General features: G+C 40.0%; 10 protein-coding genes across 10 annotated transcripts; 1 reads left to right on the top strand and 9 right to left on the bottom strand.

Moving 5' to 3' along the window:
• Positions 1-2,308: 2,308 nt before the first annotated feature.
• On the bottom strand, positions 2,309-9,172 carry LOC310930977 (uncharacterized protein; the record flags this gene model as incomplete). Its single annotated transcript, XM_083894046.1, has 11 exons — positions 2,309-2,676; positions 2,846-2,951; positions 3,047-3,069; positions 3,922-4,038; positions 6,486-6,523; positions 6,740-6,833; positions 7,964-8,113; positions 8,195-8,302; positions 8,563-8,608; positions 8,782-8,802; positions 9,149-9,172. The coding sequence occupies 11 exons, from the start codon at positions 9,170-9,172 to the stop codon at positions 2,402-2,404; spliced, it is 1,002 nt and encodes a 333-aa protein (XP_083750172.1). The 3' UTR covers positions 2,309-2,401.
• Positions 9,173-13,393: 4,221 nt separating this feature from the next.
• On the bottom strand, positions 13,394-28,823 carry iffo1b (intermediate filament family orphan 1b; the record flags this gene model as incomplete). Its single annotated transcript, XM_083887978.1, has 9 exons — positions 13,394-13,510; positions 14,725-14,855; positions 16,554-16,643; positions 17,294-17,420; positions 17,508-17,692; positions 17,833-17,973; positions 19,656-19,751; positions 22,270-22,330; positions 27,790-28,823. 9 exons carry the CDS (start codon positions 28,821-28,823, stop codon positions 13,408-13,410), a joined length of 1,968 nt encoding a protein of 655 aa, XP_083744104.1. The 3' UTR covers positions 13,394-13,407.
• Positions 28,824-33,182: 4,359 nt separating this feature from the next.
• On the bottom strand, positions 33,183-38,092 carry gapdh (glyceraldehyde-3-phosphate dehydrogenase). Its single transcript, XM_083887736.1, has 12 exons — positions 37,980-38,092; positions 37,552-37,597; positions 36,276-36,375; positions 36,014-36,120; positions 35,790-35,880; positions 35,576-35,691; positions 34,941-35,022; positions 34,707-34,858; positions 34,544-34,622; positions 34,302-34,385; positions 33,682-33,779; positions 33,183-33,590 (listed from the first exon to the last, which is right to left on the bottom strand). Exons 2-12 carry the CDS (start codon positions 37,572-37,574, stop codon positions 33,521-33,523), a joined length of 1,002 nt encoding a protein of 333 aa, XP_083743862.1. The 5' UTR covers positions 37,575-37,597; positions 37,980-38,092; the 3' UTR covers positions 33,183-33,520.
• Positions 38,093-42,421: 4,329 nt separating this feature from the next.
• On the bottom strand, positions 42,422-43,075 carry nppcl (natriuretic peptide C-like; the record flags this gene model as incomplete). The annotated part of the gene is made up of 2 exons (XM_083889986.1): positions 42,422-42,721; positions 42,977-43,075. 2 exons carry the CDS (start codon positions 43,073-43,075, stop codon positions 42,422-42,424), a joined length of 399 nt encoding a protein of 132 aa, XP_083746112.1.
• A 2,739-nt stretch (positions 43,076-45,814) lies between these two features.
• On the bottom strand, positions 45,815-64,433 carry ncapd2 (non-SMC condensin I complex, subunit D2; the record flags this gene model as incomplete). The annotated part of the gene is made up of 31 exons (XM_083887899.1): positions 45,815-45,897; positions 46,364-46,483; positions 46,613-46,778; positions 46,866-47,049; positions 47,631-47,711; positions 47,841-47,935; positions 48,035-48,212; positions 50,086-50,241; positions 50,467-50,590; positions 51,577-51,688; positions 53,181-53,335; positions 53,452-53,658; positions 53,754-53,829; positions 54,200-54,332; positions 56,410-56,546; positions 56,697-56,781; positions 57,048-57,222; positions 58,063-58,269; positions 58,622-58,740; positions 58,863-59,070; positions 59,714-59,801; positions 59,880-60,014; positions 60,095-60,292; positions 61,435-61,582; positions 61,703-61,826; positions 61,935-62,062; positions 63,032-63,177; positions 63,707-63,888; positions 63,976-64,034; positions 64,120-64,195; positions 64,316-64,433. The coding sequence occupies 31 exons, from the start codon at positions 64,431-64,433 to the stop codon at positions 45,815-45,817; spliced, it is 4,203 nt and encodes a 1,400-aa protein (XP_083744025.1).
• A 1,135-nt stretch (positions 64,434-65,568) lies between these two features.
• Positions 65,569-69,450, bottom strand: ing4 (inhibitor of growth family, member 4; the record flags this gene model as incomplete). The annotated part of the gene is made up of 8 exons (XM_083910786.1): positions 65,569-66,089; positions 66,185-66,246; positions 66,822-66,966; positions 67,062-67,173; positions 67,265-67,379; positions 67,498-67,664; positions 68,888-68,959; positions 69,414-69,450. The coding sequence occupies 8 exons, from the start codon at positions 69,448-69,450 to the stop codon at positions 66,050-66,052; spliced, it is 750 nt and encodes a 249-aa protein (XP_083766912.1). The 3' UTR covers positions 65,569-66,049.
• A 638-nt stretch (positions 69,451-70,088) lies between these two features.
• nop2 (NOP2 nucleolar protein homolog (yeast)) lies at positions 70,089-77,592 on the bottom strand. The gene is made up of 16 exons (XM_083893212.1): positions 77,519-77,592; positions 76,169-76,303; positions 76,003-76,048; positions 75,867-75,931; positions 74,852-75,189; positions 74,465-74,687; positions 74,167-74,366; positions 73,945-74,034; positions 73,370-73,457; positions 72,529-72,669; positions 72,275-72,414; positions 72,093-72,182; positions 71,871-71,993; positions 71,669-71,766; positions 71,437-71,573; positions 70,089-70,734 (listed from the first exon to the last, which is right to left on the bottom strand). The coding sequence occupies exons 2-16, from the start codon at positions 76,272-76,274 to the stop codon at positions 70,295-70,297; spliced, it is 2,325 nt and encodes a 774-aa protein (XP_083749338.1). The 5' UTR covers positions 76,275-76,303; positions 77,519-77,592; the 3' UTR covers positions 70,089-70,294.
• Positions 77,593-78,687: 1,095 nt separating this feature from the next.
• On the top strand, positions 78,688-81,163 carry emg1 (EMG1 N1-specific pseudouridine methyltransferase; the record flags this gene model as incomplete). Its single annotated transcript, XM_083899686.1, has 5 exons — positions 78,688-78,837; positions 79,304-79,405; positions 80,298-80,439; positions 80,563-80,768; positions 80,871-81,163. The coding sequence occupies 5 exons, from the start codon at positions 78,688-78,690 to the stop codon at positions 80,982-80,984; spliced, it is 714 nt and encodes a 237-aa protein (XP_083755812.1). The 3' UTR covers positions 80,985-81,163.
• A 1,183-nt stretch (positions 81,164-82,346) lies between these two features.
• kel (Kell metallo-endopeptidase (Kell blood group)) lies at positions 82,347-90,884 on the bottom strand (the record flags this gene model as incomplete). The annotated part of the gene is made up of 18 exons (XM_083894035.1): positions 82,347-82,493; positions 82,595-82,684; positions 82,878-83,038; positions 83,544-83,611; positions 83,692-83,781; positions 83,865-83,971; positions 85,279-85,350; positions 85,437-85,535; positions 85,608-85,703; positions 85,805-85,922; positions 86,010-86,170; positions 87,094-87,282; positions 87,381-87,452; positions 87,905-88,063; positions 89,918-90,039; positions 90,130-90,396; positions 90,491-90,734; positions 90,780-90,884. The coding sequence occupies 18 exons, from the start codon at positions 90,882-90,884 to the stop codon at positions 82,347-82,349; spliced, it is 2,367 nt and encodes a 788-aa protein (XP_083750161.1).
• A 5,193-nt stretch (positions 90,885-96,077) lies between these two features.
• On the bottom strand, positions 96,078-112,469 carry zyx (zyxin). Its single transcript, XM_083888277.1, has 10 exons — positions 112,404-112,469; positions 104,627-104,865; positions 103,353-103,615; positions 102,639-102,734; positions 101,290-101,886; positions 100,997-101,138; positions 99,450-99,619; positions 99,083-99,261; positions 98,136-98,256; positions 96,078-98,053 (listed from the first exon to the last, which is right to left on the bottom strand). Exons 2-10 carry the CDS (start codon positions 104,847-104,849, stop codon positions 97,940-97,942), a joined length of 1,905 nt encoding a protein of 634 aa, XP_083744403.1. The 5' UTR covers positions 104,850-104,865; positions 112,404-112,469; the 3' UTR covers positions 96,078-97,939.
• Between the last annotated feature and the right edge of the window lie 9,427 nt (positions 112,470-121,896).

Genomic DNA, 121,896 nt, shown 5'->3' with positions numbered 1-121,896 from the left:
GCTATGGATTATTAAAGGTGCCATATGTAAGAATGTGGCCAAAAACAGTTACTACATTCAAATTCAAAATATCGAGGTCTATTACTCGGCAGCTGAGACTCTACTGACTGCAATGATTGGTAGACGGCGGTAGGTGGCGCCACATGATTTCAAAACATGATTTCAAAACATAAACATGATTTGCAGTCTGCAAAATATATTTTTTAATGTAAATATTTTGTCTGTCCTGTTGTTGTTGGTGAGTTCAGTTTGTTATATGAACATTATTCCTGAGTCTCTGTGACATATTAGGAGGATTTTATGATTTATTACATAATGCACCTTTAAACATACAAACAGTCAATCTTTGACATCTTTGATTCTGGTTCTGTCAGATATTTTCCTGTTAAAAGGGAGTTTTTGAATTGTTGGATTTATCTTCTCTCTGTAATATTGTGAAGGTTGTTGCCTTACTATGTTCAGTGCCTTGAGATAATGTACGTTAACTGAATCAATAATAAAACGTTTTATTTATATAAGTTTGTTTTCTCCTTTCAGCTTCGACACTTAAGGCCCCAACAACACCCCCTAAACCCATCAGAGGTAAAATAAGCTCATTGTTCTGTACAAATGAAATCTGTGGACTTTCTCTGCAGTGAGTGTTCATGAAAAAATGTCTCTTTCATTGTCACAGATCAGACCGTGTGGTTCCTGGTGATAACGGCTCTCTTGTGCACAGGAATTGCACTCGTTGTTGTTGCCAAAATAAAACCATTCCTTCGCTGGATCAGGTCCAGGCGCGGTACGGACAACCCTGCAGCAATATATTCATTTGTATTATTATGTTTTATATATATTTATATATGATAATTAAATCATATTTGAATGTTGTTTCCACACTCTCTTCTCTTGTTGCACAGGCTACTTTTTGACTGAAAAGCCAGTTCCAGTGCTGCCGTGCTCTGAGGACGACGTGGTGTCCGAGCCTGTGCAAGAAGTGTGTGAGAAATGTGACCAACCTATTGATTTATGTTCTGACGATGAGTGTTGAAGCTGAACTTGGATGAGCAAGAATTTGACAGGCAGTCACGGATGATGCAGAATGTCTTTTGCTGCTCAGGACATTTATGACTAATGACACCAAACATCACTGCAACGAGTGCAGGTGGATGGACCCACAGAGGACGTGCTTTGGAGACAGATGTGTCTCTCTGGGTGGAGATATGACTCTTTGACATTTGTCACTTCAAGATAATGAAAGTGCATGAGAATTTGCACTGTGTTGATATAAGGTGACATGTATGTACAATGGTACAAAGAAACTTAGGGCCAATTCCAATTCCTATCTTCACCCTCAAGCTCAACCCTTAATCTTAACTAACCCTCAAAACCAAGTGTTGAGGGTTATTTTGTCACTTAGAAATGGGACACCCCTTAAATGCAGATACGTCTTCAGACTGTAGGGGGCAGAATAACGCCAAAGCTGCGTCCAGTCTGTCAACTCCAAAAAAGAAGAAGAAGAAGAAGAACACGATTATTTATTCTGATCCGTTTGTCAGTCAAGTTATTAGGTTGTCAGTTAGTTATAAGATGATACTCATACAAATATTCAGCTGACAGTTACCACACACCACGACTTATTGAAAAGTAAACCATAGCAAACCATCACTACTGACAAAAGATGGTAAAATAAAAATAAATGTTACTCAACAATGACGTCAGTAATCCATAATATGGGCCTAAACTAAGATAATACAATGGTTTTCATCATTTTTATATCTCTATTGACAAAGAAAATACTTCATTTTCATGCTTTCGGCGCCATCTTTGTTATGTGAAAACACGCAATGCATTCTGGGTAGCCCTTGCTCCCAAGGGTGGTCTCAGAAAATCTCAATATTGAGGGCGATACAGCCCTTAAACTTGACCCTCAACTTAATTTTTCTGAGAATCAGGACAGAACTTGCACTAGAGGGAGAACATTTTTGAGATTGAGGATTAAGATTGAGGGTTAAGCGAGGAATTGGAATTCACCCTTAAAGTCTGTTTTATATCTTTATCTTTTAGTTTTTTTTGCTGCATTTTTGCAGTATTTAGTATTCACACCACGTGAATGTAATATGTTAATAAAAGTCTACACCATATTCTTTCAAAACATTTTTTATTGAAATTAAAAAAAAAAAAATAATCATATCAAATACTAAATAGAGATGAGAGAGCTTATCAAAAACTAGGGGATATAACTTAAAAAAATGATCAAGTTCCAGTTGCTTATTTCCAAAAACCTGAAGAAAGAAATGTCACCACGCAGCACATTTGTCCCTTCATGAATGAAACGTGCTCCACAAGCTGAGCTGTAGTCTATAAATTACTCCTTCAAAAGAATGTGCTTAGAGTCATAGTCTCATACCAGCTCAGCGTGTCATCGCTCCTCCTCCTTGGACATGTGACAGTCCTTCCCCTGCTCCTGCGAGGGAAAGAAAATGCTGTCGCTGTCTGCGCTCCTTTCCTCCTCAGAGATATGAAGACTGGGAGAAGATGACGGATGACACACAGGACTTTCTGTTGCGTCGTCTTCCTCGGCGGCGCCCGCGCTCTCAGCCGTCTTCTCGCCTGCAACCGTTGTTCCAACTTGCCCTGTGAACTGGCTGAGCAGGCTGAAGATGACTGTGCCTGGGTTATGGAAATGGACCGGACCTTTAGAAACATGTAAAGAGTAGTCATTGAGGAATGCTTTAATTGACTCGCTTACAGAAGCTAACAGTAACTCAGCTGCATATTCCCCCCGTTGTCATTATCTTACTGACTCCGTACAGTTATTTATCTATATTTCACATAAAACAAGTTTTATTTGATTCATAAGTACCCAGATTGGATGCTGAGACAGACGGTGGCTGGTGCTTGGCACTGAATGAGTCTCTGGGGAATTGACTTGACTCTTTTGACTTGAATGAAGCAGAAGCTTGTCTCCCCTAAATAAGAACATGCAAACATAGGGAGGGGGAACATGTCATTTATATAAAATACATGTTATAAGAATGAGCACTAGAATCCTTTAGACACTCACCTCATCGCGTAGCTTTGCAATAGCTGAAAAGTAGTAGTTTAAGTTATTTTTCTTTGCTCGTCCACCAGTGATAACTCAACAATTCATGAAAGATGAAAGGTTTAACTCACACTATGGGCCAATTCCAATTCCTATCTTAACGCTCAAGCTCAACCCTTAATCTTAACTAACCCTCAAAACCAAGTGTTGAGGGTTATTTTGTCACTTAGAAATGGGACACCCCTTAAATGCAGATACGTCTTCAGACTGTAGGGGGCAGAATAACGCGAAGGCTGCGTCCAGTCTGTCAACTCCAAAAAAGAAGAAGAAGAAGAACACATTTACGTCAGGATTATTTATTCTGATCCGTTTGTCAGTCAAGTTATTAGGTTGTCAGTTAGTTATAAGATGATACTCATACAAATATTCAGCTGACAGTTACCACACACCACGACTTATTGAAAAGTAAACCACACCGGCCGACTATTGACAAAAGATCGTAAAATAAAAATAAATGTTACTCAACAATGACGTCAGTAATCCATAATATGAGCCTAAACTAAGATAATACAATGGTTTTCATCATTTTTATATCTCTATTAACAAAGAAAACACTTAATTTGTAGCGTACTCGTTTCACTGCTTTCAACGCCATCTTTGTTATGTCAAAACACGCAATGCATTCTGGGTAGCCCTTGCTCCCAAGGGTGGTCTCAGAAAATCTCAATATTGAGGGCGATACAGCCCTTAAACTTGCCCTTAAACTTAATTTTTTGAGAATCAGGACAGCACTTGCACTAGAGGGAGAGCACATTTTTGAGATTGAGGGTTAAGATTGAGGGTTAAGCGAGGAATTGGAATTCACCCTAACCATGTTCTGGTAAACACAAGCTTACCTCGCTTAAAACAGGCTCCATCTCTCGACTGCTGGACACAGAACGAGATCACAAGAGCCAGACATACCATAACAACCACTGGACACAAGATGGCTACCAGCTGGCTTCTCGTCGTGTCTGAGATAAAGAAACGGGACAGTTGAGGCTTGAGTTCAACCGAGGTGAACAGTGTATTTGCGATCTGGTCATAAAGCAACTGAACCCAGCAGAAGTTTGAAAAATGTCTTCACAAAAAGGCTTTAGAGGCACAAAAACCTGAGGTTTGCATCACAGGAAAAGTTAATGGATCAGTGGGATTTCCATGATTTATCATCTAGAATCAATCCAAGAGCTTGAATTGGGCAATTGGGGGAAAACATGTTGGATAAGTCACCAGTTACTGACAAGGCTAACATGTGGAGACATGACCACTCACACATACATCAGTTTAGTGTTACCAGTTAATATAACCTGCATGTTTCTGTCATGTAGAAGCCAGAGTTCTCCACGAGGGAAACTAACTCTGACATGAGCAGAAAATGCAAACTGAGCACAGAAAGGCCATGAGTTTTCAAACCCCCTGATTTGTTCATGATCATTGAAAGACTGTTGATCGCACATTTAACAATTGATCACGGACCATTTGATTTGCCAAATCAACTGAATACAACAAACTGTCACGAGAGCAACAGTTTCATTACCATTATATATATATATATATAGAGAGAGAGAGAGAGAGAGAGAGGTGGAAAAAGTACTAAAATATTGTACTCAAGTAAAAGTACCAATACTTTGATGAAATATTACTCAAGTAGAAGTAAAAAGTAGTTCACTTGTGTTAATAAGGCGCAAACATTTTTCTAAAACCAGAGAAGAGACGTCACCATGTTTGGCTTTAAAACGGTGTTGTTGTTTTGCATTTTGCATTAAAAAAAATATTTTGCAGACTGCAAATCATGTTTATGTTTTGAAATCATGTGTTTTGGCATGTGGCGCCACCTACCACCGTCTACCAATCATTGCAGTCAGTAGAGTCTCGGCTGCCGAGCAACCACGGGTTGCCAGTTACGTCATAAAACGAAACCTAAAATACCTCTGTATTTTGAATTTGAATGTAGTAACTGTTTTTGGCCACATTCTTACACATGGCACCTTTAAAAAATACAAAATACACAAAAAAAGTATTAAATACAGTAACTTGAGTAAATGTATTTTGTTACTTTCCACCTCTGTATATGTATATATAGATAGATGTCCCACTTACTTTTTTTCACACTTGCCCATTCATGTTTTTACCCCCAACACACTCACAGATGTATGTACCCACTAACCATGCAGCCTGTCCCCAACTAGTGCTGACTGGTGGAAAAAACTGTTGTATTGCGTCCCCATCTTAATCCAATCCAACTTTATTTGCAAAGCACTTAAGAAAAGGTTGATGGAATTAGTGAACTTTCTTCTGAGAGGCATGCATATAGCTGACAGTCTGCATAACAGTGGAATGAAATGCCATGCTGCCTAAATACAGAGCCAAGTGTGAGCAGATAGAGAGAGAAGAGAAGAGGGCCTTAAAACTGAGCCCTGAGGAACCCCACACAAGAGGAGGCTACAGAGGAGGCTACAGAGGAGGCTACAGAGTCACCAAGGCTGACACAGAAAGTACAATATGCCAAAAGTAGGATCTGAACCACTCCAGTGCTGCACCCTTAACGCCCACCACCCACTGCTCGAGACAAGAGATCAAAACCTCATGGTCCACTGTGTCAAAAGCTGCAGTTCGATCACTGGAATGAGAAGCTAAAAAGATATCATTAAAAACAGAGCTGATTCTGTACCGTGCAGAGTTGGAAAACCTTGAGAATATTGTGCTCTTCAAGAAAGGCTAATCATTGGCTGTAAACTAGATCTTAACTGATATAGCCAGAGGCGCAGCTTGTGAACAGTTATTTACAATATTTTATTGTTCTATATAGTTTATTGTTTTATAATGTGGGTTCTTTACAGTGTTATGTATTCTTTTTACGAAGTTTATATAGTTTTCCAAAAGCTAAACAGTATTTTATTGTTCTTTACATTTATATTTTCACATACTTTTTAATTACAAGGTTTTTCCATGTTATTTCATTCATTTTGAAAAAAAAAACATTTTTAACTCATACATTTTTCGTTGGTGTCAGATTATTTATAACATAATGGTGATGAACACTGGTTGGAAGGAAGGGCCCCCTGGGAATTTTGGTCTAGGGCCCCTACAGACTCTAGAATCGCCTCTGGATATAGCGACAATGTTGACAAGGTTTGAAGAAGATGCGTCAGGAAAGGTCAGAGAGTCATTAATGTCAGTGGGACGTATTCTCTGTCCCTAATGTCAGTTCACTCACTGTTGGTGATATAATGTATATTCTGTTAAAATACATCAATTTCAATGTGGGGAAATCACTACAGTGTGTCAGTGCAGCAACCGTGGCAACCTGACCAAGGTTGATCAACATTTCATCCATGAAATCACGAACCTACAGCTAAAAAACAGACAATTGACAATACATATCAGCTGTATTCTCACACACACACTCACACACACTCACCTTCATCAGGTGTTGACGGGTCAGACTGAGAATCACATCTGTGTGAGATGAGGGTGATGTGTTAATGAGGCGCAAAACACAGTGAATCTGTCATTATTCTGTGATTCTGTAGTGTCTAAAAATGCTAACATTATCTAGGATTTTAAGGGTTCAAGAATCTTGATTTTGAGAGCCAGAATGTAGAGTTTTAAAAAGCCCACTCTGTGAGTCGTCGTAGCATTCGCTCCCTGCAATTTCAGGAAATCAACACTTACTTGGACAGTAGGCAGGGTTTGGCAGAAGTGCTGCTATGTCCTGAGGAAACTGCGGGAGGTGTCTGCTTATTATTTCCTGAGACTGCTGTGACCACTGGAGAAAAAACACATCCCAGATTTTGGTTTCAGTGTGTGAGCGTGTGTGCGTGCGTGTGCGTGTGCGTGAGAGAGAGAGAGATTTATCACTTAGTGTTATAATGTGCAGTCTCTCCGTCACATTGTGTCATGTCATATTTTTCTAAAACCAGAGACGAAATGTTACCATGCCTGACTTTACAACAACAACAACAACAACAACAACAACAACAACAACAACAACTAGTTGGACATTGTTCGTTTGTTTCTTATCACAGTCTTTGTCCTTGAACCTCTACAGAAAACCCTTGTTTGTCCACTTGGGGGCGACAGAGACTAATTATGAACCAAACACAATTCCATTGTACTCAATGGTCTGCAATGTAGTGCTGAACAGGAAGTGTATATGTTGGGTTAGAGTTGCCTCTTTGACATTATATTGTTTAAACATGATCACAATTATAACTTCAAAAGCACCAGGTGTTACACACCGACTCTAATGCATTTCTGTATTTATTTATTCCTACTTTCTGGGCCTCTTATAATGTATATGTTAATAAGCCAAAGTTAATGAGATTATTCATAGTTAATACAATATTCATGTGCGTTTTATAAGGCATTTGATAGGTGTAATGTTTGTGTTGCCAATACAAAACATTGTCAGTGTCTATGGAGACAACTCCAACTGACTTCATAAACCTTTACCATTTACAAGAACACAATTAATGATCGTATTAATGACTTATTACAATTCATACCACATGGTTAAAAACTGAAGGAGAAACCCTAGAGCTGTTTAAAATGTCGTATTAAGATTTATAAAAACCTATAACTGCAATACTAGTAAAGTATAAACACAACAAAACAGTCTATACGACTAACACTCATTATTTCCTACATTCATCATGCTTTTGATCATTTGAGTGGAATTGGCTGGTGGTTGTTTTTATTATAGATGTTTACTTCAGTGAAATGGAAGAGCTAAGATAGCATTTCTTATTTCTTGCTCATGATTCACACGAGTAAGAAACTGATGCATCGTCTTCAGTATCAACATTAGTCATTATCTTACAGTCAGTGAAACTGTGTGTTTGTTTACGTTGAGGTTAGTTGAACCCTGGTTGAGAGTGTGCACTGTTCAGTATTTACCACTTGAAGCGTTGTTTTTTTGCAGGATCCTGTCACAGGATCTGCAGTTCCCCGTGTACTCGTCCTCTTCAGAGCACATGAATCCAACCTCACAGACGCACTTTACATTGGACTTGCTGGTGCAGTTTTGAACCACCCTCAGATGATAATCTGACACAAAGGAAAATAATGGTGACTCAAACACAGCAGTTTATCACATATGCAAATATCTCTGCAGGGAGCTTTGTTTACCTGATCTGCAGTCTCCAAAGCAGCGTTCACAAGTGTCTTCACGGTTCCAGTCGGCTGTGAAGTGTCCTGCAGGACAAGGCTCACATTCTGACCGCTTCAAATAGGCACCTGACGGCAAGAAGACACAACAACCGTGAGAACAACCGGATGACAATGAGCAGAGAGTGCTGCATGTTAATGAAGGATGTGGTCATACAGCACAGACGAGACAATGCGCAAGAAAAAGCAAGACAGAGATATGAACTGAGCTATGAAGGGTTTCAGGATTTCCAAATATTAATCATAACAGTGAGTCAAAGCAAAAATAAGAAACAGACGGAAACACAAAAAAGAAGCACATATATGCACAAATATCAGCATTTTCTTACCTGCAGGACACATATCAAATCTTCTGCCCTTGTACGTCTGCTGCAGCTGGTGACACATTTATGATGATTTAGTCGACATCAACCACTGTAAGAATGCAGCAAAGTCCTAAACTACTTATTTATATTTGTTAATATTAATGTTTGAGACATTTCTTCTTCTTGGAGAGAAAACAATCTGTAAATCAGGTACAGAAACTGAAGAGGAAAAGTGTTTGTTACCAGCGGAGAGGTGAGCACCAACTGGGCACATAACAACGGGACAAAGTATTGCACAAGTCCCATTCTATAGAGAAAAAAAGTCAAAAATATTCAAATCAGTGGCAGAAATCACATCGTCTGCTACAAACACGGCACTCAAATGACTGTTCGGTAACATTTTAGTGCATTTGATACTAGTATCATGTAAAACATAAGGTTATATATGGTGAAATGTGGTGAAATTTAACAACAAATAATAAAAAATAACTCTTACCTTCAAAATGACTCGTCTTTGGTTCTTTGGTTTTGTTATCCTGCCTAAGGTGTGGTTCTTCTTCTTCCCCTCTCTCTCTCTCACTGCCCATCCTCTGCCTCAGTGTTTCCTTACCTGCTTACAGCTTCCTGTCTTCATGACTACGTCGTGCCCCGTCTGCTCTCTGACTAACACTTCTGCATCAAAGCCTCATCACTTTCCATGCAAACTGTAAAAACTGACGAAGACTGCAGAGAAAGACAGAAATGTTCTCAGCAGTGAACGCGTCTCAACACACGCTGCCGCACGATGTATTTTCCATCATATTTATAACACGTTCTTAGATAATTCACAGTGTCCAATTGCCTAATCCCCAAATCTGCATGTTTTTGTCACCCTGAAAACTCCATCTAAAGACTGATTTATCTTTCTGCTCTGGTTATCATAACACTTTGGATTATTTTCATATACATGCTGAGTGCCAGCCTTGGATCTCAGAGGACCATTTGTGATGCTTTGCCACCAAAGTCTGGAAAAAGTGACGAGGACTTAATCACAACAAGGCTAAAGATAAACATGACCTCCATGAACCTAAAACGTCACAAAATAAGGAATTCCTCAGAAGAAAGGAGAACACCTACACCGATTTAACCAAAACAATACTATCTAACTTACAGAACACCAAGAAGGATGTGGATGATCTTAAAACATCTCGATCACCATCTGAAAACTTAAAGTGACATCAGGTTCAGGTCTGCACAACATGGATGGGAAAACTGAGCATTTGGAGAATCATTCTTGCTGCAAATGAACCTCAGTTGTCATTAATTCGCTTATTTGCGACCTGAGATTTTCCGACTGTGACACGAGCCACTGAAATCATCTCAGAAGTTGAGGGGGAAATTTCCATTTGTGGAATCATTCATTCAAGGACCCTCAATTTCTCACACAGGGGTTTTTTCCCCTTCAGATTCTGATGTAACTGAACAGTGACAGTTGTGTACAGTTTGTCACTGGAAAGATAAAGAGGCCAATGTTGGATTCCTCTGTACAAAAGTCCCACATATCTCCATTTCTTTGGAAACAGAAAAAGCCTTTGTTTGAGACGAGCGTGGTTGTATTTAAGATTAAAAAATATCACACATCAGCGCGTTACTCAGTTTCATCTTTTATTCGGTCAGTCCCTCTTACGTACGTTACATACTGTAGCTCTGCACTGAAGCTTTTTTAGCCAGAACTGCTTTGCCTTGATGTTTAAAGCTGCTAAGTCACACATCTGGAGAACCGGGAGTATCATCAAATATGATCCAAATGTCTTTGAGGCGAAGCTTTTAACAGATGAAGTGATGAACAAACACTGAAAAGCTCATGTGATTTGTATATTGATTCAAAGCGAGTTTCTTTCCAGGTTTGTTCATGTGGACATTCTTCTTTTGCAGTCTTTAAACACAAAGTACATATGCAAAGCTGTATTTACCTTTTTCACATATATGTATATATATCAAAGCCATCATACAGTCATTTCGCTAAAGCATTTGCATATTAGTAGTTCATTTCTTAAACTTGAGTTATTTTTAAGATGACTTTAACTTGGCAACCACGTACACTCAGAAAGAAAGTACCAATGGAAAAAAAAGAACTTTACAGTCATTTGATTAATCTACGTGTATTTCTGAAGGTGATCGCAGTCCAAAATCATTTCAGTGTCACTTCAGGCACATCGGACTGACGTCGGATTGAGTTGGTGTTTTCTACTTCTTCTGTTATGTCGTACATTTGCCACAGTAAAAGCCTTAAAAACACTCACTGTACAGATTACACCCAGAAACACACACACACACACACACTGGCACATGCATACAGAGACTCACTCAGTGCGTGAAAGTAAAACTATACAAAAGGAACTTGTGCGTTTTTTATGTTTCTGACATCCTAAACAAAACAAACTCAAATGAAACCCTAAAATCAGCATCAGCTGATCGGCATACTTTTATTTTATTTATTTTTTTGAAATTATAACCTCATGTAGACGCGTGAATTGCGTGAGGTAAAAGCAGAGAAACACATTTGACCTGGATGAACCACACACTAAAAAAATACTACAGCGTCTGATAATAAATCCATGATGAAGGAGAAGAGAGTTTTCCTCTAAAACATTAACGTTTTACTGTAGCAGTGAGTGTGTGGGTAACTATTATAAAGTAAAAGTGAGGTTTGTAATTTTTCAATGACCCAACCCTACAACCTCTAAAAAAGACGTGGAAATACAAACAGAATGAATATAGTTATCTATTCGCAGCGTGTTACATGTAATATAGTGCTGATTGTTTCATACATTTTTGCTTTGCTCTTCCTTTCTATGTGCAAACTTTTAAAGGCTCAAAAAAGAGGTTTCGTCATATACATCAAGCACCTTGGTGAAATAGCTTTGGCAGCTATATAATAGTTCTTCTTCTTTTTTTATGTTTCTCAGCAATTTCCTGTATATTCATGACAAAGTTCATTTCATTTTGGCACTCGCAGTTAACCGACAATATTTTTTTTTTTTTTACCCATCTTACGTTATATCCTTAAGTGACTCACCATGCAGCTCTGCGTAAAAACTCTAAACTAAGCGTTTCTGCTGGAAATAAAAGGTATTATTAACAGCTCCTACGTGACACCTGTGTGTCCATGTGTACGACACAGCTCTGCATTTCAAACTGACAACATTAGCAGGAGATTTCATCAACCTTAGACCCACATTATCTGTGATGTTCAGTGCATTTCACGTGTTTGCTATGAAACACTGTCAATGGTCTTGATTGTGAAAATGCTTTGCTGGCTCGTCTATGTTTTGTGCAAGACTGAGAAATCGACGTGGCGGCTCATGCTATTATCTGTATTTGAGAGCTGCAACATCCAGAATGATGCTGGTACTTAGTGCCAGCGCTGTATGGGAGCTGCAGAGGTTTGTTTTAAGTGTAGTGGAAACATTATGACATTATTTTAGTTTAGCCACATAATGCAAAGCACATCAGTCTCAGACAATATGGTCAAAAGTGATTGAATTCAGGGAATTAACCAATAAATAATCATTAGACTGACACGATTGACGTGTTTCAATATTATACCCAACAATATTGGCAGAAGTTGGGAAGCAGACATACAACTCCTGCTGATCCAGTTTATACACCGCTCATGTTTTTATTTATTTTAAATAACTGCATTTTTTTTGTGTGTGCATTATGTTATGACATATTTAGGTTTAGCCTTTAGCTTTGCCCATGGGTTCAATGAAGCTGTGAATCTGCAGCTGAAAGGCAGTAAAATGCAGAGGTGGAAAGTAACGAAATACATTTACTCAAGTTACTGTGTTGAATACTTTTTTTTGTGTGTATTTTGTATTTTTTAAGTACAATTTAAAATCAGGATTTTGTATTTTACTTGAGTACGTATTGACTAAAGTATTGTACTTAGTTACTTTATAAATCCTATCCGTTACTGAGTAAAAATAAAAATATAAACCAGAACCAGACCAATGATGATGTGATTATCACCAGCACTGACGCGTGAACATAGAGGGCGCTACGACAAAAGTGACATAATATCCTGTGTTGCGCCGGGCGCGTGAGAAATATGAGCCCTTGTCATATTTCTACTACCCTCACACCCCACGCAAAGTAACTAAGTAACTTTTACTTGAAGTACATTTCAAATGAACTACTTTTTACTTCTACTTGAGTAATATTTCATCAAAGTATTGGTACCTTTACTTGAGTACAACATTTTAGTACTTTTTCCACCTCTGGTAAAATGCTGAAACATGACATTTATCAGGCTCTAAAAACTCAAACTCACCATTATTATAACCAATCTCACATTTGACGCATGGATCAATTCCAGTTCAACCTACTGCTGCCACACTATTAGACTGAAATCTGCTGACTGTGTTGGTTTGTTCAGAGAAATTAAAGCACTAGATAGTTGCTAGAGTTGGCCCTAAAGCTAAAGTCAGAATTCCTGTACAATACAAGATTATTTAAAGGAGCAAGCTCATGGATGAACATGGAGACGCCCGGGGTTAACAAGTGTTTGTTGCAGATCGTGGAGTGAATAAGTCGTGCTCGGCTTCCCTGCAGCAACTCACTGCCTCGCTGCATCACAGTGACATCATCCCAGTGACTTACGGTACATTTTGCAATCTTTGCAATCTTCATCCAGCTCTGCTGCTGCTGCTCACACCACACCGGCAGCACTAGAGTGAATGATATGAGTCGTTAAAATGAAGAGGTACATATGTAAACATGGTGTTGCCATAGCCATGGGTATACGTCGTGTTGGTGCGGTGTAGCCGGACGCAGCCGAGGTCACACGACCACAGCCTCTGTTATTGTACAGTGAGTGAGGAGGTGTCAGGATCTGCCCGAGGTGCTCGAGGAAGAAGGCGGAGACGCCGAGGACTTGTCGTTTTCTCTGTGGTCGCTTTCGTCGGAGGACGACGGCGCTGCAGAGTTACTGTGAGAGACACACGCAGACAAACACACACAGACTAAAAAGGTGCTTCACTCCACCAACAATAAGCTCATTATCCACATCTGCACCAAATTTTAACTGCACATAAATAAACAGCACTCCACATGCAGCACGCCTCATCTTTTTTTATTAATCATCTCAATATTAATTAATGAGAAATGAACGACAACGTATTGCAATATTAAAAATAGTCTCTTAATCTTAACCAGGTTGGAAAATTTTACTCTCGTCTTTTTTTGCATGTTCTTCCTGTGTGTGTTTCCCCCCCCCTCCCCAATATGGGTAAACAAAACAACAAGATTTACTTATATAACTTAACTTAATGTAACATTTAATAACAAATATGTTGGAACACTGTGAACAGATTTGAACATAAATAAATAAATAACTTCTCTCTTTTCTGTAACAAAACAATACTGTTGAAAAATACAAAGTAAATGATTAATCAGACTGGGATTTGTTCCCAAAGCATGCTGGGAAGTGTAGTTCTTCGTGAGAAGCAGTTTTGTTCCGGTGGAAATAACTTGTTTTGATAAACAGCAAAGGTAAGACAACATTTCCGCTTGTATTTATTGAAAGTCAGTTGTTGTTTTGCTCTTATTTTGGGGCTGGATCGGTGAATCTAGTTCGTAGAGTGATAAATATCTGTGAATTCTCCTCTGTTTACATAATCATGCTGATGCTCCTGTGTCGCTTTTAAACATGTGCGCTGTAAAGGGTTTTTTTCCGCTCCTGCTGGTTTGATCCATCTGTGTTTTAACTGTGTTTGGTGAACATTAGAATGGTTTATATGAGCTTTTAGCTGAGTTTCTGACCTTTCTGTGGGTATGCAGCATGTCTGTGTTTGTTAAAGTTAGACATGGTTTTATGACGCTTTTGTCGCTGCGTCTGACGCTGCCCTTGGTACTGGGGGGAAACCGTGAAGAAGAGGATAACGCGATTAAAAAACGTTAATGCGTTAATAATGACTGTAATTAATTATTTTTTGATACGCATATCGTTACAGCCCTATTATCAATGTATTTGTCAATAAATACATATAATACATTAAAACACTGCTTTATTGTATGTCCTCATAGAAGAAGATACAATGTCTGAAACCTATATTAACAATAATACTAAGACAAAATTAAGCAACAGGCGAGTCAAAGAAATAACAAACTAAAATCCAGTGTGTGTGTGTGTGTGTGTGTTACCTGTCTCCACTCTGTGTGATGAGTCTCCTGCAGGTCTCCATCTGAACATCCAGGCCTCTCTTCATCGAGCACATCTCCATGTACTCATGCAGGTGCCGGTTCATGTCACTCTTTGCCGTGGCCAGCTCCAGCTGGAATCACAAAATCACAACATGATGTTAAAGTCACAGACATGAACTAGTTTACACCCGTGCTGCTGTTGACACTGTAAAAAAAAAAAAAAAAAAAAGGTCCAAAAGTTTAGGAATTAGTGACATCTAATGGTTAGCGTGCAGATGGCATCAAACTGAGGGAACTATGGTGGCCTTCACATACCAGAAAGGATGTAACCACTCTTTCTCAACTCTCTCCACTCTTTTATAAACCAGGTTAATGTAGTTAATGCCTTTCTTTGTCATCTGCAGAGTAAGTTTTCTCTTCAAAACGTGAAACACACATTACGGCTGTTTTTTCTGTTCATGCTGCTACAGTTAAATGACAGTGCAAGATGGCAGCCTCCATAAAACAAGGCCCTCGTATAAAGTACACAAAGAAAACCAATTGATTTTATCTAAACTTTACAGCATGTAAAGCAGAATTTCGGTTATATATACTTAAATTCTTACATACATTCTTCAAAGATGCTATAATAGTGTTTTTACAGTGTAAATGTACTAATGAAAATGGTCCATAAACAGCTGATTTTGAACAAACTATAGTGACACGTTCTAATCGCGCTCCAACTAGGTAGAATATTTCATTTCTGCCTCCTAAATGTTACACACTGGACCTTTTAATGCAACTGAGAACAGAGGAAATATAAATGAATGAATAAACTACAGTGTTGAAGTGTTTGGTTAAAGGTGCCATATGTAAGAATGTGGCCAAAAACAGTTACTACATTCAAATTCAAAATACTGAGGTCTTTCAGGTTTCGTTTTCTGACGTAACTGGCAACCCGTGGTTGCTCGGCAGCTGAGACTCTACTGACTGCAATGATTGGTAGACGGCGGTAGGTGGCGCCACATGCCAAAACATGATTTCAAAACATAAACATGATTTGCAGTCTGCAAAATATATTTTTTAATGCAAATATTTAGTCTGTACTGTTGTTGTTGGTGAGTTCAGTTTGTTATATGAACATTATTCCTGAGTCTCTGTGACATATTAGGAGGATTTTATGATTTATTACATAATGCACCTTTAAGTTTTGTGACATTACAGTGGAATATTAAAAAATCTAAACAAAAAACAGACATCACATCGAGATGTATTATGCATTGATCAATAAATCCTGCAAAAGCACAGCTGCAATCCCTGACGCTATGGCTCGCTCAATCAAAACAATAAGAAAAGACACAGTTTGATGACATTTGACTGGTTTGTCTCTTTTACGAGGAGAACTTTGATGACCAATCGAGATCCATGAATGAACACAAAATAAACGCAAAAACAAAACACGACACACTGACTAATGAATATTATTACAGAATATTTCCTTCCTCACTCTAAAAGTTCCATTAGGGGTTTGTCCATGAAGTTAAAGCAGATGATGATAATGTAGATAAATGAAAGACTTCATTACCACGAAAACAAATATATATTTATATGAATTTACAGAGTGTTGGAAACATTTTAGCTAATGCAAGTACACAACATATCAATAATATTTGGATATTTTATGCAGGAAGTAGTCTTTAAATCTTGAATGAAGCTGCATAAACCTGATACAGAGGCACATACACACACAAAGAGTTGTCAGACTGTAAAACAAAAGGAGACAAATAAAGACAGAACAAACAAGCATGTTGTGTTCATGAAGTACGACGTTAAAAAGTAAAATGTCTGACCTCAATCTGGTCAATTGTCTCTTGGTATTCCTTCTCTCGGGACTTAAACAGACACTCGGTGTCGTTAATCACCTTCTCCAGAGTGTCCTCCTGGTTACAGAGGGAGAGCAAGGACAGAGACATTTTCAGTGTGTGTCGTCATCTGTGGACAAGCGATAAAAATATATATACGGACAAACAGCAACAGAAACATGTTTGTGTTTGTCTGCCGATCGTTTAACAATCAGACACAGCTGCCTTCCTGCTTCCATCAGCTCAAATTTCACTGACTGATGCAGCTTCTCCAGCAGGGACAACACACACACACACACACACACACACGCACACCAACACACACACACACACACACACACACACACACACACACCCACACACACACATTCTTGTACTTGCTGACAAAATAAGGACCAGCATTTCCACTTTGTAAATCAACACAATTACAAATATCTTTACTGGACTCATGAAAGGTTTGAGAGTTCAGTTCAGTTTGTTATATAAACATTATTCCTGAGTCTCTGTGACATATTAGGAGGAATTTATGATTTATTACATAATGCACCTTTAAAAATATTTCACATGAAATGAATTTGGACAGATGAGTGAACCCATGAAAAATGTCTCTCCATGACAATGTCCATCATGACGTTATAAATCATCACCTCATCCTTTCAACAAACGCTGAGCATGACACGTTTAGTAAAGTGCAGATCTTGGTGCAGTCATTAAAAACAAAACACTACCTCCCCTGGTGGGTGGGTGGGGTCAGGAGGCAGAGTGCATCCTGGGAAGTCCTCCCAGAGGAGCAGCGTCTCTTCAGTCTCCTCCCAGGCCAGACTGTCACAGTCATCCTCAAACTCACACTCACGCCTTGAACAAAACACACACACACACACACAGAGATAATTAGTGCAAAAGTGAAGGACACTTCTGTTACACTCATCACATTTCACTTACAGATGGTTCAGCATCCTCTGCATCTCTTCATTGATCTGATTGGCCGATGAGCCGCAGTGTTCCTCGTCTTTGGCCACGCCCCCGTCACTTTCAGACGTGCTCACGGGCTCGTCACACTCGCTCCCGTTGAACGACAGGGGAGTTTGTTTCCGGCGGCAGTTTAAGGATGACTGACTGTTGGGCACCTGCAGGCACATGTTCAGGAGACATCATCACTGAGTCAAACACAGTTCACAGTGAGAGATTCAGTGAAAACAAACTATAATATTTAAAAAAAACACTGAGATTTGAACATGAGGTAGTTTTTAGTTTTAATCCCCAGTACCTGGTACATCTGGATCACATCCTCACAGTTCCTCTGCTGAGCGACGTCACAGAGACGAGCCGTGATGTCGATCCTGCGACAGATGTCCATGTCCACCTTCATGGCTTTCTCCTGGATCTTACTGTCCAGCTCGGACAAGTTCTGCAGCGAGGACAGAGGAGACCAGGCAGAGGGAGGAGGAAACCAGAAAAACAGTTGGAGGGAAACACGACTGCCGTCTGTGATAAACGCACTGGCGGGATCACAAATGGTGTTTCTCAAAGTCAAGGATCCTTCCAAGTCTGGTCCTACAGCAGGGGTCTCAAACAGGCGGCCCGGGGGCCCAATCGATTACATGCGGCCCCCCACTTAATATCATGCTATAATGAAAACATGTCCCACGACCTCACCTTCTTTTAAACACATCCACAAACATATGTTTCCTAGTAATGTTTTTTATAACAGTAATAATAAGACATTTGGTCATAATTACCCATTATTAAATGTATTATATACAACATTCAATTACATACAGTTTATAAACAGAGCCGTTTCTTGCTCTATGCGGACTATGCAGCTGCATAGGGCCCCCCAGCCACCACGGGGCCCCCAAGCTGCAAGTTCAGACTCATATTTTATTATACTTTTGAGAATTAAAAGTACCTGTCTTTGCCTTTGTACCTTTATTTGCATGTATTGCATGCATTCATTATGCATATATTTGCAAAGCATGTAAGTGTTCGTTGGGTAATCAGGTAAGAATCCCATTATAATCCATTATATTTATTTATAAGTAAGTTTAGTTATTTATTTTTTACTGTTTTTGAGTCGTGGGTTAAAACTGTTTTATGTTATGCCACCTTGTTATGCTACCTTGTTATGCTACCTTGTTATGCCACCTTGTTATGCCACCTTGTTATGCTACGTTAAAGGTTATATTAAACATTTTTAAAGAACATATTGTATCTGTTGCATTTGTGAATGTACTCTAGCCAGCTTTCCTCTTAAAATGTAACAAACTGCTGCATCATCACAGAATATATGAAAAAGTTAGGAATCTCTACCTCGAGTTTGAAAAAATAGGGGCCCCCAAATAGTATCTCGCATAGGGCCCCCAAACAGCTAGAAACGGCCCTGTATATAAATATGCTTGTTAGGGCCCGAGCCACGAATAGCAGTGGCCAAAACGTGTATGAATTTTAATTACAGTTGTCCACACTATTATTTATGTAATTTAAAATAAATGTCTGTTTTTGATATCAATACATTAATTCCATACATACATACATACATTAATTCTGCATCATAAATAGTATTATTAAGTATATGTGTGATATCATGATGCAATATCGTGAACAGTTGTTTTTTTTCCCCCACTTTTTGTTCTCTAGGCCGGCTCCCTCTTCACCACAATAGATGCACATTGGCCCCCAGGTCATTTGAGTTTGAGAGCCCTGTCCTACAGTGACAAGGCAAGACTCCCTCTTTGCATTCTGGGAACGTGATATTCTTCAACAAGAATGTTCCACCCAGCATGCATGTGCAAAGGAGTGTGAGTCACAACATGCATCCTGGAAAATTCTCTGTCAGAAGTCAGATGGTGTCACATACTTCAAATTCAAATGTCCGAATGATCCTTCCTTGACTGTGAGAAACATCAAATGTCTGATATAGCACCTATAGTCCATTGGAGCAGTGGTACAAAACATATAATTCAATTAATTTTCGCCTATTTCTTTGGAGAAATACATGCAACAGTCGATGCATATGGACAGCTGCTCGCTACCGACAGGCTAAATATTCATATGACAGGTAGAAGAGTGTAATGGCTGTTCAGTGCTCACATTGCTCATGAGACCTTTGAAGAGAACCAGCTCTGCCTTCAGCTGCTGAACTCTCAGAGCCAGCTCATCCTGACAGCCTTCACTCTCCTGCAGGTCCTGCAAATATGAAGGAAGCCATGGAGAACACACACACACACACACACACACACACACATACACATGTCAGCACTAGGTGCAAACATGCACACACTGACACAGAGATGTCCTGACAACGTCTTGTCGTCACTGAAAATGACAGGTTACATCATGCAGGTGGATATCATTAAAGTGATAGTTCAGGTTTTTGGTAAGCGTGGTTGTGTAAAATGAAGAACTGACACGGAGTCGATGATGTCGTTGCTATGACGTCCTCAAGAGTGCTGCCATTGTACACCCTCAATGACAACATGGCTGCCAGTGGACACACAGGGGTTTTAACCACTACCTACCAAAGTGAATGCCTGCTTTGATATCTTAGAAGGTGGAAACTGGTGTTTGTGAACTGCACAATCTCCCATACAAAGGTCAATTGAAAAAATCTGTGTTTTTACATTATGGGGACGTGTGAGTTGCTGTTCGACTGTAGGTTTGTGTCACTTTGGTCATTTCAGATGAAGGATGTCAACGTCAGGACAAAATGCATTTGAAGTTAGGATCAACAATTCATGTGGCAGTGATGTAAAAGCATTGATTTTCTCTATGGACACTTTATGCAGAGAACTTCTGTTTCCTGTCTGAAAATGATGTCCAATTTCAAGAATAACTGGTGAACACATTCTTGAGATATTGTAGTCTTAAGTAAGTGTTGATTTATTTTAAAGCTCACATAGAGTGGTCCTGTTGCACATATATGTTAGTTATGGAGGTCTACTTACATACATTAACTTGTTTTTATGCTCAAAAACCTCCTAGTTGCTGTAAATGAGCCGATAGAAATCTTTCCTTACTGACGCTGTCCTCAGCCGCGATATTTCAGACATAAATCTCACACCCAGAAGACAGACTGTGTTGTGATTGGCCAGCCAGCGTAGAGCCTTCCCAACTGTCTTGTGATTGGCCAATACCCGGAAGTGACACATTCAGCACACCCGCTCTCAGAAGCACAGCTCCCCCCTCTGGAATGGTGGATGCACTGCTCCTCATTATCAAAACATTGTTTTAACAGTGTTTAAAAATAGCTTCTTCACGACTCCCCGCCTCAGTCCCTTTGACGACCTTTGACCCAGAGTCAGACCCAGAGTCAGAAGACACTGTCGCTCGTGAAACACCTCCACAACGGACGTTATTCTTCTTCTGTGGTTCAATGTACGCAACCGGATGTGCCCGGACTAGTGCCCGGAGCAGGAGGATCTGCTGTTCAGGAGAAATGCTGTTTACGTAACCGGACCAGGTTTTTTCAGAGATCTCTCTGAGCCTGAGATTACAATAAAACACAGTGTTCTCAGCAGTGACTGAACTGTTTGTTTAGAACCTTCAGGGCTTCTCAAACGATGTAATGACGCAGATACACACTAAAAAACAGCGTTAATTGGAACTTCCGGTCTCGGTCCACTTTAAGGTAAACATGGTTGTAAATTGCTAAAAGGTAATTTTTCCTTTGTGTCCTTAATGGCAGCCATGTTTTCAGTGAGGATGAATACCCGTGTGTATCTCTATAGCAGCATGCTGGAGAATGTGCACATTGACTCTGTGTGCAGTACATCATACAACCACACTTCAAAAAAACCTGAACTAACTCTTTAAAAAATAAATGTTCTTATCTCCAAAGCACACATAAACATGTTAAAAGTCTTGTATGATCTCGTCTGGGGAGCAGTAGATTTTTCTGACGGTATTATGACTTATACGTACTATAACACTGGTCAGAGCCAGTGAGGTTGAGGTTTTGCTGCTCGTGGTTTGCTTGTGATATGCAGCTGTCTGCTAAAATGGGGTCAGGTACAGATTCCCAGCAACGGTGCGCACACGTGCACATCCGACACAGGAAATCAACAAACCATTGCACTTATAAAGACACGACTACAGGAAACACAGACATGGCAGTCAGTCCGACGGCAGGTGATAATGTGGCGGACGATCATAATAAAGCTTTCTTCAGTTCAACACGAATGGGTTTTGTGTTGTTAAATGAGAAGAAGAAAGAAAAGCACCGATAACAGAGTGGAATGGAGCTGTGATACATGCGGCACAAAGCAAATGAAGAGCTTACTCCTCACCAATAAGAGGAAAAAAAGATTAAGAATTAAAAAGTTATCTTTCCTGTTTTTACCAGTTTTATGAAAACTATCATCTAAGCCATTGGTTCTCAAAGTGCCAATGGCGGCCTGCAGAAACATTTCTGGCGGGCTTGTTAAATGTTTATTGGAATTGAACTGAACTGGAATTGACCTGCAATCTGGTCATTAAAATGATTACAAATGGTTTTTCCTTCTGTTTTTTTATTGTTTTTTTTTTCTTTGGCGGCCCTCAGTCCAATGTTGGGTTCCTAAATTGGGCCTCAGGTATCAAAACTTTGAGAACCCCCAATCTAAGCAATTTCACCACTAATAAAACGGCTGATTTTGGTTGTTATTATAGAGACAATAGAGTTATTAGTCTGCGGCCATGTTCACTTCCAGTACAGGATCACATCTACCTCTTGTAGGTCTGCAATCTTCTGCTGCAGATCCATCCTCATGGTGTATTCTTCTTCCCATCTGAGACACGGACAAAGAGAGGAGGGAGAGAATAAGCTTTAGTCTGTTCCCGTAATGTAGGCAGGAAATACAACAAACAGAGCAGAGACACATGACTATGAGACTATGAGAGACATATGGAACTGCTTCAGAACGAAAACAGATAGAGAACTTATCCCCTCAAACATAGACACAGATGACAGAAAACATGTTTGGCACATCAGTGTCAATGACCACTCCTTCTCTTAAAGGGACACTGTGTAGTATTTATGGGTTTATATAACCCAAAATCCACTTTTTTATACATATTATGTGCTCCTGCATTGTCTAGTCGCTGTATAATAGTTTTTGTTTCATTTTCGTAGTGTTTTAATAAGTCACAGGCCGCGGTTGCATAGCCTAGTTGCATTGCATTGCGTGTTTCTACGGGAGCCTGTAAGGACAAACCCGAGAGAACAAATCGAGCGCCGAGACGAGGCTGAGAGCGGATCTTTTTACGCGTTTAGAATGAAGGACCACACGTATTTTACAGCGGATAAAGGAACACCAGTACCTGACCGTACGCCTGCACCAGGGAGAAAGACGACGAGGACGACATTTGACTGGCTGAGGATACGGTAGCGCTCAGGGAAGGGAGGGGGTGAGCAGAGGAGCAGTTTGTTGTTGTAAATTTCAGCCTCTCCTCTAGATGTCACTATAAACTACTTACTTCACCTTTAAATGAAGGAAATCATTGTTTATCTCGGAGGAAACAGGGTTCACAGAGTTGTTGATGTGTGAGAAATACACTGAACCCAAAGTGTGTTTTTAAGAGCTTAAGACTAAAATATTTCCATATACATTATTTATTTCATAAATGAGCAAAAAAACAATACTTGAACTTCAAATCATTAGTTTCATTATTGATGTACAAAACAAAGCCACCTTAAATTATCTATAAAAATAGGAAATCCATCTGCATAAACATAGCAAAATGTATCATAAATATTTTATAGCCATTTGAGACTTAATTAGACAAAATGAAAATCAAAAAACCCACAACAACATTCAGACCTGGGATTAACTTCAGCCCTTTGATCCAATTGTGGACAGCCTTAAGTATGACTGTTCATTACTTAGCATTAAAATGTGTCCTGGATGCATCTCCTCTAACCACATATGATCAGTAGCATCCACCCGGGCCTTTATTCAAATACGCACTGACATCACGACTGTTTACAAGAACACAATTGTGTTTTTAACAACATCTGACCGCACACACGAGTCTGCTGTGTTTGTGTGAATCAAAGAAGGAGAGAGGAAAGAAACACTGGAGCATGAAATAACTTTTAGCACATGAGAAAATAGAAATCACACAGTAATCACTGTGTTCAATATAATACTGCAGACTGACCCATGAGTCTTTAAAAGCCTGAGCTCACATCCCCGTATGGAATCTCAGATACCGTCACCTCACATGGTGCATTTGTGCCCCAAGGAAATCCACTCACTGCAGAGAGTGCAACTTCTTTCCTAAATGCTGCTTAAAATGCAGCGCGTTGAGGCGTTTGGGAGGAGGCTGAAGGGGGAGGGGGGGGGGGGGGGGGGGGTACTAAATCTGAAAGAAAACTGAGTCATGAAATGTAAGTTATCGTTGCCGAACAGGATCCTCATTTGATCGGGGAAAGGTGAGAGCGCACAGAAAGTCGAGAAGCGCCGCCCTCCTGCGAGCCAAGCCCTCACATCCAGCAGATGCAGCTCACAGTGGATGCTGCATTGCAGATACGGGAGCGGGGGGGGGGGGGTGCAGTGAGGGAACAGGAGAGAGGGAGAGAGTTCACTGTGTGGGTGGGATCGTGTTGGGTTTACATGAGAAACAGAACCTGGGACAGAGTGAGGGACAGAGTGAGGGACAGGAGGAAGACGAGGCAGAAAAGTTGTCCTTGAATAAAAAACAGTGTAAACGGTGAATTATCATCTCTGATCTCTAGGAATAATCAAAGTCTGATGTCACGCACACTTGGCAGGTAATGCAGTAATTCTTCAAGAGGAAGAACACATGGCTGCTCATCGTGAGGGAACCGTCATTTTTGGGACATGGAGCCTAAAGCACGTGTCCTGAAACTACGACACAGTGTCAGGGTTTTATAAACCTGCCTTTAAGAGACAAGAACCCACTGAACCAGACGGTCAAATGGTTTAGTCGACACAGTTGTGCCCAGAGTCGCTGTGTACCAGAGTTTTACAGCAGCTACTGATGATCCCACCTCTTATTTAGTCAATTTCAGCACCTTCCTAAAGTGCTAAGACAAAGACGACGTGCTACAGGAACAGCTTCATCCCTGCAGCAATAATCCTTTTAAATGAGACGACCTAAACAGGTCTTTTATTGTAGCACTCTGCTGGTTTCTTTATGGTCTTGTAAGTGTTTTTTTTATTGTTTCTTCTCTTCTATTCTGTTTTAAATCCTTTGCGAGTGCATATCCATCCCCATATCGTCTTTAACACTGGTTTTGTCCCAGTGTTTTGTCTGTGTGAAATACCAACGCCCGCTGTTCACTGCAAACATTATCTACCTACGGGTGTAAATAAAGTCGACTGGACTGAACGGAACTATCCTTCATGACAAAATGGAGAAAATCCAGAGTGAAGAAGAGTCACGCTGCTCTGCTGCAGTGAGTCATGGTCCAGACTTACAGCTGCAGGACTGTGGTGTGAATACACAACGCTGTTAATTTAACTGGAGATAATTGTTTGCATTGTCATTTAATCTAATAATACACTGTAGCATAGCTAAACAAAAAAAGGAAGTAATATGTGAGGATGTGAGATGATTTGAATTTGGCGGTGATCTGGATAAAGATCAAAAAACAATTGTTAACCTGCTGAGATAAAGATATTAAAGATATATCTTTGACAGAGCTGTGTTACAGTGAAGTTCCATCACAATCCACATTCATTACCAGGTTGAAATGACTCATCTGTTTCAGTTAAAGTGACTAAGATCTGGTTTTCTCAGAGCTGTGTGGACAAAGAAATCCGATCATCAGTTCAGTTTTGCGTCTCCTGAGTTTGTGGTCCTCGGTCACTCTGTGTGGCCACGTGACACGTGTGAAAACAGTCATATCAGACTCAGTGTGGGTTTTGCCTGTACACATCAAGTCTGTGTGCACATGCAGTGAAGCAGAGTTTTGTCCTCCAGAACTAAATCTCACACACAGATTAGCACCAACAGCTTCAGTTTCTGAATTTCCTCTTTGGAGGATCAATAATTCTACATCTTATATTTTCCAGGCGATTCAATATGTTTTCTGTTGTTGACGATGACATGCAAAAAAGATATTTGTGCGATTTAGTGCTGATCTGACCGAGACCATTGGGCCGGGTTTAAACAACAATCTAAAACTGTTGTTGGGCTCGGTGTTGCTTTGTAGAAAACATATAACAAACAGATGTACTACAATTAAAATATAGCATTATGTAATAAATGATAAAATCCTCCTAATATGTCACAGAGACTCAGGAATAATGTTCATATAACAAACTGAACTCACCAACAACAACAGTACAGACAAAATATTTGCATTTAAAAAAACATTTTGCAGACTGCAAATCATGTTTATGTTTTGAAATCATGTTTTGGCATGTGGCGCCACCTACTGTCGTCTACCAATCATTGCAGTCAGTAGAGTCTCAGCTGCCAAGCAACCATGGGTTGCCAGTTACGTCAGAAAACCAAACTTAAAAGACCTCGGTATTTTGAATTTGAATGTAGTAACCGTTTTTGGCCACATTCTTACATATGGCACCTTTAATAATAAGCGATAATAAGAATACCGATAAGTGATTAAGCTCATGTTTCTGTGAACGCAACACAGAGGCTACTGAGGTCGTCCATGGTGGACGCTATCGTGTTCCTCCACAACTTTAAAAGAAACCACAACGGTTGGATTGTGTAGATAGTTGTGGTTAATGGTGAGTCTGAAATTGTATTATACTCATAAGTGTATGTGTCAAAAATACAGGATGTGTGTCAGGTTTGGTCAATATTCTCTGGACAGAGGAATGCGTCCCGGGCCACATTCTAGTCTGTACGGACTAGGGCTGGGAGATATATCGAAAATTTATCGTTATCGAAATTTAAGACGATAATCGATGTAATTTTGCCGTTAACGATATATTTGATAATTCGATAAAAGTGTTTTTTGTCTGTGTGTGTAGGTAGACAGGCTACCTGTATGTTCATGTACCTTTAAGACACTCGGACACTTATATCAGGCAAATGGTCAGTTATACAAATTAGGCGATGACGTCATTTAGCAACTTATCGTTCATTTATCGTTATCGGGGTGAGCTGCTCAATACATGGTGATATTGACTTGAGGCCATATCACCCAGCCCTAGTATGGACCCTCTTTGAGAGGACAGTCCTGTTCAGATGCAAGACACTTGTAGTTGAATGAGTTGAACGTGATCAGTTAAATCTGATCTGTAATTAATCAGATTTAAACACCGTGGTAATCTGACGTAGCTCTCTGACTGTTTTCTCTGGTTGTCTTTAAAAAAAAGAAGATGTCTTCCTGTCGGTACGTATGTAAGAAAGGATGTAAACATTTACTTCAGTTAAATGTAGGTCTTACAACTGTGAGGTCATGCTGTACATCCCAGTAAAATCAATAGAAGTGCTTTTAAAGCGTCACAGTGTCTGTATCATTCTCCACATTAGCCTGAGTGGAAAGCTGCCAGGGTTTTGTCTCGTCTTTCAAGATGTTCAGCCTGACAAATTAATAATCTGTCGTCCCATATTTCTGATGGACTCACCCTAATATTCCTGTAAACTCAAAAAACCCCCGCCCATGACTCGTCTTCTCTGACCGATCCAAACACACGGCTGCTAAGCTTTGACCTTCATTCTTCTTTATACTTAGGCAATGACGTGTTCATGTATTTCCAGCAGCAGCACCTGTCTCTGTGGTCACGCATGTGAAGTGGACACAGGATCAGGCCGAGGTGATGGATGGAGAGAGGTTTGTGCTGACTCTGCTCCTGTGGGAGACAACTGCTCTGCAGCTGCTTTACAACCTTACTCACTCCTTCAGAGCGGAGCATTAAAGGCGCCATATGTAAGAATGTGGCCAAAAACGGTTACTGCATTGAAATTCAAAATACCGAGGTCTTTTAGGTTTTGTTTTTCTGACGTAACTGGCAACCCGTGGTTGCTCGGCAGCTGAGACTCTACTGACTGCAATGATTGGTAGACGGCGGTAGGTGGCGCCACATGCCAAAAACATGATTTGCAGTCTGCAAAAGATTTATTTTAATGCAAATATTTTGTCTGTACTGTTGTTGTTGGTGAGTTCATTATTCCTGAGTCTCTGTGACATATTAGGAGGATTTTATGGCCAGTTGCTTTACATTTATTACATAATGCACCTTTAAGTGACCTGCAGAACAATCCCAGGCCCAGTGAGAAAGTGTCATAAAATCTAAAGTGGATTTACCTGCGTTTATACTCGTCTCTCTCCCTCTTCACTTTGGCCAGGACGTTGTACAGCGCTCTTATCTCGGGGGTGATGGTATCGATCTGGACCCCGACTCCATCCGGATGCACCCAGGACACTCCGGGGCTGGTCAGACGCTCTGCACCGGCGCCAAACTTGCGAGTGTGGTTGTACGACCAGATGGTGCCAGGAAGGAACCTTGGAGGAGGGTTGGTGGAGCTGCCCGGGCCTGCACTGGTGTTTGAGACTGATTTAGAGCTGAAGCCGGGGGAGTCCAAACAGGGGGAGCAGTGGCTGATGGTGATGGATGGGTTACTCGTGTTTGTTTGGGTTGAACTGGTGTTCTCAGTGAGAGGGGGTGTGAAGAGCGTTGTGGGTCTCCTGGCTGAGTTGTTGGTGTTGTGGAAGGGGAGGGAACCGGGCCTGAGTGGTATGGTACCAACAAATCCAGTCTGCACACCTGCTTCCTGGGTATGAGCCCTGTTTCCACAGCATCCGCCCTGACAGCCCTGGTTGGAATCCAGCGCCTGTTGCAGCTGCTTCTCCAAGATCTTATTTCTGCGCTCCAGCTCGTGCACTTTGGCCAAAAAGCATCTGAATCTCAGGTTGAGGGTTTTGAGGACGCTGATGTTGGAGCCCAGGTCGTTTCTGAGAGCCATGGCTGCGGGAGGATGCGGCGCGGCGCGGTGCTGCTGCTGCTGCTGCTGCTGCTGGTGGTGGTAAAGGCTGCTGCTGCTGCTGCTGCTGCTGCTGCGGTTGTGGTGGTGGTGAAGGTAAGGTGAGGTCTGGGAGGGCGCGGTGGAGAAGTCAGGCCCCGGCTGATCAGGCCCTGGGCCTCCCTGCTGCTCACCCGGGAAAAAGGAAGCTGTGTCCGGTCCACCGAACACGGCGTCGGGCAGGAGACCTGAGGGAGAGTCGGGGTGTCCGGGAGAGTGGATCTGCTGCGGATGCTGATGCTGATGGAGATGCGCGTTGGTCCCCAACAATGGATTCATGCTATAGTGTGGAAAACTAAAGCGCTGCAGATCTGGCATGAACACGGACGGCGAATGTCTTGTTACAACAGAATCTGTAATGATGGATGAAGAAGAATAATAATAAAACTTAGCTGGGGAAAAAACCGCAGGGAGACGTGAGCGCAAAACGCCAACAGTCACCCGACAGTGAATCAGCCTCTAAATAAGAATCTTATCCTTAAAGCTCACAAGTCTTAACGTCCGCTGACGATGAATCGCTGCTCTCTGCAGATCCACGGCGAGAAAAACATCCTCATCCAGATCAGCTGCAACGTTCTGGAGAAACGTCCTGGTTACAAAAAACAAAACAAACGCAAAGAAATGAGGAGGAAAATGATGCAGAGCGTGAAGAAATAACACAGAAATCCACAGTCACCGCGTCTCTGAAGTTCTGGCAACAAGATGCGAGCTGAGGCGCAGACACGAGCAGGTGATGCGGGATTGGAGGAGCACAGCTACCGTAATGACGCGAGCAGAGGCGCACTGAGCCCTTAACTGTTGGCTTTCCGTGGATTAACAAATACAGAGGGATCATTATAATCAAGGTGGTGTATCTGTGGAGCACAACAATATATAGAAGCAAGAACAAGACATTAAATAGTTAAATAACAGACAATAATTAAATAAATACATAAATAATAAAACTACTCAGAGGCGCAGTTTGTGAACAGGCAAGACAGGCCCCACCTCCCTAAAGGGGCCCCACCTCACTTTAACCTGTGTGAAGTTATCGTTCTGCAAGTTGGAAAATGAAGAGGATTATTTACAGTGTAATGCATATCTTTATTACTCTTACTACTGTAACTTTTTTTCAGTTATTTACAGTATTTTATTATTCTTTTTAATTACAAGGTATTTCCATGTTATTTCATTCATTTAAAAAAAAAAAAAAATTTCGAACTCATACATTTTTTGTTTTTTATCACCAAAAATAATAATAATGATATTGAATAACAACAACAATAAGAAGAACAACACAAGAAACAAACACATTGTGTGTCATTTTGCTTTAGAATCAAATGACATGGAAAAAATTGGATTTTTTTAAAATTATAATATTTTCACAAAAATCTTGCATGTCCTGTTTGTTTCAGTTAGTAATAATATATGAAACGGTTTGTATTCAGTGGGTCACAAGACATCAATATTCATATTTTATTACTGTGTAGAGCAGCTAAACAGTCTGGAGTCAGTGGAAGCTGTTAAAAGTCATCTCCTCTTCAAAGAAGAACCTCTTGATGGTCCCTAAAGTGACTATTGACTATGATATCAAATGTTATGATCATGTTCACACTGTCAGTCCAGGGACTGGACTTTTGGGGCCTGCAGGTAAATATATCATATCAAACGTCAGTGAAGCTGCAGTGTGGTTCACACATACAGTATTTAACATTTTCTGATTTTGGAAAGCTGATATGGCAGCAAATGAGTGGAATGTGGGGCCTCATTCACACGCAGTGTTATCGTGTGAACAAAGGCTCGATTTTAAAACGGAGACGTGCAGACGTACGAGAGTTTGCAAGATTAATTCAGATGGAGAAAGAATGGATGCACTAATTTTTTCCACATACATCAAAGCTGCTGTGAGGGAAATGCATCGCTGATAATGTTTGTTTTGATTTGATTTTTTTAGTGTAGCTGTACAGTCATCAGCAGCTCACTGTTTTCTTTCCTTTCACACACGTCTCCACACATATTTAGACACTGCATTTGTCATCATAGAATATAAAAACATTCACAGGAAGGACTGCATATCTGACAGATAATAACAACTACAGAAAATACACATGCACTTCTCTGACAGATACTAGTTGTAGTGATAGTCAGTTTCCACAAGTCCTTATCAAAGACATGGTTTCATTACAGATGACTCACTAATGGAACATTATTAATTATTCATCAATGTGTTCAGTTATCAGATGTAATGAAGGATAGTGATGTGAGTGATCAGAGAAGCATCGCTCTTCCTCACAGTGCAAATGGACAGTTGTGTCATCTGAGGGTAAATGTGAACAATGGTGAAGAACAGAACTGCTACATGTGATCTTCTATTTATCATCCATCGTCTACCACACTTTCCTCCACATGAGGTCATGAGGATCCCAGCTGCAGGTCATGATGTACACCCTGAGCAGGTCACCAGTCCATCACAGGGCCGGCCAAAGCCTCCATGGGGCCCTAAGCAAAATTAGGCCCTCTGTTACTGCCAATAATAATGATTATTGATCATTCACACACCTACTGTACTAAAGCTATTCTACTTATTCTACTCTGTCACAAATATGAATACACTTTTAAAACTAAATGTGAGAACTTTTTGTTTGACACCAGATTTGCAAATTTACAGAAAAATCTTTCAATTAGTATTTGGCAAAATCAGCAACTCCCCCTACTGGCGACACAGAGAATCAATACATAAAACCAAACGGTTTATAAATAAAATATTAAGATATTAAGGTCTGAAAATCTAAAAATGTGCACAATCTTTGGGGGGAATTCAAAATACACTCCTGTAATACAAATATTTGACTTTTATATGTACAAAACACAGCATTAAATAAAATAAACAAATACTACAGAGGCACCCAGAACAAGGCAATAACAATGGTTTATAAATAAAATATAAAGTTAAATAATCACATCTGACAACTTTGTAAAAACTGTGAAAAGGCTTAAAAGGTAAAAAAATGGGGAGAAAAATTCTAAATAAACTGCAGCAATCCAAACTTTTATTTATTTTTTGAGTTAATTGCTCTTGGGGGCCCTCTAGAGGTCACAGGGAGCCCAAGCAGCGGCTTAGTTCGCTTATGCCTTGTGCCGGCCCTGTATACACTCAATTTAGAGTGTCCAATTTCCTAATTCACATGTTTCTGGACTATGGGAGGAAACCAGAGAACACTCATGTACACACAGGGACATGTGAACTCCAAGCAGACAGTGCTTTGTTCCAACTGGGCAGTGAACCCCAGACCTTCTTGCTGCAAAGGCAACAATGCTAACCACAGTTTGAATATACTGTATAACATGTTTAAACTTAAGGGAACATCTTGAGCATTGAGACACAAAGACAATTTCACATGCTTGTTCTATTGCAACTGTCCTTTTTACCAGTTTGTATCAAAAAAGCAACTGATCGATTACAAACTGATCAAAACACTGCTGCCAAAAGTTTAACCAGAGCAAAGAAACACTATCACATCACTGCTGTTTTAGCTGCCTGACACCGACTGTCTACAAAGACTTTATTGATTATACATTCAAGTCTCTTAATGGACTATAAATGCCCAATTTATAGATCTGACCTTTGAGTATCATATGCTCTTGTATGTACTTTAAGATCCTCCTGCAGACGTCGTTCAGTCAGGTTGAAAACCAAAAGGTCCGTGAGATTTGCAGTCTCTGGAATCACCTGCTGGAGGAGATCAGGTCAGTGCAGTCAGTGATGATCAGTCTCTTATGTCTCTTAAGGACTTTTTTTAAATCAAATAAACTTTTACCAAATACGTCAAACCCGTTTCTTTTTAAAATTATAACCGTATTCATCCTGATTTTGCAGACATGTCCATTTTATCTTTGACATTGTGAAGCACTTTGTAAAAACACATTTTTAAAATGCATGAAAATCAGTTCATTATCGTCATTCATTTGTGCGTTACTGACCGTGCGTCACAAAAAATGTATGTAACGTTCGAGTAAAGACTAGGATATATATATATATATATATATACACATACACACACACTGTATGAACAATAAAACAGATGGATAAATGAGCAAATACATCAATTTTGACGACCTGCACAAATTCGTTTGAAAACCTCATACTGACCTGTGATAGTGGATTGAACCCAGTGGTTGTGAGGTTTTAAACTGAGCTCAGTTGTGGCTCAGAATTCTTCTTCTTTGGGATTCTCGCTGTAGGGCTCGTCATAGCGGATCATCAGATTATGGAATTATCCATAAAGAAACCCTGTATTTAATCTGAACCCAGATATTTAATACAAATTAAGAAGATATAATAAATGTGACTTAGATGGCAGGGCAGCAATCAGTGTGAACTGGTTGACTCAAGTCACCCATCAAAATTAATACTTTATTGAATACTGCAACCATCAAAGCTCCAGTGTATAATCACTTTAAAATGTATTTATAGGAGAATAAGCCTTTAACGTAACATAGGCCTCGGCCTGGCATATGCATAAAAGGAGAACATCCTTTCTGTGAAGGCCACCGTAGTTCTGACACTACAAAATGAAGGGGTATGTGGATTCGTTCCAATTTGTCACTAATGCTGACACACTGGACTTTGTAATCCCACTGGTGTGGTTTTAAAAATGTGTTTTGTGCAGTGACGAATCAAGACGAGGGGGTCATGGATCTCACAAAGCGAGGACTTTATTCCACTACTGACTGCAGCACCGCAGAGCTACAGACAGACTCTCACACCTTCACTCCATCGCACACAAGAACAGAACAAGGAACCCAACAAATAAAAAAAGAAAATACTTGGTCACCAAATTTGAATTTTTGTTGTTTTCTCTCTGTGGGACCTTTCCTCAGACGTATAATGGGGGGGGGGGGGGTCGACTATCAGATGGAACAGGCAGAGTTATAAATGATACCAAGTCTTATTGTATTACATGTATAACTCTGGATTGAGAAGAATGCAGTTGATGTGGCACAGTGCAGGGGGGACGGTCAACTAGGTCGCTGCTTTACTCCTTGCTGGCCATGTGGGCCATCAGGTCGCACACGCGGTTGCTGTAGCCGAACTCGTTGTCGTACCTGTTAAAAGGAGCAAAAAGAGTCAGCGTGCACGACCGGACACAACAGACGGGTATCAACGTCATCAACGTCATCCTCGTCGACCGCTCACCATGTGACCAGCTTGACAAAGTGGTCGTTGAGAGCGATGCCAGCGCCGGCATCAAAGATGGAGGAGTGGCAATCGCCATTGAAGTCTGTGGAGACGACCTGCAGGAGGGCGAGGGAAGAGGGGTCAACAAAGGTGGAAAAAGTACTAACATATATGTTGTACATATTGTATTGGTACTAAAGTACCAATACTTTGATGAAATATTACTCAAGTAGAAGTAAAAAGTAGTTCATTTGAAATGTACTTTAAGTAAAAGTTACTTTGCGTGGGGTGTGAGGGTAGTAGAAATATGACAAGGGCTAAGAAATCCAAAACTATTTTGGAGCTCACGCGCCCGGTGCAACACAGGATATTATGCCACTTTTGGCGCTCGCCCTCTATGTTCACGCACCAGTGCTGGTGATAATCACATCATCATTCGTCTGGTTCTGGTGTACATTTTCCCCCTGTAGGTCTTCATTGTGCTGAATTCGTTTTTTTATACTCAGTAACGGATAGGATTTATAAAGTAACTAAGTACAATACACAATCCTGATTTTAAATTGTAATTAAAAAATAGAAAATACACAAAAAAAAATATTCAATACTACAAAGATAAAAATGAGATAATAAAAACATACCTGGTCCTCTGTGTATCCCAGAATGCCCTTCATGGGTCCCTCACTTGCAGCCTTCACAACCTTCTTGATGTCATCATACTTGGCCTGAGGTGCAAAGTAGGTTTTGTTTGCATTTATCAACCCAAATATATGAAATATATATTTATTAAAGCATAACTTGGACTCCAATTATCAAAGGTGATCATTGTTCCAGCCTTGGAAAATAAGTTGTATACAAAACGCCTAAAAATAAGGTCACTCACAGGTTTCTCCAGACGAACCGTCAGGTCAACCACTGACACGTTGGGGGTTGGGACGCGGAAGGCCATGCCGGTCAGCTTGCTGTGAAATGGAAAATACAGGAACGTAAGATCAGAGAAGTATTTACAGAGAGACTTGAAGACGTATTTAGATCGTGTTTCTGACCCGTTGAGCTCAGGGATGACTTTGCCCACAGCTTTGGCAGCGCCGGTTGAGGCGGGGATGATGTTCTGGCTGGCACCGCGGCCGTCCCTCCACAGTTTGCCGGAGGGTCCGTCCACGGTCTTCTGGGTGGCAGTGATGGCATGAACTGTGCTCTGGTGGACAAATACAGGAGATTAAATGAAGCTCAACACATCAGCTTGCTGCCATATTGTATTCAGACGTTTGGGTTCTCACCATCAGGCCCTCAACAATGACAAAGTTGTCATTGATGACCTTGGCCAGGGGAGCCAGGCAGTTGGTTGTGCAGGAAGCGTTGCTGTGAAGAGATGAAGAACAGCATTAGTGAGCTTTGAACCAGTCTAATGCATCAATTAACGAACTTTAATAAAAACCAAAAGCAGATTTTTTTAAATTGAAATGGGTCAATGGAAACCCTCCTATGTTCCCAATGCTTAAAGGTGCATTATGTAATAAATGATAAAATCCTCCTAATATGTCACAGAGACTCAGGAATAATGTTCATATAACAAACTGAACTCACCAACAACAACAGTACAGACAAAATATTTGCATTAAAAAAATATATTTTGCAGACTGCAAATCATGTTTATGTTTTGAAATCATGTTTTGACATGTGGCGCCACCTACCGCCGTCTACCAGTCATTGCAGTCAGTAGAGTCTCAGCTGCCGAGCAACCACGGGTTGCCAGTTACATCAGAAAATAAAACCTAAAAGACCTCTGTATTTTGAATTTGAATGTAGTAACTGTTTTTGGCCACATTCTTACATACCTTTAATCATTTACTCAAAGATCAGAGATTCAGATCAAAAAAACCTAATAAACAGTCTGAGATGCTTTGATTCTTACCTGACAACCTTCAGGGAGTTCTCATATTTCGTATGGTTGACACCCATAACAAACATGGGAGCATCAGCGCTGGGTGCAGAGATGATCACCCTCTTGGCTCCGCCCTTCAAGTGAGCCTGAAATAGGTTGGAATCCAATTAGATCTGTATCGTTTGTGGGTTAATTGCAGGTCACACATGGCAGCTCATGAACAGAATGTGTTAGGAGAACATACTGAGGCCTTCTCAATGGTGGTGAAGACACCGGTGGACTCGACCACATACTGGGCACCAGCATCGCCCCATTTGATGTTGGCGGGGTCTCTCCTGCAGGCAGGTTAAAGGAAAGCAGGGTGTGAATGACAATAAAAACACAAATACACATACTTAGGTCTCCCCTTTTTGTGCATGTGTATTGAAATTTCACTGACAGGCTGGACGGTTGAAACTAAAAACGCACTCGTGGAAAACTGAGATTTTGTGTCCGTCGATGACCAGCTTGTCACCCTCGACCTTGACCTCGCCCTTGTAGGGACCGTGGGTGGAATCATACTTGAACATGTAGACCTGAAGAGAGGAGATGAAGAGCATGAGATAAATGTGTGCACAGACGTATTCAAAGATCTACAGTCTCTAAAAGAACTGGAAACTCATCACTTAACGTCTACTATTATGAGAGTTATGGCTGCTCCTGATTAAAAATAATAATCTTATTAACGCACCATGTATTCCAGGTCGATGAAGGGGTCATTGATGGCCACAATCTCCACCACCTTTGAGTGAAAACCAGCACGGGTCACCAGACGACCAATGCGGCCAAATCTGAAAAAAATAATGAACAGTGTTGTTTCTTAGGTTGGCCTCTAGGTGGTGCTGTGACACCAGGTTAGCGGAGGAGGTGTGATGTCTGAATATATAAATATGAGTTTTATATAAAGTTTCACTACAGCCTGGCCTAGTTCACATTACAATTATAGCTTCTTTTTTTCCCCTCCCCTTTGTATGAGATGCAGATCACCACCACCCTCCAACACTTGGAGACCTGAAACCACAGGCAGAGAAAGGGCAGAGTTCAGGAGGAGGAGGAGGAGGAGGAGGAGGAGGAGGAGGAAGAGGAGGAGGAGGTGCCCAGGGAGGCACATGCTGCACACAGCTCTGACATTCTCCCTCTGTGGAGGCTAAAGTCGAAAAAATCTACCACCGCTGTGGTAATATTGGTGACTGCAGCGCCGTGTTTGATCAGCACCTCGGTTACTTTTTAACCACAGGTCAAGAATTCTGATACAAACGTCCTCTGTCCTCACACTGAGGGGAACATGGAGGAGGAGATAAAGAGCAGATATACAGCAGACCCACTAGACGTGTTAGATATCGTTCAGGTTACACACACACACACACACACACACACACACCTCCTATCGCTTGCGTCACATCGCAGAAAAACAATCCACTCCGCACGTCAAAAAACGACGGTGCCAACATTGTTATCAGCTCGGGGGCTAAAGTTCAAAGGGCACAAGACAAAACATAACAGACCTCTGCTGAGCTATATGTGGCCCTGCAGCACAAAACATGTCTGTACTTTTCCTGCAGCTGTAACAGCGTCCGTCTGTCAGTCAAAACTGATAAAACATTAATTTAAACGAATAAAACTAACAGATATGGATTCTTTTGAAGCACTCCAACAAATGATTGGCAGTCTCTCTATTAAATGTTTCATTATCTACAAACTACTTTTAAACTTTCCCATAATTAATTCAAAACCCTTTACAAAGTTTCAATAATATACTTCAATTCTTACTTAAACAGAGACACAGTGAGGATATTTCCACATGCAGACAAACTCTGAAGGACTTTTTAAAACACAAAAACAGTTCTCATCAGCTAAAGCTGTGATTAGAGGGTGTGGTAGTGAGAGTTTGTGGGGGGTGGGGGGGGGGGGGGGCAGTGATTTCAATACAGTTAGAAATTAGTGTTAAATTAAAAATGTTTGCTTACCCATTGATTCCAACTTTCACCATTTTGCCTGGGTTGATCTAGTCCTCTGTGGGGAGAAATGAGAAATGAGAAGGATGTTTTCCTGTTAAAGCAGACATGTATTGTGCCATATAATACTATCAGTCACTGGGTTCCATCAACAGTTGTTTAGATAAAGAAGAGAGTTCAAAAGAACATGAGACATTATTCCACTGATAACATATTTGTGACCAGGAAAACCTGCAGTTTTGTTACAAGACTTTTCTACATTTTCACACCTAAAACAACAACAGAGCAAAGTGAACCTCAAACAAGGCTCAAGTCAAACAGGTGTTCAGCAAGTGATCGTCATCCACTGATTCTCTCCTGCAGCAGCAGCAGCAGCTGTTTCCTGCAGCAGCTGCTGCTCCAGAACACTCTGAAATCATTCGTTGACTCGAGTCATTTACCGTTTGTGAGAAGCCTCAGTCTGTCTTGACTCCAAGTGTGAGTGGGGAAGAGCAAAGAGCCGCCGTGACTTTTTATGATTGACCAAAGTTTGGAGGCCACACCCCTTAAAGGGTGTCTACTCCTTGCCCCGCCTCCCCCCCTCCCCTGAATGTCAAGGTCGTCAGGCCTGCAACTCTGGCCACTGCTACTCTAATTCATGCGAGTTAAACGGCCCAGAATCTTCTCTATTATCTCACAGCCTCTGCTGCTTATTATAGACGTTCATTTGTTTAGTTTACGTTATATTCCGATGCAGCTCCAGCGCTGTTGCCGCCTGTAAGAGGCAGATATTGATGTCGTCATGTAGGAGTGAAAAAAGAGTGGGCTCCCCTGGTGACCTTCTGAGTAAATACAGACACACACAGAGCAAACGGGGGATCAAATCTCTGTCTTCTGACTCTGACATTTAATGTCCAAAGACCATGACCCTTCACTTTCAGACGCTCACTCCTCTTTCTCTGCTGCTCCATCCCTTTGGGAAAAGAAATACAAGTTTATTAACAGTTTTGTACAGTATTGCTCATTTAGTCAATTAAATACTAATAATAATAATATTTCAAGACCTGAATCTGCAAAGTCACTCATGATTCTGGACACAGAATGTGACAAGGTTCCCGACGCCCTTTTTTTAGTTGTTTAGATTTTTAAAAAAGGATGTTATAAAACATGGAATTTAAAGGTGCCATATGTAAGAATGTGGCCAAAAACAGTTACTACATTCAAATTCAAAATACCGAGGTCTTTTAGGTTTCGTTTTCTGACGTAACTGGCAACCCGTGGTTGCTCGGCAGCTGAGACTCTACTGACTGCAATGATTGGTAGACGGCGGTAGGTGGCGCCACATGATGTCAAAACATAAACATGATTTGCAGTCTGCAAAATATTTTTTTTAATGCAAATATTTTGTCTGTACTGTTGTTGTTGGTGAGTTCAGTTTGTTATATGAACATTATTCCTGAGTCTCTGTGACATATTAGGAGAATTTTATGATTTATTACATAATGCACCTTTAAATGATGAGAATGTCCGTTTAAAGCTGCAGTGCGTAACTTCTTGTGATTTTAGTTCTGTAACTTTCTGTTTGGTCTTTGTGAACACACATGATGTAGCGTTACTTTCATGCTACGTTCTTCATCGAAAGACAGGCTCTGTCCAGCAAAACTATCAGCCCTGACTGAGGGAGCGTTTGTGTGTAGTGTACGCAGCAGCAGAGCAGGGGGCGGGTGGAGACAAAAGGATTTCACCCCTTAACTCGTGAGCAGTAGAATTCGCTTCTGAACATTTTCTCCTTGTATTTTCAGTCACGCTCCAACCTGGAGCCGTTTGCAGCTGTCTTGCTTTACTAGCTCAATGTTGCTCTTGCGTCCATCTGTACCTGGGTACAAGGTTCCAAAACCCTGGTAACCCAACGGCCCGCTCAGTTTTGTGGCACCGACCGCACTCGCCAGTCACAGAGTGATCAGTAACGGTCAATGCGCTTTTCATAGGTTTCAGGTTGGGGTGCAACGTTCCCACGCACGACCTTCCCACTCTGGCCTGGATGCAGTTTAGCGTCATACTCAGGACATTGTGTTTACATTATCACCAAAATAACCGACCTCTGTACGTATCTACGTACCCAAGTAAAGGTTCTGTGCTCAGTCGAAACACAAGCCTGACCGAGGGCTTTAGCATTCGTAACTGTACCAAACCAAAATGTACCATGATGGAAAGACGCGTTACTGACAAACAGAGAGAGAGTCATGATGGTTTATGCATTTGAGCTGCTGTAGAAACTTATTTAGAAAAATATTAAGAAAAATTAGAGCCTTGTGCTGACTGTGAACCTAAGTAATAGTTATACAGTGTCACTGCAGTTTAAACCAGAGTCTCATTCATTCAGTGTGATCACACTGAGCTTCATCGCTGTAAAAAAAAGTGACTCCTGAAACCTTATCCATGTTGTGGCTTCTCCTCTCCACAGCTGACCACCAATGTACAGCATACACCAACGTTTTTTTTTTTAAATTGTGATGGCACATATATATTTATATATTAATAAATATATAAATATATATGTGTACACTGACAGACAGACACGTCCCTCTGTATCTAAGCCCGACTGTGCTGGTGTGTTTTATGGTTGCCGTCCAATGGTCTGAGCATAGCTGAACTAACTGAACCCAGAGTGAGTGAATGCCAGCGTTGGCCTCTGCGCTGCAGCTTAAGGTCAAAGAGGGGAAGTAAAGGTCAGGCTAAGTTTAGAGGCTGGAGACTCTACACTTGGGCCACATTATACTCTCAGTACTGTTAATGCTGCTGCATATACAGAACACATGTTCTTCAACCAACTCTCTCTCTATATATATATATATATATATATATATATATATATATATATATATATATATATATATATATATATATATATATATATATATATATATATATATATATATATATATATATATATATATATATATATATATATATATATATATATATAAATGTACATATATGTGTAGATATATATATATATATATACACACTCAATAGACGAACACGCACACTCTGTATTATGACAGAAGGTACAGTAATAATAAATAGAGTGGTTTTCAGCTACATCGCATATGTATATATATATATATATGTCCTCTATTTAATGATCAGTACATAGTCTAGGAGCGTTTCCATATGTTAACAAAACAAATAAACATGAATAGACTTAGACTGCCATCTGGTGTTGAGCGAGAAAACAACACTGAATACGTTTTCAAATATTTAAGTAAAACAAAAGCTAAACAGAATTAATAAAAACTAAAAAAAAAATGTAAATAATGATCAGTCATTTAATAAAATGCAAATGCCAGACAATATTGAAGAAGACAGAGACTGAGCCATCTGATCAAATATTTTAGAGGTACGAAGATTTTTGAACCGAACAAGATGGAGGTCTTTGAGTTTTAATTCATCCTAAACCGGAAACTAATTGTTTGTTCGAGATCTACGACCATTTTGTGTCTGACAGAACATCGTTGAACAATATTTCCATTCACAAATGTCCTGCATTTACAGGACCATGGACAGCGTTTTCATTATATATTAACACTAAGACTAACTGTTTTTATTTTGGTTTTTTTAAACTCCACTCACCCAATGAAACATAACTAACATGTTCTTTTTGTCCCTCACATTAAAATGTAAATCACTGCCTCCATGAACAAACCTTTTCATCATTACACATGTACGGTTTCGTCATATTCACGTATGCGTGATCTATAAATAAGAAACAGGATTATGCCTCAAAAAAGCCAGAATGTGTTTGTGTGATATTTAGCCCCGGGTTCTTGGCTGCAGTGTTACTGTGACATCAGCAGCAGAGCAGAGGCTTCACATACATACATACATACATACATACATGCTGCTGTTGGATTATATTTTTCCCAAAAAATATTCCAGAAGGACTGCAGAGGAACGGGAACTTTGTCCAGGAGTCACTGCAAGATTCAGTAAAGCACAAGCGGTTAAAGAAAAAACTAACCAGGATGGCAAATGACAAATCCGTTTATTCATGCAAATCATAAGTAAACATAGAAAACAATCTGCAGGAATCGCAGGTGCCACCATTTATGGAAATCCACGTCCGTTACACCGGATTTCAAACAGTCCTGTGGCCACAGAATGTCTACACATCTTCACATGTACTGTACACAGGCAACACTACACATACATAAAGAGCATTGACTAAAGAAACAAAGCCCAACAAGTAAAGATGACTGATTACATGTTCTAATCAACACTGAATAAAGGTTTTTTAAACAGGCTACAGCTGCTCTGCTAAACAGAACACATCAATATGTGAAGCATGTGATCCAACGCAGCGTGAAACCACATCAGCGACACTGCAAAGCTTACGCCAAACTACATGAAGTCTACAGACACACAACCATCCTTCACTGCAGCTCAACACCTGTGTGTGTGTGTTGCTCTGTATTATAATCTAAGAAGCATGGACGTGCACAGATTAACTCAAGGTGGCGCTCAAGCACCTGCTGCTTTGCCCTCTGACCAAATAAGAGTCCCCTTTGAAAGACACCTGTATTTATTATATATATATAGATATATATCTATATCTATATATATAGATATATATATATCTATATATATATATATCTATATATACACACATGTTTTTATATATATATGTTTATACATACATATATATTATTTATTTATTTTAAATGCAGCCCATAGCTTTAATCCTTAATTAAAATGTATAATGTCCCAAAATCGCATTTGTGTTTTTCTAGATACCAGTTTCCTGTGAAGCCCTTGACCCCTGAAATGTCTGTGCACGCCACTGCTAAGAAGGATGTCATCAGTCTTTACTTCTCTCTCTCTCTCTCTCTCTCTCTCTCCTCCACTAACAGCCCAGTCCACTCATGGACCCGATCCGATCCAGTTTCAGCCCAAAGCAGCCCCGGTTCCAGCCCCTCCGTGACCGGTCGGGTTCCGCTCGCTTCTGGTTGGCCAGAGCGCCTTTGAGCAAACGCAGCCAGGGGGTTTCCTGCTGCGTTTGTGCGTCAGCCCATTTGGGATACTCGGCCGATTTGAGCCCAGAGGAGGAGAGGGTGGACTGCTCCTCTGCCGGACTGTTCAACAGGTTCTCCAGGTCATCCAGGGTCAAAAGGTCATTGTAACGTTCCAGAAACTGCTCCATAAACTGCAGAGAGAGAGAGGGAAAATAAATAAAATAAAAGATTGAAATTTAATTGTCAGCAAGTGTAGGAGGAAGAATAATTCAATCAGTGCTGCATTTCATTACTCTTCCCTCCCTCTTCATTCTGGACTGCTCTCTTTGAATCCTCCATTCATGCACTCAGATTACCTCTCATTCAATTCTTTTGGTCCCTTTTCTCCCCCTCCCTCCCATCCTCCCATCCTCCATCCCTCCCTCCATCCCTCCATCCCTCCCTACCTGCACAGCATCAGGAGAAGGATGCAGAGCGCGAGACTCCGTGATCTCCAGAGGAGTCAGGAGGAGCAGAGTGGCACAAAGCAGCACAGGACACAGCATGGCAGTGCAGATAAGGAGACTGACGGTGCAGAAAACTGTAAACACTGGCTGCAAAAAAAAACCCAAATAGATTTGAAATTAGGTGGAGAAAAATCTATCTCCAACAGGCACCGAAAAACATGATGTAAATGGTCTTAACATAAGCAGTTTAATCAATTCTGAATAAATATACACAGAGAGAGAAAACTGCACTGATAACATTTCCTCATAAAGATTATACAACAAAATTCATGTTAAATGTTAACTTTTTTTAAAATAAATAATGTGGTGCTTATTCATTTGATTATTTTCCACATATAAAAATATACATTTCAATGACCTAAAATCATGAAAATTGGCATATCACAAGACAATGGTAACATTTAAGAATCTTTTCAAAACACAGTAAAAGTCAGAGAAAAACCTATTATAGTGTTGACAAAAACAAAAAACAAGTCAGACAATCATAAGGTAGTCACACAAAAAAAACTAACTTTATACAGAGAGGATAAAAGATTATTATTTACACATAAGAGACTCAAACAAACCTATATGATGAAAACATTTAAAAACTTTTTTTGTACCGTTGTAGACCTAAATTGATTGATTGTGTTAGTAATGAGATTAATGTCAAACTAGAATGCTGCAGATTTTATGCAGCATGGATTATGGAATTTAAATATTAAAAACAATTCAGCATAATGTTTTTAGCCAATATCAATGTGTTGATTTTCTTTGAGAAATAATTCTCACAAAAAAAATAAAATAATAGAATCTCAGCACAAACTATGGAATCAAGTCTTACTTTTGGTTTTGACGTAATCTAAAAAAGGAAAATTGAAAGCGCTCACCTGTCGGGTTTTTTACCGTCACGGCTCTGAGCGTCTTCTGCCGCTCACAGACTCTTCTCCATCCCACGCACTCTCGGTCTCTCACTTGTTGGCACCTGCCTGGAGCATCACTATCTCACTCGCCTGACTCCTCCCACTCCTCGCTCTGTGATGAAGTGAAGGGATGACTTCTTTTTTCTCGTCCGTCCTCTCGGAAAGAAGCTGGATGTTGGGGCTTCAAACTGGGATGCTGCAGGGTTTTTGTAGAGAAAGACATGACCCCCTCCCCTCCCCCCCACCCTTCTTCTCCTCCTCCTCCTCCTCCTCCTCCTCCTCCACATCTTTCTGTGGAGTGATGTCATAGCCTTGGAGAGTGATTGTCATTGCCAAGGTGACTGTGTGCACTGTGCACCATCCTGATGCCACAGAAGCTCTGCACAAATCAAGGTCAGAGGGCAGTGGTGATCCAGTGCTTTGTCACAGAGGGCAAATGAGTTATGAAGTGACCTGGCTGGATTCACATGGTTTCGTGTCACAAACTAATCTGAATTATGCATTTGCCATGTGGCAACAATGCTCCTCGCGCACGTTAGCCTTCCTCTCTCTCTCTCTCTCTCAACCTTTGTCTGTGTGGTCTTTCCCAGCATGCACTGACCTCCCCGCTCTCTGCTGTGTAAGTTACAGTCTGTCAGTGCCATCTGCTCCCTGTACCCCCCGCCACCAAAATTACAATACACACAGGAGCTGTGCCATCCAACACACAGACCTCAAAGTTCAGCAGCCTCCAATTATTTCAAGTAAATAAACCACTGCAATTACCAATGTGCATCGGAGGCTGAGCAGCGATTGTTCACCTGTCGCACACTTCAATCAGTGTCCTCTTATTTAAGACACATGCTGTAGGCAACATGCGTCGTGCCACTTTAAATTCAGGTATGTACGTTGGAAATTAGAGACAGTCTGTTCACTTAGCACCCACTAAACTCATTTAAACTCCGATAAAAACCCAACTACTAGTGCAATCATACCGTTAGCCTGTTGTTGGTAAAGTGTTTTTACATAACATAACAATCACATACAGAAACGCACCCCTCTCATCTTTTCGGAGGACGTGTGGGAGAGGAAGTGGGCGAGATAAGTGATGAGGAGTGGATGGAGGAGGGGGTTAAACTACTGTGCATGGGATGTCCATGAAGTGAGGAGCTGGAGGAGGAAAAGCAGGCAGTGGAGAGTAGGAGGAAGATGGGAGGAAAAAAAAAAAGTGTCAGGCAGAGAACAGAGAAAGACCTACAAAAGAGATTGATTACAGGAGAACAGAGGTGGCCAACTAGGCAACAGCAAATGTGTCAGACAGAACAAGAGGGGGAACAGTTGGAAATAAACACAGCTGCACTTGGGAGGTATTTCTCCTCTTCTGGTAAAAGTCTGATATCAGAAAACGCCGTTAAGACCAAACAAAAATGAAATTCAGGAAAAGTAAGTGGTGAAGCATGTGGGGTAGTAACACTGTCTGAGCAAGCTGCGACAGCCCGTTAAACACCGCTGTCCAAACACATAATACAAAGACATTCAAAGCTGCTTGTAAAGATGGCATAAATTTACCCGACATGACCCAGCATATGCCCAAACTGCTCACACATTTACTGGTGTCAGCGTCCGCGCAATGCCTGTGAATGACAGCTCCAACTGACACAGACAGCCAAAGAGTTCAAAACCACAGACAGGTTTATTATAAAAAGACGTCTCAGTTCTACATATTACATATGTTAGATGACTGCGGTTTTATGCCTAAAAGCAGTATCTTAAAAATATACAAGATTTAAAAAAATAAAGAATTAAAAAAAAAAAAAAAAAATTGGATAAAAAGGATTGGATTTGGATAAAAGATTAAAAGGTTACACAAAAATAAGACAGACAACAAAAACAAAAATCAGTTTCTGAGGCGAGCTCTCCTGGATGAACGGGCGATGGGTGTGGTCACTTTAGGCGTCTCACTCTCTGCCATTACAGCATCTGATAGGAAAACAGTAATAGGTTAAAGCACGATTAAAATTGAATCAAAACTATAGTCAAAGAAAAGCAACTTGAGCAGAAACCTCCTCAGATCCTGAATTAGTGCCGTTATCTTTTTTTTTTTTACGCAACTGAGTTACAACTGTCTTAAATGTTCATCTGGTTCAAACAAGTGATCCAAACAGTGATCATGACTGTAAAAATCAATATAAACTTTTACAGACATGTTCCAAAAAGAATGGAAATTTAAATTCTACACATACCAATTTAATAAATGTTAACACATATTAATCAACCGACAAACACGTCATTTTATTTATCTACCTTTAAAACCAAGTAAATCCAGAATATAGTCCAATTCATTGATATGTCATTAATCCCTCTGTGTAGTCATTTATATTACATTTTTAAAAATATTACAAAGAAAGAGACAAACTCAGACGTTAAACTCTTCCGCTGCACTTACCCTCTTCGTCCTCCTCTTCATCGCTACTAAAGGTGATCACTGGTTTCTTGGACTTGCGAGACTTTTGAGGAGTCATAAAGCTCTCATCACCACGGCTGGATGTTGAAGGCTTTGCTTGACCTGTGTTAGAGGTTGTAGATTTGATGCAATTATTAATTTTAATCACAATTTAAATCTCCTAATTTACTTGTATGCACACATTTACAATTTGCAGAATCCTTTTCAAAGACAAAGCCAGCGAGTACTGACCTCTCTTGGTCCTTTGACGGCCCCGGGCGGGCAAAGGTGTTCGCAGGACGGTCTTCTCAGACGGTCCTTCTTTTTGGGATTCCTCGTCCATCTCGGGGCTTTCTACATTCTCCAGCCCACGTGTGTGAACTGCAGTCAGACGCTTTTCGAACTCATCGACCTGGGCCTGGTTAAATAAGTCATGATAAGAACACGCACAAAAATAATAATAATGGCAAAATACTCCAATTCTTTATACGTTCGTATATTGTACCTTAAACTGGGGTTTGGCCCCACGGCGGAGCTTAGCAGTGATGGAGAGTAGAGGCTGGTAAACTCCGGGTTCAGTCAACTTGTCACTGTAACACTCCCAGCACTCCTGCAGCCTCTTAAAGCCACGCTCACACATAGACAGCAGAGACAGAGACATGGCCAAGTCGCACCACTGGCGCTCCGTCCTGAGGAGAGAAGTACAATGAGAGTCATTGGAATTAGGGACTAAACTAGATTTGAAACTATGTGAAGTGCATAGGAATTCAAGATCCACAACAAAAAGCTCATTAGCTCATTACTCATGAGCATGGCTTTGCTCTGGCATTCGGAACAAATCTCATTTTCCAGTAAGCTTTTGTATCTAAATTCACTTTGCCATTGTATAATATAAAATGCCCTTCCTGTGCGCGCTGGAGTACAGATGGAGTATGAGTCAGAGGCAGACTGAAGCCCCGAGAGCGCCGGTTGTTTGTCTACATCCCTCACATACATGGAAAGACAGTTTCCATGACAAAATGAGTGAGAAGGGCAATGTCAGACTGTAGGTGACAGGTGAACTCAACTGTGAACTCTCTGTAATTGTCCATCTCTTCTCAACCACTAATTACCGCTCATCCACCCCCACATCTTGTACAAATGATACCCTGCAGTTTAGATGTGAGCCAGGAAACATTGGGATTTAAAAAAAACAAAAAAAAAACAAGAAAAACAAAAGATGCAGATCACAGGTGTGAAGATGGGAAATGGGAGGGGCAAATATACTCACTTGGCAGTCCTGAAGCGCTGACACATTTTCTCTACCAGAGACTCGGTCTGTCTTTCTCTGGTAATGTAGGAGAACAGCTGCCTAAAAAAAAAACCAGATGCAAATAAAATGGCATCAACAAACTAATCAGTTTGCTGAGAATCAACCTGCACAGCATAGACAAATACAGCAAACACACACAAAAAGACACCGACACCAAGCAACACTCACTTCATGATAGTGTTGAAGTCATCCGAGCTCATGCCTCTCTCTGGATCAGACAGGCGACTGATGATGTCTGGTAGAAGGTTATAGATGGCATTGTCCTAATTGGTGACACCAGCGAGTACAATTAAAAAAAAACATTACCAATTATTCACCCTACAGTGAGTCTTCTAGATGGGTGTGTGTGTGCGCATGTGTACCTTGGCAGCCAATTCATTGAAGAAGTTCAGTGCGAGGCTGGTGATGTGCGGCTCAGGGTCAATTAGCAGCACAGCCACCTCGCTGACTTGTCCTTTGACCTTGAGCACATCCTTAAGTACCAGCTGGGTAAGTACTGTCACAGCCGTCTGCCTCACTGATGGAATCTCATCACTGAGCCTGGAGGAGAAGAGGCTTTTCACTTAGTGACGAGATCATTTTCTTCTCCTTTGTTGCCAAGACAAAGACTGCAGTCTCCATCATGCTAAACTTTGCTAATCAGCAGTACACAACTAGACAGCAAGGACATTCATTTCAACAGGTATTTGATCAAACCAAAATAAAACGGTTTGAGTGTTAAACTCTTGTTTGATCTTGAATTAAATCTATTAATTAAATTTGATGTGTATAGTGCCTTTCATTCTGAAAGGGAAACATTCCTTTCCACTCAAAACCACACAGGAACCTCTTGTTGCCCTTGAAGAAAAGTCAGTAAAACAAAGACTATTCATCATTTTTATATAAAAAAAAAATCTGCTTTTTATTAATTCTTTTTTTTTTTTTTTTAAGATGGAGGACAAACTAGAGAGGAAACAAAAGATGATCACAAATGCCATATCTGCAAATGTAAATGCCTGACAGACCAATACATCCATTCCATTATATACAATCTGTAAATATGTAAAAAAAAAAAAAATCCCTGAGGAGTGGATGCAAAATATCCTGCCTGGTGCTGTTGTCATTTCCCCATCCTAAACAAAAAGGCTCTCTACAAAAGTAAAATTAGCCACAACATTAGTGAAACCAAATAACTGTCTTAGCCTCAGCTGTAGACAATGGCAGTGGACAGGCTGTGGCAGGACAATCTGATTGCATTCTGACAACAATTTAGATTTAGCCTCATCCAAAACCACAGAACAAAAGAAACTCATTACCCATTTCTAACGTATGCCAGGGAGCAGGACTCCTGGCAAAGGATCCGACACGTGTGCATGGCATACATCATATACCACCGCACTGGCTTACAACCGTAAGGAACAGGGTAATTAATTTTTAATGCTCTTATCAGGAAGCTCCAGGACAGCAGCCTTGAGAAAAGTGAGGTATTTGTGAGCAGGAGACAATTATGAAACAGTCTGAAATGCTTATCAGGTAAGAACACTATGAGGGCAACAACACATTATGAAAAGAACAGAATGTTTTACACACCCTAAACACCTCAATGAGAGCATTATCAGTCATTCCAATTAAAACTGCACTTCATCAAAAGAAACGTCAGCTTCTGCCTCAACTATAGGGAACTAGTGTAACTTTGTGCAGGAGAAACACATTGGAAACCATTAAGTGTTATTAAAATGAAAGTGTACCTACAAGCATAAACGCTTGCAAAACCTTTGACTTCAAACAAAATTATTCCCTTCTGCTCATTCAACCGTTCTATGTAATTACGACACACACTAGTCATTGGTCCACCGCTTGTAACACTAGAAATTAAGTTGTTCCTTGTCTAAAAGCGCCCTTGTCTTGTTCGGGCTAAGACTCCTCCCCAGTTCACCAGAGGGAGGGTTTCTACAAGCCGTGAAACGCTGGCTAGTTCCCATGGCAACTGCAGAGGTCAGGATACAAGGAAGATATCGGTTGTACCATCATAGATCATCGCAAAGTTTGCTTCTCTCCATTAAAAAGTCGTGATGGAAAGCGCAAACTTTTTTCCATCATGTGGCTCAGTGGAGCATTGTGACAGCGTCAACACTTCTCTGGCTGAAAGAACAACACGTTCAGACATGGTGACGGTGGTGGTGGTGGGTTCTGGATGTCGATGGCTCAAGTGTACAAGCATAAGGGAAATGTTGGCTGAGATTAAACATCATTTACAATCCACCCACTCAGCTCCTCCATCAGCTCGGGCAAAGAAAAACAACACAATCTATGGATATTATGATAATGTACACATAATTAAAAGAACATCAGCTGGTGTACGGTAATAATAAACATGAGCCCCACTGGGACAATGTTATTCTACATTCTGGACGGATCAATTGAATTATATTACCTGGCATAGAGATTCTGTGTCCAGGGCTCCAAAATGTTTGGGAAACGAACAGTAAGGTCTCCAAGGGCAATTACTGCATTAGCTCTAACAACTGGAAGAGAAGAGCGCTCCAGCACAGTGAACATGAGACGGACGTTCTCCTCACACACAGATGGGCTGGCAAAGAGCAAACAAAACCCAACATTTAAATGAAACAATTGGCCCATAAAAAGGTCAGAGAACATTAAAAAATGTACAGATTTCCTAAATGTAGCAATTATTCACCCATTCCAAAATAGAACCAGTCAATCTTTTGGCATTTTACTTAATAAACTAAAATGGTAAAATGACTTAGTATTGACCAACCAACTGCTTAATCAGATATGAGGGCAGTGTGTTTACCTTATCATCATGTACTGAGAGAGTGCCAGACAGGCAGCAGTGGTGAGCTGTGGGTGGGAGTAACGCCCCGGGGAGCTGCAGACTTTCACCAACAGGGGAAGAAATGCACATAGCAAGTTCTCCTCTAAGAGAAAAAGGAGTGTGAGGAGGTGATGTTAAAAATATATATGAAAATACAGTGCAAGCAAAAGCTATGTCTAGGAGATGGTGCTTAGGCCTCAGACCCAATCTTTTTCTTTTTTCGTTCTTAAAACATTTTCCACAAAACCCTAAAAATGACATAACACTCGAGTTCATATGCCAGGTGTATATGTTGCACTGTAACACTGCCACAGAAATACACCAAAAACAAAGACAACATGAAGCATGTAATGATGTGGGGTTGCTGAAGATGGTCAGGTCTAGGTTCAGCAACATTATGTGCCCAAAGAATGAGATCAGCCCACTACCTGAATGACCAGATTCAATGGATTTGTTTTCTTCCCTGACAGCACGGGCATAAGATGACCAGGATTCATCGGGGTCAAATTGTTCAGTAGTTTCCATGATTTCACATGGACTGGCCACCAGAGTCCAGACCATAAGCCCATTGAGAATATTTGGGATGTGCTGGAGAAGGCTTTGCGCAGTGGTCTGACTCTCCAATCAATACAAGATCTTAGTGAAAAATCAATGCAACACTGGATGGAAATAAATCTTGTGACATTGTAGAAGCTTATCGGAAAAAAATGCCACAGCAAATGAGTGCCATTTGGGCCAGGCAGTGTATTATTAGTATGTGAACAATCACAGAAAGAGAGGCAGATTGAACCATGCCAGGAGAACTAATGGAAAGAGAATCAACATCGAGTAAAACAAGCAATCTCAAAACACAATAATATTAAGAAACAATGAGGAAGATGGCAAGAGCAAGGTTGCCTATTGATTGTACACACAAAAATGCAAGGATGACATTTTGAGATCTTTTCATTCTGGGACCCACAACGGTTATTGGAGAATAAAAAGCAGAAACGATACAAAACATTTGCATCATCTGGTTCTTGTGTGTACAGGCCCTTTAAATACATCTTAATGTGGGAGAGTAAAGCAAAGGCCAAGAGGTTTTATTACCAGAAAGTAATTCAGTCTCGCAGATCTTTCTGATGAGTTCAGCCTCTGTATCTTCGGCAGACGCACCCATCAACCCAAGCTCCTCCTCCATGGCACTCTCATTGGCTGCTTGCTGTTGGAAAAACAATGTTTTTTTTTTATATAAGCCACTTTCTTCTCCAATATTTCTTCTTTGGATGATCACGGACAGATCTCATTTAGGAACTACTGTTGGTTCAGGTTACTTAATAACCAATACCAGCAGCTGAGAAGAAGGAGTGCCGTTATGCTGCGATTGTGGTGAATGACTGTAAAATAATTATTTTACAATTTTAAATATGAAGACTGCTCTTAACACACTAGCATATACAATACACAAACTCACGATTCGATTTGTATCACGATTTGATACATTCCACGACTTTTTTTAAATTTCAAAAAACATTTTATTTAAACATTTACTTACATAGCAACTTAATGTAACATTTAATAACAGTATTTTGGAACACCGTGAACAGATTTGAACATAAATAAAAAAACAAAGATTTCTATCTTTTCTGTAACAAAATAATACTGTTGAAAAATACAAAGTAATGATCAATCAGATTGGGATTTGTCCCCAAAGCATGCTGGGAAGCGTAGTTCTTCATTAGAAGCAGTTTTGTTCCGATGGAAATAAATTGTTTTGATAAACAGCAAAGGTAAGACAACATTTCTGCTTGTATTTCTTGAAAGTCCGTTGTTTTGCTCTTATTTTGGGGCTGGATCCGTGAATCTTGTTGGTAGAGTGATAAAAATCTGTGAATTCTCCGCTGTTTACATAATCACACTGACGCTTCGGTGCCGCTTTTTCATGTGTGCGCTGGAACAGGTTTTTTCCGCTCCTGCTGGTTTCCATCGGTGTTTTAACTGTGTTTGGTGAACATAAGAATGGTTTATACGAGCTTTTAGCGGAGTTTCTGACCTTTCTTTGTTAATAGAGATATAAAAAAATGATGAAAACCATTGTATTATCTTAGTTTAGGCCCATATTATGGATTACTGATGTCATTGTTGCGTAACATTTATTTTTATTTTACGATCTTTTGTCAATAGCCGGCCGGGGCGGACAAGCGATCGTTGGCTATGGTTTACTTTTCAATAAGCCGTGGTGTGTGGTAACTGTCAGCTGAATATTTGTATGAGTATCATCTTATAACTAACTGACAACCTAATAATAATTGGAATTGGCCCCAAATCTCAACATGGACATTTTAGTATTCCGAGTAACAAAAATGACTTGGCTGTACTGGATTTCATTGCTGATAGATTTCCATGGTGTAAGTAATCTGGAAACTTCTCTTTTTGCAAGATGTATCACTCAATTATATCATTGTATTGTAAATCTTGCAATGATCAGATTGCAAGTAAACCACCGTTTCCTCATTTAGTTGAAGAAAAAATGAAAAGGTTTCTAATTCTAATTAGGGTGACAATCTTGCACCCCTATGAGCTGAGCAATTATGAGCCATCGCTCATCTTTTTCTTGTTTTTCTAATACATAATGATTATTATTGGGCAAATGCACTGCCAAGCAACATTAACAAGACAGAATAGAGATGTACCACTTTTTGCAGCCTCCTCACCTTGGCTTTGCTGGATGGGCCTTTCTCCTCCCTCTCTTCAGTCTCTCCTCTTCTCCTCCGCAGCTCAGCACTCACACTGCGCTCAAGGTGGGACACCTGCCAGAAGGCCACACAGCCACACAGAGCCAACAGCTGGGCCAGACACACACTGTTCACTGCAGGAAACAGAGACAAGCAGACACGTGATTAAGAGAAAATGCCTAGCCCAATTATACATTACACTACAAATATACAATTTAGAAGGAGACACGAGGGAACTCGCCTTGTTCACTTTGCTCACTGGACTCTTGAGATCCATCTTGCATTTGGTCAGGATCTTTGTTAACTTCCCCACCTTCAGCAATCTGATCCAACAAGAGGCGAACACTGCGCTGGAGCAGCCGGGTGCACAGCTGATCAGGAGACTCAGCCAGGAAGTAGATGAGACGAACTGCCTGTTCCATGAAGCTCTGCCAGTAAGGGTCTTCCATCACCACGCCTGGAATAAATAGCAACAGATTCAAGAAGACACGAGTGGCAACAAGTACATAAACACTAGGAATATTCTTACAGTGCACATTTATCTGCATTTACCATCAGCAATGGCCTGGGTGAGGCGGCTGAAGAGCTGATGCTCCTGGGGCAGTCTGAATGGAGCACCTTTGGATTGCTGGTGGTGGAAATATTGAAATGCATGATATTGAATTTGCATTACAGTGTTTTATTTAGAGGTTCTTTGTTACGATAGGATATATATCATGATTAATGCCATAAGAACTAGTAGTAGTACATTTTTGTGGCTATTGATATGAATTATGTTTCAGATCTTTTAATATTCTTAAACTTAAATAACAGAAATGGAAAGAAACACATTTTGGAGGCGCAGTGGTGTGTAAAACCCAAAACTGAATTCAGGAAACCTCTTAGAAGTTGATGAAACATACACATTCCTTGGATATAAATTAAATTTTGTCACATTGACCCACTGATGTCAGGTCAACTTGGCCCTTTGTTTAAAGTGAAATTTTTCATTTTCTTACCCTGACATGGTCAGTGATGCTGCCGATGGTTATTACTGAGTCTCTGGCCAGAAGGAAGTCTTCAGTGACTTTTTCTCCAAGAGCGACGGAGCACAGAGTGTCCAGATTACTGAGAACCACCTCCCTCTCTGCCCTGATGGATTAATATACATAGAAAGCAGGCAATTTTACAAAACAGCATCAAGTTTGTAAAAAATGTTAGAGTCCATAATGATCAAAGGATTATGCAAAGTGAAGTAATAACATCTGTGCCCTGTATCACCCTGACTGCTGTGTGCTGGCCTTGCCAGTGCTAGGCTGCTGCCCAGATAATGCGTGTAGGAGGATGGGTTAGGAGAAGCACATAAGACTTAATATGTTCTGAACGTTGCTGGCTGGATGAGGAGAGGCAGCAGTGTGGGTGTACTGCAGATAGTCTCTTTGCTCTCTCCCTACAGTAGCGGTACTCTTTGAGGTAGATTGAGGGGGAACACATACACACAAAAAAAAATATATATATTTTTTTTTCCAGCGATATGCGCTGGCAAGGAGCCTAGTTATGGTCGTGACTTTGATTACAATGAAGAGGAGACGAGGCTGAGCTTGTAGTCTGACTAACGAGAGGATTTGCTGAATGTCAAGTAGCTGAGGCTGGACCAAAAGGAAAATGTCTTTGACTGGTGAGAAATATTGTAGATTTGACATAAAAACGGTCAACTTTCAACACTTTCACTGAACTTAAAAGATTTTCTCTTACCAATAGTTTAAACAGTCCCATTTATTTTAATATACAATAAGAAATAAAGTTTATGATGACATTTGCCATCTCAAATTCCACCTAACACCTGTACTAAAAGAGAGACCTGAAGAAGGTAATGTTTAAGAAAGACCTGAAATTCTGGTAAATTTTACTTATGATTGAAGAACAAAGTCCAATTAGCTGAAAATGTACAATCTCCAACCACAATATGCAAATGCATGATATATTTTCCTATACAGTTTAGTTGCCTTTCATGATTTGGGCCATGATTAGTTAAGAAGTTTAAAATAGTTGCCCAACAGGTATGTGTACATTATTATTACGCCTATATTGTTTTAATGTACATTGCATTAATGTACTCCCTTTATACTTTCAGTCAGCCACATGTACTGTATATACAATTTCCCAAGTTGTTGTTGAGAAATTAATTCATTTTTCTCAACCACAGCATACTGTAATTATAAACAGCAACTGTTATGTTTCCATTTACAAATACTTATTTTGGTTGTTCACACCTACTCCTCTCCACTGTGAGAAACAAAAAGACGTGTGTCAACACAAGCTGTGATGGGACTTCATAGTTTCCTTTAAACGAATCAAAATGCCAGGAGTAAAACGGTAGTTAAATGATTCACATTTGGCAACATGTTCTTTACCCTGGTTTAAACACAAAACAAGTGTGGGCAGGGATGGATCACATTGGGCTGCCTATTAAGACCACATTAGCAATAGCAGTGAATGGGTGTGACGAAGATTGTCGCAGTACGGATTTTCTTCTTCCAGCAAAAATTTGTCAAACTAATTAAAAGATATAAATGAAAGGCCTAGCAGACATGACATAACCAGAGTCCACATAAGAAATGTTTCTCCCTTGTTCTATGATCAGCTCCTTTGGCCACACAAAACTGGAGACCAGGGGGAAAAGGGAATCAAATAAGAAAAAGACTTTTGCGTTCTATGGAGGATATTCACGATGACCCAAAATCCACTTTTGTATACATATTATGTGCTCCTGCATTGTCTAGTCGCTGTATAACATTCTTTGTTTAATTTCGTAGTGTTTCAAAAAGTCATGTAAAATAACATGGTCGCGGGCCGCTACTGCATTGCCATGACGCCATGTTTCTACGGGAGCCTGTATAGACAAACACGAGAGAACAAATCCAGCGTCGCTTTACTTGTAGCGGAAGTCCCCACAAAACATAATAAAAACAAAACTGCATAAGAGTGCAATTATTAATCAGCTACTTAATCAACTGCCAACTAATTTGATAATTGATCAGTGATTTTAAAATAATTATAATTACAATTAATTATAGAAATAATTTTCTGCCTGAATATGAATGTGCTGTAAGTGAATGGATGTTTGGCTTAGTCACCAAGACTACATAAACGCTATGCAAAATTGCAAATACATAATATTTGCATTAATTTCTTAATATTCATTCATTCAAAGTTATGTGGGTCTTACCGTGCAGCCATACCCAGCAGTAACACTGCTGCTCGTCTGTGTAGACCAGAAGTCTCTCGTTTCCCAGTAAACCTTTCCCACAAGACCTGCACAACAGTGGACTCGAGATTGCTGCCACTGCCAAAGAACTCCTGTACCTACAGAGATGATTTTAGAGAAGATTTTAATTGAATAGGCACAAATACAGTATGCATTTTATGGCTGTTGCAAATATGTTCTCAAATATACTTGACAACTGTTTAAATGTACCATCAAAAAGAGAAATGACACATGTGAGAGTTACTCACTATTTCCTCAAGACATTGGATTGTTCCCAGAGATGCATCCACCATTAGCTCTGAAAGACTATCCACTAGAGTCTGGGCTTTCACCCTAATATAAACATCAACATCAAAATAAATGTCTGCAAGTACATAACAAAATAATTTTAACCATTCATTTTGATTCTCAGTTGTGTATAAATTCATATAATTTGACACATGGCATGCATTAGACATTAAAAGGAATCTAGACGATAGTGGCAACTGAATTACGTAGAACCTAAAATATACAATAACAGGCAAAAGTTAACACATTAAGGGCTGAAAATGATGCATTTGCTTTAGGTTTTCCCATACTGTCAGGTATGTTTTACAAACCTGACGTTGTCTCCCTGAGGGTTCAGGAAAAGGCGCCTGTAGGCCTGAACAACAGCATCTTTAATGGCAGTGTCAGTTGACCAGACGAGTGGCAACATCTTCCTCACTCCGCTGACAGAGTTGGCAACACCAAACTCACACACCGTCACACAGAACTGCACAGCCTCCTGAACCACTACAAACACAAAAAACATTGTTAGACTATTAGAATACCTCATTACAGCATAAATTCAAACACTATATGATAGAGCTGCACAATATTAGGAAAACATGCAATATCGTTGCTGAATATTGCCATGACGATATTACTAGTAATTAATTTTTTTACATAATGCATTAAACAACATGAATTATACATACAGCAATAATGCATTTTAATTGTATTCCAAGGTATTTTCATTGCCATGGGCAAAAGGTTTATACAGGAAGTTGATGTAGCAGAAGCTCTTTAAGTGAAGAACAGGGTGAACGGAAGTGATGAGGGTTAAGAGGACTGACACAGACGTGTACGTGTGTGAAAGAGACAAGAGCCTTGTCTCTTTATTTTATATATTTTTTAGCAGTGCAGTATAGCTGCTCATAACTGCTTGGTCGCATTCACATGCACTGATATTTCAGCCTGGTTTTTATGTTTTGAGAACCATTTAACTCATAGTTACCTTTCTCTCCACTCTGCATGTGTTTGTGCTTACACACAAGACACAGAACTGGTACAGAAAGCAGAGTAGTGATGGAGAACACACACTGAAATAAAACCGGTGCTGCTCCAAATGAATAGTGGGGGAAATACTGTTGATATTAGTGTGAAAGTTAAAAAGTGAAGCAGGGTGCACAATGTTCGCTACTCGACACTCGCAGTGGGAGAGTGCCGCTGTTGACAGAATGTGTGGGAAACATTTATCACAGTTCAAACCATCTTTTGCCATATGTATATTCGGATGACGATAGATTTACGATATATTGTGCAGCCCTATTATATGAACAAGTTTGGTTGAGTGACTTTACTGCTTGCTACCTGATGCAGTTTTCAAATAGAGCATCGTGTTGATGACAGAAATTGCTCTCTCCACTTGTAACGCGAAAGTCTCTGTATCTTTCAGATACTGCACCAACATCTCCTGCTTCTTCAGCTCCCCATCCTCTCCCTCTTTCTCCCCCTCTTTCTGTGGGGTAGGCGGTAAATTCTGGCTGAGCTCAGCGGCGGCATCATCGTCATCAGAGCCTGAGGACATCAGAGGCAGTTTAATGTTAAGACTTGAGAAGAAATCATACGAGACTTGAATGGAGTGTGGCAGTCCAACTGCTTCAAAGTGTTGGTGTAGGTTCTGTGTTGAACTCAAATCCTTTTAAGTAATGAAATAAATTAAGGATGACGCAGCTGGTTTGAGCAGTATTCTACACTTTAAATACACTTTGGTTCAGACAATTATTGACTAATGAAATGAAATGGAAAGATAATGTAAAATGAACTTCCTCTAAAAGAACTGATTCCTATAGGTTTTCATTTTTGCCTTCAATAAAAGGTAACAGTTGAGAGCACTCTACATGAGCAGCTGATAAAGTGCCGCCTTTACCTTTGAAAATAAGAGCCAGTGTTTCCATTAGAGTATCAGAGGTGAGAGTGGACAGAGAGGCAAACCTCTCAGATTCAGGGAAGCAGCTGTGAGCTTTTACACAAAGACGCACAGCATTCCTGTAAAGTTGGAGCACAGAGAAAATAATGTAAATCCATTTTATGATTAATTGACAGTATGGGGAAAAATATTCTTCTATTAAGTCACCTCTTACCCAGATCAACGACGGTCATTGACTTACCTGTACTTGTTGACACGGAGATACTGGGCAACCATGACTGCAGTAGCCCTGTCGTCTTCTGCCTCTTTTTCTTCTTCAGCATCTCCGCTGTCCTCATTTTCCTGTTGCTCCTTCTCCGTTTCACTTGATGGTTCCAGCTCCGTTCTGACTGTGCTGCGCAGCTCAGGTTCCATAGCCGCCCAAAGCTCAGATGCTTTAATCACTGCCACTGCCAGGAGAGAACGGGAAGTTTGCCACTGAATTCTTCTTTTATTAACAAGACAAGGTTGTGTTTCACTTTAAGATAATAATGTATGCAACTGAAATACCAGACAGCTTGAAACATAAATGACTAGCAGAAGCAGATCACAACCAATTGATCTGCTTCTCCATCTGAGCCAAGAATGGATACCAGAAGGATGAAAATTTGCTCAATAACACAAAATGCAAACTTGACTGAAAAGCTGATATGTTATAATAGACCAAGTTTGCAGTGTAAGTGGATTTCAGAACTTGGCCCTCAGATTACCAAAGAGGAAACTCATAGCAAACTGAACAGCAAAGAGAGCAGGGTGAACTTCTTGCCTTTTATAAATGCACACACATGCACGCGCACACACACACACTGTCAGCACTATCCCAAGAATTGCCCCACTGACTGTTGAGGAATAATTTGGGTCAAGCTAGTTCACTGTAGGCAGGCCCTTACAGCAGAGCAGAAATCCTCCTCTGCACTACCAAGATTACCTGCCAGTCAAGGCAAAGAAGAACCCAGCTCTCAGTCAGTGAGCTCGTATTCGCCTTGGTCTCATCATTGGGCAAAATGACAGTTTGACCTATGGATAAATGACTTTAACACAGTTTGTACACACCTGGCGCTTTCCCCTCCAGTTTCTCTTTCATCTCTCGGAATTTAGTGGTCTCTTTCTCCAGCGGTTTCTTCAGATCTGCACTGCTCAACTAAAAAAAGACACATTCCTGTGAGACAGTGAAACGTGACAATGTCCAATACTTGAATTTTTAATCATATTGATTTACCTTGCAGCTGTATGGATTGTGTGCAATGAAAGCTGCCAACAACTGGATAGCACTCTTCACGGCATTTATAGATTTGTCCATCAGTCTCCCCACAGCGAGCTCCATCACCTCGCTATACCTGCACAAAGGCAGTGCCTAAACACAAGAGGACAGTTTTTGTTACCAGATGGGAACTTTAATGCTTTTACAATTATACACAAGTGTAATGAACACACCTTGCTGTTGACAACTCGTGTGTACACTTGCAACACACGTGCCCTGACATGGGAGTGCGTGTCATGCAGATGCTCCTGAAGTATGTCAAAGAATCGGTCACGGTCAGCTTTACTAGGTTCATCGAGGCTGTCGCCACACAGGACACGGACGAGGATCTCTCCCAGCACTTCACAAACTGCAACACGCATTGTATGGCTCTGGCAAATGAAGGGTTTTAGAGAATTGATCAAATTGATGTCAGCAGAACACTGATTTATACCACAATTGTGAAATCCTACATGACTAAGTGTGATGCATAACAGCATTTTCGTGGAAACATCAAAGCAAGAATATACCCTCAGATTACCAAAGACAGAACTCACAGCTAACTGAACAGCAAAGGGAGCAGGGTTAACTTCTTGCCTTTTTAAACATGTACACGCACACTGTCGGCATCATCCCAGCAATTATCCACAATGACTGTTGAGGAATAGTTTGGGTAAAGCCGGTTCACTGTAGGCAGGCCCTTACAGCAGAGCAAAAATCCTCCTCTGCACTACCAAGATTACCTGCCAGTAAAGGCAAAGAAGAACCCAGCTCCCAGTCAGTAAGCTCGTATTCGCCTTGGTCTCATCATTGGATAAAATGAGAACTAAACAGTTCAATTGGGGTTTTATTTTACTAAAACAAATTCTGTCAGGACACTTTTCACAGCAGACATTATGGCTGGTCAAGGTCAGAAAAATCCCAGGTGTGTAATTTAAATGAATGATGGCTTAGTTTAGTGTTCTTAATTCAGGGGCACATGCTGGTTCACCGTCACTGTCCTGACCTGTACATCACCATCATTAATGTGATGCTAAAACATGTCAAAACAGCTCCTGTGCAAATGGCTTCTTCACTTACATGCCGCATTGCCGTAAAACAAATCAAAGTCTGAAGTGTTATTTTGAAATGTCACAGTAGCATTTACAGGCATAGGCAACAACTAGCAAGAAAAAACCTTGAAGCACCACGTGTTACTCATGGCACTCAAGCACTGCACAATAATTACTTTTACTACTACTAATAATACCGGGTTCTGAAAGGTCACTGCATTGCCTAAAAAATATGGACTTTAACCAGAGGTCTGTTACACCATGAAAGACTGAACAAAGTAGTGCACTCCAATGACAGAAAGAGTTATTTTTAATGTGTCTTCACATAGCCCAAATAATCTATGAATTGAACAGCTATGTGCAGAGCTCTGTGTAGTCTAATACAATAAGACAAACACCTTCACACTGAATGACCAAAAGAATATCATGGGTAACCCAAAAGTTCAGAATTTGTAGGAAAACGGTGTTCAGGTGTGCAGTACCTCTCCTTCCAGATGAGTAATGAGCAGGCTGATGGTGGGGATCATTAAATCGGGGACCAGGGCTCCAAGCTCTGACAGGAAGGAAGCAAAGGCTTTGACCCCAGAACCCTCCCTAGCAAGCTCTTCGCCTGACTTCTGACCAATCTCCCTGTAAGAAGGTTGGGGGGGGAAAAAAACACATTAATTTCTACACTCTCTGATGTCAAAACTCATATTTCCACATCAATATGTAGTTATCATAGCGTGCACATAAACAAGATGATCTGACCTTATCACTTCTCCTATGATAGTCCTGACGCCATATTCTGTGCTCCACACAGACACTGCCTGAGCAAAAACAGATGCCAAATGCTCAAAGTGTTGTAGTAACTGGATCACCTTTACACTTGCACCTGTAGGAGTTCAAAGAAAGTACACAATTCAATTGTAATGAAGAAAATTATATTTTCCCTCAATTACAAATCTTACTCAAAGGATAAGCATGCTTATGAGGGACTTACCAAGGAGGTGATTGTATTTCTTGATCAACACACCCAGTAAGTGGATTATACTTTCCCTGGTGGGTTTGTTCTTGACATGACTGATGGTTGGGTTCTCAAGTAGTTTGTAACAACAGCAGGTCACACAGCTTTGGAAACAATGGCACAAGACAAAAATGCATTCATTGTTGTGGTGTGATAAATTTGGAATTAAACATGGTGCACACAAGGGTTTGAGACCCGATTATGTTTCCAACTAACCAACGGTCTGTAAATGTTGATCTGTTCCCCAAACATCAAAATGATAATGTTCTAAAAGCGTCTTGTTTTGTCCACAAAGAAAATATATTAAGTTTTGATACTTTAATTGTTATGCAGAGCAAATATTTTTTTTATCAACTTGGCAATCAATTACCCATTGCAGCCTGATGAAAGTTTACTCCAAGTAATCCTTCAACTTTTTAATAAATTAATAAATATTAATTAATAAAGCTATTTTCATAATGTCAATTAGAATATTGTCATAAAAGCTAGAAGAAGGGTTTTAGAGAATTGATTAAATCGATAACAGAACACTGATTTATTCCACAATTGTGAAATCCAACATGATATCCAAGTGTGATACATAACAGCATTCTCATAGTACATTAAACCAAGAATCTACCCTCAGATTACCAAAGACAGAACTCACAGCTAACTGAACAGTAAAGGGAGCAGGGTTAACTTCTTGCCTTTTTAAACATGCACGCACACTGTCGGCATCATCCCAGCAATTATCCACAATGACTGTTGAGGAATAGTTTGGGTAAAGCCAGTTCACTGTAGGCAGGCCCTTACAGCAGAGCAAAAATCCTCCTCTGCACTACCAAGATTACCTGCCAGTAAAGGCAAAGAAGAACCCAGCTCCCAGTCAGTAAGCTCGTATTCGCCTTGGTCTCATCATTGGAGTAAGTAATCCTTCAACTTTTTCACTAGATATGGAAGTGAAAATAAAGCTATTTTCATTATTTCAATTAGAATATTGTCATAAATGCTAGGAGAAAGAGGGAAACTACAATAAAGACAGCCAAGACTGATACTGTACTGTTGCAGAGAGCTCCCCATATAGCAAAGAGTACCTGACGAATTCTTCCTCCACCAGGGAGAGGTTCCAGAGGGAGCGGATATCCAGCTGGAGGAGCTGGATAAGAGCCTGCAGAACTGTCTCTCTCTCTGAATCCCACTGCAGCAGACCCTCTCCACCAGCTTTACCCTTTTTACCACCCTGTGTAAAAGATAAATACTTGATTATTCAGTTTAGCCTCATGAATTGTACACTAGAAAATCCCTATGATAACAATTAAATATTTAAAATAATGTACAATATATATATGCCCTCAGATTACCAAAGACTAGTTCATACCTGCCACCAGCTAATGAGACTGCAGTTCTTGCCTGCTGATACACATACATTCATATGACTTACAAACAAAAATTAACAAACATGCATGCATTGTTTGTCATCTCCCATCTAGCCCACCCCACAGCTCTGGGGAGAGGCAGAAGAAGTAGAAGGTGACACATTACTGTGGGTGGGCCCTTACAGCAGTGCAATACAACTCCACTGCACCACCAAGATTACCCATCTAACAGCAGGCTAGAGACTGCAATCTCCTGGTGTGACAGGATCATTACATTTGCCATGATCTCATCAATGGGCATTTGTAGCAGGTGGACAATCAATTTGCTGTCATAGGCAAGCAGTGGTATACATGTGAACAGGTCTTAGCTATCAGTGTGATTATTAAACATACCTTCCCAGGTGCTGTGACAAAATTCTGCCTACTTAAGTAAGAGTAACTCTCGAGGGTCTCTGTGAGCTTGCAGAGCAGGAAGACACTCATTTTTAATGCATTAAGCTTCTCTTTGCGCTCTTCAGCTGAGAGGGACGTGGTGTTGAGCACTGCTGGCAGGGTTCCTGCAAGGCCACTGACCACTGAAAAGAAACCATAAAATACATGTTCAGAAAATATCAATACATCAAGGTTGAATTTCTGTCAGTTTAAACACAGAAACGCTTAACCTTGTATTAGTAAGTCCAGAGTATCCTCCTTAACACCCAGCTCCACTGAGTTACAGTGCCTAAAATGGAAAGACAGTTGATTCGAGTTCACACACATCTTTATTAGCATTCACTAAAGCAAAGCTGTATGTGATCCACACTTACCGCAGCACACTGTAGCCCGTATCAAAGTGTTCCAGTATACAGAGAGGCCCCTGGTTACGCAATGCAGCCTTAAATTCTATATGAAAGAAAGAAATATCTTAAGTCCCATTACCTTTAATGAAAATATTTCACAATGAAAAGATCCAAAGCCAACAACTTACAGATTCTAAATGTATAAATCAACCTTTATACTTACTACTGACACTGGATGGCAGATGTTTTGGGGATACCACATCCTGAACAACATACTGGTTGATTCCACCAGTCTTAACCAGGTCTCCTAAACACACGGGTAAAAAGAAATCCCACGACATCCCTGCTTCAAGAAGAAACACAAAGAAAATTATTAGTATATTCATTGGCATTCTTAAAAGGAAGGTACACAAAATATCAAGATTAAATGTATGATTGGGAAAACATGCATTCTACATATTGTACATTTGGTTATAAGTTTTTTCTCAGAACTACGTTCTTCAGACACACCATAGCATGATTTTACCAGCAACAGCGGGAAACATGGTGGAAAACTAAAATGGACGTGTTATTTTGATCCATATACGAACAGCAGACGACAAAAAATGGCAAACACGTAGTTTTAAATAATGGCCACAACAAGCACATCGATACTTAAATAGTGTGTCTGAAAAACAACTCCAGAACAACAAGAACTATTCACGAGCTGTAATGTTTCACGACAATTTAACAACTTTTCATAATAACCAAACACTACTATGGCTTTGTTGTTGTGTACTAGCTAGGCTAACAAGCTAGCGGCTATTGCAAGTAAAGTTCACAGGCTAACTCGCTAATGCTAATTATAGAAAACCTCTATACCGAGTGTTCACGTAACTTGTTGGGGGGGGGGGAGACTGCTACGGTTAACATTCAACTCACATTTAACGAAATTATTGATAATTCTCACCTCTGTTGCCGACAGTCCCGTTAGTAAATGCCAGCCTGTATCAGCCGTGTAGCCCGTGTAGCCTGCTCTGCTCTGCGTTCACCGCCACTGAACGTTCAGATTTAAATTTGCTCCGACATCGCGCCAAAGCGACGGACCTCTGACGTCATTTAAAAGCGCATGCGTTTACCAGGAGTGGCACAACAGCGCCACCCACTGGAAAACAAACAAACAAACAAACAGCAGCAAAGTTGTAGCGGCGCATTTAAAACGTCGTCCTCGATACTATACGACAGAAATACAAAACAAAGTACACATAGGCAGTTTTTGAGGTAGTAGCTGTATTCAAATGATTGACAACAAAATCAACCCCTCTGTCCTGTACCAATGTTTCAGCTACAGAAATACTTTTCACAAAATGTTTTACTTTCTATACAGCACTCAATCAGATGTTATAATGAAATGGTTGAACTCACTACCACAGATGACCAACACTGTCACGATGCAGCATTAGTCGTCATATTCTTTTGCCTTCATTACACTAAAAAAATAAAACCGTTCCAAGGCTAAGCACGAGAAAGTAACCATACAACAAAGCAAAAACATACCCATGGCAAATGTGCCTTTAGAGAAAATGCTTAAAGTTTGTGGTCATATACATAGATACAGTATAGAGTATCATGGAAATGTAAACTGTTAAACCATTAGGGTCAGTTGTAGTGTTCACTATTTATCTGTATAAAAAAAAATCCCCCACACACAAACCATAAGAGCACCAAAAGAAACAAAACAAAAAAAGAAATAATTGTTAACACAAAAAGTTCAATATTTAAATATAATTGTAACCACTTGGCTCCCTCACACACTGCATCAGACCAAGGCAAATTACATATTATAAACCAAAAGAAAAAGCACCAAACGTTAAGAAATGAGAAACCAAATGTTTGAGTAACTTAAAAAGAAATATTCTTCTCATTTTCCAACTGTTCTCTGTCCACATTTGGTCATCACCAGGAAAACCAAGGCTTTTCATTTTCTCTTTCTGTCTTGGGAGCATCTTGGACAATACCTGCATAACATATATAGATGTTATTATTCTCCTGCACAGTTCAAATAAAACACTGCATTACAGCTTGGATTGTGGATTCAGTCTCATTGTCATACCATTTTCCTCTTGGTTTTGTCGTCAGGCCCACACACGCAAAATGGAACCACTCAATAGAGCACTACAGAGAAAAAAAATAAATAACACACTGTTACTTGTCCTGCATTTGGAACACTGAATAGAGACAAAACAGCATTTGCTATATTACATTACTCACACTATCAGAACAATGAATATCAATCCTTTTAAACTATAGTATAGTAAGTATTGATAAATAACATTATTATGATTTAAATGTATTGCAATTATCCTGCCAGTGTCACGACTGTACCATAAAAGTATGCTGACCTTTACGTGATATGTGAATTATACGTAATGTTTATGTTATTTAATACAGCAATAAAATAAAATGATGTCTTCTATGGGCAGGGTGTTATTTATTATAAGTTTGCATTATATAAAAATATTAAAGAACTTCCCAATAACATTTTGTACAAATATAAATATGTTGTTTTGAGGATACCTAGAATATAATAATTGTCTCTAAATACTGCCATGACATAATAAAACATTTTTGCCTCTCATTTTATGACACAATTTCTTTGCATGTATTTTTGTGAATTTCTTATTTAAAATTGCAACAAGCAATGGCAGTCGCACATGCAAGTCTCGACTACAACACAAAACTAAACTCACATCAGTGTTGTCACAGCCGATCATCTCGCCGTAGGAAACCTGATGACACAGACAGTATGTAGGTTCGTTGGGGTCCACTGGCATGTCCAGCACATCCGATGGATGTACGTTCCCAAAATTAGCTGAAGGGTTGTTGAATTCTCCTCTGGGGATGGACCAAACATATTCAAATGAGTGTGCATTCATAAACAAACTAGGAATTATTTTTAACTGCAAACCTGAAAAGTAAACAAAACGTACGGCTGAAGAAGTTTGACTTTCTTCTGTGCACTTTTGGGACTACCATCTTCATCTGAACTCTTCACTTTAGACCTCGTTTTAGCTGTCTTCTTTTCCTTCTGTCTGGAATCTCCTGAAAACAACACAACCACAAGTGACAATTATAACTAAGAATGGATTCCCAAAGTTTCCCATGTCACTACAGGAACATTATGGAAACACACCTTTTTTCCCCTTACTGGAGGTGGAATCATAGTCTGTGCTCTCAATCTGCTTTTCCTTCAAGTCAGCCTCAAAACGTGCAAGGTCTGTGTCAAGACGTCTAATGTGCTTGTCAACCTGGACAAAATAAAGAAAAAAAAATGTCAGCACTGTAAGGCTATATACTGTCTTTCTACTAATACTTTTAACAAATGTTAATAAAAAAAACATATATGGTTATAGATAACATACTAACCATTTCATAGGTCTGCATGGCCAGTTGAACCTTATCATCTCCAAACTCTTTGCATTTGCTGTAAGACTGTTGAATCTGCCTCAGTATTGACAGCTTTTGTTCAGAGGAAAGAGTCCGAGCATTGGCTGTGTATTCTTTAGCCAGAGAGTCTATCTGTCCTTTTAGATCTGAGAAAAAGAGACAAAGAGTAAAAATTGTAAAACAACAAGTGTGATATCAATCTTTACATACACAGAAAACAAATACAGTGGTGATATGTGCTTATTTCCCTTCTAGTTTAACAAACACACACAATTATTTTATTTACGTCTGTAAAAATACAAGTAAATCAAGGATAAATGGTTAACGGCGTATTAAGTGTATTATTTTTCATTGTTTATCATTATTCATAACTCATTAGGCGATATACTGAATTTTGTTTAGTTAGTACACACACACACACACTGTATATAGTATTAAACAAATATACTATTATATTTCTATATTTTACTCAACTGCATTCCTTAAATAAATTGCTTACTTTTATTCCAATACATTTTCCACATGCACCTTTGTTACACTGTTACTTTTAAGAAGTATGTGTTAGCCTGATGAAGCTGGGACCACTGACCTATGGTTGGGACAGACAATCAAGATTGGGGAAGCTAGACTGAAGTCACTGGTTAACCCTGAGCAAACGCAAAAAGGCATAACCACAGAAACATTTCCCATCAAACCTTGGCATTTCAGATATAGCAACCACTAGGTTCTCTGGTAGTGGTAAAAATGTATTTTTATTTATTGATTTATTTTAAATCCTTCAGGCTTTGAAGACCATTTCTTTTACCTCCATGCTCCATGTTTAAGGTCATGAAATACTATCAGAATTCACACATTAACTTGGACCTCACTACTTGCGTGCACTGAAATTTTCATACTCAAGTAAATATGATATATTTTAAACTCAATAGTACTCCAATGAGCGACTTTAACTTCTACCAAAGTAATTTTCTGGTTGCATACAGTATGTCTCCTTATTCTCAGATCAATATTTTCAGTACTGCAGACACCAGAACTTTGCAATGAAGTAATGTTTACTTATCATCCTTCATCACAATGATATGGCACTACTGTGGAATTCATTTAAGAAGATCAATCAAACAACTGTTTTATTGGAAAGATTTTAGATGTCCAATAAGATGATCTCATCTAGTATTTCACATAAAGATTAAAAGGTATGAAAAGTCCAAAAATAAGCATGAATGATAAGCGTGTGGCCAACAAATGGAATCTTCCTCAGAAACCAAAAACATAATGTTTTTTTTTAGCCAGAGTTTAACATGGTTCTCTTACTAAATGAGGCACATATTAGTTGTTTGCTGCTGTTTTATTTCTGATTTCTTTGTCTCACCTTCTGTGCGTTGATCTAAATCTCTCATCAGATTGAAGTTTCTCTGCAGCTCGAAAGGCAGGTTTTCAATACCTGGTGGAAAAAAGAAACAGAGAGTTTTATCCCGTTTTCAGTGAGATCGAGAGGAAATGATCAGGAAAGCAGGATAGCTAGCTTATTCTAGAGTGTGGAGTGATGACCAGCTCACTATTAAAATAGCGACTAAATTAGCTTTCCCAAATTGGTAATGGCAGTAAAGTAGAGATACAGATACAGCTCATTTTCACCGAGACGTTAATGTAAACTAATTACATATTAAACAGTGAGTGAGTGTGACGAATCTACCCTTTCATCGCTACAGTGCGACGCTTATTTCAGCAATTAGACTGAGCCTAAAACCGCCGACCGTAAGGAAACAGTTGCAGCGTCCTTTCTCACACTGCTGGACAGACTATTAGCTATAACACGAGACAGAACACAACACGTAAAGGAGCTAATGACGTAGAGATGTTTGCGAAACATGTTTAAATCACGTTTAACAGCTTACTGTCCAAGTAATGCTCCAAATACATCCCCGCCGCCATCTTGGAAAATGTAAACACCACAGCTTCCTGTCCGGAATGGACCAACGTAACTGGAGGGTCCCACTGAATTTACTCCTGCAAAACTGTGTGGCACTATCCATTTAAATACCAATAAAATGGATTAAAATGTGATTTATATATATATACACAAATATGTAGTTCATTTAAATATCAATAAAATTGATTAAAATGTGATATATATATATAAGATAATAGGTTATTAATTAATGAATTACTTCTCAAATTTACACAGAGATAATAATAACTAACAGCTATGCACTGTATACAGGCATGGAAGGAGATCTTCACTGGTATTCTATTTCATTGATGACACAGGATGATTGCTCTCTTGTGTAGTATTGGAACAGTGAGAATTAATGACATGGAAAAAGACCATATTACATTATTTAACTGTACCCAGTAGCACAAATTGAAGTAGGAATATTCTGGTTAGGTGTTCAGAGCTCTTGTAACATATCCCTGGCCCCTTAAAAAGATTGAGAAACCGCAATTTAGATGAACCTAACAGACAAGTAAAACCCATGCTGATAAACAATCATAATGATGAAGAAAATGATGATGATGAGGAAAATATGTTAAAATTTATTATGTCTCACAGATTTCTGGAAGTGGTTCCACTCTGCAACTTAATCACGAAACACAATTAATACAAATAAAAAAAAAGGACTAAACTTGAATGAGCACAACACTGCCCAGACCAAACCATCTGTACATGTTTCATACTGTGCAGACAAGGCAACAGAGCACAGGGAAGTAAATCTGTGACGGAGCTCTACAAATCTCTTACATTACCTGGTGCATTTTTAACATACTGTGTACAATGTCACACATCTTGGTCAAGTTTTTCCAACATTTTCTTCAGTTTTTTGAATTTATTCTTTCCCATTCTGTTCTTTTTCTCACTGCCTGATTTCACTTTTAAAGCGGGCTTTTTCTCAACTTTCTTCCCTCCCTGTTTGTTGGCCTTTGTTGCTGTGGGATCGTCTGCCGTCTTCTTTGTGGGCTTCTTAGCCCCTGGCCCTTTCACAGTCTCTTTATCCAGCTTGGCCACCTTTGCTTTCTTTGGTCCAGCAGGCGAGGCATTTTTGCGTTTCGACTCCATGTTGACTTTTTTCTTGCCGGCTGTTCCATTGGCTTGGGCTTTCTCCTTTGAGTCACCTGCCTGACTGGGGACGGTCTTGTTGGTCTTGCCACCCTTGGACGGTTTCACCTGAGGAGGTTCTGTAACTTCAATCACCTCAGGAGCCTCTGTAGTCTCTTCTTCTACATTAGTAACAGAAATATGATGTTAGTTAATAAGATTGTTGCTTAAATCTGTAGTGTGCAACTTTTAAATACAAACACATTTACGACATTGTCAACAGTTCAAACAATGCCGATTAAGCCCATCAGCTCCAGTTAATTTGTTATTTTGAGATAGTTTTTGTCAAGACACTGCACAAGTATGACTGAAAATGCAGAAGCGCCAAAGAAAAATTAATTCTGGTGAATTCAACAGCTCAAAACACTGGACATTATAAACAATTCTTGCTCCCTCCCACCCCTGCTGCTGTAGACAGTACTGTAGCTAGAGCTGAAACGATTAATCGATGAATCCATTATTAATCGATTACTAAATTAATCGCCAACTATTTTGATAATCGATTCATCGGTTTGAAGCTTTTTTCATGATTAAAACAAGATTTCTGATTGTTTTAGCTTCTTAAATGTGAATATTTTCTTAGTCTTTGCTCCACATAACAAAGAAATCATTAAAACTGAATCATTTTGGTTTGTGGACAAAGAACATCGTCATTTCCAGGTTTGACAAACACTGATCCATGTTTTTTCTGACATTTTATGGACCAACCGATTCATCGAGAAAATAATCGACAGATAAATCGATTACGAAAATAATCGTTAGTTGCAGCTCTAACTGCAGCTTTACTTAATAAAGCTGTTCTCTAGTCATTTTACAGTCATTACCTTTCCCTGATGGAGCTGTTGGGATAACGTTGGAGAACTTCTTCAGTTTGGCCACAAAAAATCCATCCATATTGTGGGAATGAGGATAAAATCTCCGGGAGAGTCGCAGAGAAGGGTGGAATCTGCGTTCTTTGAACCTACAAGAATGAAATAATAAATGTAGGCTTGATGATCAAAGTATTTGCAATGAAATACTTGAGATGAGAACAAACACTGAGGTTATTTTATTTACCTGGTGAAACCTTCTTTGCCAAAGTCAAGTCCCGTGGGAACTAATTTGACGTTCCTTTTCTTTAACGCATAGTCCACCACCCATTCATTCTCCTCCACCTGGTGGAATATGTTATGATCGTTATCCAAGACTTTCTCCAACATAATCCACACCACACTCGGATAAATGCAGTGCACATGGCAGAAAACCAATTTACACTTACCATTATAGAACATGTACAGTAGATCAGATATCCTCCTGTGGCTGACTCAGCATTGACGGAGTCGATAGCAGACAGAATCAGCTCCTTCTGCAGGTGTGCAGAGCGCATTATGTCTGCCTCGTCCTATCAGGAAGCAGAAGGATCACAGGAACACAGCATTAAACATGATCCGATACTGGAAGTTATCTATCTATATGGGTGTATGTGTAAAGAGTGGTTTACCTTGCTCGTCTTCACCGCTGGATCTTTAGCAATGACACCCGTGCCTGAGCATGGAGCGTCGAGCAGTACTCTGTCAAACCCGCCCATTACCTAGTGTGTGTGCAACGTTTCAAACAAGAAAGTTAACTATAAAACTCTGAAGTACACGTTTACACCAGAGATAATGGTCGTGTGGATGTTACCTTTGGGAACTGCCTGCCATCGTAGTTACAGATCACAGTGTTGGTGACGCCGAGACGATGGATGTTTCCGACCACACTCTTCAGTCTGTCAGCGTTAGCATCATTTGCAACGATAATCCCGGTGTTTCTCATCAGCTGAGCTAAAGGCAGAACATTCACATTTATCTTTAAATAGAGTAAGTAGTAAAGTAATTCAAAACATTTCAAAGAACTCCACAGTTATAGTAGTTGTCCATAACACAAATGGCACTTACCAATATAAGTGGTTTTGCCTCCTGGAGCCGAGCTCATGTCCAACACCAACTCTCCCTCCTGTGGAGAAAGTGCCATGACGGGCAGGAAACTGGACGCGCCTTGCAGCATGTACTGACCAGAGAGATATTCTGGAGTCGCACCTGTTTAAATATAACAAAGATTACACTTCAATCTTTTGAGGCTACAATTGGTCTGAGATTTTCTCCAATAATACCAATAAGAAGAGCCGAGAGTCATAGCCAGATTATCTGCTTCCAATGAGTTTCGGAAAGTCACAGCTAATGATTGCGACACATTCAATAACACGGTTCGCTAAGACCCACCGACCACGTCTGTTGTGTTGCTGACCACAATCGGATTTTTCAGAATCCTAAAAATTTGATCCGACGATGGCTTAAGATTGACTTAAGCCATCACAGCCAATCAGAGATAAAATGGCAATACCAGCTCACATAGAACTACTATAATAGAAGTTGAGCAGTCCACTGGTGAACCAAGAAACTAAATCAAGCCCAGCTTTGATCATTCCTGATATCGTTTTCATACGGTTTTTTTTTTATCAGTGGTTAATCAGAGAAAACACATCACATGTCACTTCTTACATGGGTTTTCATAACCAGACATATCTGTGACAAGACATACTCATCCGTGTGTAATATTGTGTAGTGCAAGAGACAGGACTGAACCAAACAAAGGCCACAGGTTTTCACCAGACATATTTTTTATAAAAAAAAGTATTAACATATGTGGGAGGGACAATGATCCTTGGACTCTGAAAGTTGTGTGGCCGTGTTAACTTTGCTTCGGTCTGATCTTTGACGTGGATGTAGTGAAACTCACCAACAGGTACTGAAGAGTCATAGATCACCAAACCCACTTTAGACCATTTCCCCAGTGGATCAAGGTTCACCCCTCTGTTGATCAGGGCCTTCACAAGAAAACATACAGACCAACGTTCAGTGTGTGAGGCAGCATTTAACAGTATTTGACAACAACCAAGTGACTCAATGAGGACTTCTGCCAAAACATTAAAGGTGCCATATGTAGGAATGTGGCCAAAAACAGTTACTACATTCAAATTCAAAATACCGACTGGCAACCCATGGTTGCTCAGCAGCTGAGACTCTGCTGACTGCAATGATTGGTAGATGGCGGTAGGTGGCGCCACATGCCAAAACATGATTTCAAAACATAAACATGATTTGCAATCTTTTTTTAATGCGAATATTTTTCCTGTACTGTTGTTGTTGGTGAGTTCAGTTTGTTATATGAACATTATTCCTGAGTCTCTGTGACATATTAGGAGGATTTTATGATCAGTTGATTTAGATTTATTACATAATGCACCTTTAATTGGTTATTTCTGCATCAATCAAACATAGTGTTCAGTTTGTGAAATATAAAGCATCACTAACCTGTGCAAGATCCCTCCTCCTCGTTTTCAGTGTGTTGGTCCGAATTGTGACAGGTCTCTGGATTTCATTGGCCTCGAGGAAATCAACCAGCTGTTGGTGAAAAATAAAGAAAAAAGATTATATTAAGCTGTTTATTATACATTTCAAATGAAAAATTTAGTTCTGTTCTGTACCACAGGTGAATGAGAACACACACACACACACACACACACACACACACACCTCTGATAGCGGGAAGAGGTCTATTAATTTGTCAATGAGGAAGTTGTTGTAGCTGTAATAGGTGCTGAGATCTTTCTTCAGGAGAGTGATGTAATCTGATCTGTCTTTCCCCTCCTCCCTCTTTTTGGAGAAGTTACAGAGCACATCGACGTTATCCTTTATCCTTTGATAAATTGACTTCAGGTCCACAGACAGGACGCCTTAAAAATGCAGAAGAGAAGAAATAAATGACAAAATGTTTATTGTAAATGTGCTTCAACACAGAAATCTGACTGGAATAATAGAAGAAATGACTCACCCTCTTTCTCACTCTCCTCTGCCCCAGGTAACCTAAATATATCCATTTCATCAATGTTGGCTTGTACTGTGTCTTCCTCGTCCATGTCACCATCAGATTTCTTTTCCTCTTTCTCATCATCATCTTCTTCCTCATCGTCATCATCATCATCATCATCACTCTCAAGACCCATGCTTTTTTTCAGCTTCTTCTCTTTCTTTGCTGCACGCTCGATAGGAAGGAGCTAAATATGAAATAAAAAACAAGATAAGTAGTCATTCAATCACAATAATGATATAAAAACTATGTATTAACCACATTCAAACCCTTCAACATTTTCAAAATGTGCAGTTTTTTCCGGTATAAATATTTTTTTTTGTTAAACAATCTGCTGGTAGTTTCACATACTTCTTCTCCGTCACTTTCTTCATCTTCTGCGGCTTCCTCTCCACTGCCGTCATCAAGTGTGCCGTAATCGTCAACCATTTCTTCGTCATCGTCGTCCTCCTCATCGCCCTCATCCTCCTCCTCTTCATCTTCCTCCTCATCCTCTACTTGTTTCACTTCTGATTTTGCAACCTTCTTTTCCAGATCTTTTCCTCCTTTCTTCTTTGGCTGCTCCTCCACGTCTTCCTCCTCCTCATCTTCCTCCCAGTGTTCATCACTGTCGTCCTCACTCTCAGCTTCATCGCCTTTGAGGTTCTTCTTTGCAGGTGTCAACCATTTACTGTTCTCGTCAGTGAATCCTTCAGCAAGAAAGAAACAATAACATTTTTTACATTTATTTCTTTTCCAAACACAATCCAAAAATTATCAAGTTTCCGGAGATAATCAATAATGTTTTGCCAAAATTGTTGCTGTATTATTTCACTATGTCCTGCACTGCACTGCATTACACTCTGAATAATACTGATACTCTGACATCTACAGAATATAGAGCCACATCTTCTCGTCTATAAAATTATTAGTGTTATGGGGAACAGTTAAAGGTGCCATATGTAAGAATGTATCCAAAAACAGTTACTACATTCAAATTCAAAACACAGAGGTCTTTTAGGTTTCGTTTTGTGACGTAACTGGCAACCCGTGGTTGCTCGGCAGCTGAGACTCTAATGACTGCAATGATTGGTAGACGGCGGTAGATGGCGCCACATGCCAAAACATGATTTCAAAACATAAACATGATTTGCAGTCTGCAAAATCTTTTTTTTAATGCAAATATTTTGTCTGTACTGTTGTTGTTGGTGAGTTCAGTTTGTTATATGAACATTATTCCTGAGTCTCTGTGACATATTAGGAGGATTTTATCATTTATTACATAATGCAGCTTTAAAGCAAACATTGAGGAGCTCTGGGTTTATTTACACACACTCTTGACGCTGCAACACATCACAACCACATTAACAGATAATGACGTGTTTACCTTTCTTGGGCTTTTTCTCTGCAACATTTTGAGGCGTTTTCACATTCTGGACTCTCTTTGCAGCTCTGAAAACAAAACAATACGAATAAGCTACTTGCAAAAAAGTGTGATGTATATATTCAGTCAATATTTTTACCTTTTCCTGGATCTGCTTGACATACGTTTAGGTCCAGTTTCCTCTTCTAAGAAAAAAAACAACAGACCATCTTAGTGAACAAGCCTAGATGGTGTTTTGCTAACATTTCCACAGTGAAGACATGATGTGTTTTAGGATAGATAGACAGTAAGGACACCATAGTCACCATCAGTTATAAACTTGGCCAACTCAGTCTCTGCTCCCTGTTGTTTCTTGGATTTTTTTCCAGGCCCTCTTTTCACCTTGTTGGTGGGATCTAACTTCCGACCCATGACTCCAAGGTGAGCTACACACAGGTAACCTGCAATACAGAAGATGGCAAGAAACCATTGACGGTCTGTGCAGAATGAGAGTGAATGAGCAGAGACGTATCCTCTTTAGACCAAGTACTGATGTGACAGATCTCATCTGCATGGGAGATAAACGCTGGTGAATGTAAGACAATTGTAAATGGGCTGTGAACCAGGCTCTCTTTATAGAATTTGATCAAGTTTGTCATTTGAATAATCACCATGTCAACGTCTGCAGCGATAAATCGATTGTTAATCATTCGTTCATCTACCGCTTTATTCTCCACCTGAGATTTGCGGAGGTTCTGGTAATAGTCCCAGCTGACATAGGGCAAGATCGATTAATAATTGATTACTAAATGAATTGCCAACAATTTTGACAATCGATTAATCATGTTGTGCTTGTTAGCTTCTTAATTGTGAATACTTTTGGTTTCTTTGCTCCATATAACAAAGAAATCCTTAAAATGGAACGATTTTGGTTTATGGACAAAACTGCCAAACATCACTGTTGTGTCAGTTACCCGTCAGTCTTAGATCCACCTGCCAACAAATATTTTCACACTTTAAACACCTTGTAAAATCCCCTGATCTGAACTTTGCAAATTAGTTTCCAGGTTCTTCGCAAATAAATGCATCTAAATACAAGGCACTAAAACATCTGCTTGGTGTTGGCCCTAAAAAAAGGCCTCTCTCTTTTTTACGTTTATTAATATTGTTATTAGTATTGTTATTATTATAAATATAACTTATTTTAACACCGACTATCTTTTATTGTATTAAAATTGATAATTTTTGTACATACATTACCCTGTATTAAAAACCTATTTCTCATGTAGCAAAATGTTGCTGATTATTATCAAATTGTCTGCCTTATAATTTTTATTATTATTACTACTATATGATTATTACTCTGACTAATGTTAGGATTAATGTGCACACGTTTTTTGGGGGGGTCGTTTAAACTCAGGACATGGCTGTTGACAAACATGTTATTAAACGATATCAGTGAGTCATTTCCAAACTGAATGATGTTATTCATTGAACACATCGTGTTAAATTTAAACAGCAATGACACGATTAGCGAAGCTTTCACACACGGACTTTAAGTTGAGCGCACGCAGTGTTGATAACTAAGTAAAAGCTACGCAGAGCTTGAACATGAACGCGCGCACACAGTGTTCGCTTCCTGACTGAATCACAGCGACAAACTTTCACATACTCACCGACTGCTCTGTCACTTTTGTTCCAACTTCTAGCTACAAATGTGGAAGACCAAAAATGTTCACACGTGAATCTTCCTCCAGCACGTTGTAGAGGAACATCCGGCGCACACGGATGACGCGGTCATGGTGGTGACACGTGCACGCGCGCCCCGGATCTCAGGCAGGAAGTCCGACACAGACTCAAAGTAAAACATTTCCGCCCCCCTTTCAAAATAAAACACAATACGCCGGTCATACAGCCTGTTTCAACTTCACACATCAACATTACGTCGTGACCGGTGATACCAGGTCAATCAGAGCGTCTCTGAGAGTCATAATGTACCACGAGAGACTGATTGTTGAAGTGGAGAAACATTAAATCATTTATGACACCAGATCAACAGTTCTTCCACGTCGGAGAATGAAAGAAGCTGTTGTTGTTGTTGTTGTTGTTGTTGTTTCCTTTATACACACATTCTATCGCGGGATCTCACGAACTCGCGTCCGTTCGAGATTATCACGTGATCTTCCGTGAAGCTGAAGCATCGATGAGCTGAAGAAGCTGATTTGGTAAGACATTTATCAACAAAATAAAACACCAAGAGCACTGTACCTGAAAGCACATCTTTGAATGGGGAAAACAATTCAAATTCTCATAGCTATATACGTTTCAGAGACCTTATAATAATAATAATTGGCCTGTATGAAGAGAATTCTCCATTCTGACTAACGTTCGAGACAGTAATCAGAAAACTGGAAATCAAACATTTTTACTGTAAAGTTTTAGAGAAATTTAAATTTAAACGTCCCACATTTGCACCTTTTTAATCGAAAACAATTCTCAACTTTGATAAGATAAACAAAACAATGTTTTCCATAAATTCTGACATGACTATCTATTTATTTTGAAAACCGGATGTAGATATTCTTAAACGCCTCTGTAAGGAGGGCAGTGAAATTCAGCGTCAAACAATTTGACCACAGATAAACTAGTGTCACATAAATTAACCACTTGTTACACAAGTGAACCGTTATGTTTACAATAAAAAAAACAATAACAATGTCACACGTCAGTACAGCGCGGCTCAAAAAAATAAAAACATAAAAGCGTTCGTGAGTTTTACTATCCACTCGTGAACGCGCACGTCTGCTCTGACGTCACCGCCCGCGACAGTCTCATAGAAAGCAACATGGCGGAACCTGGTGAGAACAAGCGTGGCCTCGAACATTTGGACGAATATGAACCTAAACCTGCGAAATACATGCGCAGCCTCCACGCGCGGATGGCAGAGAGGAGACTGGTGGTTGTTCTGGAGGGAGCGTCGTTAGAGACCGTCAAGGTAAAGCTTTCACTGTGTTGTTGTCATCGCTGCTGGAACCAATGAAAAACACCATATCTGTTATATACGGAAGTACTTTTAAAGTCAACTTTATACATTTGTTTCTATACAATTTATAGAAAATTAATAGAAACAAATGTATAACGTTGACTTTTAAAGTACTTCCGGGGGTCTCAAACTGGCGGCCCCCCAATCGATAACATGCGGCCCCCCACTTATTATCATGTTATAATGAAAACATGACCCACGACCTGAGCGTCTATTAAACACAGTGTCTAACTGAGGCACAGCTGCCAGTAATAGAATATAATGTGTTTTTTATAACCGTAATAATAAGACATTTGGTCATAATTATCCCATTATTAACCCTATAAGGTACGGACCAAGAAAAAAGTAAAGGAAAAATTATTGATTTATGTGTGTGGAAGCAAGTGAATTGAGTGTTTTGTTGTTGTTTTTTCTCTAGGTTGGAAAAACATTTGAGCTGTTAAACTGTGATCAGCACAAAAATATGATCGTCAAAAGTGGAAGAAATCCAGGACACATAAGACCAGACATCACACATCAGGTACTCGCTGATAATAAACGGATAATTAAGGTTGTGATATCAGTGTTGATATCAGACATGAAAAGGTCGATTGGAGCCATACTATATTGCAATATATCATATAGTGAACTATGTTGTAGTAATTTAGAAACAATATTTCTGTTACACAGTTTGGCCACTAGAGAGCACTGACAGCTTAATGTTTCAACTGTGAAATCTCCCATTCACATTATACAGTATCTCAGCCATAACATTATACTTATATGCTTGTGTGACTATGTTATAACACACACACACAATGAGCAATGTGTGGTTAATTGTATTTATTATTCTCAACTTGATATTGTGTAACCATTACATTACAATTGTATTGTACAGCTTTATTGGTACAAAATGAGTATATGTCCAACTGTGTACAGGTGGATTTAAGTCATCAGATTAGTAATTACTGATTTGTAAACTCATCTATGAAGCATAACAGCCTTTAACGGCTGGTCAAATATTTTATACAGGTTATTAATCTATATCTTAGTATAAATATTCATACAGGCAAACTAACAATAGAAGTTGTTTGGTCCAGAAAATGTTGAGAAATATATACAATTGTAATGATTTCTTTCTTAAACGAAGGGGGAAATAATAGACAATGTTTACATTGAAGAAGCTGAAATATCAGGGAGCTTGTTTTAATTTATAAAAAAAATAAACACTTATCCACATAGTTAAGGATTAGTTTAGTAATCACATGATCGATTCATGTATGTTTGTACACTACCTGTCAAAAGTTTTACATTTTTCCAGTTTTCTTGAAATTCAAGCTATTCATTGGACTTGTTTGTGTGCAGTAGATGTAGTCGATGCTTTTTTCCTTTTTGTTTCTTACTAATAACACATTTCCTGAATCATTGTGTAGTGTCTGCTGATGTTGATGGACAGTCCCCTGAATCGTGCAGGCCTGCTGCAGGTTTACGTCCACACAGAGAAAAACGCCTTAATCGAGATCAACCCACAGACCCGTATACCGAGGACCTTCCCCCGCTTCTGTGGCCTTATGGGTAAAATACCACCTCAGTTGTGTCTTTATTGTGTATGAAGCACATATTTTTGATGTGTAGGCAGTCAAGTCTTAGACATTTGTGTCATAGTTTCTCACCCGTTTGTTGCTTCTGTCATCTCAGTTCAGCTGCTGCACAAGCTGAGTGTCAGAGCTGCCGATGGTCCACAGAAGCTTCTGAGGATGATTAAAAACCCGGTGTCCGACCACCTGCCTCCCGGATGCCCTCGCATCAGCACCTCCTTCTCTTCGGGAGAGGCCGTCTGTCCCCGGACTGTGGTGCCAGAGGGACCAGCTGCAGTGGTGATTGGAGCATTTGCACATGGAGCGGTGAGAAAAATGCTTTACATTTTACATGGCAACTCATTCACTGCATTACTTTAACGTGCAGTGTTGGTGACTGATCTTTTCTGTTTTTTTTGTTTTTTTTAGGTGAATGTGGACTACACAGAAAAGACGGTGTCAATCAGTAACTACCCGCTCTCTGCGGCGCTTACCTGTGCCAAGATGTGCTCTGCCTTTGAGGAGGTGTGGGGTGTCCTGTGACCAAACGAATGGACTTGCGTTGGGACTACGTGGACACTTTTTCAGTGGACTTGTCATGGATATGACGGAAAGATTGCATCACGTCTGTTTTTCCGTGGACTGAATGGCCGAGCGTAGGCATGTATTTTTGCTCAGTGTATATGAGCCACCTTGTGGATTATACGCAGATTTTCTTACCAAAATCTCCCTTTCTCTGTTTTTGTACCATTACCAAATGTTGCAACGGATTCCTGAAGCTATTTAATGTTCCATTAAAACATTTACCATTTGATAATTTGTGATTTTTTTAAGTAGAAACAAAGATAATATGGATTCCCCTACTTAATAATAATAATAATGCATTATATTTAAGGCGCCTTTCAAGACACTCAAGGTCGCCGATCAACATCAACAAAGCTACTCTGGTTCCACTTCAAGCAGATACAACGGTAATCTGTTCCTTACACACTGATGCAATTCTGTACAGAAATCTGAAATGTTTTTATTATCATTATTATTATTATTATTAGTGCAGTGCCCATAGGAAGTATGCATTCCTATAGTGCAGGGGTCTCAAACTCAAAACAACAACTGTTCACAATACTGCATCATGATATCACACACAACAACAAGTGTATTTATATATGTAATGTAATGTTGTATATGATACATTTAATAATGGGATAATAGCAAACATATATCATATTCTATCACCTCGTTGGCAGCTGTGCCTCAGTTACACACTGTGTTGAAAAGATGGGGAGGTCGTGGGCCATGTTTTCATTATAACATGGTATTAAGTGGGGGGGGCCACCAGTTTGAGACCCCAGTAAATTTGTAAATTTCCCCACTGCGGGACGAATAAAGGACTTCTTATCAGGCCGCCAGTTTGAGACCTGTGCTATAGTGGGAGCTGAAGAAGATTTGTCAGTAATGGCCGAGTAATGTGACCATTACTCCCAACTCGTTTCAGTATAACTCCTTATTCTGCGTTGAACCGTGTGAAAATGTCTCACCCACCATGAGAGCCAGAGACGGCCTCTTCACTCCCACCTCCCTGCTTCCAGACAGCACAGCTGCTGCTGATGAGCCGCTGCCTGTCTGGAGTAACGTGATCAATCAATCAATCAAGAACACAGACGCAACTTGCTTTATAGATAGGTTATTATTATTATTTACATTAATACTAAACAGCTTGTGCAATTGACAAAACATGCAAACGCATCCTAAAAACAATCGAGGCTTATACAGAAGTAGATAAACTTTCATCTTATCAACAGTTTACCAACATCCACTGTGAGCTTGGCTTATTTTTACAGCAACACATGGATGTCAGTATTTTAGCAGACAATTTACTAACTAACAAAAACCAGGAAAGTCTCCTCAGCATGTTTGTAGGAAAGGTTGCTGGGTTTTACTGGGACACTGGAGGCTCGTAGGACACAGGTGAGATTTGGCACAAATGACTGTGATCAAGAAGGAGGGCTCCAAAGGCATGAACTCATGGTAGAGGTCAATGTCACAATTAACCTGGTGGAAGGTTGGATTAAAAGATGAGGGATCAGTGGGTGATGGGAAGCAATAATTAAAAAAAATAAATCAATAAAATAAAAGACAAAATGAATAATTACCTGAGAAAAAGAGGAGAGGAACAGGCGAGTTTGTGAGAAACCCAAGATCAACGTGTCCCTTGGACGTGTCTTTAGAGATAAGTGATAAGCCTAAATGGACAAAATATGAATTTGTGAGCTTATTGTTGTTGTTGACATACAAGCACACACACACACACACACACACACACACACACACACACACACACACACACACACACACACACACACACACACACACACACACACACACACACACACACACACACACACAGAGAGAGAGAGAGTGAAGATGGTGTCTCACCTGCAGTGCTATCTGCAGTGCAGAATACTGCACCCACACCTCCTGTCGCTGTGCTGCAGAGAGCGACAGCGCTGCACCTCTGCTCGCGTTTGCTGTCACTGTGAGATAGTGAGTCCACACACAGTCGCCCACAGCATGCACCGTCTCACTCTGAGAGTAAACTACAACACACACACACTTGTCACAATGCAGTGTGTATATCAGCGGAGGTGGAAAAAGTACTCAAATATTGTACTCAAGTATAAGTACCAATATGCTGATGGAATATTATTCAAGTAGAAGTAAAAAGTAGTTCATTTGAAATGTACTTTAAGTAAAAGTTACTTAGTTACTTTGCGTGGGGTGTGAGGGTACGGTGGCCCAGAGGTGTCAGGCCAAATACAAACACCACAACACAAAAGGTGTATATTTTCCCCCTGTAGGTTTTCATTGTGCTGATTTTTTATTTTTACTCAGTAACGGATAGGATTTATAAAGTAACTAAGTACAATACTTGAGTCAATACGTACTCAGGTAAAATACAAAATCCTGATTTTAAATTGTACTTAAAAAATACAAAATACACACAAAAAAAAGTATTCAATACAGTAACTTGAGTAAATGTATTTGGTTACTTTCCACCTCTGTGTATCAGAATCACTGCAATAAGACGTGAGCTTCTCTTACTGTCGGGCAAAAGCAAGTGGAGAATATCTTTGGCGATGAGGAAACCCACTACACCATAGTTCATTGCCCTATAAAAGAGGAATATAAATGATGAATGATTATATTAATATTACTATAGTGCTAGTGTTAAAACCAGTCACTTCTTTACCTGGGATAGGTTGGATGGAAGATGGGCGGGACAAAAATTCCCATGGGAAAGAGGAGCTTGTTACCCAGGAGAAGGGGAGAGACTGACAGACTGCAAGAGATGAGCAAAGATTAAACCAATGATAGGAATGGTTCATTCTATTTCATTTTAAGAGAAGCAGAACCGGCACTCACATATCAACCGGCTGGGTTTGCTCGCTCAAGATTTTTCTGCGTCTCTTTTGCCACAAAGACAGAAGCTGGACGTAGTTGGAGAAGAAGCTGTTAGAGCTCACTGACACCTGGAAACACACAAAGTCCACGTCATTCGTGTTTTGTTTTTCAGTTGCAGTTAAAGGCCAAGTACTTGGTTTCCTTCATGTACATCTAAAAGAATAGTGACCATGTCTTCATGATAATAAATGAACTATTAAAGGGATAGTTCAGACATTTGGGTTTTTGTAACATAACTTCCATATCATACTTCTGAGTGCACCAATGTCTGTGATATCTTAAAGTGGACCTAGACCGGAAGTTCCAATGAACACTGTTTTTTTGGTGTGTATCTGCGTCATTACCTTGTTTATGAAGCCCTGAAGGTTCTAAACAAACAGTTCAGTCACTGCTGAGAACACTGTGTTATATTGTAATCTCAGGCTCAGTGAGATCTCTGAAAAAACCTGGTCCGGTTACGTAAACAGCATTTCTCCTGAACAGCAGATCCTCCTGCTCCGGGCACTAGTCCGGGCACATCCGGTTGCGTACATTGAACCACAGAAGAAGAATAACGTCCGTTGTGGAGGTGTTTCACGAGCGACAGTGTCTTCTGACTCTGGGTCTGACTCTGGGTCAAAGGTCGTCAAAGGGACTGAGGCGGGGAGTCGTGAAGAAGCTATTTTTAAACACTGTTAAAACAATGTTTTGATAATGAGTAGCAGTGCATCCACCGTTCCAGAGGGGGGAGCTGTGCTTCTGAGAGCTGGTGTGCTGAATATGTCACTTCCGGGTATTGGCCAATCACAAGACTCTGTCTTCTGGGTGTGAGATTTATGTCTGAAACACCGCGGCTGAGGACAGCGTCAGTAAGGAGAGATTTCTATCGGCTCGTTTACAACAACTAGGAGGTTTTTGAGCATAAAAACAAGTTAATGTATGTAAGTAGACCTCCATAACTAACATATATGTGCAACAGGACCACTATATGAGTACGTGAGCTTTAAAATGTGATTGCTGCTTCATCTCATTGTTAAACTTCTTTCTTTGTTTCACCTGGAAACTGTTTGAAAACCTCTTACTCTCCCACACTAGGAAAACTGCCTTTTTTAAGCCCACGTGGACAAGATTTCAAACACAGAAGTCACAAGATAACAGTAAAGTACAGTTTCCAGCCAGAAAAGGTGGTGTCCAGGCGTCCAGATCCCATGCCGGTTCGTGTAAATGGTAGGAATCTCGAGGTGGAGGCACGCTCAGCAAATTCTGTGTTGATAATATGTCAATGCCTTGTGCAACCACACCTAAGAAAACCCTCAACTATCCCTTTAATGTACACAAATGTATTGCATTCAATGTAATATCTTCAAAACTGTTGTAATGTCAGGGTGTGGTGTACCGTAGAAAAAAGCAGGTCAAGCTCAGCTTCACTAGAGATCTCACTCGTGGTCCTTGGAATTAAAGACTGAACCTGGACAGCAGACAAATGATATCATGGATATTTCATAACACAGTTAAAAATACAAGTACAATATCAATTCTTGCTTTATCCATTACCCTTTTCATAACAGTCCGGAGAGACGTCTGATTTGTCCACTTTAGCTCGTGTAATTTAGACTTGAAGGTGGAAAGGATATTTTGAATAATCTCCTCAGCCTGTTGAACAATAAAGCTCCAGATTAAACCGTTGCATTCATCATGATCTAAATGACCACATTCCCTTTGTACCTCTTTGTGTGACGTCCTCTCACTGAGGAGGTGAGTAAGCACTGAGTCAAAGCCTCTCTTTGTCTCCAGCACACAGCGTTTCCAGCGAGGAGCTTCCTGCTGAGTCAGTCCACAAAGAAGACAAATCAATTCGTAAACAAACACCTGTATATTTTCTTGTAGTCACATGTTATGGTTCATCGTGTTGACTGACTCACTCCATCGCTTTTATCCAGAACCTCAGATGAAGCTGTTGCAGTTGCAGAGAATCTGGAGTCCATGGCAGGCATCAGGGTGTTCAGCAGATTCAGGACCATGTAGGTTTGAAGAGGATCACTGTGTGGAATCAAACCAGACAGTAAAAGGGTCAAAAAGACAACAAAGTCAATGTTATTTTGCACGTTCGAGCTCCCCGTTACCTACGTGCTGCTCAACTCGTGCTTGTTCTGCCATTTTCCAACGATGGTGGACATTTGTTCTATGTAAGGCAGGTTGTGCACAAGGATGTGATCATTTTCCTCTAGGGGCAGTGGTTGGAAAGCAGCCTGCAGACAACCCAACCAATCGATGGCAGGCGCCTGGATCTGTGGGAGCATTGATGTAAAGAAATCAGATCATTAAGTGGATTCAGACACAGTAAAGCAGGGGTCTCAAACTCAAATGACCTGGGGGCCAAAGCGCATCTATTGTGGTCAAGAGGGGGCGGCATAGAGAACTAGAAGTGGGGAAAAAAACAACTGTTTACAATATTGCATCATGATATCACACGTATACTTAAAGGTGCCATATGTAAGAATGTGGCCAAAAACAGTTACTACATTCAAATTCAAAATACTGACGTCTTTTAGGTTTTGTTTTCTGACTTAACTGGCAACCTGTGGTTGCTCGGCAGCTGAGACTCTACTGACTGCAATGATTGGTAGACTGCGGTAGGTGGCGCCACATGCATAAACATGATTTCAAGTCTGCAAAATATATTTTTAATGCAAATATTTTGTCTGTACTGTTGTTGTTGGTGAGTTCAGTTTGTTATATGAACATTATTCCTGAGTCTCTGTGACATATTAGGAGGATTTTATCATTTATTACATAATGCACCTTTAATAACACTATTTATGATGCAAAATCAATGTTTTAAGATCAAAAACAGACATTTAATTTCAATGACATAAATAATAGTGTGGACAACTTCAATTAAAATTTGTATACCAGGAGCTGTTTCGAGCACTGCCATTCGTGGCTCGGGCCCTAACAAGTGTATTTATATATGTCATTGAATGTTGTACATGATACATCTAATAATGGGATAACTATGACCAAATGTCTTATTATTACTGTTATAAAAAAACATTATATTCTATCGCTGGCAGCTGTGCCTCAGTTACACACTGTGTTTAATAGACGGTGAGGTCGTGGGCCATGTCGATTGGGGGGGCCGCATGTGGCCCCCGGGCCGCCAGTTTGAGACCCCTGTAGCAAAGTTTTCCGAGCCTTTCGCCGCTTGTACCTGGAGCTCCATGATGGACATACGCTGATACTGCTGTCCTTTAGAGAGACGATACTGCAGAGGTGTAGCAGCCACGGCGAGCTCAGAGGACAGAGACATGAACGTGCCCACATGCATCATGTTGCTGGTGGAAGGAGCACCGAGTAAAGCCAGGTACCTCTGACACAACGCCAAGAAGGGACGCAGGGCCTGGATTGAAAATAATAATAATAATAAGAAGAAGTGAGATAAATGAATGTTGCCTTCATCAAAAGATTTAAACAGTCAGGAAAAGCTTGGACATTAACCTCAGTTTTAGCTCGAGACTTCTGTGTCTTGTTGTTCCATTCAATCGGGATCAAAAGTTCCGGCTGATCGATCTATTGACAAAGAGGAAACTTGAGTACAGACTGTTATGCAACCACCTGCCATCTGCATAATAACACAGCTCATAGCGCTTCACACACAGTTTGCCAGGAGACATACTAGCAGCTGCAGCTATGGGTCGGAAATGATAAACATTCCCAAACCTAAAAAGCCCCACTACCCTGCTCAAAAACGTCTCAACCAGGGGAGAAGAAAAACTAGGCTCTACATTAGAGATGTGTTAAAATATAGACACCTGAAAGTGGAGAGAAGTTATGGACAGATATGCTGGTGTGAACAGTTATATGGATAAACTTTCATTTTAAATGTTGAAGGTCGTTTATATGTATTTTACATAAAACAGCATCTACTTTAAATAACGACACAAACCCGTCTCTGCAGTGGCAGCGTTCCTCCCTAACACACAGTACGTTAGTACTCACAAACAGTCCTAATGCATACTAGCCTGTATGTATTGTTTGGTCTTTCCATGAGCAGCTTCTTTTGGGTCTTTCCCCACAAAGACATTGAAGAATGGAAAGGTGGCGTAGTCTCTCATCAGGGTGCTCAGTGTGGAGTTGAAGTCAGTATTATTCCACGGGCCTGATACTGCCCAACCACCCAGCTGCACACACACACACACACACACACACACAGTTTTTACTCTCAAGCCCCTGTATTTGTACCCACATGCAGTTTTAAGACAGACACATCTTTATCACATAGCTTACAGACACAACTAGTGTTGGTGTAAGATACTCCTGGAAGTGCAATAAGTTACTTATTGAATATGACTTTTAAGTTCAAAAGTGATTAAATTACTTTACGTATTTCTTGTATCAAAAGTAAAAAAAAGTTACATTTCTTGTTATATTCCAATATTACTGTTGTAAATACAATCAAAAATTGATGCACAAATACTGAGCGTGAATACACTTAAAGGGATACTTCACAGATTTGAATGTGGCTTTGTTTTGCTAGAATAGCAGTAGTATTTTTTTAGAAAATGTGCTTCCCTCCCTCAGTTTTTCACTGAGTTGTAAAAAAATCTGTTTTCCATTTTCAAAATGTGTCCTACTGTGATGCAACACGCGTCATTTGACTCACAGTAGGGCACAGTTGGATAAGGGAAAACAGATTTTTTTACAACTCAGTGAAAAACTGAGGGAGGGAAGCACATTTTCTAAAAATACTACTGCTATTCTAGCAATACAAAGCCACATTCAAATCGGTGAAGTATCCCTTTAATTGTAATAAAAGAATAGCAGTTAAACTGCTGAACTCCAGACACCTTATCACAATTTTCACTGTTTTCAACATTTTTCCAATATGACCTGCTGCGCATACAAATCATTATAAGGTAGTTTTGCATTTGGTTTAGGTAAGACATAAAACTAATGCAATCTAGTAAAGCAGTAAATAAGCATTACGTTGTAGTCATTAGTTGTTGTCATTTATAACTGCTTTGTAGTTTCTTATACGGCTCATTAATGGGTAATAATACTGCAGTAGTATTGCAAACTGCCCAACACTGGACATGACATAAAACATAAAATAAAAGCATTATTAAGTGTTAGATACAGAACAGAGTGAGATAAAAGTGCTCCATGCTCCAACTAATGAAGACTTTAAATACATGATAAACACAAACACTTGACCAATACTAGAAACAATTAATGTGGCAAGAAAAAATAAACATATTAAACTTTTTGATTATTATCGTTATTATTATTTGTCACAATTTTTCACTGACTGTTGGATTAAAACATTGGTTCTCAAAGTGCGGCCCGGGGGCCAATGGCGGCCCACAATGAATTACAGTTGATAGTTTTAATCCAGGAGCTACTAAGCTTGTTAAATGTTAATTGGACATTACTGGATACAGACCAATAAGTGTAAACAAAAATACTGGGTATTTACCTGGTTTCTTTATGGTGAATTTTAGTGTATTATTGTGTTATAAGCTGGTAATAAGCAGGTAGCTACAGCCCCCAATTACTAGCTATTTACCCAGTAAATATATGGTAACAGAAATGTGTTACTTGGTATTAACCTGTAATTAGAAAGTAAGAACAATGGCCAAAATACTGGGTAATTACACAGTAAATTATAAAGCGTTATTATATTAATGCTTAAATTACATTATATTAACGCTTATATTACTTAACGCTAAACTGTAGAACTGCAATCTGGTCATTAAAATTATTACAAATGGGATTTATTTCTGTTTTTTTCCTTTGTTTTTCCTTTGACGGCCCTCAGTCCATTGTTGGGTTCCTAAATTGGCCTCAGGTATCAACACTTTGAGAACCCCTGGATTAAATGATATTATACATCTCTAGATTGTAGACTTCTACTGTATGTGGCGGGAGGAACTCATATTAACTGTGTAGACGAGGATGTAAGTCATTACTTTACAAACAGCTTGTTTTAAATAAGCGTTTATATAGTATAGGTGTATAGTATATGAAAGTCCTACTTTAAGGATGAGTGTGAGGAATGGCTCCACACCAGCTGTCTCTATGGATCCTGTGTCCAAACAGGAGTGGTAGAACGCTCTGGTCTTCTGCACAGCTGAACTACTGTTTCTATCACTGGATTCTGTGAAAAACACAGTTCAGATCACACACACACACACCTTTTATTGACCTGCAGTAACGCTCAGAGGTCAAAGGTCATCGTTCCTCTTACCCAGAATCTCCTTGAGATACTGCAGCAGCTCTGTTTCCCTGTCCAGTATTTTTTCCTCTCTCACTTCTCTGTTTTCTCTCTCTCTGTTCTCAGTCTGGTTCCACGGAGATCCGGTAACGCCCGTGGTCGTTCTCCTCCCCCTGCTCTCTGGTGTGAACCTCTCAGATCCACACGTGAACAAGAAGTAGTCGCATGGCTTCGTGAAGGGGTCAGCGGACGCCGACAGACGGGCCGAGGCCTTCTGACAGGCTTGAGAAACACATGACACTATGGGAAAGAATGAGAGTGAAAGTTAGACAAGAGTTCTTCATTTTACTTCATTATTGGGCAACATCATCATCATCTCTCTGTGGAGACTTACCAGGGTCTGTCTGAGTTTTGTTCCGAGAGATAAAGTAAATGCATCCTGCGAAGGCAGCGCACAAGGAAAACACCAACAACAGGAGAAGCAGCTTTCTGTGTTTTATCCACAGTGGTTTTGCTCGGTTTGTCTCACGCTCAATCTGTGTTTGTTGCTCAGCGTCAGTCAGGAGTGGCAGCTGTAACAAAGGAGGAGGCTGAAGACTCCTCTCACGTTCTGGCTGGAATGATGGTGGGATTGACAGCTGAGGTTGGAAGAGAGCAAGTGTTTAAACCAGGGGTCCCCACACTTTTCCCTGTGAGGGACACATAACTTTTCCATCCTCTGATGGGGGCCGGAGTCCGTTTGTAACAGATAAAGTGTGACGATCACAGGGGTGCCCATACTTTAACATTTATTGTTTTCCAAATATTAATAACCCTTTCTGGGATCTGCACAGAAAAAAAAAAGTCAGGAAATAAATAATAACACTATTTGTGAAATAAATAATAACCAAATAACCCTCTCTGGCATCTTCACAGAAAAAAATGGTCTTAACTAACCTTTTCGCCATTATTCCGTTCAGGGGTTAGCCAGGATTCACGTGGCCAGAAAAGAAAATCATAATGGTCTCTGGTATTGTTCAGGGGGCCGGGCCAAATGTGGAGGCGGGCCGTATGTGGCCCCCGGGCCGTAGTTTGGGGACCACTGGTTTAAACAATAAAATATACCACCTGCAGATGGTATTTACATTTGACCATTTTTGTGGTAGAAACACTGTGCGAAATCCAGGGGGTTCTGGGGGGTTAGACCCCACTCGAGACCCCCTGAAAGCCTCAGAGGCAAAATTTCAGTTTTACACACAGTATATGATGTACATATACACTTTGCATGCTTTCTTATGTGGAAAAGGCCCAAACAAGCCCACATCTGACAGGGAAGATAGCCAATAATGCAGGGTGGCACCTGGGCTGGTGGAATAGTATTCCACATCAAATGGGAGATGGGACCCATTTGATGGGCAATGTGGGTATTTCACACACTGAGTAAAAATATAACAAATGTTCTTGAATCTGCAATCACATTTGTTGTTGATGTTGTTGTTTGTAGTCGTCTCACTTTACTAGTGCAATGTTGCTGTTGCCTCCATCAGTCCTGACATGAAACAAATCACTTCCAAATATGCAGAGCAGGTGACACAAGAGCTAAACACTGCTATACTGAGACACTCTACTGCACTGAGAGCTGTGTGAGGCTAATGGACTTAATCAAAGAAAAAAATTCCCAGGGGGCCCTTCCTTCCAACCAGTGTTCATCACCATTATGTTATAAATAATCTGACACCAACGAAAAATGTATGAGTTCAAAATATTTTCTTTTCCGAAATGAATGAAATAACATGGAAAAACCTTGTAATTAAAAAGTTTGTGAAAATATAAATGTAAAGAACAATAAAATACTGTAAATAGCTTTAAAAAAAACTATATAAACTTAGTACACTGTAAAGAACCCACATTATGAACTGTTGTACTGTATGAGAAAGTCAGGGAGTGGCAGAGAAGTATGTGAGGGTGGTGCAGGACATGTGTGAGGACAGTGAGACAGTGGTGAGGGTGAGACTACATCGTGTTTGCAGTGGTGATGGACAGGTTGGCAGGAGAAGAAGCAGATTATGGGGCACGGAAGTGCCATAAACGGGGAGGGTGAGGGCTTCATTGGGTGTTGATTCAGGGGTCATAAAATACGAACCTTACTTCCTGTTGTTGAAAGGAAGTAAGGTTAAAATGAAATATTGTGTTTAACATTGTGAGAGAAGCGATGCTGATTTCTTTCTATTCAACAGATGATAATAAAGAGGAGATAGAATAGAACAAATAAAGTCAATACAACCATATCCTAAAAACTAGATACAACAACAGTGTGAGAACCACTTCTGTGCCCATCTTTGTTTACAAAGAGTATTTTATATTCTTCTGCCAGATGAAGCCAGACAGGCAGTGCCGTTTCTTGCTATATGCGGACTATGCAGCTGCACAGGGCCCCACAGCCACCAGGGGGCCCCCAAACTGCAAGTTAAGACTCATATTTTATTATATTTTTGAGACTTAAAAGTACCTGTCTTTATTTGCATGTATTGGATGCATTCATTATGCATATATTTGCAAAGCATGTAAGTGTTTGTGGGGTAATCAGAAAAAGTTAGGAATCTCTACCTCGAGTTTGAAAAAAAATAGGGGCCCCCTAATAGTATCTCACATAGGGCCCCCAAACAGCTAGGAACGGCCCTGCAGACAGGTTACGTCAGATTATATTGTCATCTGCGGTGAGGGTAGGAGAGGTGGAGTTACTGTATGTACTGGTGAGGAGAGGGATGAAGGTTAGTCGGAGCAAGTCAGACTCAATAAAAGTGAGACAAGTGGTGAAGATACAAGGAGCAGAGGTGGAGAAAGTGGATGAGTTTAAACACTTGGGGTCAAACACGTAAAGCAATGGACAGAGCACAAGAGATTGTAGGAGGGTGGAGAGGAGTGGACCAGTGTGAGACCTGCTATCATGTATATGGCTTTGAGACGGTGATACAGGAGGCGGAGCTGAAGATGCTGAGATTTTCATTGGCAGTGACCATGATGAACAGGATGAACAGGATTAGAAACGAGCACATTCAAGGGACAGCTCAGGTTGATCAGTTTGGAAATAAAGTAAGAGAGGCAAGGTTGAGGTGGTTTGATCATGGGCAGAGGAGGGAGAGTGATTATATTGGACAAAGGATGTTAAAGATGGAGCCGCCAGGCAAGAAGAACATAGGAAGACCACAGAGAAAGGTCATGGATGTTGGATCATGGGGAGAGGAGACAAGAGACCGACAGAGAAAAGCTGAAAGAAGCTGTTGTAATAGTTGCAACGTTCACTAACTCCTCTGACGTCCATGAGCTATTTTACCAAACAGTGTTCTTTCCTTCCAAGAAGTTTCAAACATAACAACAGGAAATGAAAGCAGAGTTTTGTGTTGCTGAGTGTTTTTCCTCTTCCTTCCGATAAATCACCTGGTAACACATTTTCTATGATCTTCACCCAAATATCATAATTGATAAGCTGCACAAAAGTGCAGAGTTGACCCACAACAATTTCAGAAGAGTTAAAGGTCCAGTGTGGTGAGACTGCAGAGTGTAAAAAACAAAGGACTCTGCTGCTCAACACTCACATTCCCAAGTGCGTCAGTGACCTTCACACACCACAGACCATGTTCTTCTTCTTTGTATGAAATGCACACTGTGGCTTTTTTCTGTTCCATGTGACCTGCTTTAAAATGGCTTTTTCCTAAGGTACAAAGTTTCCTCTGAGGCATTAAAAAAACTAATGTTTTTGTTTGTTTACTAATGTTATTACATTTCTGCCCATAATGTATCCTACATGTTACACAATGGACCTTTAAAGGTGCCATATGTAAGAATGTGGCCAAAAACAGTTACTACATTCAAATTCAAAACACCAAGGTCTTTTAGGTTTTGTTTTTTTGACGTAACTGGCAACCCGTGGTTGCTCGGCAGCTGAGACTCTACTGACTGCAATGATTGGTAGACGGCGGTAGGTGGCGCCACATGCCAAAACATGATTTCAAAACATAAACATGATTTACAGTCTGCAAAATATATTTTTTAATGCAAATATTTTGTCTGTACTGTTGTTGTTGGTGAGTTCAGTTTGTTATATGAACATTATTCCTGAGTCTCTGTGACATATTAGGAGGATTTTATCATTTATTACATAATGCACCTTTAATATTGATTTCAACATTCTAAAGTATACACACCATTCTTACTCCTAATCCTAGACACTTCATAATGTGTCCTGTGTACCTAATAAAGTGGCCGGTGAGTGTATATGGACTGAAGGGACTACATCACAGTGGTGACAGAGGGACCGTTTTAACACTTTATCACATAGAGGTGAATCTTATCAATAGAGAACAGGTATCTATTCCAACACTGAGCTGTAATACTATACACATACTGTTCGTATTTTAACAGACCATCGCTGACAGAGCAACAACTACAGTAGAGTAAATTACAAATGTGGATCCTCTCCAGTCCCTTGTTATCTCTCACATACAGCGATGAGTAACTGTTGACAGAGATATACAGTACGTCGTATGTCAGAAAAAGCACAGAATGTATATTTTCAATCGTTATCGTTAACACCCCCCCCGCCATAGCTGACATGGGAAAAGGTCAGCTGACACATGGCTTAACATTTTGCATGTCATACTTGTGAACAATGACTCAGCAACTTTTCCCCTCCTCATTTAGTCATAAACTCATACGATAAAATTTCAACAACACCTTGGATTGTATTTGACTATTGGGGCACACACACTTTGTGTGGTGTTGTTTGCACTCATTATTTCAAGAAGTGCACATGCTGCTGTGCAAATATTAGTGATACGTTGAGAAATGTACCAAAAACAACCATAATATGAGCAGCATGTAAACTTTACTGGAAAATGCTGATTAACACAAGCTTGTTTTATTTGCCCTTTGGTTCCCAGCATTACTCAGCAGTGCAGACCTCACTCACAGTAACCCCCACATTTGAAAACCTCATAACTTGACTTATATGGCTTTTCTCCAGTTTCCAGCAACTAAAACCCACATCAGCCTCGTTACCATGTGAATATGGTAAACACGGCTTCATAACAAAATAGCAACCTTAGCTTACCTCAAGCTCTATTGGAGTTTCACTCATTCTTAGCATGTGGACGTCCTGCTCTGGGTTTCTTCTGTCTTTTTAAATGTGATGTCTCTCATGTGCACCCCCCTCCTGCTGTCCCTCTGTCAAACAGCTGTCATCTCAGCCCTCTATCTCTTTCTATCACTCTCTCCTCATCCCACACTGATAAAAATAAGTCTGCAAGCAACACGTGACCCTGAAAAGCAAAGGCTGTGGTATCACTTCCCTCGCATTCGTGGGGATGTTCTATGGTTTGTAAAGAAAAACCGACATGAAGATTTGTATTTTGAGTTTTTGCAAAGGCTTGGGAACAGAGAGCAGGAAGTGGTTGATCAAGGCTGACACGTTTGCTTTTGCCTACACATTGTCATATTGCATTGAAAGAAAGACAAACACTTCTTGGAAAGTAAACACACCTTAGAAGCAGACGCACACATGGATGCTGTCGTCACTATCAGCACAACATATGGCTGGGCGCAGCTGATAGCAGTTTTTAAAGTTGTGATGCTCGTGTGAGAGGCAGCACATTGAGAATCTGGGAGGAAACGTGTTTCATGATGTCACATGGAGAGAACCTGCTGGCGTAAATAAATAAATAAATAAATAAATAAACAAATATGACCGACAAACATTTAAAGATTTGAAAATAAACATGTTGTTATTTAGCTTTTTATTTGTTTAATTGTTCGTCTTTTGATACAGCCAGTGGAGAAAAGGGGTGGGGCTAAATATATATATTTTTTTTTTTTTTAAACATATACACATTCACACATAATACACAGGAAGTTATAAAAAAAAGTTATATGAAAAGACGAGGCATTAGCATGTAATACAATAGGACAAAACACAGTTAAACAAAGTTAAATGCAACTGTGAAGGCATCGTCATGTGTTTAATACCACATGGTAACGACAAAGGCAGGGCCTCCACACAGGTGGAGCGCTTGGTGCAAACAAAAGACAGAATAATACTAGAGGAGATGCTGCCACTGCCTACACAGTTAACATGCAAAATGCTGAATCACTGCTGTTATGTTACACCGCACCAGGCTCAACGCAAGCACGAGTAACAACTATTTTCTTACACAGGAATTTCACCACTGTGGTTGAAAATCGGGCTAAAATCAAAAGGAAGTATGGAAACAAGAGGAAGTGTAGGCACATGGCCAAAATAGACACGAAAACATATTATTTTAGGCCTTTTATCTATGAAATTCAGTACAGCAAGAGGAGAATAAAGTAATATATTTAACCGTCATGAACAGACTGAAGTACAAAAGCTGAATAATGGACAGAATAGTGGTATTTACTGAATCAACAGAAAAGATAAAAAAAAAAAAAAAGAAAGAGGGCTCAAAAGCATACATGAAATATCACATGTGTATGATTTAGTGCTCGTCATCGTTCTAACAGCTCTGAAGTATTTGGTCACTGTGTTTAACATCTGCTACCTAAAGCTCAAAGCTACCACTTCTACTGATGATGCATATCCTGTTGTAACAACAGAACATTTTAGTACTGATTCATGTGAAGTCATAATACATATTAGAAAAAGAAAATCCTTAAATTATGAATAAAATATATGAATTAAAGCAAAAGGAGAACACAAAAACTATAGTATCATGTTTCTAGATGGTGTTTACCTAAACTTTTTATCATGTGCAGGGGCTTTAGAGTCAAAGTGACTCTGAAGAAATCTTTAATTTCATTATGAAATTGTGCAACAATCACATATTAGGTCCTATTGTCAGCCATACAGCTGATATTTTAACTACTGGGATGGGATCTGTGCGCGGCAAATCTGCGTCATACTGTTTGTTCACATGTTTGTGCATCTAAAAAGCATGCAATTAAAAATACTTAACACTGTTCTATCAGCATTTAACATTATTATTCTTTTTTTAAAGCTGATTTTTCTTTTGTTCTTCTCTTTTCTAAAGAATTCAACGCATGCCCATAAATGCTCAGATTCACATCACAAAAACTAAGACCGACATTCACTGTTTTGATCTTTTTTTTTTTTTGTTTGCATTCAACATTAAGCCCCAGATGACTTCACAAAGCTATCAGAGCAGATCAGCTGATATAAAGCACTTTCTAGGGAAGCATCATTAACCATGCTTGCAGGCGCAGCAATTGCCAAAAAGTTAAAGTTACGCTCGATGGACAGAGCCAGAGTGGTAAAACTGTGGAATGGTCAAGTGGGAGGTTCTTACTGCTCCTCACCTTATGGCAGCAATCTGTTTCAGCAACGTTGTTATCGTTAAAATGTTCACAGGGAAACAGAGCAGCCACTGAAAGATTTAAGATGGAAGTATCTCAGTACATGTGCTATACTACCAATGTAGAGGCGAGAAACAAACAAAGGCAGCTTTATATTCAGACTTTTTGAACTGTTCTTGTGCAAGTTATGCTGGAAATTTAAGAGTTAACATAAGATTGGCATAAAAATAAACGCTCAAGCTCACAAAGATTGGCTAAATGTGAGATCGGAGAGCGGAGAGATTAGGAATAAACGATGATGGGAGTATTTATTTTTTTTTTTCCAATGCAGTACATTACTTCTGCACTGAAGTGAACAAAGTCGAGGGGGAACACTACACTGTATCTGCATGCAAACATTTTCACGCACGTTCACATTCACGCCTGCAAACACATACTGAACAAAGCCCTGTTGCAAAGGCAAAATGGTAGCCGAGTATGAATCCTGTGCTTTTGGATTTGGTTCATTGGTGAAACACAATCACTGCGCAGCCTGCTTGGCTCGCTGAGTGTGACATTTCATACACAGGATTTTACCATCCAGTGGAAAGCAGCCATTATCATCCGCTTCTATGGACAGGGGGCGAGCACAGTCCTGAACAAAACAAGAATATTTATCACCGGTTTGTTCAATACACGATATTACTTTATATATTTGAATGTGACAGAAGTCTTACCTCACAACGGTAACACTTGAGGTGGAAGTTTTTGTCAAGAGCCACCACTCTGACTGTCTCCTCGCTGCCTGGAGCTGGAATAATGGGCTCATTACAGCTCACACACAGAGGGGAGAAACGCCTGGAACAGAGAGGTGGAAAAGAGGCCGTCAGTTGATCGGCCTCAGTCACATTCTCATACATTCACACACACACACACAGAGTCACAGTGAGGATTAATCAACCCTGTCAAATCCTATCAGTTCATTCAGTGTCAGCAGGAGGTGGAAAAGTAAGGCTACAGCCATATGGCAACCTTTTCATTTAAAAACATCACTTTCAGTGTTCACACTACCGTTTCACACCTACAAAAAAAGCATGTCACATGACCATTACACGGAGCATGCATGTGCTGGTGTAAACAGGAAACAAGTAAGTGTTCATGGAGCTTTTTGTTCACAGCTGACAGATGTGGCCAATAAGAACAAATCAGGAAGTGAATGTAGTTAACTGAAAAGGCCACATTATACTTCTCCGACTGAGTAACCATGGAGACGCCTCGAGCCTTCATACTTCTGCGTCGTGGTGACGGCTACGCACTGCAATTTCCCGCCCGATCAGTAGGGGTCACTACGCAAGGTTGTTGTGCTTCTGGCTACAGTGAGCAATGGCGTCCGAGAGAGAAAGACTGTTGTTGTTGAAACAGTGGTCGTTTCCCACTTTTCTGTGTCACGGAACGCAGTTTTAAGATAATTTGAGGCGAGAAATTGGCCATTTAGAGTCTAAACATGTGCTGTGTGTGTTAAGATAAGGCTGACCAACTGTTCTTTATACTGATATATTACACAGATGAAAATCAGCAGGATTAGGGTTCCGTTTACACTTTGGCTATTAATACTCCTACGACATGAATGAATATGTAAGAGTTTATTAGCTTAATGACTAATTGATGAAAAGCCAGTAGCCACCTGTGGTAATCCTGAACACAGTAGGGGTTGTTGTTGTCATCTGTGATGAAGGGCGCCCCCTCAAGTACACAGGAGCAGGTGCTGCAGCGGAAACAGTGGGCGTGGAAACACTGGCCCACTGCCTTCAGCACACGGTCTGTGATCTTCTCTCCACATCTGGAACACACAGCCAGGGAACTCTGAGGCAGAGAAGAAGGAAAATAAGATGAGACAATGAAAGACAATGAAAGACAATAAACCTGGAAAACAGAATAGTCGACAGTGATTATGCACCAAAACACTTAATTGTTGGTGTTTTCTCAGCAGATAGTCTGTTTCGTGTACTTTCAGCATGTTTCTGTTTGTGGTCGTGTGAAAACGTCCTCACCATGTAGCAGTCCTCACACTGAGGAGCGCCATCCCTGTCATAGAACTGCATGCCCTGCAGGGGGCGATGACAACTCAGGCAACAGAAGCAGTTAGAGTGGAAGAGTTTATCCATGGCTCTCACTGCTGGTTGACTTCGGGATAGAGCTTCCCCACATTTCCCGCAAACCTCTGAAATGTTGAAGGAGAGAGAGTTGAGAGAGGAATGCAGATAGTCAAGAGTCTACAAATATAATCAATCAAATAGTAGAAATGACAGTAAATCTACCACTTAAACTGTAGAATGTAAAGGATGAAATATAAATATATTTTAATAACCATTAATGGTTTGCATTTTGCCACCAGTCAGCAAAATGACAAAATAACTTGCTTTTTATCTCTTTTGTGTAAAGAACAAATTAAACAGTTGCTGGTCGTACTTTATGAATCTATTTGTTTCTGATTTCACAAAGAATATTACAGGCACCAAGTCAACCTCTTAACTTTTGTCAACACTGCATCTTCGCCAACTCCGTTTATGGTTTGATGTACTGCTCAAGCGACTGTACTCGCTGACTGTAATTAGCAACAACAACCTGGTTTCCATTAAAATGTTAAACAAACGCAAATTTTAAACAAACGTTCAGTTATTCTCGTTTCCATCCACGGCTGTTTCAGCAATTATCGGGATGTGTACTGTGATAAACTTCAAACTGTGTTAAATATCTTAGTGTACAGCCTGCCAGAAATTATTATTAGAAGAAGACATTTTTACTTCCCTTTAAGGGCCAATGCCGATTCCTATCTTAACCCTCAAGCTCAACCCTTAATCTTAACTGACCCTCAAAACAAAGTGTTAAGGGTTATTTTTTGTCACTTAGAAATGGGACACCCCTTAAATGCAGATACGTCTTCAGACTGCAGGGGGCAGAATAACGCGAAAGCTGCGTCCAGTCTGTCAACTCCAAAAAAGAAGAAGAAGAACACATTTACGTCAGGATTATTTATTCTGATCCGTTTGTCAGTCAAGTTATTAGGTTGTCAGTTAGTTATAAGATGATACTCATACAAATATTCAGCTGACAGTTACCACACACCACGACTTATTGAAAAGTAAACCATAGCAAACCATCGCTTGTCCGCACCGGCCGACTATTGACAAAAGATGGTAAAATTAAAATAAATGTTACGCAACAATGACGTCAGTAATCCATAATATGGGCCTAAACTAAGATAATACAATGGTTTTCATCATTTTTATATCTCTATTAACAAAGAAAGTACTTCATTTGTAGCGTACTCGTTTCACTGCTTTTCACGCCATCTTTGTTATGTCAAAACACGCAATGCATTCTGGGTAGCCCTTGATCCCAAGGGTGGTCTCGGGAAAATCTCAATATTGAGGGCGATACAGCCCTTAAACTTGACCCTCAACTTAATTTTTCTGAGAATCGGGACAGAACTTGAGATTGAGGGTTAAGCAAGGAATTGGAATTCACCCTAAGTATAAAAACCTGAATGTGATATTTCATGAACGTACATAATATCATTGAACATGAATGTGTGTACCTGAAGGAGGGGAGGTGATGACTGATGGATGTTTATCCATGTCTTTAATGAAATCCTGAGTCATTCTCTCGAGTTCCTCCACTTCCCTCATATTTAGAGGAACGCCTCCACCTGGGATAGGAACTGGGGCAGGAGGTGAGGGCTGACACACAAACACATACACACACAGCCATTAGTGCATACCTATACATTATTTACATTGTGTCATACAGCATAAATAAATCATCTAAAAACACCGTTAGTGCTCAACTGTACAACACAAATAAAGTCTCCGTCTTAAAGTAGGAACATACCGTTGATGACGGGGGAGTTTTCATTGGTTGGTTAAATGAAGAGGGCGGAGATACCATCGTCTTGGGTTGAGAAGGAGGAACAGCCACAGGAGGGTTTTGGTTCAGGTTCACTTGAGTGGAAAAGGGAGAACTCTTTACGTGATTAGAGGCTGGAGCAGCTACCATGCTGTTTGGTGGAGTCGGAGGTGCGGGGGGTGCTGCAGGAGGTGCTGCAGGAGGTGCTGCAGGAGGAGGAGGGAAAGAGCTGGAGGCAAAGGGGGGAGAAGGTTTCGGTGCTACACTGACTGGAGCAGGGGTCTGGTTCAGATTCTGGTTCAGTTTTTGTGCTAGAGCAGCCGCTGAAGTTGTCCTCCCTCCAAAACCAGACTTGGGTGCCACTGCTGGGGCCTTGGAAAACGGAGCAGCGGAGTTTGGCGCAGAGTTGTGATTGGCTTGACGGTTAGTTCTGGCTCTTAGTTCTTCGGCCCAAGGTGCTGGAGGGGGGCGGTCTCCCATCTCAGGTGGCGGGAGGAAGGAGAGTGCTGGTTTGGGAGCAGTGGGAGGAGGACCTGAAGGCTTGGGTGCTGGTGCTGGTGCTGAAGAATACTGGCTTGGTAACTGAGGATAGAACAACACAAACACCATTTAATGAGCTTTTCACATATCGATTTACGGCAAAACAATGGTTTTTAATTTATTCAGAAAAAAATTAAACGTTATCATTACCATAAAGTTCACATCTAGTGTTAAAGACCACACTGAAATGCTTTAAGAAGATACTGTTATCATATTGAATGAGGTACTTTAATGAAGAGTAAACACTGGAAGCACCGTGCAGTTTGAGCTTATCAGAAGTGCTTCATCTTTTTGACATTTATTTTGCAGTTTTGAGCCAACATTATTCTGCCTGATCCAGTACCTCCCGGTTGGATAAAAACACTCTCCATTTATGGCCCTTTCACTGGGCCTCTGGCAGCACACTTTGTTTTCATCACACTCTCATGATCTCCACTCAGTTCTGTGTGCATTTTTTCTCCCTGGATCACCAGCTACCTCACATCTTGTTTTTTTTCGGTCTGTGTGCTGTGTGAGCAGTTCACTTATCATTGAGCTTTCAACCGAGCAGATGAGGAAAGACTCATAAAACCAGCCTGGCATCTCTCCAAACCTCTTCCACTGACCTACCTAGTGTTAATTTTTTCTGCTGCTGTCTGACTCTCCTGTTTGTGCAGTGAGTCTCCTCTTAGTTAAAGTCTGATGTCATTCCTCCCACCTTGTCATCTGCTCTTTGGCTCTTTACAGAATCTACTGGTGTCATAAAATCTTACGTTTGTTTCAGTCAGTGTGCTGCCCTGTTCCTATACTGCTACCTTTGGGTTAAAGGGTCCTCTGGTCTCCATCTCAGACAGTAAGTCAGTCAGAGAGTCCAGCTGCTGATCAAAGCTAGTCTGCTTCTCCATCTGTCTCTGGTAGAGGACAACAGAAAGAAGAAGAAGAAAAATTACAAAATATAAATGTCTTATTGTTTACACAGTCACTTGCAGTCACTGAGGTGGGACACCAGGAACACAAGAATGAATGATAAACAAACAAAATGAATGACTTGATAAATGAGGATGAATAAATGAATAGCATTTGAATTTTATTATCCTGGTTGGATGAGTATTGAATGTTGAATTATTTAATTTTTGATTAATTGTGTTTTTCTGAGAGGCATTTAGAAAGAGCTTGCTTTCTTCAAGCAACTTTTTAAATTTTGTACTGTTTTGAAGCACTCGATAATTCAATCAATTCTGTTAACTGATGCATTTGTTGCTGACGAACCAACTGCAATTAACTCTGTCCTATGCTTGACATGAATACAATAAGCCATTCATTGCATGTCTGATGTCAATGGCATAAATGTGCAATAATCCTGTTAGTAGCAATTCACCCTAGACTAATCCTAACATAATTTGCAGGAAAATCTCCAAAGGACACAAGACACACAGCGTCTTAGAAGTTATACCTAAACGTAGCTACATGTAGCACAAGCAAGAAACATGCAGACAGCCCAGGCAACTTCAGATACCATCATGACTTACCTGTGGATTCACAGCAGCACTGGGAAGACTGGTACCTGACACAGGGAGGGGTGGAGGGGGTGGGGGAGGAGGGGGAGAAGGACAGGTGGGTGGACAGGCACTCTCCTCAGGGGGAGCCGGGAGGGGCAGGTCATCTGCCACTGGGGGTGGAGCAGGAAATGCAGGAGGGGGGGCATCAGTGGCAGAGGGTGAGGTACGACATTCAGGGGGAGGTGCTGGCAAATCATCGTCCAGTGGAGGAGGAGGAGGCGGGGGTGGGAAGACTGACAAAAATGAGCAGGGTTGATTGGTTAAAAGCTGTGACAAAAGAAAAGTCTTTAAAGGTGCCATATGTAAGAATGTGGCCAAAAACAGTTACTTATTCAAATTCAAAATACCGAGGTCTTTTAGGTTTTCGTTTTCTGCCGTCACTGGCAACCCGTGGTTGCTCGGCAGCTGAGACTCTACTGACTGCAATGATTGGTAGACGGCAGTAGGTGGCGCCACATGCCAAAACATGATTTCAGAACATAAACATGATTTTTTAATGCAAATATTTTGGCTGTACTGTTGTTGTTCAGTATGTTATATGAACATTATTCCTGAGTGACATTAGGAGGATTTTATGGCCAGTTATTACATAATGCACCCTTAATTACCCCAGTACTTTTACTGTCAATCATATCAGAAATCCTCAATGCTTAAAATAATGAGTTCATAGCTAAAAAAGAACATGAATACAAAAGGACAAGTAAACAAAAAGACTGTCTGTTCAGATTTGGTCAGTTTAAGAAATACTCAATAACCTCTGTCTGATCCTCCAATGACTTCTTTCATCAGAGGTGTAGAAGAATGTATATGTATGTTTCCCTGTGGGATTTCTGTGATGTGTTTACACTCAGTTGTGTTTTTCTTTCAAATCTCATCTGTATCAGCTGCATTTACACTAAGAGGTACAGTGCAGTTCAGCCCCTGTGTTACGGTTGCAGGCTTGTAAGCCGGACGATGATAGCTGACACAGTGTAGCCAGCCCGCTGCCATTATTCATATAAAAGAAAGACACCTGGTCTTGAATCCTCTCTCTGTTGTAATGCAGGGTTTATTTTATAATGGCAGGTTTTGTGTTTTTCCCCCCCATTTCGTTCAGTCATGGAATAGTAATTCTCAACCAAAAGGCAACAGATTTGTGCCAAATAGTGGGACAGATGATTTATTTTGGTACCCTCCATCTTACTTACTGTGCCAAACTGTGACAACATCATCCCTAAGCATTAGATAGACTTGATAGCACTTACAATCACATAGCGAAGGGGGTGGTGGAGGCAGATCTCCCACCCGACCAATCACACCAGTGCCAACTGGTACCGGTGATGGAGCCGACGGAGGTGTCTGGCTTTTGGGCCGCGGCGGTGCTACAGAGGCAAACTTCTTTGGCTGGTTGTAGAACGATGGGGCGGTGACTGTGAAGTTGAGAGAGGAGGTAACCAAGAACGGCTTGCTGCTGTTGGAGTCCTCCATCTTATTATGCTTTTATCTGTGGACAAACACAAGAACCATGATGGATAACGGTAAGATGCTATACAGGACAGCATCATTTCTTATTTGGGAGGCTGTTTCATAACAAGGATGTGGAACAGGCCACAGTAAAGTTCGAACAACTGCAGAATATCGCTCTTACACGAAGGAAAACATAAATCAGCCAACTGTCAGCGCATGCATGTTGGTTCTTCTGCAGGTGAATTAGTGGTGACAGCTCCTCAACTAAACATATGGCCTGTCACAATTCCAATCCACACAAAGGTTTGAATTCAATTGCACTCAGACTACATTCTGAGCAGCGTCGATGGACAGCAGTCCTCTGATGCACTGCAAAATGTTAACAAAGAAGCAATTCCTTTTTGTAAAATATAATACAAATTGTGGATGGTGATGAGGCGGCTGCAGAGGTAACTACACTAATAAAGCTTTTCTTTCACTCTGTTTAGTTTGCAGCTTTAAACTGGCAGGAGCTTCTTTATTGCTTGCGGCTATAATTAACATGTGCATATTGTTTGGAATTTCCTATTCATACAAAACATGAACTACTTTTACATTAACTGGCAAATCAGTTCACTATGCAGACTGGTACCTATTGTTTACTTGATAACTCTTGCTTCCAGCTGATTTGACTCCTTTTGTTTTGCCAAAACCAATCATAAATGGAGGTTTATTGTTGCATACAATGTCTACTTAAAATGTGGCAAGGACTGTGCCTGGATGCAGAGAAATAGTAGTAAAACAAACAAATGCTGCACATTTTATAAATCCAGCGTAGTTGAATCCACAGACACACACAACAACTTGCCAAAGGAGCTACAGTGAACACAGAGCGAGTGTGAACATATCCTCAGGGCACGTTTATGTACAGAGCAAATCAAGGTGGACATAGTGACGCTCCTCAACACCAAAGCTAAAGTGCAATATTTAACACACATAGTGACTTATACAACTGCAGTAATAAGGTTGTGAGAAAGACACTACTTTAAAGCAAGATATAGCAACTGGCATAACATTTTCATGAGAGGTGCGTCAGAGAGTGGGTTTACGGAAAAATTTACCTCACACTCTTGTGGTTAAAAAAAAGGGAGAGAAAAAAGGTTGACGTTACTTCAGTGTCTCTATCAGGATTTCTCACCAAGTCTGAACATATTTCCCTGAAGGCCACGAGACCTTTAAACATAACCTTTAGTCCTTTAGTCCTCCTCTTGTATCACGCACGCACACACACACACACACACACACACACGTACACACACGCACACACACACACGCACACACACGCACACACACACACACACACACGCACACACACTCTCAATTAATGGGAACATTTATCAGAAACATTATGACACAAATACATATATATATAAAACTGCAAATAGTACAATACTTTTTAAATGTAGAGCTTTGTAGAGTATCTTTAGCTAAAGTTGTGGTATCTCTGCCAATTTGTTAACTTTTTATATTCATGCATCTCCAGCTGCTCCTCTCCAAAAGCAAAGGAGAGTTATTTATATGTAATTGAGTGAGCGCTTGCAGAACATCCTTTTTTATAATAAGATCAAGTCTGACATGGACTTGAAAACCATCAACTAGATGAGACTTATCGGTAAAAACCAAACAAACAAAGCAGGACAAGTCTGAGTGTTTCATCCTCATTCCTCGTTGTTGGGACACACAGGTATACGTCAAGTTCTGACAAGACAGAAAAACCCTCACAGCCCCTGAAAACATCTCTTATGCTTATGAGCTTATGAGAGAACTAGCTCCTCTGATAAGGAAGCTATGCTTCTTCTTTTTTGGATCAGCTTCCTCCTGTGATTTATTTTATTTTATGCTAAATTATTTTATCCATATATGGCCAGACCAAGGCCATGACAGAGGTGTCAGCTGTTGCTTTGTGTCATAAGACCATCACATTATGAATCATCGATGTATTCAAACTTTTGATTACACAACAGAGCCCACATGGTCATGATTCAGTCTCTATGCATTTCTAGCAGGTAGACTGCTATCTACATACAACACTTACAACACTGTGGTTTTGTCATGTAATGAATTCTGCGTTACTAGACGAGGTTTTCCTTGACAAATCCAGATGAGACATTTGACAACAATATCAATGATTAATCACAGCAATTGAACATAGTTATACCACTACAATACATTACTTAAAGTGACACTGTGTAGTATTTATGGGTTTAAATGACCCAAAATCCACTTTTGTATACATATTATGTGCTCCTGCATTGTCTAGTCGCTGTATAATAGTTTCATTTTCGTAGTGTTTCAAAAAGTCATGTAAAACAACATGGTCACGGGCCGATGTTGCATAACCACTGTTAACAGCGAGATTCCATGTTTCTACTGGAGCCTGTAAGGACAAACCCGAGAGAACAAATCAAGCGTCGCTTTACTTGAAGCGGAAGTCCCAAGCGGATCTTTTTACGCGTTTAGAATGAAGGACCACACGGATTTTACAGCGGATAAAGGAACACCAGTACGTGACCGTACGCCCGCACCACGGAGAAAGACGACGAGGACGACATTTGACCGGCCGAGGATACCGTAGCGCTCAGGGAAGGGAGGGGGTGAGCAGAGGAGCAGTTTGTTGTTGTAAATTTCAGTCTCTCCTCTAGATGTCACTATAAACTACTTACTTCACCTTTAATTAAATTATTTGCCTGGAAGATAGTGAAGCTCTAGACAGTGTTTTTTTTTGTGTGAATATGGCAGCCTGATTATATGCAGCAACATAAAGACAAATCACACACTAAACAAAAGCCCTTAAAAAACTATGAGACGGGTGCTTTTTAAGTTAGAAAATAGCTGGCTACACAATCAAAGAGGCTTCTTCATGTTGAGTGGAGTAGACTCTTAATATGAACAGATTGGCTGGTCAAGAAGATAAAGCTCTTGGCTTTAAAGACGGTTTGAGCGTTTGAATATCAACAGAGTACTCAAACCTAACACCTGGAATTACAATGGCTTTCTATAATAAGTACTTGACAACAGCGTGCGATTTAGTCTTTTCATTACTACACTTAAGCTACCATGTTTTAAGAGCCAAGACCCTCTCAATTATTCAACAGTCATAATAACTTGCAGTCAGGTTCCATCTGGTGCCTGATATGGTCCAAAGGGATTTAATACGGTGAGATCAGCTACACACTCAGCCCCAACAGTCCTACTTCAAATCTATCTTGAAACCTGATGCTTGCGCTGAGAGGGACCCTCAGCTAAGGAACATATTTGGCACTACAACTGAATGACATCACCTTTTTTGTTCTCAGTTACACTACAATCAACCCCCTTCTCTTCATTCCCTAACTCTCATAAAGCCGACAGACTAAAACCATTTTTCACCACTTTTTTTGTACATTCCTTGTATTCTCAGTGGTGTCACCCCAAATGTTTGATCTGAATAACATCAGTAGAGGCTGCATTTGATTATTTCTATTTTACAGCTGTGATGAAGGAAACCTTGTGTAGTCTTTGCATAGGCCTCAGCTTATGTCACATACTGTACTGTAGCGTTTGAACTTTGTATAAACTCCATATGTTTTTTACAGGCTACACAATTGGTCCTGAGCTCTGGTTTGGGTAACACAGCCCATTTGGTTTTCATTCCATCTTATCAGGGACTGACTTACTCGTGGGATGGAGGGAGACGGTAATAAGCCCAACTGCCTTGTAGCATAATAAAACCAGCAGGACTATGGCACTCAGTGACGTAGTTGAAAAACCATTGCCCTAGAAAACTGACACTTCTTCATGACAGGAAAACAGACTTAGTTGAGACTCAGCACTTGAGGACCTGCACTTTCTATTGTCCTTGTGTTTAATCTCATTCTTGATAAGATTCACATAGAGGCACAGACTATGAGCTAGAGTAGCTGTGAGGTGGAGTTTATTACACATTTTACAGTTTCACTGAGTAGGAGTTCATTGTCTTGTGGTCACAGAAGAACTACACTCTGGTTTACATACAGCTAATACTTTCCAAAGGGTTATTTGTGGAAATGTCATAGGAAGATGTCTAAGTGAAACCTCTTCCTTTTTCACCCAAAATGTGTGTGCAGCGGAATGTTTCAAAACAGAATGTTTTTTTTTAACCACAATGTGCCATGACGCTTTAATTAAACATTTGGGGATATCCCTTTGTAAAAACAACTCTGGTAAACATCCTTAATGGGTTGACCATTGTTAATGATCAATGCTTGAAGTAATGATGAAAGAAAACAATAAGAAAGAAAATAGAAATATTTTCCATATTTATAAAGCAGCTTCCTAATCTATTAACCAAACAAGAACCTGAAAATCAGAAAGCACGTGCAGTAATTCCTTCTGTATCGGGTCAGTCATTACATCGGTGGCTGGTGTGTTGTTTACGAAACTCTCTATTTTTCTGATGTAAATAGCACACAGTTTCTGGGAAAGCGTGTCTGGGCTGGGGGGTCACTAATGTGGGGACAGACGACCCTTTTCAGAGCAATCGTACAGGTCACTGGCCATGCAATCAGAACCAGTGTGGTGCTTTCTGAAGAACAGCGGTTGGTGAATGATTGAAACCGGTGACAACATAAGCCGATGGGCTCCGTGTCAAGCTCTCACAAGAACAGTTGTGTCTGCTTGAACTGACATGCAGTGAAATGGTGTAGCACAATGAACAGTCACAAGCCAGTGGGAGTCAAACTCAAAGAGGTAGACAACACATGCAGTGATTTGAGGCAAAGAAATTCCCTAAAATAGCTTGCATGACCTGACTTCTGTTGGCCACAATTAAGGAGAATTTCTTGTCACCCCAGTGAGTGATGAGCAGCATATATCCAGTCATAGATCATCTTCATTCACAGATTTACGTTTGCCTCACTTTAATTTACTGTGGCATCAGTAACCATAATCCCAGGCTCTTCAAACAGACGCACCACACAAACCTCAGACTATAGCTGTCTCACTATAAATTATTCTTGAACATGGCTTACTGTGGCTGCAGATTGAGGCTCACTTCCTATCTCGCAGATGAAAAGACAAATCAGAGAGACACGGCAACAGCTGAGTGGCTGAGACTGATAATCACTGCATTTTCACATTCTACAGTTGTAGTAATTCTATGCTAAAATAGCCGTATTTAACATGTAATCTCCCGAGTCCAGACATCCATCTTATTATTGAGTTTTTGGCTCTCATCCTGGTTTTGATCACTTTCTGAATATAAGCGTTTTCATGAAACACGAGTGACCTGGTTATCTACATATACATGGTCATTCCTTCTGGATGTTGTCGTTTCTTCTGTCTGAACAAAAAGTGGTATTTTTTTTTCTATTTATCAATCAATGTGTTTTTCTTTAAAATAATAAAATAGAAATGTCATCCCCATGCTGGTCTTGTTTACAGTTACCAAAACCCAAATTATTGATGTGCGTGTAGTACTGAACTGCTCTACATCAGTGCTTCCCAAAAGTGTAGGCCCCACAAGGGATATAAAAATTATTTGAAGCATTTAATTTTCCTCTCAGTTCTGCCGCAGTTTACTTTAGCATTGAGCTACATTCTCGCTAATGTACAAATCTGGGTGTGGACCCTGAAAGCTCTTTTTCTTATTCTTTGGCGTTTTACTGCAGTTGGCAACTTGGCATCAGTAATGTTGCATTACAGTCTCCTCTCTTCTGTCCCTCTCCCACAAATCATTACTGCTGTAGAAGTTCTAAAGGAATATGTAGAGGCCTAAAACATCTAAAGTTTGTGAAGCTCTGCATCACGCTTTGCAATTGTAAATACACCTATTTACACAAAGTGTTCTTTAATAGAAATATGTTTTTTCCATCTGTATCTTTTTGTTTAGTTTTAGATGAGCATCAATCAGAGGCGCAGCTTGTGAACAGGCAAGGCAGGCAACTGCTTGGGGCCCTGGGCCCATAGGGGGCCCCCCGACACTTGGAGCCTGAGGGCTGTTTTTGCTGAAATGTGCAGTGACCGTCCCCGTTTGCAATGACATCTCAGTAGTAAACCTCCCTAAAGGGGCCCCACCTCACGTTAACCTGTGTGAAGTTATCGTTCTGCAAGTTGGAAAATGAAGAGAATTATTTGCATATCTATCATATTATGCATTACATATGTGTAATGCATATCTTTTTTTATATATATATATATATATATAGTTTTTTTCAGTTATTTACAGTATTTTATTATTCTATATATTTATATTGTTTTATAATGTGGGTTCTTTACAATGTATTTTTTACTAAGTTTATATAGTTTTTTAAAAGCTATTTACAGTATTTTATTGTTCTTTACATTTATATTTCACATACCTTTTAATTACAAGGTTTTCCATGTTTTTTCATTCATTTGGAATAACAATCCTCTTGAATTCATACATTTTTCGTTGGCGTCAGATTATTAATAACATAAAGGTGATGAACACTGGTCGGAAGGAAGGGCCCCCTGGGAATTTTTGCTTAGGGCCCCTACAGACTCTTGAATCGCCTCTGGCATCGATTGACAGATAATCATGATAAATAATTAATAATTAATAATTAATCAGACTGCGTACAAACCTTTTCCTGTCTATTGTACGCCTCTAACCTGTGTGCAATGACGTCACTTAGTCACCGCCCCGTTAAATATCGGTCATTGATTAGATAGCCTACTGTTAGCTAGCGCTTTGACAGCTGACAGCAATGGGCTAAACACTTCTCACAATGTAATAAAACGTGAAACTGTAAAAGATTCAATTGAGCATGTTAGCTATAGCTGCCCCTTAACAAGCGAACGCTGCTGAATGAAGTCACTTTAATGTTAATACTAGTATCAACGTTAGCATGTTTTTTTTTTAGCTCCATTTGACTTAGCGTCACGGCTTCAACACAAGTTAGCCGCTAACGACAGACGTGTACTCACCCACAGGTGTAGGTGACGTTAGCTCCGGAGCTTATCGTCAATCACAGCAGGCAGCTACTACGTTAGCTTCACACTCCCTCTCTCTTTTCTACCAATTCCCTGAGCTCCCGGCTCAGCAGCAGCAGCTAGAATGTGTAGCAAAACGTTCCTAATAACACCGCCCCCATTTGTACTTACCTCATACGGCCTCTCTGAACCCCGCTGTCATCAAGAGTAATGACTGAGAACCGCTGCACATAAAGGCTTACAGCTGCATGGCTGACTAGCAAAAGCTCCGGCGTCAACTTTTTCTTTTTAGTTAGCTAGCTTGACTTCCTCCTCCTGAAGCTTCCGCGTTGCTCACTCCGTATCATCGGTGAACATCAGCTGCTGCTGCTGGAGCAACGTTTATTTACATTTACCAAACAAACACAGAGGCGACAGAGGAACAAGCTCACTGAATGCTTTTCTGTATTTTTTAATTTAAATTAAATATTACACACAAGTGACTGATAAGGAAATCTGTCCTTATGCATTAATAAAATATTTTTATTAACCAGTCTGCCCCCACTCCAGAAAAGTAGGACTGACCACTGCCTCCTATTATTATTATTATTATCATCATATTATTATCTAGATACAATCACTTACCTCAGTGATGCAGCTACCGTGTGGATATATCCCTTTTACTACTTCCCCCTCTTTCTTTTGTTCTCCTTTTTCTCTTCTAGGTGCAGCTGAGTGAAAAACTTTTTTCTGCAGAGGGAACTTCTCTTTCTCTCTTCTCCTCTCCAGCTATTAGACTAGACCCTCCCCCTGTGCTGCTTTTCAGTCTGGAAAAGGAATGACACCATCCTTCCAAACAAGTTCCTTCTTGTTTGACTTGAGCCCAGGACTTGTGTATTACTATGTAAACAGCACCTCTCTCTCTCTCTCTCTCTGTGTGTGTGTGTGTGTGTGTTCTTGTACTTGCGGCATACTGAGGACCAGTGAGGGTTTTTAACCAACAAAGCGAGGACATTTCTACGGAGTGAGGACATGTTGGCTGGTCCTCACTTTGTTTTCATTGTATTCACTTCCTTAGGTTGCTATAACAAGCTATACTCAATTTGTCAAAAAAAAAAATAATTCACATTTGGATGACATAGTATAGTATGGCGTTTTTGTCAAATTTTGGACCAAATTTTTTTGTCACATTTTGGACCAATTTTTTTTCACATTTTGGATCAAATTTTTTTGTCAAATTTTGGATCAAATTTTTTTGTCAAATTTTGGACCAATTTTTTTTGGTCAAATTTTGGACCACATTATTTTTGTCAAATTTTGGACCACATTTTTTTGTCAAATTTTGGACCAATTTTTTTTGTCACATTTTGGACCAAATTTTTTTGTCAAATTTTGGACCAAATTTTTTTGTCACATTTTGGACCAATTTTTTTTGTCACATTTTGGATCAAATTTTTTTGTCAAATTTTGGACCAATTTTTTTTGTCAAATTTTGGACCAATTTTTTTTGTCAAATTTTGGACCAATTTTTTTTTGTCAAATTTTGGACCACATTTTTTTGTCAAATTTTGGACCAAATTTTTTTGTCACATTTTGGACCAATTTTTTTTGTCAAATTTCGGACGACAAAGTATAGTATAACGTTTTTGTCAAACTTTGGACCAACAATTTAAAAAAATCGAAAAAAGTTGGGTCAAATTTTTCTTTTCAAATTTTGGATGACATAGTATAGTATGACGTTTTTGTCAAATTTTGGACCAAATTTTTTTGTCACATTTTGGACCAATTTTTTTTCACATTTTGGATCAAATTTTTTTGTCAAATTTTGGATCAAATTTTTTTGTCAAATTTTGGACCAATTTTTTTTGGTCAAATTTTGGACCACATTATTTTTGTCAAATTTTGGACCACATTTTTTTGTCACATTTTGGACCAATTTTTTTTGTCACATTTTGGACCAAATTTTTTTGTCAAATTTTGGACCAAATTTTTTTGTCACATTTTGGACCAATTTTTTTTGTCACATTTTGGATCAAATTTTTTTGTCAAATTTTGGACCGATTTTTTTTGTCAAATTTTGGACCAATTTTTTTTGTCAAATTTTGGACCAATTTTTTTTTGTCAAATTTTGGACCACATTTTTTTGTCAAATTTTGGACCAAATTTTTTTGTCACATTTTGGACCAAATTTTTTTGTCAAATTTCGGACGACAAAGTATAGTATAACGTTTTTGTCAAACTTTGGACCAACAATTTAAAAAAATCGAAAAAAGTTGGGTCAAATTTTTCTTTTCAAATTTTGGATGACATAGTATAGTATGACGTTTTTGTCAAATTTTGGACCAAATTTTTTTGTCACATTTTGGACCAATTTTTTTTGTCACATTTTGGATCAAATTTTTTTGTCAAATTTTGGACCAATGTTTTTTGTCATATTTTGGACCAATTTTTTTTGGTCAAATTTTGGACCACATTATTTTTGTCAAATTTTGGACCACATTTTTTTGTCAAATTTTGGACCAATTTTTTTTGTCACATTTTGGATCAAATTTTTTTGTCAAATATCGGACCAATTTTTTTTGTCACATTTTGGATCAAATTTTTTTGTCAAATTTTGGACCACATTATTTTTGTCAAATTTTGGACCACATTTTTTTGTCAAATTTTGGACCAATTTTTTTTGTCACATTTTGGACCAAATTTTTTTGTCAAATTTTGGACCAAATTTTTTTGTCAAATTCCGGACCAATTTTTTTTGTCAAATTTTGGACCAAATTTTTTTGTCAAATTTTGGACGACAAAGTATAGTATAACGTTTTTGTCAAACTTTGGACCAACAATTTAAAAAAATCGAAAAAAGTTGGGTCAAATTTTTCTTTTCAAATTTTGGATGACATAGTATAGTATGACGTTTTATCAAATGTTGGACCAAAAATTTTTGGTCAATTTTTTTTAAAATTTTGGACGACATAGTATATAGTATGACGTTTTTGTCAAATTTTGGACCAAACATTTTTGGTCAAATTTTTTTTTTACATTTTTGTCGACATAGTATAGTATGACGTTTTTGTAAAATTTTAGACAAAAAATAAAAAAAAAATCTAAAAAGTTTTCCAGCCATTTTTGCTCTGGGGCAGTCCTCAGTATGCAGCAAGTACAAGAATGTGTGTGTGTGTGTGTGTGTGTCACTCACTCAGACCCCTCCTCCTCCTGCTCTCTTTTCTCTCTGGATTCCTCCAGCATTCTTCATTCAGTGACATCAACCCTGTTGCCTCTCCTTGTAAGGTCAGACTGAGGGAATGAGGGAGCCATGAGGGAGGGAGAGATAATGGGGCGAGAGGCTTTGATTAGATACAGACAGTGAAGGCGCTCTGCGAGGTACAGTGGCTGAAGGAAGTATGTCTAAACTGAGCTGCGTTGTGTTATAAAGGTTGACAGTTACTGCTTGGAACAACACAGAAGACAGATTTTTGTGTGTTTCTCTCACTTGTCTTCACACGAAAGCACATTGTAAAGGCATTATTTCTGTCTGACACATTGCTTTGATTGTTTTGCACTAAACAACTATCTTCTTTGTACAGGATTAGTTTGCTCCATTGTAGAGAATACACATTTAATGGCTTTCCAGATTACACTTCTGACCATCACGGGCAAATCATGAACAAGCTGTTGCAACTGTCAGGATGTGACAACTTGGCAATAAATGACACCTCCCATCCTGCAGGATCTATTACATAAGCTGATGTTATCTCTCTCTCACACACACACAAACACGCAATGCTAGAAATGTAAAATGAATTCATTAATTAATTACCAATTGTGTACATTATTCTGACTACATTTTTAAAGGTGCCATATGTAAGAATGTGGCCAAAAACAGTTACTACATTCAAATTCAAAATACCGAGGTCTCGTAAACAGCGGTTCTCCTGAACAGCAGATCCTCCTGCTCCGGGCACTAGTCCGGGCACATCCGGTTGCGTACATTGAACCGCAGAAGAAGAAGAATAACGTCCGTTGTGGAGGTGTTTCACGAGCGACAGTGTCTTCTGACTCTGGGTCTGACTCTGGGTCAAAGGTCGTCAAAGGGACTGAGGCGGGGAGTCGTGAAGAAGCTATTTTTAAACACTGTTAAAACAATGTTTTGATAATGAGTAGCAGTGCATCCACTGTTCCAGAGGGGGGAGCTGTGCTTCTGAGAGCGGGTGTGCTGAATATGTCACTTCCGGGTATTGGCCAATCACAAGACAGTCTGTCTTCGAGGTGTGAGAGTTGAGTCTCAAATATCGCGGCTGGGAAACACTGTTAGAAAAGAGGATTTCTATCGGCTCGTTTACAGCAACTAGGAGGTTTTTGAGCATAAAAACAAGTTAATGTATGTAAGTAGACCTCCATAACTAACATATATGTGCAACAGGACCACTCTATGTGACCTTTAATAGCTCACGTCATCTATAAGAAACTATAACATTCTTGTTTGAATCTGATGAGCACATTTTGATCGACTGTAAACTGTGAACAGCCTATGTAAGACTGGGTCTCTATGATGTGATTCACTTCAGTCTTGGTGAGTTTGTCACTGACTCTCAGGTTCAGATAGAGCAGGGTTACATTTGATGAAGTTGTGAAAGCATGGCCAAGGTCTTGATAGAGTTATGATACACACATACCTCTGCAGTAACTGTTGTGTAACCTGCTGTTCCCTGACTCGTGTTTGTGAACGACAGGGAGTGGTCAGTGGGGTCTTTGATAGCCCATTGTCCCGCAAGAATGTTTCCAGGCTCCCCACTTCCACTGGGAAGAAAAAATGTGTCGTATTACCATTCAAATATTTCCACACACATTCTGGTGCTGCACTGTATGTAAAAAAAAACATTTAAATTGCCCATGATATGCATGATCTGTGAGTGGAGGTCTGTGTGTGTGTGTTCTTGCTGATCCATGAGCTAATATTGTTTCCTGTTTCAGTAAGAAGCGACACATGTATAATAACATTCCTCTGTCCCTTTTCAGCAAGCTGCAGACGATGGGTGGTAACCTTACTGTCTAAAGTTTGGAAAGTTTGAATCAGGCGAGGAGAAGGCAGCTCTAGGGTCCAGTCAGTCTGGAGGTAAGACAAAAAAAAAAACAGGAGGCCAACAGAATCAGAGCCAGACAGCCTGGAATGCAGCCAAACCTTGAAACGAGCAGTTCCTCTCCCTCTTGAAAGTGTCATACCCCCCCCCCCCACCACCACCCCCACCACCACCACCCCCACGCTGGATTCTTTCACCACTCCACCATCCCTCCATTTCCCTGCATGCTTTTCATACATTACTCTTTTATTTCCCTCCTCATCTTTCTTTCCACTCCACCTACTCCATCTCCTGCTGCCTGTGAGTCAGTACCCCCCCCCCCCCTTTGCTAAACCCTATGTCATCTAATACAATTATTTTGTCAACTCCATTGTACTTTGTATTTTAATATTGCATTTTACTTTTAGTTTGACTCTAAACATCTGTCCACTACAGATGAAGAATAGTCCTCTGGTTAACTCTGGTGCATTTACAGAAATGTTAATTAATGTACACTGTCCCTGTTTACTAAACACATAAAATAAATAAATGAACTGAAATATATCTGACAGGCCAATATCAATATCTGTTTTGATTTCTGATCAATTGGCTTCTTAGGACTAGACTGCAGTACTTCAGTTCTGCCAGCAGATGTCAGACACACATGCTGTAATGTGCCTCACAAACCAGACTAAAATGCCTCTGGGGAAGAAGATTCCCCCGGAATATCAGACAGTAAGTAAATCTACATTAGCTAGAAATAAAAAGGTAGGTACATTAAATGTAAACGCGTAGATACTGACTGTGTCGCTGTTGAAGAGACACAAGCTTAACACAGAAGCATCACTGAGGATAAACAGTGAAGAACTGGTGGAGGTCTAGACAAGGAGGGTTAGGGTGAATGTAGGGTAATTGAGGAGAGAAAGAGAAAGAGAGGGAGAGAGAAGTGTAAATAATAGAGGAGAGCTGGGAACTCCTAGTGCATAAGAACTGCAGTGCAAAGAAAAAACACAGACATCAAATGTGCAGAGATCAACTAAAACAAAACAAGAATACAACACATCCATAAAGATGTGAGCTGAATATATAACCCAGAGCATCAACTTATTTCACACAGTCAGTGTCATCAACATCATCTCCATCTCCCACTGGCCAAAACAAATCAGTATGACCACGAGAGATCAGCTTATCAAAGACAACACTTGTATCTCTCCATTGACCCCACCCACCATCTACGCCCTTTCCCTCAAAACAAACCACTCAGTATTTACTGTTTATATCAACTCCCCTTCATCGATTTCTTCCTTTGATCCTCAACACACACATTAGTGCAGCTCTCCTTGTTGGGACATACCACACACTTTCATTTAGGGTAGACAGCCCAAGCAAACCCTTAACCTTAACCAAAACCACTTAATGACGACTACTAACCTTATACCCTTAACTACATGTTTCATCTTAACCTAACCTCAACCTCAGAGGCGATTCTAGAGTCTGTAGGGGCCCGAAGCAAAAATTCCCAGGGGGCCCTTCCTTCCAACCAGTGTTCATCACCATTGTGTTATAAATAATCTGACACCAACGAAAAATGTATGAGTTCAAAAAAAATTTTTTTTCAAAATGAATGAAATAACATGGAAAAACCTTGTAATTAAAAATTATGTGAAAATATAAATGTAAAGAACAATAAAATACTGTAAATAGCTTTTAAAAACTATATAAACTTAGTAAAAAAAAACATTACACTGTAAAGAACCCACGTTATAAAACAATATAAATATATAGAACAATAAATAAGTGGAAAAAAACATATATAAACTGAGTAAAAAAGATATGCATTACACTGTAAATAATCCTCTTAATTTTCCAACTTGCAGAACGATAACTTCACACAGGTTAAAGTGAGGTGGGGCCCCTTTAGGGAGGTTTACTACTGACATGTCATTGTTGTTTAAGGGGGACGGGGAGGCGGCTGCTCACTGCACATTTCAGTTAAAACAGCTCGGCTCCGAGTGTAGGGGCCCCCTATCGGCTCGGGGCCCCAAGCAGTTGCCTTTCCTTGCCTGTTCACAAACTGCGCCTCTGCTTAACCTCAAATAAGGGCCTCGGAAATGAGGTTCATGAGGCTTCATTAGGACCAGGCTTTGGTCCACATGAGGACGACTGGACAAGGTCAGAAAAGACTCTAATGAGGTAACGTGCATGCACGCACACACACACACGCACACACACACACGCACACATGTTGTAACACAGACCAGCAACAGTGACATTAACAGAGCAGGGAATAAATAAAATGTATGAATATTATATTTATAACACACAGATGATTGTGACATCAATGTGAACGACTCAGTACTAAAGCTGTTGTTCATTACCCTTGAGCTGCAATCTGACATAACAGCCAGGAGCTGATAGAGGGATAGTGACAGATACATGAAAGTCACTGATTATAGGATTGAGGTGTGTGCAAACCCTCAAGATAACATTAATCAGGCGCCGCGTTGCATTTTAAATGCAGTGCAGCAGCATCATCATCATCATCATCACGCCAGATAAGGAAACACAACAGAAGCGTTGACAGGAACATAGTAGACGACATCTGTGTCATGTGTTGGTGCAAAGTGGTTTCATGTCATGGAACATGCTTGTGTGTGTGTGTGTGTGTGTGTGTGTGTGTGTGTGTGTGTGTGTGTGTGTGTGTGTGTGTGTGTGTGTGTGTGTGTGTGTGTGTGTGTGTGTGTGTGTCACAGTAAGAAAAGGAACAGACAGAGACCATGAGAAACAGTCAGCTCTGTGAACGTCTCGTGTATCATGAGCGAGATTAGTGTCAAGAAATTCTTCCCTCTTTGGTCGACCTTGTCTGCCATTGATGGTCTTTACCATAGATCATCATGTTGTCACAGATGAATATGAATCATGTTAGTTTGTGTGTGTGATAGGGCTAGAGGTAACAATTATTTCCATTATTGGTCGATCCTATAAGACTCACTTTACAGCACAAAACACCAGAAAACTATGACAAATACTGGGTCCTACTCTCTGGAACTCCATTTCATTAAAACATGATATGCTGTTTGTGCGACCAGCAGTCCAAAACAACATTTTATTAGAGATCAGAGAAAGTTTATTAATCCCAGAGTGGGGAATCTCATTTGTCACCAAAACAGTTCACACATACAGAGGCGCACACATACAACTGCTTGGGGCCCTAAGCTGATAGGGGGCCCCCCGACACTCAGAGCATGAGGGCTGTTTTTACTGAAATGTGCAGTGAGCAGCCGTCTCCCCGTCCCCCTTAAACAACAATGACATGTCAGTAGTAAACCTCCCTAAAGGGGCCCCACCTCACTTTAACCTGTGTGAAGTTATCGTTCTGCAAGTTGGAAAATGAAGAGGATTATTTACAGTGTAATGCATATCTTTATTACTCAGTTTATATATGTTTTTTTTCAGTTATTTACAGTATGTTATTGTTCTAAATATTTATATTGTTTTATAATGTGGGTTCTTTACAGTGTAATGTATTTTTTTTACTACATTTATATTTTTTTGCATATAGTTTTTTTAAAGCTATTTACAGTATTTAATTGTTCTTTACATTTATATTTTCACATACTTTTTAATAACAAGGTTTTTCCATGTTATTTCATTCATTTTGAAAAAAAAAATATTTTGAACTCATACATTTTCGTTGGTGTCAGATTATTTGTAACATCATGGTGTTGAACACTGGTTGGAAGGAAGGGCCCCCTGGGAATTTTAGCTTAGGGCCCCTACAGACTCTAGAATGGCCTCTGCACACATACAACAGTAAAAACTATACAATCTTATCTTAGAAGTGTGCATTAAAGGTAGTGTTGTCCACTGTTGTAAAAACAGGATGGCACCAAATGGTGGCCTAAGTTGAGCTGACCTATAGACCCCTGATATAAATAAAAAATCGGAAATATCAAGTTGATTATACTAAAAATACAAAACATTAAGTATTTTGTCTTCAGCTTCTGCCAAATGAAAATAGTTTCACCTGAATTTGAAAAGTGCAGCTGGGACAAAAGACCTTCTATAAGCGTTCACAGAGCAAGTGTTTTTTACTTATATGATTTTTGATACTGTTTTTGAACACAGATGTTATCTCCTCAACAACAACACAAAAGACAACACTACAATTTCCAGATAAACCACACTTGGAGTCATGTAGCATGACCTATAAAGGAGCAACATGTCCCAAGAAAACATCCACATCGTGCACAACACTGACGGGGAGCAGAGACTCAGAGACGGAAACATGTAAAGAAAACATTAGACTCGATAGACAACAGCGACAGTTTTCCTTCATCAGCAATTACGTACATGTGAGTGAAGCTGACCCTTGCAGCATTTTATAGCCTTATCTCCTCTGCTCCAGTGGGAGACAGAGAGCGCTAACACATCTATATATAAACCCACAATGCAGGGATTGGCTGGATTTTATATGATTTGTTATGTCTGGAAAGTCACACATTCACTGTATAACCCGTCACTGCTCCATTGATCTAGCTTTTAATCTATCCAGGTCTTTAAATAAGTAAGATTGTCTATGATGGAGTGCTATTTTTTATTATTATTTCACACAGACTAATCTCCACTTACTGGCACATGACTCAACCGTGCCCATCACTCCCCCCCATGTTTGTTCTGTCCTTCCATCTGTCCGGCTCAACTTCCCTCTTTCTTCTTTGCTTAGTGTGTGTTCGGTCAACAAAACATGAGTGACCACATTACACACATTTCCCCCGTCCACACATACAGTACTCTCTCTCTCTCTCTCTCACACACACACACACACACACACTCTCCAGACTGTGTTGCATCATTTGCAGGGCAAACACTTCCCCGAAAAACAGCACACACACACAACATTGTAATCAGCGTGGAGAGGCTGCAGCGTGGTCTGCCCACACAGACGGGAGTAAAAACATGAAAACAGAGAAAGTGCTGGTGTACAAGTGTAAAAGCGCAGTGACAGGATCTAAGTGTTGTAACAGAGATACAGATGAGAGAGATGAATATCAAAAAAAGCCACTCCTCTTATATTATGGGAA

Source organism: Microchirus variegatus (genome assembly GCF_963457635.1).
Source record: "Microchirus variegatus genome assembly, chromosome: 1".
NCBI classification, from domain to species: Eukaryota; Metazoa; Chordata; class Actinopteri; order Pleuronectiformes; family Soleidae; genus Microchirus; species Microchirus variegatus.
The sequence above is the reverse complement of the archived record's forward strand: the minus strand, read 5'-3'. Positions and strand labels throughout refer to the sequence as shown.

What these genes read in the sequence shown, in the direction of transcription:
- nop2 (XM_083893212.1), bottom strand. Translation starts at nt 76,274, where the DNA reads ATGGGTCGGAAGTTAGATCCCACCAACAAGGTGAAAAGAGGGCCTGGA. An exon ending in CAGCGGTGAAGACGAGCAAG is followed by an intron (nt 71,994 to 72,092) that starts GTAAACCACTCT and finishes GCTTCCTGATAG; the next exon opens with GACGAGGCAGACATAATGCG. An exon ending in GGCAAAGAAGGTTTCACCAG is followed by an intron (nt 71,574 to 71,668) that starts GTAAATAAAATA and finishes TCATTCTTGTAG; the next exon opens with GTTCAAAGAACGCAGATTCC.
- gapdh (XM_083887736.1), bottom strand. Translation starts at nt 37,574, where the DNA reads ATGGTGAAAGTTGGAATCAATGG. An exon ending in TCATTGTTGAGGGCCTGATG is followed by an intron (nt 34,859 to 34,940) that starts GTGAGAACCCAA and finishes TTTGTCCACCAG; the next exon opens with AGCACAGTTCATGCCATCAC. An exon ending in CGGTTCGTCTGGAGAAACCT is followed by an intron (nt 34,386 to 34,543) that starts GTGAGTGACCTT and finishes TTTGCACCTCAG; the next exon opens with GCCAAGTATGATGACATCAA.
- zyx (XM_083888277.1), bottom strand. Translation starts at nt 104,849, where the DNA reads ATGGAGGACTCCAACAGCAGCAAGCCGTTCTTGGTTACCTCCTCTCTC. An exon ending in GTGCTGCTGTGAATCCACAG is followed by an intron (nt 102,735 to 103,352) that starts GTAAGTCATGAT and finishes GTCCTCTACCAG; the next exon opens with AGACAGATGGAGAAGCAGAC. An exon ending in TCAAGTGTTACCGTTGTGAG is followed by an intron (nt 98,054 to 98,135) that starts GTAAGACTTCTG and finishes TGTTTTGTTCAG; the next exon opens with GACTGTGCTCGCCCCCTGTC.